This window comes from Heloderma suspectum, chromosome 3, assembly GCF_057233095.1.
Source record: "Heloderma suspectum isolate Gila_16-S chromosome 3, 16-S_ref, whole genome shotgun sequence".
NCBI classification, from domain to species: domain Eukaryota; kingdom Metazoa; phylum Chordata; class Lepidosauria; order Squamata; family Helodermatidae; genus Heloderma; species Heloderma suspectum.
Window position 1 is genome coordinate 260113079 of NC_139460.1, and position 144179 is coordinate 260257257.

General features: G+C 45.0%; 1 non-coding gene across 1 annotated transcript; it reads left to right on the top strand.

Annotated features, from left to right (window-relative positions):
• Positions 1 to 73452: 73452 nt before the first annotated feature.
• On the top strand, positions 73453 to 73524 carry TRNAT-UGU (transfer RNA threonine (anticodon UGU)). Its single transcript has one exon. It is a non-coding gene; the product is annotated as a tRNA-Thr (tRNA).
• Positions 73525 to 144179: the final 70655 nt, after the last annotated feature.

The following is a 144179-nucleotide window of genomic DNA, read 5'->3' on the forward strand; positions in this document are numbered from 1 at the left end:
GAATCCAGATCACATAAAACCTGGGATCCAGCAGAAGAAACTCCAGCTACTGTGGCTTTTGTTCCTCACTTGTAACCCCACATCTCCTCCCTTGAAGCATGCAGGAGATGGACACCAGTAAGCCGCGTCATTGCCCAAAATGTCAGCAAGTCCCTGTCCTTCCAGTTAGAGGTGAATTGTTACTCTGAAAATATTTCATCCTTAATGCCTGCTGCATGAGCTGGAGCATGCATCTCCAAGGGGTTATGCTCTTTCTAATTTATCTGCTGTCCCTGTGTCCAGGTCAGATGTCTCCATTGCTCTCCACCCCCTACCCTCCTCTCAGTTTTCAGAGACACTCCGTCTCCATTTACACCCTCTCTCTTTCTTTTCTCTCCCATCAGCAGCACATTACTCAGCCGACTGATAGATGAGGTCACGAATGGCCTGACAGCCATGTTGAATTTGGAAGCAATCAGGTGGGGGTGGGGGACTTGAAAATTAGAGGACATGCTTCTCAAATGTCCCTCAGCATAATGGGATGATATTCATTTGAGTTCCAGCATTCCCTGCTTCCCTCAGCTATTTTAATAATGTTGTAGCTTATAGTGTTGAAAAATAATGAACCCAAACTCACAAAAGTGAAGGTGCTCACACAACCGTTTTGTGCACCAATGATTTTTAAATGTGTGGGTTCAATATTATTTGAGGTAGTGAGATTCAGCACTTATACATTTTGGTATTGATATGTGCACAAACTACACATTAATCCACATTGGACAAAATGTGGCCCTAATCAGGCACTCACAGTGGAGTGCTTCTAATTAGTCAGTAGTAATCTGGAAAGGGATAAGGAATCATGGTGGAAATGGGGGGGGGAGAAACCAAAAGTGTGGTGCAGCATTAAAAAAAATGTAATCAGAAAGTTAGAATTCAAACATTGTGCATATTATATAATCATAAGGCCATTAAACAGAGACATGACATATCCATTTCTCTAAATACTCTGTGTGGGTCTTGCCACACTATCTTAAGAAGGATATAATGAAACTAGAAAAAGTGCTGAGAAGGGGAATAAAAACTGAGTAGTGATGACAGAGAGAAGTTTGCAGAGATTCAAAAGGCTTACAACCAGTGGTGTAATTACATGTTGTTGTAATTCACACTATAATGTAATGTTGCCCAGGGAAACGCTACAGGAAGAATTTTGTCATTAAATACTGTTTACATATTCTCTGGCAGGCACTGATGCAAGCCAGTGTGGTGCACTGGTTAGAGCGTTGGACTGGCACTGGGGAGAACTGGGTTCAAGTCCCCACTCAGCCATGAAACTGGGTGACTTTGGGCCTGTCCATGACTGTCAACTTGACCTGCCTCACTGGGTTTTTGTGAGGATAAAATGGAGAAGAAGAAGATCATGTACACCACCTTGGGCTCCTTGGAGGAAAAGTCGAGAGACAAGTGTAACAAATAAAAAATGAGCAGAGCAGAAAGAAAGGGAGCAAAAGAAAAAATGAGCGGAGCGGAAAGAAAGGGAGCGAAAGAAAAAATGAGCGGAGCGGAAAGAAAGGGAGCGAAAGAAAAAATGAGCGGAGCGGAAAGAAAGGGAGCGAAAGAAAAAATGAGCGGAGCGGAAAGAAAGGGAGCGAAAGAAAAAATGAGCGGAGCGGAAAGAAAGGGAGCGAAAGAAAAAATGAGCGGAGCGGAAAGAAAGGGAGCGAAAGAAAAAATGAGCGGAGCAGAAAGAAAGGGAGCGAAAGAAAAAATGAGCGGAGCGGAAAGAAAGGGAGCGAAAGAAAAAATGAGCGGAGCGGAAAGAAAGGGAGCGAAAGAAAAAATGAGCGGAGCGGAAAGAAAGGGAGCGAAAGAAAAAATGAGCAGAGGGGAAAGAAAGGGAGCGAAAGAAAAAATGAGCGGAGGGGAAAGAAAGGGAGCGAAAGAAAAAATGAGCGGAGCGGAAAGAAAGGGAGCGAAAGAAAAAATGAGCGGAGCGGAAAGAAAGGGAGCGAAAGAAAAAATGAGCGGAGCGGAAAGAAAGGGAGCGAAAGAAAAAATGAGCGGAGCGGAAAGAAAGGGAGCGAAAGAAAAAATGAGCGGAGCGGAAAGAAAGGGAGCGAAAGAAAAAATGAGCGGAGCGGAAAGAAAGGGAGCGAAAGAAAAAATGAGCGGAGCGGAAAGAAAGGGAGCGAAAGAAAAAATGAGCGGAGCGGAAAGAAAGGGAGCGAAAGAAAAAATGAGCGGAGCGGAAAGAAAGGGAGCGAAAGAAAAAATGAGCGGAGCGGAAAGAAAGGGAGCGAAAGAAAAAATGAGCGGAGCGGAAAGAAAGGGAGCGAAAGAAAAAATGAGCGGAGCGGAAAGAAAGGGAGCGAAAGAAAAAATGAGCGGAGCGGAAAGAAAGGGAGCGAAAGAAAAAATGAGCGGAGCGGAAAGAAAGGGAGCGAAAGAAAAAATTAGCAGAGGGGAAAGGCGTTCCTTGACTGAAGACAGGAAGGAACAAATTTCATATAGTTCTGGCTATGTGGCGGTATAGAAATGATGATGATGATGATGATGATGATGATGAATTCTGAAGTGCGGCAACTCATCATGACAACGCATATACATAAACACACACACACACACCAAGAAGCAGCAGTACATAGCACAACACTCAGTTTTTTAGGATCAGCATGACTGCAATCCTGTGCATAGTTGTCTCAGAGGAGGCTCCATTGAACTCCGTGGTGCTTACTTCTCATTGCGCGTGTTCAACCTGTAAAACACATTGAGCTTTAACCAAAGGTCTTCAGCCAGCTGAAATGCAACATTTAGCTTTTAATTAGAAATGCAAACGATCTTGCAAAGAAGTGCTACCATTTAAAGGGCTAGAGTGAAGGAGAAACCCCATGGAAAAATGAAAAGAAATATCCAGACTCTGCTTGAGTATTTCCTTGTGACTTCCTATGTGCTAATCTCTCACAAACAATAGTAAAGCTCCAAAGCCTTGTTATCTCAGTCACTTGCCAGAGCAACCTTACCTGGGTGCTCTGCCAGAGGATGTCAGCACTCCTGGGCTGAAAGGTGACTGGGAGCAGCGCTCCACCCTCTCTCCCCCACTCCTCCATTACACCAGTGTTGACTCCAAAGTGTACAAGTCAGTTAAGCCAGACTTCAAACTGATTCAGTCCCACTGACTTCAGTTAGATTAATCTGATTGAAAACCATTTACATCTACTTGATTACTGTGGATTGATCTTTAGGGTCCTTAGGTTTATTTTAAAAGAAAGTTTGCATGCATGTTTGCGCACACACGCCTTCCCCCAGTGTTGGCTCCAGGTGTTTGAGGGCCCTTGGGCAAGATGCCCGCAATGGGCCCCCTCCTTCACTGAGTCTACGTTCTCACCGCCATTGTCGCCAGCTGCTATTGCGCCTTGTTCTCTTTTTCATCACTGATACCACTTGCTTTCAGGGAGCCAGGGAGCAAGTAAGCGGTGGCGTCCACTGGTCCTCCTTTGCACCACCACCATTGCCTGGGCCAGAGTTAAGAGGAGGGTAGACAAGCAGCTTGCAATGGTGAAGCGGAGGAGCAAGTCGCGGGGGCTCTTGTCAGTGGGCCCCTGCTTGGGTGTGGACCCTCAGCAGGTGCCCAACCATGCCTACCCTTGACGCCAGTCCTGCCTTCCCCCAGCATTGATGGGAACGAGGCAACCCCTGTCTACAAGGATCACTGTATGGGAGCAATATACGTGGAAGGAAGTCCCCAGTGGAAATGAACAGCAAACTAAGTATGATTAGGCTTACTACCTGAATCATGAAAAGGTAAGGCAGGAATAGACATGATTTTTTTTCATTATAACCCCTTGCTCTCAAGATGGGATTTGAATATCCAAGAGACTAAATCGTTATATTTACTATAAAATAAATACATTGTGCATTTATTTACTCAGGAATAAATATAAAACAAAAAGAGTGTAGCTTAGTATATAGCACAAGCATATGAAGGGCCAAGGCATATATAACAGGCCTTGTAGGATAATATATACACGGGAATAAGCAAACTCAAATGGCTCCAGCAACTCAGTTGTACCACACACTATAGACCCTAAAGTATAAGGGCAAGCAAGCAAGCACAGGTCCCACAGGCCAAATTGGCCAACCATAGGCTAAAACAGGTAAAACTAGATCAAAATTTACTGATGTGGTTAAACATAACTGGAACTCCATAACTGGTTTGTTTTTGTTTTATTGTTTCTAAGGATAAGACACATTTGTAGGTCACACATTCCGGAGACTGCATGCCAAAATAACTAGGGAATGCATTCCTGTCCTCAAAGTGCCCATGAAAAGAAAATCAGAACTTCTCTTGATGTCTGACCGTATTATGACATTGCAATATAGATATTACAGTATTTGATTAAGTTGCTTAAGTTGCAATTTAGGTCTACAGACTATGACACTTTCGTCCAACGTTGATACAGCCTCAGTAAGTAGCAACAAAATTGAACTATAATTTGCTATGTTTAAAAACCAGCATTGTCTCCAGAAGATTGTCTTGTTGAAATTACTTACTTTCCATTGTAAAGAGCTGTCACCCTACTAAGGCTTAATCTGATGCCAACCAACATTTGTCTTGGAAAGGAGATTTCCCCCCATGTTCTGTATGAAGTAGGGTGACCATGTGACCTCTTTTACAGAGAACAGGCCTCTGTTTCAAGGGCTGCCAGAGGACTGTTCTCTATTTTGAAGGGGTGTCCAGTCCAAGTCTGGTTTAAAGATAAAGAACCATCAGAAGGAAGAGCAGAGGCCTGGAACTCACCCATCAACAGCACCTGGGCAGCAGACTGAGCAAGGCACACACAGGTCACCGGGTCACAGTCTTCCACACTATGGTGAGATGTACTGTATTTTTATTTAAATTATAATAATAATGTCTAAATTTGCATCTATCTATAGAAAATTAGGAGATGCAAATTCTATGCAAATAGGTGTCCCTTTTTGTCATCTTATTTGTTGATGCATGCCCTCTTTTTTGGTGAATCATAAGTGGCCACCGCAATATGAAGGCCATTTATGGTTCTGTGCCACAGAAGAACTTGAAGATCTTCTACATTATCTTTTCACGTTCCCCAGTCACATATTAGCTAGAATCAAATTTCTTCCCCACCCTCCGGACAGATAAGGACAATCGTTCAGGCCTTCAGAGGACTGACTTTCTTTTATCAAATAAATGTCAAGGTGTGTTGCGCAAGGCAGCAACAGTATGCCCTGCCATTATCTAAATCTTACCTGAAGTTTGTTGAGTCCCATGTTCCATGATCCCTGTAATGACAATTAATTTTGACTGACCTACCTCTTCCCTATTACAATAATCTGTAAGATATGAGTCCTGACGTTCAAGATTTTACATAGTGTGCCTTGCAATTTCTGTTATGGCCAATATGAGAATAAAACTGAGTAGCTGGGGAACTGAACTGAACTGAACTGAACAGATAATCAGAACTAGTGCGTGAATGGCAGGGGATGAACCTTTCCAGAATTGCCCTGTTTCTTGAATATTTGCTCTGAAATGTCTGATGCTAGTAATAGTTGGAGGCAAGATACTGGGATTTATGGCCCATAGGCACGGCCTAGAATGACAGTTTTGCTATCAGCTCTTGGTCTTATACTATATGTGGATGATTTGGAGAATGTTAATGTTTCCCTGCATGTTGACAAAAGGGATTCTGCCTCTGCTAACAGGGACAGCTCCAGGTTTGAGGCCTTCAGCAAAGTGCCTTCGGGGGGGGGGGGGAGCTTCTTGCATCAGTACCGCCCCCTCCAGTAGGCTTATCTAGTGGCAGCGGCAACAGCAGGCTGCAGTGGTGCTCCAATCAGTGATGAGTGGCTGGGACCTGCCATTTTAATTTCCGACAATGTCCCAGGGTGACAGTACGCCAGGGGCAATTTAAATGGCAGCTCCTAGATCCAACTGCCAGACACTGCCTGGAGCACAGTGCTGGAGGACGGGGGCAGGGGGGATGTTTAAAATATTTAAATGGGGAGCCAAGTTTCAGTGGTAGCACCTGTGGGGCCCTGGCAGCTGCTTGAGGATACTGTGTGTTGATACCGGCCCTGTCTGGCAATAGGCAATTTGGAAGGCTTCAAAGGAAAGGGTAGGAAAAACTATGTGCCACTTATGGGTTACATCATCCCAGGCCTGTAGCCAGGGGAGGTCGGGGGGGGCTGTGCCCCCTAAATTTTTTCTGCCCCGTAATTTTTTTTTTACAAACAAATAATTAAAAAACAGTTTACAGTGTTGTCTTACTAGGCCTGCAAACCAGATAAGCTGCCTCCCTTAATTTTTGGTGCCCCCCCCAACTTTTAGGCTGGCTATGGGCCTGCATCCTCCTCCAATATTCCAACAGCTCCAAGAATATTATATCGGGCAAGATCCAGCGGTAATAAGATACAAATATCAGAATGGGGGTGGGGACTAGTTAGGTGGTTAGGAGGGGCGACAAGCAGCCCTGTAATGACAGTACACATCAAGGTTTCTCTAAGTACATGTGGGGAAACAGTCCTGGGGAACACCAGCAGAGAACTCAAAGCCAGACAGGGTAACAGCAACTTTGGCATCAGTTGTAGTAAAAGTTGCAGTGTTAAGTAAAGTTTGCTTGCTCCATACTTTAGGCTTCAAAGCAGGGGTGCACACCACAAAAATTGTGTGCGTGTGCATGCACGCACCCTGTGAATATGGAGCTTGTATAGTGTGTGTGTGTGTGCGCGCACGCGCGCGCACGTGCAACAGGCAAGAAGAGACTCCAGAAGGCTTAGAGTCCAATTTTGTGTCCCTGAAAGGGAATATCGGAAGCTGCCTCATGCTGCACCAGACCACTGGTCCATCTACCCCAGGACTGTCGACACTGAGTGGCAGCAGGGGGTTTTCCAGTCCCGCCTAGAGAAGCTGGGGATCGAACCTGGGACCTTCTGCATGCGAAGCAGGTGCTCTACCTCCTCCCTAGAGCTACATTTTGTGAAAACACATCCAGATGTCTCCAGCAAGTTCACAGTGCTGCTGGCTGGCATGGAAAGTAAAAACAGTCTAGGCATGCCTGTCTGTTTGACCTAAAGCAAGGAACCTTCTCATTCCCAGCTATAATGGCACACAACCACTTGTGTTACGCACTGATTGCATTACTGGGAGAAAGAGCCAGCCAGCATCTTGCCTCCAGGCCCAGTCAAGGCATACAGGAAACCTTGGATAGGAGAAAACCAGTGATGGATTTGAATCTCCCCTACCAATTTTCTGCATCTCCCTAAGAAAGCTTTCCTGATGGTTTTGAGAGACACCAACCCAGATAGATACTGGGTGAACTCTGTTCAAGCATGGCATCCCCATCTCCTGTAAACAGGCCTTGCCTCTCTTTGAGGTTGGAAATGAAGCAAAGCTCCCAGCTGTTGAACCACCTAACAAGGGGCATATCTACTAGGACTGGCCCAAGACATTTTGCTGCCTGAGACAAAGAACAAAATGGCGCCCACTCCCATTGCATGTACAAAAGCCAACTGGACACAGACAGTTGAATCTTTCTTCAAGACATCCTCCACCACACCTGAAGGCAGCGAGCCAGCTGATGACCTGCAGGACGCTTGGCACACAACTCTTTCCTCCAATAATTTGTTGCCCTGAGGATGGCCACTTATGAATTGCCAAAAAAGAGGATGTGCATCAGCAAAAAAGAGGACAAAGGAGGACACTGATTTGCATAAAATTTGCATGTGCTAATTTATATGTATAGATGCAAATTTAGAAATGATTATTACAATTTAAATAGAAACACAGCACGTTTTACTATAGGGTGGATGTCTGTGATCAGGTAACCTGTGTGCCTTGCTCAGTCTGCTGTCCAAGTGTTGTTGATGGGCAACTTCAAGGCCCAGCTCTTCCTTCAGATGGTTTTTTATCTTTATACCAGAATTGGACTGGACAGCCCTTCAAATAGAGGATGCCTTCAAAACCTCTGTCCTCTGGCCATCCTTCAAACAAGCCCTGTAAAAAAGGACACATAGCCACCCTAGGCCCTTGCCAGCGTCTGCTGCCCGAGGTGACCGCCTCACCCTGCCTAAAGGTAGGACTGGCCTACATGTGTGTCTACATTATGTGTGTCTACCTAATGGTGTCTACATTATCAGACATAAACCAGTTTAATGATCATTCTTCCTCTCCCGCAAAACGTGGAAATTGTAGTTCCATGTGGGGGTTAGGGAACTGTAAGAGAATTCTCAGCAGGCATACCAATCTACAGCTCCCACCCAGGATTCCTGGGGGGAAACCATGGCAGTTATTTTAAAATGGATGTGAATTTGTTGTGTACTGACCAATGTGAGAGAACTGCAGTCAGCTGCTCAGTCAAACTTTCACATGGCACTGCCCAGCATGATATCCATTTCTATATAACTGAACATACACACACTCCCCATGGAACTGAACACCCTCTCACACAGGACAAATCCAATTGAAATCTGGTTATGGAATCCCAGTTCTTCCCAAGCCCAGCGACGCACATGATCCAAAGAAGGTACTGTAAATCCATATTATCCCCAGAGCCTGCTCTGTCCCTTTGATGTGCAGTGGAAAATAGTAACGTTTTAAGTTTTCATGGCATGGGAATGGTGGAAATTTATATTCTCCCTTGCACAGCTATTTTTGGAGATAGTGAACCTCTTCATATCAGGAGAAATCAGGGGAAAATGCAAGGGACAGAATGCCAGAAGTGTCAACCAAATGAAGCATTTGGTCAGATAACTGTTCTGCTTTCAACCCATTAATTGATTAATTAACTGATTCAGGGAAATACTACAACATTTAAATAAAGGCAATATTGTCTCAAGATCTTTTAACAAAAATTGTTTCACAGACCAACCAGCCAGGCAAATCATTGCCTGAATAAGTATATTAACCTTCCCCAACCTGGAGCCTTCCAGACGTGTTGGACTGCAGTTCCCATTATTGCTGCCTGAGAATGATTGGAGTTGCAGTCTGAAACATCTGGAGGGCACCAATTTGCAGAAGGCTGCAATATATGTACCTCAGTTGTTTACAACAATGCCATCAGCCTTGAGCACTCGCTCACATAGAAGAAGTCCAATTGAGGCCTGATTTAAACATTCAATTTTTTTTAATGCATGTGGATATTTCCTAGGATATCACAAGGGCTGCCTCCTTTGATATGAAGCTGCCTGTAATTCAGGATCCATTGGAGGCCCTGCTTATATGTCCCACCACCAAGGAGAACTAGGTTGGTGGGGACTCAAGACGGGGCCTTTTTAATAGCAGCACCCCAATTCTGGAACTCCCTCCTGAGGGAGTTGAGGTTGGCTCCTTCTTTATTTTGCTTTAGACCGGCAGTAAAGATTCCTCTGTTCTCTCTTGCTTTTAATGTTCTATAATGTTTTCTTGCCCATCCATTTTAATGCCACACTCAATTTTTATTGTATGTGTTTTTGCTCCTGTGTTTCTTGGTTTTATGTGTTTCGTGTAGATTGTCTGAAGCACCTGGTAAGTGGAGGGCACAATTTATATATTAAACAAACAAACAATTGTACTGATTAATCAATGAAGCCTCTGCCCCAAGGATAGACATCCAGGTGCCCTCCAGACGTTTTGGAGAACAATTCCCATAATCCCTGACCATTGGCCTTGCTGGCTGGGGCTTATGGGAGTTGTAGTCCAAAATATCTGGAGGGCATCCAGTTGCCTATCCCTGCTCTAGCCAAAATCCAGGAGGGAAAGAGATGTGGGAAGATAAAAGGAAATATCACAGGCTGAGGCTAAGATCAGCTATTCGGATCAGTGTATAAAAATATCCCCATTGAAACCCTTGGAGGGTAATATGTCAAAGTATTTTCTGGACAAAGGAGATGCTGACAAGTAAGTATTTTAGCTGATGGCTGGCAGCCATTCCTCTAAACAGATCTCTTAAGCTGAGCAGTAATGTTCTGAGGTCAGTATTAGGGTGGGAATACCCTCAGGGCTGCAGGAAATGGGACTGGGGAATTAGCAAGTGCCACTTGTCAAGATGCCCGCTTCTTTCCTAGCACCCAGGACAGTCTCCTACTACACTTCCCATTAAAGAGCAATGAACTTGCTATTTTTAATTTTTACTACTTTTATTAATGTATGCATTTATTTGAAATATTTCTATCCTGCCTATTAATTATTCTGATTCACAATGCAGGTAGTAACACTATAAAAGAACAAGAATATAATAAAAGAGAGCAGTCAGAACAAAAACAATTAGAATAGACAGCAATCAACAGCAGAATAAAAACCAACATCAGCATTAAATTTCCTTAAAGGCTGAGGGGAGCATTTTTGACTTCTTTCTAAAGGTCATCAGGGATGGAGCCTGGCAAATGGCAGGGGAAAGAGTTTGTCAGAGGTGAGGCTCTGCTCCTTGTGGCCACCCACCTTACTTCAGAAGGTGGGAGCCACTCTACGCAAGGTCTCTGAACAAGGCCAGCGTAAAGGGAAGGCATGGTTGGGCACCTGCCAAGGGCCCACACCCCAGCAGTGGCCAGCCACCAAGAGGCTCCTGGACCTGCTCTTCCCCATTGCAACCTGCTTGTTCTGTTGCCCCTTGCTTTGGCCCAGACAATAGTGGTGGTGAGGAGGAGCAGTAGATGCTACTGCCTACTTTCTCACTGGCTGCCAAGCAAGCAAGTGGTAGAAATACTAAGAAAGAGGGGGAGAAGCAATAGCAACTGGTGACAGTGGTGGTTAGAAGGTGGACTCATTGAGGGAGAGGCCCATTGAGGTTATCTGGCCCAAGGGCCCTCCGAAACCTGGAGCTGGCACTGCCTCTGAAGATGTTAGCAGTTGGGCAGGTTTGTGTAGGGCCAAGAGGTCCTTGTAGGGGGCTTGCAGATTCCCCCTGTGAAAACCCTTGTCGTTGTTTCCCATAGGCAATGCTGGGGTCAGGGCAGGCTAGAAGACCCCTTTGGGAATTAAGCTGGTTGACTTGCGAGGTAGCTTGGGATAGCTTGCTCAGGCAGAGGCCACCAGCAGAGGACAGCCCGGATTTCCTCTGGGGAAAGGCAAAGCCCAGTTGCTATGGAACGCACCAGTTTGCTGAGGCAGTAGGTTTCTTAGGGGACAAACAGGTGGCAGTAGGAGGTACCTCCTCTAATATCCGCACTTCTGCTCCATCTTGTTGTCTTGACTTGGCTTCCCTCGTCCCTTCCTCCCGCCCCCCCCACCCGCAGCTTCTCCAGTAGCCCTTCGAAGCCCTGCCCTCTGCCACTTGATCCCACAGTAACCAATCAGGACAGAGACAGCTCTCCCATAACCTCACTGAGCCTTCACCTGTGTGGCTCTGGAATCCATGGGGAATCTTCAGCTGTAAGGACCACTCAGCCACAGTTGGGCCTGGCTGGCTGCCCCATCGTCAAGATCTAAGAAGGGGGGGGGGGCTTGGATGCTCACACTGTCCAGAAAATCCAATCCAGTGTAAAGCATCAATAATGAAAGCTATCCAGAGTTACACCAGAGTTACACCAGAAGAGCTTTTGGCCCCTGATATGATTCCACAAATCCAGTATTGAGCCTTAATATATCCACAGGAATTTTTATCCCATTTGGTTCATTCTATTTTATTTTTTTTTATACTGTTAACTTTATCCTATTGATTCAAACGTGTTTTCATTCCCCCAGATGGTCCCCTTTTGCATTTGTTTTTTGCAGGCTTGTGCTGGAAGCAATATATAACAAGACTTTGCTCTGAAATCCACCAGGACTCTGTCCCCCAAGTTTTCTTGCTTCTGGATTCCCTTTTTCCTTTTAAGACCACGTTTTGAATGCAGAATGGAACAAATAAATGAGAACATAAGTCCTGAATGCAGAAAGAAACCCCAAAGGTCAGTGGGTTATAGGTATGCAGATGACAAGCTATAAGATTCTGTTGATGCAATTGCTGTTCTTGGCTCATTCCACACCTGCTGTTTGCTTTCAAACATTAATAAAAGCTGTTAAAATGCCACCATATTGACATTCTAGTGCTTGTTTCCTGGGCTGTAGTTCTTTGGCAGGCTTGCTAAAGTTTCTGCAATAAACTTTCTACATCTGCCCCCCTTTTTTTGCTCTATAAGCCAGCCTTCCCTAACCTGGTTCCCTCCAGATATTTTGGACTTCAACTCCCATTGGCCCAAGCCAGCATGGCCAATGGTCAGGAATGCTGGAAGTTGTAGTCCAAAACACCAGGGGGGTACCAGGCTGGCAAAGGCAGCTATAACCCAGAAGATTCCATGACTTTGGTTTGCATCCCAACACATCTCTTGACATTTCATCTGCTGCGAATAAGAATAGACAATAGTGGCCAAGACAAATTCGTGTGTGTGTGTGTGTGTGTGTGTGTGTGTAAAGTCTCTGTCCTGCCACCTCTGCCCCCCCATGCCTGGAATTATAAGAGATCACCACCATTAATTTGGGGTCAGAGAATGCTGTCTCTTTGCATAACCAGCCTTCTGTTTTTGCAGTCTTGTTTGGAGACTCCTTGCTACCTGGCAAGAGCTTGCATCAGCTTCTTGGGGCCGGTGCATACAAAGGTGGGCTGCCTGGGGGTGGGGCTGCCACCAAAGTGCTGAATCTTATCCCTAAAGTGGGCTCAGCACCTTGGATAATTCCTTTAGAGTTCTGACCAGCTCTGACTGAAACCCAGAGCAGAATCACCACCCCACTGTCATCGGAGCCACCAGCCTCCACAGACTACATCCATTGTTCCTGGCTTGTTTGTTTTTAAATAGTTGCTTAGCTGGGAAGAATGCAGTAGAGGCAACATCTCCCATCTCTGTCCAAGGTTTGTGCTGCCATGTAGTTATTAAAGATACAAGTGCCCACCTTTCAAGGCCAAATGGAGGCCTTGATCTCAGTAAACACTTCAAACTGGAAGGATAATGCACGCCTCAGTTTAGGAATGTTCCATAAAGCTCAGTCCAAAGCGAGGAGGACTATAACTTTGGGACACGTCCTGGGAGATATAAATTAGAAGCTTCACCCTCCACCACGTTGAATCAGTGGGGTCATCACCAGCTTTATTTTTAAACTGATTGGAGACAAGCAGGAAGTGTTTCCAGTTTGATGAATTAGGTGCATAAAATCCATGAAGAGATCATGAGTGAAGATAGGTTTTCCTTTTTTCATGGGGATAATATTTCATGATTTGGGGAGGAAGGACTGGGGGTGGGGTGGGGGAAATAATTAGCCATTTGTGATTAACTCTTTTCACGGGTATTTTGTTTCGTTGTTCTGTGATGCTGCCTGGAGCCAATTTTTAAAAAATGATCCAACAACAACAGAAATAATTTCTCTCAATAACTAATGGCTGCGTCAAAACCTGGAAAGCAAACCAAAGTTGTCAAAAGTGAGATACAGATTTTGAAGATTCCTTCAGTGGTATCAAAGGAATACTCACAAAGAATGGGACAAAGATTTGCTATGATATAAAGCAAGTTTTATTAACCTCACTGCCTTTGCTATAAAACTGCCTGATATGCAGTTTGATGTGGCAAAATGAACTGTATGATATGAATCTCACTTCCTCCTGATGCGATAAAAATGGTTGTATTCAGTCATGGTCATTTGGGCATGGAACCAAAAATGTTGACCCTGGTCCTTCCTTCAGTGGAGATTATAAGTTCAGTGAGAAACCCTCAGATCTTTGTCAGGATTAAATATGATTCACCCACAATTGAATCAATCAAATCCTGTGGTGTGCTGGAGCTAGGGCTTTGGCTGTGTACCCTCCTGGCCTCACCAATCTCATTCTCAAATCCACACTCCAGGGTTAAGAAAGGGCAGGCCTCCAAGTGCCCTCTGTTTTGATGGCCAGTTTTGATGTGACCTTTGTCAGTTTCATTCCCACAGCCAGTGGAAACATGAGCACAGTGTGATGTCAACTCTTTCTATGCATGTGCATTTTCAGATACACTTTATTAGGGTTCTTAATCAAGTGGTTGTGTTAATCCCACCCACATCTATACCCCTGTGATTATATCAGCAGATCTGGATGTTGAATCACTGGAGCTTACATAGAATCATAGAATCATAGATAGTAGGGTTGGAAGGGGCCTACAAAGCCATCGAGTCCAACCCCCTGCTCAATGCAGGAATCCAAGTCAGAGCATCCCTGACAGATGGCTGTCCAGCCTCCTCTTGAACACCTCCAGTGTGGGAGAGCCCACCACCTCCCTAGGTAATTGGTTCCATTGTCGTATTGCTCTAACAGTCAGGAAGTTTTTCCTGATGTTTAGCTGGAATCTGCCTAACTGCCTTCCTGTAACTTGAGCCCATTATTCCGTGTCCTGCACTCTGGGATGATGGAGAAGAGATCCTGGCCTTCCTCTCTGTGACAGCCTTTCAAGTACTTGAAGAGCGCTATCATATCTCCCCTCAGTCTTCTCTTCTCAAGGCTAAACATGCCCAGTTCTTTCAGTCTCTCTTCATAGGGCTTTGTTTCCAGTCCCCTGATCATCTTTGTTGCCCTCCTCTGAATCCTCTCCAGCTTGTCTGCATTCTTCTTAAAGTGTGGTGCCCAGAACTGGACACAGTACTCCAGATGAGGCCTAACCAGTGCTGAGCAGAGGGGAACTAGTACTTCCCAGGATTTGGAAGCTATGCTTCTATTAATGCAGCCCAAAAGAGCATTTGCCTTTTTTGCAGCCACATCACATTGTTGGCTCATATTCAGCTTGTGATAGACAACAATTCCAAGATCCTTCTCGCTTTTAGTGTTGTTGAGCCACGTATCCCCCATCTTGTAACTGTGCATTTGGTTTCTTTTTCCTAGGTGCAGAACTTGGCATTTATCCCTATTAAATGTCATTCTGTTGTTTTCTGCCCAGCACTCCAGTCTATCAAGATCACTTTGAATTTTGTTTCTGTCTTCCAGAGTATTAGCTATCCTGCCCAATTTTGTGTCATCTGCAAATTTAATCAGCATTCCCTGCACCTCCTCCTCCAAGTCATTAATAAAAATGTTGAAGAGCACTGGGCCCAGGACTGAGCCCTGCGGCACACCACTCATTACCTCTCCCCAGTTTGAGAAGGTCCCATTGATAAGCACTCTTTGAGTCCAGTTCTGTAGCCAACTGTGGATCCACATGATCGTTGTTTCATCTAGCCCACTTTGAGCTAGTTTGCTCATCAGGATATCATGGGGCACTTTGTCGAAAGCTTTACTGAAGTCGAGGTATATGATGTCTACAGCATTCCCGCGGTCTACAAGGGAGGTTACTTGATTAAAAAATGAGATCAGATTCATCTGGCAGGACTTTGTTTTGACAAATCCATGTTGGCTTCAAGTAATCACTGCATTGTTTTCAAGGTGCTTCCAGATGGATTGCTTTATCATCTGCTCCAGAATTTTCCCAGGGATTGATGTCAGACTGACTGGTCTGTAGTTCCCAGGTTCCTCCTTTTTACCCTTTTTGAAGAGAGGGACAACATTAGCCCTCCTCCAGTCATCTGGCACTTCACCCGTCCTCCATGATTTCTCAAAGAGAATAGACAGGGGTTCTGAGAGTTCTTCTGCCAGTTCCTTTATCACTCTAGGATGCAGTTCATCTGGCCCTGGAGATTTGAACTCATTCAAAGTAATTAGGTGTTCCTTGACCATACGTCTATCGATTTCAAGCTGCAATCCTGCCCCTTCAGCCTGTACTTTGCCAGGGGGGTCACAGACCCTCTTTTGGGAGAAGACTGAGCCAAAGTAGGAATTGAGCACCTCTGCCTTTTCTTTGTCATCTGTTATCGTTTTGCCATCCTTATTTAATAGCTGAACCACCATTTCTTTCCTCTGCCTTTTACTGTGCACGTAGCTGAAGAAAGCCTTTTTGTTGCTTTTAGCATCCCTTGCTAACCTCAGCTCGTTCTCAGCTTTAGCCTTCCTGACGCCATCCCTGCAATTCTGTGCTACCTGCCTGTACTCTTCCTTTGTTACTTGGCCTTCTTCCCACTTCCTATATGTGTCCTTTTTAGTTTTCAGGTCATCTCTAAGCTTTTTGTGAAGCCACATTGGCTTCTTCTGTTGTCTTCCACCTTTTCTTCTTGTTGGAATTGTTTGTAATTGTGCCTTGAGAATTTCCTTTTTTAAAAGCTCCCACCCGTCTTGGACTCCTTTTCTCATTAGCGTCACTTGCCATGGGACCTTACTGATCATTGTTCTGAGTTTATTAAAATATGCTTTCCTAAAATCCAGGGTACATGTTTGACTACACTCGGCTTTTGCTTCCCTTAGAACCAAGAACTCAAGTACAACATGGTCGCTTTCTCCCAGAGTTCCTGTAACTGCTACTTTATCCACTAAGTCATCTCTGTTGGTTAGGATCAAGTCAAGGATAGCCAATCCTTTAGTTCCTTCCTCTACTTTCTGTAGGAGGAAGTTATACGCCACACAAGTCAGGAATGTCCTGGAGGGGCCATGTTTTGCAGAATTTGTCTCCCAACAAATATCGGGGAAATTGAAGTCCCCCATTACTACTACATCATGCTTCCTTAAAACATTGGCTATTTGCTTTTCAAAAGTTTCATCCTTGTCTTCTCCTTGATTGGGTGGCCGGTAGTAGACTCTGACCACCGTGTTCCTTTTGTTCTTTGCTCCATTTATTTTGATCCAGATGCTCTCGATAGGGCTACCAAGCTCCCCCTCCTGTATTTCTGTGCAGAGATATGTATTTTTCACATACAGTGCAACCCCACCTTCCTTTCTGTTCCTCCTGTTCTTTTGGAACAAGTTATATCCTTCAATTGCTGTATTCCAGTCATGAGAGTCATCCCACCAAGTCTCAGTTATACCTATCAAGTCATAATTTCCCTCTTGTATTAAGAGTTCAAGTTTGTTCTGTTTGTTTCCCATACTCTGGGCATTAGTATATTGACATCGAAGACCATGTGCTTCATAGTCTGGCTGTCTTCCTACATGTGTCTGAAGACTATTATTGGGCACTATTAGAGCTGTTCTCTCCATTGCAGTGCATGCGCCTATGTCCATTGTTACCCCCAACATTACATCTCCCTTCCCCGTAGGATTCAGTTTAAAGCCCTCCTGATGAAGTTCTTCATGTTGTTGTCAAACACATTCTTCCCATCCTTTGTGCGGTGCAACCCATCTCTTGCTAACAGCCCATCTTCCAGGAAGTATAGCCCATGGTCCCAGAATCCAAATATCTCTCGTCGGCACCACCTTCGTAGCCAGTCATTCACCCGGAGTATTTTTCATTCCCTTTCTATCCCTCTTCTAACTACTAGAAGGATAGATGAGAAAACTATCTGCTCCCCAAAGTTCTTGAGTTTCCTTCCCAAAGCTTTAAAGTCTGACGTGATCTCTTCATAGCTCCACTTGGCGGTATCATTTGTTCCCACATGGATGAGAAGAAAAGGATACCTGTCAGTGGGCTTTATGAGTGCAGGCAACCTTTCAGCCACGTCTCTAATCCGTCCTCCCAGGAGACAACATACCTGGTGAGTCCACGGGTCTTCGCGACATAGTTGGGTCTCGATCCCACGCAGCAAGGAGTCTCCCACTACTACCACTCTTCTCTTCTTCTTGTTGTAGGCCTGGGTTTCATCGCCTCTGTTTGACTGACCTTCAGCCTCTTGCTCACTCTCATGTAGGTTCCCCTGTGATTCTTCCTCTGCAGGCTGTCCTCCAGTCTCATCCGCAAGTACCTGGAATCGGTTCCACAGCTCCACTGCTTCCACTGGTGCGGAGTGGCGTCTAGTTCTTCTTCTCCTGTCAGCCTTTTCCAAGGAGTATCCTTTACTCCATTTTTCTTCACCTCAGCATTTCCCACTGCCTCATCTTGCTGTTGCTCTTCAAGCTTCTGGTCTTCCCTTTGCTGCTGTAGTTCCCCCATTCTGTCCAAGAACTCTTCATGTTCTCTTATTCCCCGGAGGGTCGACAGTTGCCGCTCCAGTCCACTTACTTTTTCTTCCAGCAGCAGCATGATCAACTTGCACTTGTTGCAGGTGTAGGCCATGTTGTTCTCAGGCAAGAAAACAAACATTGCACACACCTTGCAGGTCACCACCACTGGAGAGTCTTGTCCTTCCATAGCCCCTTTTCCCTTTTCGTGTCTAGCTTTCTAGACTAGCCTGTGCCTGCTCCTCTGCTCAGTAGAGGTTAAAAGCAGAGTCCCACTGGTGTGGAAGTGTGTGTTACAAGACAAATAAATGGAAAAAAGTTAGTTAAAAAAATAAAAAATAAAATAAAATAAATGTTAGGGGCCTCCCCCTTGACCTCCCCTGCCAAACTCCCCTGGCCAACTCCTGTTTGCTCCCCCTGCTTGCTCGCTCTGGTCGCTCGCTCTCTGGGAGCTTGCTTGCTTCTGTAGTCCCTGGACCAGCTGGAGCAGCTTGCTTGGCTCTGCTCTGCTCAGCTGGGAGGCGGGAAACAGACTGAAGCTTCCCGCCCAGTCAGCTCCTGGGAGTACTCAGGCCACACCCCTCCAATTCAGTTGGAGCTCTCAGAAGCACCTGGTGAGCTCACAGCCACTGAGAAGGATAAAGGGCAGCCCCCTGGGCTTCCTGCACCCCAGTTACCTCTTAGCCTCTGTCTCCTTTGTCTCTTCAACCACTGCAACTCCCCTGGCCAACTCCTGTTTGCTCCCCCTGTTCGCTCGCTCTCTGGGAGCTTGCCTGCTTCTGTAGTCCCTGGACCAGCTGGAGCAGCTTGCTCTGCTCTGCTCTGCTCAGCTGGGAGGCGGGAAACAGACTGAAGCTTCCCGCCCAGTCAGCTCCTGGGAGTACTCAGGCCACACCCCTCCAATTCAGTTGGAGCTCTCAGAAGCACCTGGTGAGCTCACAGCCACTGAGAAGGATAAAGGGCAGCCCCCTGGGCTTCCTGCACCCCAGTTACCTCTTAGCCTCTGTCTCCTTTGTCTCTTCAACCACTGCAACTCTCCTGGCCAACTCCTGTTTGCTCCCCCTGTTCGCTCGCTCTGGTCACTCGTTCTCTGGGAGCTTGCCTGCTTCTGTAGTCCCTGGACCAGCTGGAGCAGCTTGCTCGGCTCTGCTCTGCTCAGCTGGGAGGTGGGAAACAGTACTCCAGAGTGCCACCCCAAAAAGCATGGGGCTGCCATTCTTGGCTCAAATGAGTAGCCTATGCTCTACTTCTACCCATCACTGTATTTAAGTACAATGAGAGATGCCTATGGAGTCATTCTGAAGCAGAAAGGATCATATTGTTTATAGTCTGGAATGGATAAGTTCATCAGATGCATCCTCTGATTAAACTAAGTAGTGCCTGGCACTTCCAAAGATCCATTGGTGTATTATTATATATAACATGTCTGTACATTTGGAGATGCAAGTCATCATTTTATGAAAGAAAAAAATGGCAAGTACATGATGGCAGAGGTTGACCTGAACACATAGAGTGCTCACTGGCCATGTGTCCTACTTTATAGAGGGTTGTCCTCTATTTGATTGTCCTCTATCCTCTGTCAGAGGACAGTCCTCTATTTGAAAGCATCCTCTGTTTGATGGGCTGCCTGGTCCAAGTCCCGTTTAAAGCCAAAAAAACCTAAGGAGGGAGAGCGGGAACCTTGAAGTCGCCCATAAAAAGTTAGCACTTGGACAGTAGCCAGCAGGCACACAACTCACCTAGTTAGTCTTCCTTCCTATGGGGAGATGTATTATATTTCTATTTAAATTATGGTAATTATTCCTAAATTTGCAAGTCTACATTATAAATTAGCATATGCAAATGTTATGTAAATTGGTGCCCTCTTTTGTCCTCTCTTTTGGGGATACACTTGCTCTTTTTTGGCAGTGCATAAATGGGCACTGTATGAACATAAGGGCAAGATTTTGACCCACTTCTTTCTAGCCCTTTGGCTGGCTTTATCCTCTGTTTACGCCAGATCCAGCTTCTTAATGCCAGAACAGCCACTTCCTCCTTTTATGCTCAATCCTGTGTGGAGTAAAACACATCTGAGAGACCAGAGGCTTTGTCAGCCTCAGTGCTCATGACTCCTTCTGGGGATAGGTGGTCCATATTTCAGGCTGCATGAGCTGGGATGTGCTTGCTTACTAGTCCCAGTGGCCTTTTTATTTGCATGTTGAGAATGGGGTTGGGACCCTGCCTCCCTATCGTGCTTCTTACCCTCCTGTACCTCTGCAGTGTACACTGGGACCTGTAGCCCCTTTGAAGAACCACAACAAGATAGGAAACAGTTTTGATGGAGTCACTACAACAAAAGAAATCCACGAGCACCCTTCATTTAGCCAGTGTAGAAAATAGGGTTGCCACCTCCTGCATGCCCCCATGCCACACTTGTCTGCAATAAGGGAGAGAAAGAGCCCCTTTTCACAATTTCTGGTTTCCGGTTATTTGTTTTTCTACAAGCAGGGAAAGTCATTTCCAGCAGTCACGGCGGAGGACTCATGCCTAGCACAATGGAGCACTTGCCACAAAATGTTCTGCTCCCCATTCCAGCTTGGTTTCCCACTGGTCATTGTTTAAAATACAGAGATTATGAGGTCAAAACATTCACAGCCAATATTTCCCCTAATGAAAAATGTAGTCAGGCATAAGTCAATGATCAAATCCATATGCTGAGTGTTCCATGCTACAGTGATTTCCACCAGACAGGACTTCAATAAATCTAATTTTGAAAGAAATTATATGCATCTGATGCTGTTGTCTTACCAGCTGCTACCTTTGTGTTACTCTTTTCCCCCAGATTTCAATCTTTGCACCAAATGAACTGATAACATGCTGATGGGCATGATAAGAAAGTTAAGACAACCAAAGCAGGATATGAAATAAAATCTGCCAGGAACTTCATCTGACACCTTACGTGGGTTACTGAGCCTGCACGACACCATAAATGATCCTACATAAGATCACAAATAGTGTGAACCAAATTAGCTTGGACTTATTATTTACTTGCTTTCAAAATGCAAGAATCAGGAGCTATCTGATGCATTTAACAGCAACAATATACCAAGAAATCAACATAGGTCATTGGTGATTATCCTGTGGACACAATGGGCTGGTTCACATGATCATGCTAATTTAAGCCGTGGAGCTTATTTAAGACATGGTGGGCTGCAGCGCATGTGGGTGGCCATTTTGAATATTCAAGCTGCAACTGTGCCTTGTTGTGTCATCTGAACCCGGCGAGGATGACTTGTTGGCATGGTTAACAAACCACCCACAACCCTAAAGAGATCTTGCGGTTGTGGTGGACAGCTCAATTAAGATGTCAAGCCAGTGTGCGGCTGCTGTAAAAAAGGCAAACTCCATGTTAGGCATAATTCGAAAAGAAATTGAGAATAAAACTCCCAATATCATACTGCCCCTATACAAATCTATGGTGTGACCACACTTGGAATACTGTGTACAGTTCTGGTCACCACACCTAAAAAAAATATTGTAGAGCTGGAAAAAGTGCAGAAAAGGTCAACTAAAATTATCAAGGGGCTGGAGCATCTCCCCCTGTGAGAGAAGGTTACAACAGCTGGGATTGTTTAGCTTGGGAAAAAAGGAGGATAAGAGGAGACATGATAGAGGTGTACAAAATTATGCGAGATGTGGAGAATATGGATAGGGAGACATTTTTCTCCCTCTCTCAGAATTCTAGAACCCGGGGTCATCCTATGAAGCTGATCGGTGGGAGATTCAGGACAGATCAAAGGAAGTACTTCTTCACACAGCGCATAGTTAAACTATGGAATTTGCTACCTCAAGATGTAGTGATGGCCACCAATTTGGATGGCTTTGAAAGGGGGTTGGACAAATTCCTGGAGGAGAAGACTATCCATGACTACTGGTCTTGATGGCTGTGTCCTACCTCCGGTGCCAGGGGTAGTGAGCTTATATACACTAGTTGCTGGGGAACATGGGTGGGAGGGTGCTGTTGCACTTGTGCCCTGCTTGTGGGTCCCTGGTCAACAGTTGGTTGGCCACTGTGTGAACAGAATTCTGGACTAGATGGACCCTTGGTCTGATCCATCATGGCTCTTCTTATGTTCTTATGTTCTAAAACAGCCCATGGGTCTGGGTAATTTGTTAACCACACTAACAAGCTTCTCTCATGGGGTTCAGATGACATAACAAGCCACAGATGTGGCTTAAATATTCAACAGTCGCCCAGCACATGCTGCAATCCACCATGGCTGAAATAAGCCATGGTGGGCTGCGGTGATCATGCGAAGCTGGTCATTGTGAAGGTCAGTAGGATAAGTAGAGTTAATAAATCAATTGTATAAAGATAAAGTTGTCAGTACTGTACACCAGAGTCAGCAGGCAATAGAAATCCAACATTTAGGTTTTGGAAAGGACTTTTAGAACATACAGTAGTTTACTTCTGGCTGCAGCCTTCTAATACCCAGTCTGGCTAATAAGAAGCTGAACTGGGCAAACCCAGTCAGGAACAGGTGGGAAAGCCTTTATAGTCTGGCTGGGGATAGGGAATGGAGCAGCCTTCCCTAACCTGGCACCCTCCAGATGTGTTAGACTACAACTCCCATCACCCCCAGCTGACATGGGGAACACATCTGGAGAGCACCAGGTTGGGGAAGGCTGGAATAGAGAAATAGGCTCAGTACTTCCCTGGGGAGAGAAAGTGTTTGAGAGTTGGCCCATGGGTAATCCCACTGCTCTCCATAAATGTTTAGTAAATTCTATAACAGGCCATCTATGGCAGTATTTCATGTCTTGTCTGTGTAATCAATAGAACACTTCCATCTGCCATTGAACATATCCTTCCTCCCTCTGCATGCCATACATCATCCTTTCAAATGCTGCTGCCAGGAGAGAGGACTCAGCCTAGAGTTGGCTGACTGCAGAACTGTTTTTTTTCCAGATATTGCAAAATAATTTGGTTTGTTAATGATGTCCTTGCTGACAGAATCTAGCATCAATACATAAACACTCGCACATTTCTAACACTTCCATCTGGGGTTCCTCATTACTATAAATTCCCTATGAATAAGTCACTGATAAATTGCACACTGAAATGTATCACCCAACCAAGCAGGGTCAGAGAGCCTTTGTATGCAGCAAATGGGGTATATGTGCCATGCAGTTGTACTGCAGGGGCCATGAACTGAATATCCTATTTCCAGATGCCTCCCCTCTTATTGCTTCTCCTGAATGCTGTTGAGCCACCCCTCCTGCTAAAGACTCAACTTGGACATTTGGTCAAATTCAGAAAAAAGAGAAAAAAGTAAAGTCTTCTTGGAATACTCAGGTAGAACTAAGTTCTGAGGTCCCATCCAGAGCCCACAGTTTAGGCCTAAGCTCATGTCATCATAGAATCTTCAGATTTGGATTGATTTTTTTTTAGTCTTCATGAGATCATAGAATCATGGAGCTGGAAGGGACCTTGGAGACCCCTATGCCCTGCTCAGTGCAGGCTCTGCAACATGAATATGAACAAAGTCTATGTGGGAATGATGAATTTGAATATATATATATATATATATATATAAAATATGTGTGTGTGTGTGTGTGTGTGTGCGTGTGTGTGTGTGGTGTGTGTGTGTTCTTGTAGCATCCTCCATCCTTGAGCTGAATTTATAGCCAAAGTGGCTTTGCAGCTGAAAAAGCAAGAGTATAAGACTGAAATCTTAAACACCCTTATTAGGGAATAAGCCAAATTGAACAATGTGGGACCTACTTCTGACCAAACATGCATAGGACTGCACTGCATGAGAATAAATATTCTATGATTTCAGATTACCGTTAGTTCCAGGAGAATAAAATGAGTCAGCTCCATGATATGATTTGGTCTGCCCTCAGTTCTGCTTCTCCCTTAGAAGAGCAGGGGCTGGATGGGCTCTGTTGCTTCTGCTGGCACCTTCATTACATTCCTTTTTGCATGATTCAAATCAGGAATTGTGTATTAGGTGGACAGAGCCCGGGAACAGTGAGGCAATGACCTTTATCGAGGTCTCTAGGAAATTATCAGGCCAAATGAATGCAGCAGCTTGATCCACTTCTGAGTAGTGGAGCTGGAATAGATGCACCCCAGTTTAAGAAACCTTTTAGGCAGGGTTGCCATGCCAAATGTATGAGGTTCACACTCCAGATGTCCCTGCCTTCAAACTAGCCCACTGAATCTTGTGCGTGGACTGCCACTTGACCACAGTTCATTGCGATTCTCCCGCCTTCCTCGTTGCACCAAGCTGTGCCTATTCATCCTCAACTTGCTTGGACCACTGCTGGGTATAGGGTCCATTGCACCAACTGCTGCTCCTGCTATTAGTCTTTCATTCCCTCACCCCACCCCCATCAGGCTGTTCTGCTACATTCACTGGCTAGATTTGGCCCAAGGATCTCCAGTCACCGATTCCTAACTTGGAGGCCTTGGGGAACTATACCGGCCATATTCCCCACTGTCCGTTGGCTAGACAGTCATTTTTGCCCCTCACACATTGTTCCCCCGCCTCATCCAGAAAGCTTCCAGTCTCCTGAGGACTTGTTGTCTGCTTCTGCCTCCCTTCCCACTGCCATTCTCTGCCCCTCCCCTCCATTCCACCAGCTGCAAAGCAATTTTGAAATCAATATTTTTCTCTTCCAGATTGTAATTGTGTTTTAGGTGAATTAGGCTATAGATCAGGGTGGGATTAGTTTATAGATCAGCTTCTGGGCTGGATGCAGCTGATGTACACACATACGCTCCCCCTTCCATCTGTTTGGCCCGTGTATGGGAGCCTATGCAGCCACATTGGGTGGGCAGGGAGGGAGGAGAGAGCAAGCACAATGAAGCTGGCAGACATCCCCCCAATGTGAGATCCGTTTGGTGCTCTGTATGTGTGTGTTGGGGGTGGGGGTGTTTTATGAGCCTCTCTGGAGCATGAGAGTTCTGCAATAAGGACATTCCCTCAAAATAAGTGACATCTAATAGTCCTGAGAGTAAAACTAAGAAGACTGGAGAGATGTAAAGCTGTGGGGAACTAGGCACGAGTGGCTACCGGCTTTATAGCACGCCGGGAGAGTCTTGTCTTCATCTCCCACCTCTGTTGCTGCTGCCACCATCATATTTTTCATCTGTCTTGGAGAAGCTAGAAATAATAATCGATCTCCAGTTTGGCATTTACCCCAGAGCCCCTTATGGCCACTATCAGGAACTGCAGGCAGAACCAGAAGCTCTGGATGTGTGCGGTGGGGGGGGGGGGCAAGAAGAGTGCAAAGAGAATGGAGGGGCATCTTGAAATATAACTGCCTGGGTGCACATCCAGCAGTTGGCTCTGCAGTGGTTCAGCATCGATGCACAGCCAGCGCATACTCTGTGCTGTGGGCTGGTGTTGCACTGCCTGTACACCAATGCCCAGCTGAGTTGTGGGATCCAGGCAGCAGAGCAAAGTGATTGCTGGTAGGCTGGTACAGGATTCAAAGCAGTGCTTACCTCAGGCCCATCCATGCAATTGTGTTCCCGATGTGAAAGGTCCATGCCTCTTTGTGAAGGGAGGAAGGGGGCTGCCCTAGCTCCCGGCAGTGTAGGCAGGGCAAATAATTACCAAGGTAGGCTGCCGCCGCCAGCCCTTACATCCGCCTGAGCCTGAGCCAGGGGACTCTCAGACCTTGCAGGACACTCTTGAGGCTTAGGAGTTCAGTCCACCACACCCTGTTCCCAAGCCTCAAGCTTGAAACGTTACATAGTAGCAATTAACCAAAACAGAAGGCTCTGGATTTTGTACAGGGCTTACACAACTCAGGTGTTAAGTTTATTTATAAGGGGAAAGGGAGAAAAAGAGTAAAGAGGTATACAAGAACCAGAACAACCTTTGGAAACAATACTTCAGGTAGAGAATAATCAAAATTGCCTATATACCGAAGGATGGGTCTTCACATAGAGCAGGCCCCCCCAAAGGGGATGCTCAGAGTCTGATGCCAATGAAAGACAAAAACAATGGGCAGCTGCAGCCCCCTATTTTATGCTCAGGCCCCTAACAACTCAAGGAAGATCTTTATTAACCAATCACAGGCTGACTGGAACAGCGTTCCCAAACCCCCAAGAAAAGGGGGGCAGTAAAAGTTCCCACAGAAACACAGCTGAGATCATTCTATCCAATTAACTGAGTCTTACCCTGGCTTTGAAGGCTAGAGACATCTTGAGATAACACACACAGGTGGTTGCATCACTACATGCCACTTCAGCCTGGCCAAATGGAGTCTTACAAACATAGCACAAAAAGAAAATGGAGTTCTTGACACTCTTTAAGCAGGGCATACAGCCACAGTGCTAGAAAAATTGTGCTGTCGTTCTGCAGGATGACCCTTCACTGTGGGCCGAAACAGACTTTCATTTTTAATCTAGAGTAGGCCCAGGGTCCCCAATTTGGATTGGGATCCTAGCTTGGAGGGGAGTAGAGAGGCTTTAACCCCCCCGCCCCATATGGGTCCAAACGGGAGGGCCACATCTGCAATTTCTATTGCAAAATATTGAGCCATTTAACAAATGGTGCTAGCTATGTTTTTAAAGCAATGTCTGTTTTGGCTCTGAGAAAGCAATTTGCAAGGGAAGCTGTGAATTTTAAAATGTAGACCTTAAGAGAAAGAGCCTTGGACCATTTCACACATTACCCAGAGGGAAGACCGCAGTTTGCCACCAGGTGTACACTCAACAACAAGCTGAAGCCAATCATGGGTCCCTGACAAGGCTATTTGAGCAATACAAATGGCTGCAAAAACATGTTTATCACATTCACACATTCAAATTCTTAGGAATATACTTAATACACCTAAGGTGTACACTTTTAAAAAATGTAACATGTGCAGTAGGACACTTGTTCCATCTCTGATGCTAGAAAATTTGTGCTCAGTATAGATGTGTGAAATGCATATATCCCTAGGTATGACAATACTTCCCAAAGAAGGTGCACTCCTTTCTGAACCCCAGCACTACCACAAGTATGCTGAGCAACAATTTAATCAGTTTCTAATTTCAGGTGGGTTTATTTCTAATCACATAAAGTCCTTCTCCCGCTCATGTAAAGTACTGCAAAAACTCATTTCTGACTTGTTATGTTTGTATCCTGCCCTCTGAGGAGCTCCAAGTGGCATTTTAGCTTCACAACAATGGGGAGGGGATTAGGTCAGGGGAAAAGATAAAATCTTGCCCGAGGCCACCCAGGAAGCTTCAGACCCAAACAAGGATTCGAATCTGAGCAGGGATTTGCCCCAACACTGTTCTCTTCTCCTCAGCTACCAAGGGCTGTTTCAGCAGGGCTGTTCTCAGTACACCCTAGATTGAACAGTCTTGGTCAGTTGGCTGCTCTTCATTCTTCCTCATTGCCTGTCAATGCCCTTCATTCTCTTCTTTGTCATATCCAGGCCTTAGGATGAACCAAATGTTGGCATCTCTGAGCCAACCCCTGTAGAGTCGCCCAACGTCCCTTATTTTAAGAAATGCCCTATGTTTCAGAAAACAAAGGCAGCTGTGTTGGCCATAAGCGAAAAAAAATCCAACATCCATATAGTGTGATACCTTTATTAGGCCAACTCAAAGATTAAAAATGTGCAAGATTTCAAAACTCCAGATCTCTTCATCAGGCAAAATGTTACAAAAAACTTCTTGTAACATCTTGCCTCATGAAGAGATCTGGCAATTGGAGATCTCAAAAGCTTGCACAGTGCTGGTGACCTCTGACTTGTCCAAATGGCATTGTACTATATGGATTTTGGAATCCCATATTTCAGAATGTCAAAGTTTAATCAAACTTAACGGGTACCTTTATTTTCCAAAGTGTAACTCCATAGAATTCCCTGAAACAACCATCAAGACTCCACTGTGTCTATTAAACGTTGAAGTGGTACCCATAGGCCCATGGCATGCTGGGATTTAGGCTTCCTCAAGCTTTTCTCTGTAGCCCTGTCCTATGCCTATCCCACCCTGCTACTGCACCCCCTGCTATCTCTTCCCTCTTTTGGCACCAGGGCAACACAGGCTGATTTACTCTAATTAATGATGCCACCTGGGCGGGATTTCATTAGCTTCAATTTACATAACTGACTGGCTCTTCTCAGCCCAAGGCCTCAGGCCCTCCGTGGCTCCGCCATCCTGCCGGTGGTTAAGGATGATTCTCCCTAGGTCTGACTTCTATCCCGACATGGCCCATCCTCAACTTTCCCATTAGGCCTCATGCAGCTTAAATGAGGTTCTGCCGCTGCAGAATGCCAGTCCGGACCGCTAGCTGAGAAAAACAGTTTCCCTCCTTTAGCTTCAGTGCACCTTCTGCTTTCTATAATTAGTAGTGTTCAGGTCTCCCACTTCAGGGGTTTCCCTTTAAATAATCCTCTCTCCCTCCCTTCATTTTGAAGGGGCACGCTGAGAAAACAAATCGCAGCTAAAATAAGCTACTCTGTTTAAATCTGAGTAGCCATGCATGACATATCAGAAGTCAAGAGGCATGTGTGCCACAGAGGCAGCAAGCACTCTGGCTCATTTTGCTTTGATGGCATCTATTTTTTTCCCTGTGTATTTTTCCCCGCACAAGCATCCCGCTATGCCAAGGAAGGGAGAGGTTCCCTCTAACAAGTGTTTTGGGAAGTGGACAGTTATGGGGGAGAGGGCAATGCATCAGAGATGCCCAATGCCAGTTAGTTGCACCAGTTAGTTGTGCCAACCCCCACCCTGGCCATTTCTTTATCAAAGAACACATTTGACATGGAGCCATGGTTATCTGACGAGATGAAATATAGATGTTGCTCAGCAAAATGCTGCCCCGCTGGTAAATGGATAGTGAGGCAAATGGCACGACTTGTTCCTGGCACTCTGCTCAGACTTTCCTAAAGCAAGCCCATCTCCATCTCCCATTCTCCATATGCAGCTAGAAAAGATACCGGGCCAGGATTTCAGGGATCAGTTACACCCGTAAATCAGTCAGGATAGATAGCAAGCTCGGTTTCAGCCCTCATAAATCCAGAGTGATTCCAAAGGAGTCAGTGGAGTTATTTTGGATTTACACCTGGTGTAATGAGGACTGGAATCTGAGAATCCAGGGCCACAGGTTTGAATAGGGAGGTCACGCTCAGTCTACAGATGGTGTATTGGAGAACAGAATCCGAACATCGGGTCCTTTTGATATCTAAGGGGTCCACACACCAGCAGAAGTTTGTAATAGATCAAAGTCTGTGCATCACATTCACTGACCTTAGTCTGAATAATACTCCAATTAAGGTAAGAGACAGAAAAGAAAGAACCCCAACAATGTCAGCAGATTTTCTCCTTGTTTACATCCAGTTTGACTGAGTTTAGAATCTGGTAATCATAAGGACACTTGATTCCAGTGGACGTAGTTCACAGGAACATGAGAAAAGTGCCTTACATTGAGTCAGGCCATGGGTCCATCTAGCTTAGCATTGTTTACACTGACTAGCAGCAACTCTCCAGAGGTTTGGACTAGAGCGTTTCTCAGCCCTACCTACAGATGCCAGGGATTAAACCTTTTGCCTGCAAAGAATGTGCTCCACCACTGAGCTATGGCATTTCATAATTACAGTGGGCACAAATCCTTGCATTTTGATACAGCTGACTGGAACATGATAGAATGATCCAGGGTGATCCAATGGATAAAGTGCTGGGCATAAATTCATAGGCTGACCATAGGCAGCTTGCTGCCTCTACACCTAATTTACCATCTGCAAAATGTGGACGATAGTCCCTTTTTTACAGGGTTGTTGTGAAGATGAATGACAAGAAAACTCTGTACCTTATGCCTTAGGATTACAGTGGGCAGAAAATCCAAATACATAATTAGGTTTATGGATTGCAGTAATCAGTTTCTAAAGATTCGTCCCCACCAGGTACAAAATACAATGATCAGGGACACAATTTTCTATGGGATTACTCCACTTTTACATCTGGTGCTTGTAGCTGCTCAGAAGGATGTGTGTATATGAATATATGCATGTGAGTATGCACATGCCTATGCTATTATGAAAATTATCAGAGCAAGCCGCCTGTTATTATTTAGTGTAATTTACTCTTCTCCCTTTGGATTCTGCCATCCGTACACAATGAAACCATGTGGAACTAAATCAAATAGAGGACTACAGAACTTCAGCAGGCAACGGAAAGCAAGATGGTGGTTGAGTGAGGCCAAGCCCTGCAACGAGCAGAAACTAGAGGCACAGGGGGCGGGGGGAGCGGAGTGACAAACTGAGCAATGTGCTTGTATTTACAATGCTGATGATGGATGAGTGTCATCCTGCAGTGGAAGGAGAGAGAGAGAAAAGGAGAGCAAGGAGGAGAGAGAATACAGAAAATCCAGAGAGAGAGAGAGAGAGAGAGAGAGAGAGGCCATGCCAGTGAGGCATTCAACATCCGCACTGATCCTCATCCGTTTGTTTATCATTCATTAAGGTAGAGTTTAGCCAGACAGTGTGCAGGAGTGCTGCAATTTTTGCAAGGGGGTGAAATTTGTTCTATTTTCTGGGCAAACAATCCAATTATGATTTTAAAAAAAATTATCCCATTGCCCCCCTCTACTTCTCTCTGCATTAAAAGCAGCCAATGTGCCCTCTCCTCATCCACAAATCCCTCACAGTCCATGAGGCTGCCTTTGCATTTCAGTATAGACTGTGCAGTGCCGTTCTTAACAGGATGCTAAGGTGGTGGCTGCGTTATTCCACCAGTAGAGTAGACAGCAGTACCAGCTCCAGGTTGTGGAGGGCCCTTGGGCAAGACGTCTCATTGGGCCCCCTCCCTCAGTGAGTTTACCTTCTCATCACCATTGTCACCAGCTGCTGTTGCTCCTCACCCTCTCTCTCATGGTTCCTACCACTTGCTTGCCTGACAGAAAGCCAGTGAGCAAGCAGGCAGGGGCATCTACTGCTCCTCCTTCTCACCACTACCATTGTCTGGGCCAGAGTGAGAGGCAGGCGAACAATCAGGCTGCAGTGGTGAAGAGGAGGAGCACGTCCAAGAGACTCTTGTCAGTGGGCCCCAGCTTTGGTGAGGGCCCTCAGCAGGTGCCCAACCATTCCCACCCTTGATGCCAGCTCTGGGACACAGAGTGCATTTCTCAATGTGCCAGGTAAGCTATTCATTCTAGCCGGTAGCCTGCTTGCTCTTGACAGCATGGGAATAACCTTGTTCCCAAAGAGACACCATCTCAACAATCCACTGCAGCTAAAGAGTACTACTTTTCTGTGCCACTGTGGGCTGAGCAAACTGGATTGCATACACAGAGCAGCAGTTCCTGAAAGGAGTGCCTCAAGAGGGATAAGATGTGCCTCGAAAAAGAGGGCAGGTAGCAAAACTACTGTTCAGCCCACACTATGAGCAATTTGGACCTGTGGCACAGGGGTGCAGGCAATTGCCTGTTACAGGTTCATAACAAGAGAGGCCATCCCGTAGATAGCCAGGCCCTAAGCTCTTTAGGACTTTAAAAGTTAAAATCAACACCTTGAAATGAGCCCAGAAAACAATTGGCAACTAGTTCAGGTTTTTCATACTGGTGTAATCTGATCTCAACACCATGCATCAATGCCACATTTTGCACCAACTGAATCTTCTGGACACTCTTCAAAGTAGGCCTGCATAGAGCATGTTGCAGTAGTCTGTGATGCAACAAAGGCATGGATAACTGTTGTCAAATCAGTTGTAGTTGCAAGAAGGTTGCTTACTAGTTGTCCTGGATGTTGACATAGAGAATTATATGTATTTTTCTTTTTGAGTGTAAGAGTGAAGGTCAATTTTATTCCAGAAAAAAAAACGCTATACCCTGAGAATCAATAGTTTGAGGAACACTAGCATAGGGAATATTTTCCACATTTAAGAACTTGTTGGATCAGATCAAAGGCCTATAAATTCCAACATCCTGTTCCCAAAGTGGCTAACCAGATGCATATGGGAGGTCCACATGCAAAACATGAGTGCAATAGCACCCTCGCCCTCATGTTCCTTAGCAACTGGTATTTCAAGGCACGCTATCTCTGATACTGGAGAATCAGTATCATTTGCTTAGTATTGTTTCTCTCTCGCTTTACCAAATGGTAAAAAGTTCAGAGTTCCCTTTGCAAGATGGAAGGAGGAGAGAGCCCCTGGGGAGTTGTGGTAAAATATGTATCAATTATAGGAGTACAACCATAGAATTGCCGGGAAGTGCTTGTCCCAGAAGATTACTCAGCTCAAGTCCCACAGCACACAAGCCTGTGCCTGCTAGCCTCTCACAGTCAGAACCAAGTGCCTGTATAAAGCTGCTCCATGTTGCCCTGTCTGTTCTGGCATAGGGAAATGACAGCGCCAGAAGGTTGCAAAAAGGTTTAGCTAAAGGGCCATTTAATCAACTCATGCCCATCAGCCATGAGCTCCAAAACTCCAAGAGAAAGCCTCAAGGCTATTGCCTGGTCATTATGGGATCAATAGCCTTATAGGGTTCTTCCGTACTTCCCTCTTGCAACATTCAGATAAAATTTGTCACTCACGAGTGGGAAAATTAGAAAATCTAATTTCTGTTAAGGCATTTTCAGTAGTTTATTATTAGTGCACTATGAAAAAGTCATTCTGGATTCTTTAATATAACTAGTTTCAAAAACAATGAGGCAAGTTTATTAAAGATGACTAAAAGCTGCAGCTTTCTGATTTGTCTAAACTACTGGCAGTGGAAATCAAGTTGAATATTATTTATGTAACATGTTTTTAAAATGCTTTACAGTCCTTTTCCTTCATTCACTCTTAAGACAGATCATTTTCCTGGTTTACAAGTGAAGAACTGAAGGAACCTAGATTGTGTCTAGCAACCAGTTCATGTCTGAGCTTAGATTTAAATTGAGGCCCCACAGGCTGAAGCCCATTTATCTGCTGTATGATTCTTCTTTCACTTTTTCCTTTGAAAGTACTTGGGAATTCTTCATCCTCCTCTTACTGCTTCTCGGCTGCAATCCTATGCACACTTACCTGGGAGAAAGCATCACTGAACATAGTTTGTCTTATTTGTGGGTAAACGTGCATAGGAGTGTGCTGTTCATACTTATTTTATTTGCATCTTATTTATTATTACATTTATATTCTGCCCTTTTTCCCCTTGCAGGGAACCCAAAGCGGCTTACATAGTCCACCTCCTCTCCACTTTATCCTCACAACAACAACCCTGTGAGGTAGGTTAGGCTGAGAGTGACTGGCCCAAAGTCACCCAGTGAGCTTCATGCCTGAGTGGGGACTAGAACCCGGATCTCTGAGTCCCAGTCCAAGACTCTAGCCGCTACACCACACTGGCTCTCCAATGTGCAGGTTCTACACCATGGACCGTGTTCTAACCACTACACCACAATGCATGTTCTCTCTGGTACATGCCCTGCCACCAAAGGTGATACTACAGTCCATTCTCTGCACCAGCAACCCTCCAGTTCATACCTTTGAAGTGACATGGCACCTAACTGAAACATCAGGCAGACTCTCTGAGATAATCCAGTCTGATCCCTGGGCAGGGTTAATATAACATTTACTAATTATCTTCCCCCCGGTTATTATAAAATCAAACCACTAGAGTAGATTTGGCTAACACATATGAGTTAGAGACTTTCTCACGGGTGTCAATTTGCAGGATGTGTAAGTGTTTAAGAGCTCCTGCCTGGGCAGACCAACTCCGTGGCTGAGCCCCTGACCTTACTGTAGAAATCATAGATGCATGCCATTCTTTCTCATTTGAATTGGTCAAGCTTTAATTCCTACACATGGTTTCTTTTTCACCCTCTGCTCAGTTAAGGAACACTTAGAACCCAAATGAAGATCTATCAAGAAGTCATTCAATCATCTTATCTGCCTTTTAATGTCAAACAGATCAATGTCCTTTAAGGTGCAGTCTTATGCATGTTTAGCCAGAAAAAAAGTCCCACAACTCCCTGCATGCCCCAGCCCGCAATGCTGGCTGGGGCATGCGAGGAGTTGTGGGACTTTTTTTCTGGCTAAACATGTATGGGATTGTGCCTTTAGCGTCTCCCCATCATGCCTATCCTCCAACCTCTAATAACTGAAGTCTAATTCAGGTAGCTCTGCACTGCATCCTCTCCAGTTTTCAAGATCTTTGTTCAAAGGTGGCCAACCAGATCATGACAGGCTGCAATCCTAAACACACATACCAGGGAGAAAGCTCTTCTGAACACCGGAGGACTTTCTTCTGAGTAAACATACACAGGATGGCACCGTTAATGTTCAGCAGCGGCTTTGCTGAGGCAATGTTCAGTAGGACATGAAAACTAACTTTCCTGCTCCCTGCTTAATACAGCCGAAGGGTTCTTTTCCCTAGCTGCACCCAATGCAAGGCTGATGTTGGTCTTAAAGCTACACAGGATCTACTGAGGACACCATTTTGCTTTGCACTTCAGACTGCAGTAATGAAATGTAGGACATCCATTCTGCACATCTAATATTGTCTGTATGTCATGAACTCAGCAGACCTGGATGTATTTATCCGACCTGGTCAATACTGGCACTGGAAGGCATCCTGTGCAAAGGCATTATGGGCAATGGTGTTGACAAGTCGGCAGGTGACAGCCTTCCAAGTCCTTACTTAGTCCCACAGTCCCAGCAACTCATTGCTTTCCCCACTTCTGATGGCAGCTGTTTTACAGATCACAAAAACCCTGTGGAGCAGTTGGAAGAGGCAGAGGGAAGAAGACTGTTTCCAATTTAAACTGCAGGGGGTATTCAAGGAGGCAGAAGGTAATTTCCCAAGCTGGAAGATGTCCAGGATGCCAGGACTTCCACACATGAGATGTCTGATAGCTCAAGAGACAAACTCTCTAGCTGCACAGTCCTCCTGCTGTGCTGCCACTCGCTCAGTAATAATCAGCAAGACGGGCTTGTTTGGGACACAGCCTGCAAGGTAGCCCACCCTTCTTGGGGGAATGCAGGGGGAGATGGAACGCACTTCAGCTCTAACACCCAAGGTGTTGTCTTCCCCAAGGTGGCGCCCACCATATGTGCTGGAGTACAGCTTCCATCATCTCAGCCCAGCATTGCCAATGGGTCTTATGGCTGGCGATGACAGGACTTGTAGTTCAACCCATCTGGAGGGCACCTGGTTGGGGAAAGCTGTCATAGGGGCTGGGTTTCATTTCGGGAAGGAAGAGGAAAAGGCCTTTTGTCCATCTTGTTTGAAGAGTCACTCCATCTCACATATGGATAGTTCTTGCTCTGTATTCCAGTCCCTTGGAGACATCAGTTGTTGGAGGTGAGCTGTAGAGGAGCAGAACATGGAACCAAAGAATTACTCATGTTTTCTTGGTAATACCTATGTGAAAGTTCCACAGTGCCTGGTTCTGTGTTTCTGAAGTCCCAAAGCACAGACGTAGTAAATGTTGTCTTCAAAATACTACTCATTGTCCATTCTAGGGGAATATTTTCCTAATAATGTCTAGATTGCTCCAATTTTCTAGTTCCTTTTCTTTTGATACATCAAAAAAAACAAGAGGGACATTTAAAAAAAATCTAAAACATTTTCTTTTTCCTGGCCCTTCTAGGAAGGGGGCATGGTTATAGCTAATCATGATGCCAAATTTCATAATTAGTCACATCATTATTTGAAACATGCCCATTTGTTATGCTCGCCTTTGTAGCGAGTCTGGATCAATTTATTATGAGTTTACTATTAAGTATGGAACTGATTGCAAGCTTCGGAGCATGTGCAACACAGATTCCCCACACCCTGCCTAAATTTTCAGTCATCCTACTGCTTAGACCCCGCCCCCAAAAAAAGCTTACTTGAAGCAGCCTCATTAGCTGCTTCCCTTGTTGTTGTCACTGTAGCTCTGGCTCTGAGGAGGAAGAGGAAGTCCATCTTCATACCGGTGACTGGCAATGGTGAGTAAACATCACATGACATCATCACACAAACAGGCCATGTGAAAATAACCAATCGAAAAGGGGCCGCATAATGTGGTAACACATGCTGTAATGCCACACTATGCAATTCCAAACTACAGCTCCCAAGATGCACCTTGATATTGTGCATGTGCAAAAACTCATATACACCGAATGAGATTTTGTATTAAAGGGGAACTCTTGTTGGAGCTCACATGGACAAATTCTTTACTCTCCAAATAAATAATGAATTTACTCAGAGTAAGTTTGCCCATCACTAGTTATATCTAGTTTATCAGAACTGGACACCAGGTGAATTTTTTTAGAGCAGGAAAAATTGAGTATTATTTCTGAAAGTGAAAGAAAATTCTGTTTCCACTTGTGTATTTGCACTATTCTGCTATACCACAGTGCCGTAGTACTCGAATCTCAGTTCTGTGACGGAACTGAAAGTAGATGCAGTGGATTAATAACTGCATGTAGAAAAGCCCATAGATTTACCCATCTGGAAATCACTAAGGTGCCATGTCTCAGATTAGTCTTAGTCCACCCATTGGAATGATGTGCCATTGGTCCTGTGTGTTAGGTCTTCACAGGGCTCTGAGCCACCAGTATCGCTGTTGCAATGGTTCTTCTCAGCTTACCATTTCTCCTACTTTGGAGCTGTGGTTTTGTAGCTGCTGGGCAAGTACAGGACATGACATACTCGCCAGTCAGTTTTGGGAACTAGCCAGTAAATGTCTTGCAGTTGCCTCACAACTCTTGCCTTGCTCCTCAAGACCAAAGATAATGAAGAAGAGGAGATAAAAGCAAGGAAGACACACCGAGTTATAGAGGAAAAGTTGCTGGCACAGGGCTTCTTACTTTAGTAAGTAAAGCACCGGGGCTTGGCGTTTGTACATTGTTTTTAGCCATTTAAAATTGTGTTCATTCTTCGTATGCTTTCACCCTTGCTGTAAGATGCCTTGGCTCTTTTTTAGAGAAAGGTGTCTAATAAATTAATTAAATAAATCGAATTAAGCAAGAGCAGAGTCAAACGCTTGTTCAAAGGGAAATGTCTTCGTTTGCTAGTGAAGCACAGCTAAAGAGGAAGATGACTACCGTCGCGGGGCATGGAGTTCCAGCCATGGGGCACTGCCAGTGAGAAAGCCCTCTCGCACATCGCTGCCAACTTTGCCTCTGAAGGCAATGGCACACGCCAGCGAGGTGCAGCAGCTGGTCTTCAAGGATAGGCAGGTAGATTAATTCTTTTGTCTAGATTTCCAAGCAGACCTTTCAGACCAGGGTTGCAGCAGTTGTTGCTCCTGTTGTTGCCTCTCTCCCTGGTATCTGTTCCATGGCTGGTAGCAATTCACTGTATCATCTCCTTGTCGAGTGCCAAGGCAGGGCAGGGGATAACGAGCAGCCAGAGTCATCTCGGTGGCCATCCGTCATCGCTTGAGCTCTTTGTTCTGACAGCTGCATTTTGTCTCCTAATTTTAGAGCAACACTCCATCAGAAAACCAGGAGGAGAAAGGACCCTCAGCTTTTGATTGAAGAGAGAGGGCAAGAAGACGTATTCTCCAAACCACCTCAGGATACAAGACCACTGGGGGAGTCAGCATCCCCCTAATTCCTGTCAAGAGCTCTTGAGATGTCTCAGCAGAGTCATGCTCTAGGACATCACCGGTTGCCTTCCCCCTCTGCTTAAAGACTATTTTCCCAACTTATTAGCAGCCATGAATAAAGGCAGCCATGCTTTAAAACTTGATCATTGATTCCCCCCCACCCTCCCTCAGATGTATTTTTTAGTTTTGGTTGCATTTTTGATAATCAAACATAAGGCTCTCCATTGAGTTGTCTTGAAATGAGGGACATCAGCTAATCTTAATGAAAGCAGACTGAACATCTGTTGTGAATGGTTAGGACTATGGAATCCTGCCAATCCAAAGGAACCAAATGACAGACCTTTCAGTTACCTTTCCCCAAAGATAAAAAGTAGGAAAAAGCAGAGTTGCACATGCTTACTATTGATTTGTTGCTGCTGCTGTTGTTATATACCAGTCCTAAGGAGTTACGCTGGCTGATCAGCCTGTGACTTCTCCTGCAACGCCAGTATAATACCATGTTTTAGGACACTGTTCTGATCTATCTATCTATCTATCTATCTATCTATCTATCTATCTATCTATCTATCTATTACATCTATATCCTGCCTTTTTTCCTTCTTAAGGAACCCAAGGTAGCATACATAATCCTCCTCCTTTCTATTTTATCCTCACAACAACAACCCTGTGAGGTAAGTTGGGCTGAGAGTCTATGGCTGGGCCAAAGTCACCCAGTGAGCTTCCATGGCCGAGTGGGCCATGGAACCCAGATAGTGGCCGAGTGGGCCACTAGAACCCAGATCCCTCGACTCCCAGCCCAGCACTCTCACCACTACATCACACTGGCCCTTGAGCTCTTAAGCTTTTATGTGTTGATGCAGTAGGCCTTATATAGAAGGAACTGCAAGATTCATGATGAAAGCTTTCAAGTTTCTCCTACACATTTGAGAACTGCTCTCATGTATCTCCTCTTCATTTTTTTCAGAACTAACAGCATGTCCAGTTTCTGATTCCCCCGCCCCCTTAACATCTAATCTCTTTATTGTGACTTTCTTCTGAACCCTCTCCAATTTTATTTTATTTTATTTTAGGCCCAAACGGATGACTTTAACTCTACTCCCACCCATGTCTAACGTGCAAGGTATTCATAAAAGGATCAAAAGCTGTACATTTCACCAAGCAAAGGGGTACAGCCACAAACAAATTAGCTGTCTTGGAAGGAATCAAATGACCAAACTGCAGGCATTCATGTCAGATCCGATAACAAGCGTAAGGCGTGAGAGAGGTTGCAAGCATGAGCCAATTCCCACAGAAACAAAGGGGAAGTGGGATTTTGTCACTTTCCCTGTGAAAAGTCACGTTTGCCAAGGGAAGTCATGAAACCTAAGCCTCAGATCAGGTTCTCAAACACTCTGCAGAAATATTCAGGGGATGGGGTTTTATGTCCTGTCATGGACAGTCTAGAAAATGGGCCTTTTTGCTGTTTCTCCATTCACTGCCAGAGGAAAATTTAAAGGATCAGGATGAAGAGTTTACAGAGATAACGTCAAAGATGTCTTCCTTCCTTCACCTCTTCCACATCCTCAAGTCCATCAGCAGGGCTTTTTGCATCCAAGGCCATGCAAAGACTTCGGTGTTCACTCAATCCTGCAAACGTGAGTATTTGCAGCTGCATGGCAGAGGTTCTTAGCATGGAGAGAAAAGCAGGTGGCTCAGGAGAAGCTGTGGGGATGAAGTATTCACTGTAAAAGGTGATATATGCAAAATCTCCTTTCTTCTTCGACTGTAGTCTGATTCTTGCCTACACGGAGCAGCAGTCATGGGCGAGGTGGCCTTTGAGTCTGATTCCTAAATGGGGGCAGCATCCTGGCTTATGCACACTGCATGTACCTCCAGCATACTGATGGGAAAGGGGGTGGGGCTTAGGTTATATAAGCCAGCCCCATCTCCAGCCCTCACACTTGCTATTTTGTTGGCATAAGTGGAGGCTGGTGGCTCCAATGTCAGTGGGGCAGTAAATCTGCTCTGGGTTTCGGTCAGAACTCTAAAGGAGGTATCCAAGGTGCAAAGTTGGTTCAGACTGAAACCTGGAGCAGATTCACTGCCCCACTGACATCGGAGCTACCAGCCTCCACTGGTTGGCACCCAGCTGCCCACTCTAGAGCATGACTTAGTGCAAGCTTTGCTGGTCCCCTTAGGGCAGGGGTGCAGAACTTCAGATATGGTGGCCAAATCTGGCCCTCCAGGGCTCCCAAACCAGCCTTCTGGGGGTCCCCAGATGGCCACATCCCCTTGCCTTGGCTCCACCTTCTTTCCCCCAACCACCAATTGTTTAGTGGCTTCATGGCTTTTGTGCAGTTTTATCCCCATTCTGAACAGTTGAAATGCTTCTCCTAAGGCTTAGTTACAGATAGTAAGAGTTTTATGCTAAACTATGCTGGTATTTGTGGTGGGGGAAGGGTTTTTTTGCCCCCTTCTCTTTTGCCTTTATCTCTGCCCACCACTGGAATGTGGCCCTCAAGAGCTTCTCCAAAATGGAATTTGGCCTCATGGCTGAAAGAGGTTCTCCACCCCTGTTCTAAGGGGGCCACATAGGATTTTTTTTTTTGCCAAGAAGCCTGATTAGCGAGGGCATTTTGGGTTTTTTGCCTGCTCCATACTTTCTGCCAGGGTGGCAACTGGCTAACAGAGTTGGCTGTATGTTTAATAGGTTGATTGCTCACCGTGAGCAGACAGTGCAGGTGGGAAATTCAGAGGGTGCACCTGGGGCATCTTTAAGGTGAGAAGGGAGCACCCGCTACCTACCACAAAGGGTCTTAGGACTTGGGGCAGTGAATGACCTCCTTCTGGGACTCGAGTGGGTCACACATCTAGAGTCTTGGGACTCTGGGGAGGGAGGAGGTCAGGAGGGCACCACTCAACACTTTAGGGTGTGCCGAAGGGCAAGAACAGCGGCCAGGCTGCCTTTGCCTTACGGCTTGGTATGCTCACTCTTAAGACTTCAGCAGTTAATTCTGTACTGCTTTTTACCATTGCAGATCCTGTTTATGTTAATATAATAAAGTTGTGTCCCCAGTTCACTCAGCCTTTGTGTGTTGCCTCTTTATTTGGGGGTATGGTCCCAAGCAGAGAACTATGTCTTTGGTAAACTGCCACTTGTACCTGTGTGATCCAGGTGAAGTCCTTGGCCCTTTAACCACAGCTGTGCCACTGTGACAGGTGAGCCTGGGGGCAACCGGTGGAAGGTTAGGACTGTCCCGACTAGCTGTTACAATGCCCTGCACCCAGGCTTGGAAGGTGTTGCGAAGCCCTGCCTTGGTAAAGTTTCACAGCACGGGATGAAAACACATCATGCAGCAAACTCTGGCTACTGGGCAATATATGTAATAAAGAAAATGTAATAAATAAATAAATAAATAAATAAATAAATGTAATAAATAAAATGTAATAAATACATGTAATAAATAAAATAAATCTTGCTGAAGCTAAGCAGGTCTGGCTCTGATCAATGGCTGCATGGGAGACTGCCTGAGAACCCTAGGTACATATGGTGGGGTTTTCATGGAAGAAAGGTGGAATGTACATGAAATACATAAATAAAGCCAACCCTGAAACGACACATCCAGGAAATAGTATTTATGCAGATGTGCCCCATGCTATGGTGTAACAGCAATCATGTAGGCAGTAGGGATGCACTGCTACTATCCAGGCTAAACTGTGGTCATGGGAAAGAGTGTAGGATTTGCGGCAGGGAGGGAGAACCTCATTCTGTGGCTGAGTGGTTTGAAAGAATGGTTCTTCTTCTCTGTCCAGCACATCTGCCTAATAGCTACTAATAGCTAATGGAAGAAGTGCAGAAGTGGGATTGCCTAGCACCGGCTCCCAACTTTGTGTTCCCAGATGTTGTTGAAGTACAACTCCCACAATCCCAACCATTGGCCATGCTGGTTGGGGATAATGGGAGTTTTATTTCACAAACATCTGGGGACCCAAGATTGGGAACCATAGAGGGGAGTTCTGGGGGGGGGCATAACTCAGTGGTAGAGCACATGTTTTGTATGCAGAAAGTCCCAGGTTTGATCCCCAGTATCTCCAGGTAGGGCAGGAAAACCTCCTGTCTGACACCCTGGAGAGCCATTGCCAGTCAGCATCAATAGTATTCAGCTAGATGGACCAATGGTCTGATTTGGCATAAGGGAGCTTTGTATGTTCTTATGTAACCACTGCCCTAATGCATTCCTGATGGGACTAGTCAAAGCAGTGATCTAGGTAATGCCCACGAAGATCACGGCATCTGGCCCCGTCACTTCCTGGCACATAGAAGGGGAAGAAATGGAAGCAGTGACAGATTTTACTTTCTTGGGCTCCAAGATCACCGCAGACGGTGACTGTAGCCATGAAATTAAAAGACGCTTGCTCCTTGGGAGGAAAGCTATGGCCAACCTAGACAGCATAGTAAGAAGCAGAGACATCACCTTGCCGACAAAGGTCCGTCTAATCAAAGCTATGGTTTTCCCAGTAGTAATGTATGGCTGTGAGAGCTGGACTATAAGGAAGGCTGAGCGCCAAAGAATTGATGCTTTCGAACTGTGGTGCTGGAGAAGACTCTTACGAGTCCCCTGGACTGCAAGGAGGTCAAATCAGTCCATCCTGAAGGAAATCAACCCTGAGTGCTCATTGGAAGGACAGACACTGAAGCTGAAGCTCCAATATTTTGGCCACCTAATGCGAAGAGAAAACTCTCTGGAAAAGACCCTGATGCTGGGAAAGACTGAAGGCAAAAGGAGAAGGGGACGGCAGAGGATGAGATGGCTAGATAGCATCACGGATGCAATGAATATGAACTTGAGCACACTCCGGGAGAGAGCGCAGGACAGGAAGGCCTGGCGTGCTATGGTCCATGGGGTCACGAAGAGTCGGACACAACTGAACGACCGAACAACAACAAGGTAATGCCCAGTGCAAAAATGCCAGGGGGCAGGTTTTGAATTTCAAGTGCCAATGCTCTGGTTTAACACACATTTTGGGTTTCAAATATCATGCCACATAAGGAGTACCATAAATTTTGACACCATGGGATGATTCAACCCTCCCCACACCTCACACTAACTACCACCAAGACTGGCTTTGGACACTGCACAATTTCACAATTTCTACGCTGAGAGAGTGGGAGGGAAAATAAAAGAGATGTTTACTCTTTGAAGTTAATGGAGTGACTCAGTGTGTTAATGGGCTATTTACCAACACTGCCTCCTCTGTATCTTGTTTTACAAGTGAAAATACTTCATGGCTCTGCTTTGCCATCAGGTTGGCCGAAGAGGGTTGACTGTGGCTCTCCTCCACTCTTCATTCAAGCACAAATGAACTTAAAAAAAGAATGAATGATGAAAAGCAGGAACCTACTGAATGTGTGCTTTAATGACACTTAAAAATACATTTTTGTTTCAAAACTGGCTAAAATTATTTATTATGATCATTACTATAATTTATCATCATTTTTGTCATCACCATCACCATCACCATTATTATTTACATTTATTAGATGCCTTTCTCAGAAAAAGACTGAAGGCTTCTTACAACAGGGATTAAAACATACAAAAAATGTAAAACAATTTAAAACAGCTAAAACAATTAACAATAAAATAGCAACAAAGTTAACCGCACTTCTTCGGAAATTCAGAATACAATGAAAAGTGTGATTATCAAGAAACGTTCAGAAATACATTTATGTAGAAAAGGAACATTTTGTGAAGACAGACAAAGAGAGTACCAGGATATATTTCACTGGTTCAGGCCTGTTGAACCTCAGGCCTGAGAGCCAAATCCAGCCTTACGGGTTTTCTCAGTTAACCCCCTTCCCCTGGCCCCACCAGCTTTCCTCTGACTACCAGTCCTTTGGTGATCTCCTGAGTTTTCCACCTTTAAGACTGCACCCTAAAAGGCTGAAAAACCTATCCTAAAGTGTTGTTACTAGCGATAAAAGATGGGATCTAAAATATGCTACTGTTTTTGGTATTTTTGACCAGTTGGTTACTCATGAACACAGCTCGCAGAGAAAAATCAAATCTAACGAAAGGTTTAACTGAACTAACTCATTCATTGAAACATTCAGAGTGTTACATCTTTTGTCTTTACAACACTTCCTTAAATATAACGTTCTTGGTGTAAACTCCAGGGCGGCCACTGTAACATCCTTGCTCTGGTCCATCATCAACTTGAATCTTGAGGTTTGCCAATGAGTGCACATGACTCATGGCAACTTAGATCCCTTCATGATTTGTTTATATGCCATATGTTACTGGCATATCATTGCACTTTGGCCTGCACCTCTGTTTATAAAGGTGTACAGATACTTGTTTGTGTTCATATTTCATAATTTGTAATTATATTTGTTTAATTATACCTGACATTTTTTAATATTAAAAATAAAACATTATAGTACATTGGTATAGAAGATACCCTAATTCTTTTATTTAAAGAAGCTTTATGGACATAAATAAACTCCCAACTCTGAATTATAGTGAGAACTGTTATTATTTGTGGAATCTGTGTGTCAAGAGCTTTCCAATGAAGTGTGTTCCATGAGAATCAGTCAATGGGAAGGCAGTCAAAAGGGGATGACCAAGTAACTCCTGACTTTGAATGATATATATAAGATATTTTGGCCCTCCCATTTTGCCTTTGGCCCCACCCACCACTGGAATGCATCTCCCAAAAGCCTCTCCAAAACTGAATCTGACCCTCAGGCTGAAAGAGATTCAACACCTCTGATCCAGATTCTGTTGCTGAGTATGTGCAAGCTTTCCAGCTTTACAGAATAGATGCTAAATCAGCTTATCTGTGTTGTCTATAAATCCAGTTTTGGGTTTCATTGCAAGACATTTTTTCTCCATCACTCCTGAGGAGACATACATCCTAATCTCATGAGTGGTTCAATGCAAGTTCAGATTGTGGGCCCATCTGAGTGTCATCTAATCAAGTCCCCCGAACACTGGAAAGCCTGTGAACAAAACACTTTTGGAATCAATTATGAGACCAGTGCATATAGGTATGTACACGCACATATTGGCTAATGGAGACTAAAAGTCACCTAGCAATGGGGCAAAATATGAAATTCTCAACCTTATTGATAAATTGAAAGCAAATAAATCACTGGGCCCAGATGATATCTATCCTAGAGTTCTCAAAGAACTCAAATATGAAATTGCTGATCTTCTCACCAAAATATGCAACATGTCCCTAAGATCAGCCTCTATACCAGAGGACTGGAAGATGGCCAATGTAACACCAATTTTCAAAAAGGGATCCGGGGGGGATCTAGGAAATCACAGGCCAGTTAGCTTAATGTCTCTTGCGGGTAAATTGGTTGAAGGAATTATTAAAGATAAAATTAGTAAGCATATAGAAGGACAAGCCCTGCTGAAAAAGAATCAAAACGGCTTCCACAAAGGTAAGTCCTGTCTCACTAACCTTTTAGAGTTCTTTGAGTGTCAATAAACATGTAGACAGGGGTGATCTGGTAGACATTTTTTACTTGGACTTCCAAAAGGCTTTTGACAAAGTAATAGGAGAGGTCCTCTTATGATCAGTAACTAATTAAAGAACAGAAAGCAGAGAGTAGGAATAAATGGTAAATTATCCCAATGGAGGGAAGTAAATAGTGGGGTCCCACAGGGATCTGTATTAGGACCAGTGCTTTTCGACCTGTTCATAAATTATCTGAAATTAGGAGTGAGCACTGAAGTGGCCAAATTTGCCGATGACACCAAATTATTTAGGGTGGTTAATACAAAAAGGGATTGTGAAGAGCTCCAAAAGGATCTCTCCAAACTGGGAGAATGGACATCTAAATGGCAAATGAGGTTCAGTGTAAGCAAGTGTAAAGTGATGCACGTTGGGACAAAAAATCCCAGCTTCAAGTATAGCCTGATGGGATCTGAGCTAGCAGTGACCGACCAAGAAAGAGTTCTTGGGGTTGTGGTGGACAGTTCAATGAAGATGCCAAGCCAGTGTGTGGCTTCTGTAAAAAAAGCAAACTCCCTGTTAGGCATAATTAGAAAAGGAATTGAGAATAAAACTGCCAATATCATACTGCCCCTATACAAATGAGCAACTAAAATGATCGAGGGGCTGGAGAGTCTCCCCTATAATGAAAGTTTACAACAGCTGGGATTGTTTAGCTTGGAATAAAGGTGGCTGAGAGACATGATAGAGGTCTACAAAATTATGCCTGGTGTGTAGTAGATAGGGAGACATTTTTCTCCCTCTCACAAAATACTAGAACCCAGGATCATCCTATGAAGCTGATTGGTGGGAGATTCAGGACAGATCAAAGGAGGTACTTCTTCACACAGCGCATAGTTAAACTATGGAAATCGCTACCACAGGAATTAGTGACGCCACCAATTTGGATGGCTTTAAAAGGGGGTTGGACAGATTCCTGGAGGAAAAGACTATCAATGGCTACTAGACCTGATGGCTATGTGCCACCTCCAGTACCAGAGGCAGTGAGCCTATGCACACCAGTTGCTGGGGAACATTGGTGGGGATGGGTGCTGTTGCATTCATACCCTGCTTGTGGGTTCCTAGTCGACAGCTGGTTGGCCACTGTGTGAATAGAATTCTGGACTAGACGTACCTTTGGTCTGATGCAGCATGGGTCTTCTTATGTTCTTAGGCAGCAGTGGAAAAAAAGTGTATCCACTTTATGATACATAGCATTAACATTAACCCTTCAGATGACAATCTGGGAGATTTTTCTAACATACAAAGTACTTCAGTCATAATTCACTATCTAGATGACATCCACTAAATCATGCTTCCGAGAAAACAAATGTCAGGACTGATCAGGACTAGCCACACAAAGTGGAATTTGCATTGCAGTCCCAGTAAATTCAAAACCTACATTCACTATTCTGCCAGCCACCCTGAAGCATCCTATACAATCACCCTGGACAAAGAGCAATGGGCAATTTGCAGTATTATCCTTGATACCAATGCCAAATAAGCCGCATAAGTAAATGGCTTTGGGAAGCTTGAAGACCACCACGTCACAATGCCATGTGACGCAGAGAAATCTGCATGCAGTGGGACAATTTCAACTGTTTTAAAGCTACAAAATCCATGCTGTTTGACTGTAAGTGAAAACATGTGTGACAATTTCGAGAGCCAAGGTTACATTGGACATGAACTTTGGAAGCACACTTGTAACCAAGCAAATTGCAATACAGCCAAAGAACTTTGCCACATAACAGCGAAAGAACATTGCCATTTGTGGAAAAATGGAACAGTGGTGACTTTTTTTTTAACGTGACTACTCAGAAGCAGTACCAGAAGCATCTCCTACTGAGACGCTGAAAGCTTCTTTACAGGAGAGTTTATAGCTCAGCAGGAGAGCACATGCTTTGCATTCAGAAGGTGCCAGGTTCAACCCCTGGCATCTCCAGTTAAAAGGATCAGGTAGCAGGGGATGTAAAATATCTCCCTTCCTGAGACCCCAGAGGGCCACTACCAGTCAAAGCAGGACAATACTCCTGGGATAAATGGACAAATAGTCTGACCTGGTATAAGGCAGCTTCTTGTGAGGAAGGGGATTTGCCTACACCTTCATAACAGGCAGGCACATTCACCTAGGGATGTACGGATTTTGTAAAATCTGTTCCGTCTGTGTTTCGAGGATTGTCAGATGGCTTTCATTCCATCATCTCCTCATTAGCAGAATGGGATTTTCCCCAATATCCCAAATTTGTGCAAATTCATATTTGTGCAAATTTGCACTTGCGAAAATGCGCAAATCCTCCCCTCCAAAATGCGCAAATCCCCCTCCCCCAAATGTGTTTTTTCATGCTTTTGCCTATGGGGGAAATGTGCATTTTGGCCAGTGTTTTTTGTATTTGACGTAGTTGTCTATGACTAAATTTGTGTAAAATTCTAGAAAGTAAAACAAATGGTCTGCAAGCCCACAGAATCCATGTGACTTGGGGAAAGCCGGTCTGCTGTAGAATGCGCAGGTCAGATTCATAGAAATCTGAACTGATTCCATTGTGGATTTCTCTGACATCCTTACATTCATCCCACCATTTTCTGTCCCTCTCCACTTCCCTGTGATGCCATTATCTTGTTCATGCTCTTCTGCTAATACTGAACATGAATATCTCACAGCCACTCCCAGGTGAACAGGCTGCTCCATGGATTGATGGGCATGCACTGGAAAGTGTGTCCTTCCTTCCTGGAGGCAGATGCTACATATGAATTCTCGTTGCAGGCTTTTGGATTACAGTGAAATGGATTACTGTGAAAATCCATAGGGCTGCACAGCCTGTTATTGCAAAGCTGTCCACCTGTGTCTCACCACAGATGGGAGATTGTAAAACACCATGTGAGAGATTTAAGCATGTTTCCCTTCATGATGGCACCACCTGCTATGGGAAACAAGAACAAGGGAGTTTAGAATGTAACACACTAAAAGAATTTAACCCATGTCATAAATTACTCAGCTGATGAGGAGAAATGAAAACGGGGGAATGCCCCTGGAACCCACTTGCTGGCTAGTCACTAGAAAATGTAGAAAGGTGAGGAAGAGTCTAAGGAGAGCATGGAATCCAGTGTGGGTGTGCCAACATGGTGCGGTGTTGGTTTTGGTTACTCACTGGTGAAGGAAAGGCAGAAGACAGACTCTCCTTCTTACTTCTTCCACTGGCTCCAGGGATGAGCCTTAGTACTGAGAACTGACCACTGGCTTAAGCAGTTCTAGCAAGTCCTTGGATTGAGTCCAAATCCCCACTGAGCCATACAGCTCCCTGGGTGGTCTTGGACGTGCAGATCTCTGTTTTGTCAGTCATATACTCACTTCAGCATTTCTGGGATTTAATGCAGGAGACTCAGAGCCTTGTCAAATGCAGCACAATATTCCATTTTTTTCCCCTCACTATATATTGATTCTCCCCTTCCCCATGTATCAGACAAGGGCACGTTTGCCCCACTCATCCCCTTGCTGGGAAGGAACACACACAAAAAGAGTAGGAAGGCTAGCCAGCGAGAGCCAACCCTCTCAGGGCCCTTAAAGGCCAGCTCTGCCTCTGGCTGCCTGAGCTGTTACTTTGAGCAGCGTCCCATTCCACCCCACCACCACCACCCCGTATGGCAACTTGGGATTAGCCAGTTGATGATTCTTGGGGCTAACTGGGAATTTTGTGGGGTGCCTTCATGACTGGCCAGTTGGGAGCACCTTTCTTTGCTAGGGTGGCCACTTGTGAATCACCAAAAAATAGGATGTGCATATGCTAATTTATATGTATCGATGCAAATTTGGAAATTATTGTTACAATAATTTTAATAGAAACGCAGCACATCTCACCATAGTGTAAAAGACTGTGACCCAGTGACCTGTGTGCCTTGCTCACTCTGCTGTCCAGGTGCTGTTGATGGAGGACTTTAGGGCCTCTGCTTTTCCTTCTGATGGTTCTTTAACTTTATGCTGGACTTGGACTGGACAGTCCTTTGAACAGTGGACACCTCCAAAATAAAGGATAGTCCTCTGGCAGCCCTTCAAACAGAGGACTGTCCTCTGTAAAAGAGGACACAAGGCAACCCTATTTTCTCCTCCTTCAAGTTGTCAGGTTGGGAGAGGTCATTAGGACTATTTTGGCTGATTGGTTGCACCTGGATGGCAGATCTGGTGGGTGCTGAGGATACCTTGGTGAGCACCCTGAGAGTGAAGGGCTGCTTGCTCAGACATCCACTTACAGCCAGCCAGCAAGAGAGGGTGTGGAAGAGGAGCTGCCCATGGGCTCTGGAAACCTCATAACATCTAGGGGCTTTATGGTTGTGGTGTTCTGAGACTGACAGGGCCCACTCAGCCCACCACTGGGCAAGCAGGCAAGGACAAGCATAGATTAGGTAGCCCACAAATCTGTTACCTAGAGCCAGGGTAGAATTACTCGTATCAGGTTGACAGCAGGAGAGGGCTTCTCCCAGCTCTCACTGAGAGTGCAGATCCCTGCACAGACTAGGTCAGCCTTCCCCAACCTGGTGCCCTCCAGATTTTTTGGACTGCAACTCCCATCATTCTCAACCAGTATGTCCATTGGGAATGATGGGAGTTGCAGTCCAACGTGTCTGGAGTGCATCAGAGTGGGGAAGGCTGAACTAAATTGTTAGCTTGCAGCTGAACTGTTTGTTTACTACAGGTTCTGTTATATCAGTAAAGCTGATGTGCCTTTAAACCCATGCTGCAGGTCTTCTTTCCTGGTTGTGGGATGAGGAGGGAGCAACAATACAGAAAATCAGGGGGGAAAACCTTTGTCTTTATGTATCTGCAGGAGTAATGACTTTTTGTGGGGTATTTCTGAGTGTCCATAATACCCGAAAGCTTGATCCTAAACGTGTTCATCAGAAGAACATCTCTCTGAGTTCACATGGGACTTTCTGAGAAGTTAAAATTGTCTGCCTGAAATCTTCAGTTTGTGAACTTGAACTGGCAGCTACTGAGAGAGATGACATAGCTTGCTCAGGCCCAAAACATGCTTATCTTTTTAATATACAAAGAAAGAAAAATGTGCAAGTTAATCAATATTGTGGAAGATGTTCCTGTTTTTGAAAAGGGCCAGTCTGTAAAGATCACATTTTCAAACTGAAAATGCAGAGCCCAGTTCAACTTTCTTGAAAGCTCCTTTCACAGTGTTTCACAATTGCTCTTTCTTCCTGAGAGCTCTCCAGGAACAAGCCTTCATTACAGATAAGCAGCAACTAATGAGATTTGGCATTGATAATGCAGGTGACCTTTTAAAATGGCTTGCTTGGCCTTTGCTTGCACAAAGCACACTCTTAATATTAGCTAGAGTTTATTTACAAATATGCCGGATGCAAAGCTGCAGTTAAAGCAAGCCACATTCCTTGCTCTGAGATGGGCAGAGAAGCCAGGTGAAGGATGGGCTCACATGAGGTTTTCCTCTCTAATGGAGAAGTCCCAACCATCTGTGGGCATGCATTCAACCTGGGCAATATTTCATAACAGCATAATACACATGGCAGTGAACACGTTATGTTGGGCTGCGGGAAACTCCAGTTCAGATCCACACCCAGCCATGAACCTCACAAGGAGGCCCTGGGTAATTCACTATTTCCCAGCCTAACATCCCTCACAGGTGTCAGATGAGTAAATGGGTTAGTCTGCAGCAGCAAAAACAACAAAGCATCTTGTGGCACCTTAAAGACTAACACATTTATTATAACTGTGCACTTATCTTCATGTGAACACAGCCCGAGAGGTTCTTCCCATCCCTCTCTCTGTATTTCTCACATGTGTACCAGATGACACATATACACTCTGGACCAAATGCAGGGCTGGCGTGCCCCAGGTTTAGGAGGCCCCTCTGCAAAGTGCCTTCTGGTGGGCCCCAGTGGAAGCTGGTGCCTCCGATGTCAGTGGGACAGTGAATCTGCTCTAGGTTTCAGTCAGAACCAGTCAGAATTCAACTTCGAACCTTGGATATCTCCTTTAGAGTTCTGACTGGTTCTGACTGAAACCCACAGCAGATTTACCACCCCACTAACATCCAAGTCACCAGCCTCCACTAGTGGACCCCCAACAATAGGTAGCCGTTTAAATTTTCCATAACGCCCAGAAGTGCCTGATGTAGCATAATTTCCAGGGCACTGTAGGAAATTAAAATGGCTGTCCCCACTGGGGCCAGCAGGTAAGCTGACAATTGGGGACCCAAGAAAGTTGTCAGTGCCAGTCAGTCCTACCAAAGAGGACAGTCCTCTATAAAATAAGACACATGGCCACCCTAACACACACACACACACGGAGAATGACTGCTTGTTACATCTGATAGACCTACACCTGGGCTGTCTATGACCGAGCAATATCACCCATATTACTGACACTCATGTCACATACCTTAAAATACATCTACGGTCTCTTTCTCCCTCTCCCTCTCTCTCTCAGACACACACGCACATTTGTATTTATATGTGCAGACACAGAGACACACTGGCTTTGGGTGACAGTTCAGGCCATAGACAGCAGCACTCAGCTTGGGTTTGTTGGCTGGCTGTCAGTCAATGGATTGAATGTCATGGGCATCAGGACTGAGAGATGAGGGAGAGCTGTGGCTGTCACAGAGCAGATGTTGATGCTCATCTGATGAAGCTGTTAATTTAACTGGAGTTTACTGAATGGCAATTAGGCGGGGCCTCATTACCAGCAACGAGCACTGCAAAGACACATTATAAGAACCCAGGGAAGGAGAAGGCAGAACATCAGGGAAATGGTGCCGAAGTGTCATTTAGGATCTGGAGTTATGCATGCGAATGCCTTCCGATAGGCTGGCCTCCCCAGTGCTCTCAGCTGGAGTCAGGCATCCCAGGCTGACAGGCCTGCAGGTCTAGAGATGAGAGACTGAAGGAGGCCTCTCAGTGGAGGGTGGGGAAAAGGAGAGCCTGCACCAAAGTAACACCACACAGCCTCATGTGGAAATAAGCACCACACGAACTGAAAGGGGAAGTCACATCTTCTCTCCTGCACAGCCATGCTGAATGGTCAAGCCTACCAAGAATGGGGGATGTATTTTGATTCAGCCATCTTTTATGCACAAGACTTAAGGTCCATCAATAGTGGCATGGGGTCCCTATGCTGAACCACACCATGGGGTCCAATGTGCCTTCGATGCCCTTACCCTTGTGTTCATATTCATATATAACAGCTGGCAAGCAAGTGTACGCGCACACAGCAGGTTGGATCCAAGATCTGCCTTCCACTGATGGAAAGGCTCCATACATGGAAGGTGCCTCCACCTCAGGGATCCTCCATGCTCCACACCTGCTATTGGTCACCCCCTTCGGCAGGGTGACCGATCCTCCATGCAGCATTTTCAGGGGATCGGAGAGGGCATGGAAGCCTGCTTCTGCCAGCCCAGTTGCATACATCTAAATCTGGGTCCAGCTCAGCCTTCATCCTACCCTGCCCCTCAAATTTGCCCTTAAAAGGTGTGCACCACTCCTCTGCGAGCCAAGACATCAATATTCTGAATATTGATGTATGAGAGCAGAGTAGCAACTGCTACTGCAGTGCTCACTTATCTCGCAAAAAGGAATTAGCCACCATAACCTACTTGACGGAGGGGTTTTTTTTAGACATCAGTATATCATGTTATAGGTTGCTATCAGTGTAGGTCTGCACATAAACCAACATCCAAATAAAGAACACATATGATTTTAACAGTAGTATCTACTTTTGCAAACGCGCTCTTGTCCTGTCCTAGCTCAGTGTAGGTCTCCTGGGGGAGACTGGGTTGCAGCTGTGGCACTGCCTGGAAAGGTGGGATCACATCTGATACACAAAGATCATGTCCAATGGGGCAAGGTCACGTCCAGTAAGGCAAAGTCTCATCTGGGAAGGCAAGGTCAGGTTAGGCAATTCAGGTTCCCAGCAGGCCAAGGCAAGCTTGCCAGGACCTTGGACAGATCACCGGCTGGTGCTAGCTGAAACTCACCCTCAAAGTGTAGTTGGACTGGTGCACATGATCACCACAGCCCACTATGTCTTATTTAAGCCACAGTGGGTTGCGGCACAGCGGGCATCAATTCTGAATATTCCACTGACAGCGGGGGATTGCCGTGGTTAGCTGTGTCATCCAAACCCAGACAGCATGGGTTGTTTGAGGGTTAAACAACCCTCAAATAACCCTACAACAGACCATGGATTATTTGTGGGTTGTTTAACATTCAAACAACCCATGCCACCCAGGCTTGGATGACATGACTAACCATGGCAACCCTCCGCCAGGGGTTGAATATTCAAACCGGACGCTTGCACACAACACAACCCACCGTGGCTTAAATAACCAATGGTGGGTTGCATCACATATGGGCATCCATTTTGAATAAGCCACAGCGGGCTGCAGTGATCGTGCAAACCAGGTCGTTGTCTCAGCAACATACAGAGGCCTTATGAAGGATGGCTGGTCTGGATTTGCTGTTATGGTGAGGACTGCATCGGAGGGGTACCCTCTGAGTCTGAGGAGTCTGGTAAAGCTATGTCCTCTGGCCTTGAAGGTCCTAGAGAAGCAGACAAAGCCTTCTCCTCCAAGTCCTCCTCTGAGCCAAAGGGGAGACTGAGGCCAGAGAACGTGACAGCTGTCTAGCTTTGCTGGCTGCACTAGCAAAAGTATTTTTTTCATGCATTTACCAGCTAGCAAATATTATGAGACATAGAAAGAAAAGCAATCCTGTCCAAGAATGGCAACAACAGATCATTTCTTAACTTGGCACAGAACCTACAATATCATAAATAATGTGGAAGATCCTCAATTTGATTTGACCCCTCAAAGACAGAGATAGGATTCATAGCTGATTCTTATGTATCTCCCTTCTAAATAGATTGTGGGCATAGTTTGAAACCAGAAAGCAGTAAACAACTTCCTACAGTGAAGATCAGGGGACAGTTTTCAAAGCTATGGGTAGATTTTATGTGGTTTATCATCATAGTGAAAACTTAGTGACATTAATAACTGCTAGAGTTAACAAAGATTTTGCTTTGAGGTTGCCCATTCTGAACAACTCGGTCACGGAGAAAACAGAGGACTAGAAATAATCACAAATAAATTACAGCAATGAACTCTTGGAGCCATTTATAATTTTTGGAGCTGTTCCTCTAGGCACAAACATGGCAAATGGCAGCACTGCACAGTCTGGATTACATAGCCAGGTGTCAATGAAGGGCCAACCGTAAATCAGAGGTAGGGAACCTCAGGCCTGGGGGCCGGATCTGGCCCTCCTGTGCTCTCAGTCCAGTCCCCTGGGGTTCCCCAGATGGCCACACTCCCTTCCCATTGTCCCACCCCAGTGGAAGCTGGTGGCTCTGATGTCAGTGGGGCAGTGAACCCGCTCAGGGTTTCAGTCAGAACCAGTCTGAACTTTAAAGGAGTTCAGCACCTTAGATCGCTCCTTTGGAGTTTGGACTGGTTCTGACTGATACCCAGAGTGGATTCACCGCCCCACTGACATTGGAGCCACCAGCTTCCACTGCCCCACCCCTGTTCCCCCAACCATCACTGATGGTTTCCCAGCATTTATTTTCTTAAAAGGTTGAAATGCTCTCCTAAGGCTTAGGGTTTGTTTTTTTTTAGCTTAAAGCACTAAGAGCTTTATGGTAAAATATGCTGGTATTATTGCTATTTGGGGGGCCCACCCCCTTTGCCTTGGGCCCCACCCAACACTGCAATGCAGCCCCGAAGAGCTTCTCTGAAACTGGATCCAGCCCTTGGGCTGAAAGAGGTTCAACACCTCTGGCTTAAATATGTATTTTGAAATATCTCCAAATTCTTCAAGTCCCATTGACTCCAAATAGTAGAGTCCATACTCTACACCAATTTCAGTTCTGAAGATCTAGAGCAGCTACCCAATGACAGCTGCACTTTCCTCTTAAAAAAACTGTGTGCCTTTCTTTATTTCAGAAAGAAACCTCTTGGACACCAAGACTCCACAATCTTTGTATCCCATGCTCTAGAGCCCCCACTCTGGAGTGAGGAAGCTCCACAGAGGACAGAACCTGTTCTGGATTGGTTTTTGATTAACTTAAATAGGAAGCAAAATAAATGGACAGTTTTCACAATGGAGGGAGGGAAGCAACAGGGTCCCATAAAGATCTGTATTGGGACTGGTGCTATTTAATGTTCATAAATTATCTGGAGTCAATGGTGAACAATGAGATAGTACAGTCTGTAGATGATACAAAATTATTCAGGATGGTGAAATCCAAAGGAGACTGTGAAGAACTCAAGATAGTTGTCTTCAGACAAGAAATTACATGCCTTTATACATATCTGGTATTGCATTGTTGTTGTTGTTGTTGCTGCTGCTGCTGCTCAAGGCAGCTATAGCTTTGTTCCATCTCAAAAAGAATATAACAGCACTGTAAAAGGCACACCAAGGGGAAACAAAAATTATCAAGCAATTTAGGAGCATCTTCTGTATGCGAAAGGGTTAATGCATCAGTTTGAGACCCAAGTGCTGTGTGACGGAGTGAGCTCCCGTCTTCAGTCCCAGCTTCTGCCAACCTAGCAGTTCAAAAGCAAGAAATTGCAAGTAGATAAATAGGTACCGCTTCGGCGGGAAAGGTAACAGCATTCCGTGCACCTCGATGTTCAGTCATGCCGGCCACATGACCACGGAAGCGTCTTCGGACAGCGCTGGCTCTTCAGCTTAGAAATGGAGATGAGCACCACACCCTAGAGTCGGACACAACTCGTTGGGGACACCTTTACCTTTTTTTAAATCTAATTTTACCCCAAAAAAACACCCTTTTTAAAATTTTACCTCTCGCCAGCAGCAGACACACACACACAAGAAACCCAGTGAGTGTCCCATTACAGACAGAAGGCTTCTTTTAGTGGATTGGTGGAGAAGGGTGATTCCCCCTCCCTCATTCTCCCCAAAAATCTGCTTCAGAGGTTTGGGGGACAGATTTGGGGGGCACAAAGTGTGCAGGGGGGAGCAGATGAAGGGAAAGCTCCACTGCACTTATGCAAGCAGAAGTCAAATATTCAATGAAACTCAACTAGTGGGGCAAATGTTTATAAAACTATGAACAGGAGACAGAGATTTTTCTCCCTCTCTCACAGTACTAGAACATGGGGTTACCCAAAGACATGGATTGGAAGGAGGTTCAGAACAGCCCAAAGGAAGTCTTATTGCACACAACACACAGTTAGGTGAATTCATTACTACAAGATTAGATGTAGCGATGGCTACTAATTTAATTGATTTTTTAAAGAAAGGTTAGACGATTTTGTGGAAAATGCATCTATCAATAGCAATTGGCCATGATCATGAAATCTGAACCTACAGTACATGTTCAGAGGCGGTATACCTCTGAAACCCAGATGCTGGGGCCATGCAGTGGACGAAGGCTGCTGCTTCCAGGAGGTTAGAAATAGGATGCTGAACCAGATGAGCCCTTAGTCCAACCTTCCCAACCTGGTTCCTTCCCAGTGTATTGAACTACAGCTCCCACAATCCCCCAGCCAGCTACGTTGTTGCTCAGGCTGTTTTTTCCAAGAGATTGGAAACAGGATGCTGAACTAGAACAGCCTCAGTCCAGCCTTCCCCAATCTGGCGTCTTCTGGATGTGTTGGAATACAGCTCCCACAACCCCCACCCCCAGCCAGCACAGTTAATTAATCCCACTGCATAGCTGTCTGGGGGACTGTGGGAGTTGTAGTCCAACACACCGGGAGGGCACCAGGCTGGGGAAGCCTGCCTTAGTCCGATCCAGCAAGGGACTTGCATGTTCTTACAATGCTGCCGGTGGCAAGACGTGTGTTGTGGAAGAGGCCATCATCTCCCTGTGGCCCCACTTGTGGTTTTTGGCAGCTGCTGTTGTGTGACATACATTTGGCTTGCATGCGCCTGCCCTTTGCTGGGTGGAAAGTGTGGGATTAATTAACTGATTAATTAGCTACCCCTTTCCCACCTCACCATTCTGTTAGAAAAAGCACAACACGGGGAGCAGCTAAGAGCGGGCATTCACATTTCAGTGAAGTACACAGTCGCCAAGGAGGCTCCTTCCCTTTTGCATCAGCCGAGAAAATGTGAACGGGGAACAGTTGCTTCACATAATGCTAGCACAGGAAGGCACCTGGTAAAATTAACATACTAACAAGTTTAAAAATGAACAAACAACTCTTTACACAGTCCACCATTGTTCTCTGGAGCTCACTTTCACAGGATGACGTGATGGCCAGCTGTATTACTGGGTTAAATAAAAGATTAGACAGATTTATGAAGGCAGGAATATCAACGGCTGTTAATTAATGCCTCAGTTCAGTACAGTTCTCCACACATGTCTAGGGTGGCCGCTTATGCATTGCTGAAAAAGAAGAAATGCATCACCAAACGAGAGGACAAAAGAGGGTACAGATTTGCATAACATTTGCATATGCTAATTTATATGTGTAGATGCAAAGTTAGAAAGAATTACTGTAATTTAAATAAAAATACAGTACATCTGACCCTACTGTGGAAGGCTGTGACCAGTTGACCTGGGTGCTGTCAGTCTGCTGTCCAGGTGCTGTAAATGGGAACTTTAAGGCCCCTGCCCTCCATTCATACCGTGTATGTATGTATTACATTTATATCCCACCTTTCTTCCATCATGGAACTCAAGGTGGCTACATGTGGTTCCCAGCTGGTCTCTCCTTCAAGCACTGACCAGCCCCAGACCTGCTTAGCTTCAAGCAAGGTGACTGCCTCACCTGCCTTCAGACCATGCCCTGGAACCAGTTCTTTATCTTTAAACAGGAATTGGACAGGACAGCCCGTCAAATAGAGGACAGTTCTCTGAAAAGCAGGATACATAGCCACGCTACCCTTGTCCCATTGATTCCAGCCTAATGCTGCAGTCCTATGAACAGTTACTTGAGAGCACGTGCCTCTGAAACCATGGGACGTACTTCCAAATCAATACGTGTAGGACTAGGCTTATTGGGCAGCACATACGTTTCCTTGCTGAGGCATTTATCTAAGGTCACCATCCAGTTCATCGTACCACTGCTCACTCTCCTAAGTTGAAGCATCTCTCAAACTTAAAAGCCTCTTTTAGAGCTTGGAATTTATTTTGACAAGAGCCAAGTTAATTTCCAACCCTCCAAATATCATTGGCTTGAAATGTGAATGAATATTTTCCTCTTCAGCTTTTTGGCTCAGATGTTTTATAGCTCCTTAGAAGGGGGTGAAGGGCTTCATACTTTGGAGTAAGAGCCTACACAGAAGTTTTTTCTCCTGACAGAACAAAATGGTAACTTCCAAACATTTGGCCAATCTCTGAGCTTCCAGACATGTTTTCTTCATAGGCTTATATATCACTACTGTAGCTAACGACCAACATTTCAATAGCGTCTAAATGAGTATTTTGCAAATGGTGGGCTGAGCTTAGGAATGGAGAAATCCAGTCCAGAAATTACAGGATATGTGTGGGCCAGAGCTGCCCCTGCCAGCTGGCCCCACAGCCTAAGCCTGTGTTGTTAAGGGCACCAGGCCTTGAACTAGTGAGGCCATTGTCACTGTCACCACTGCTACTGTGGAGTGGGTGCAGGGCTAGCCCTAACATTAGGCAGAGTGAGGTAACTTCCCTAGGTGACAGATGCTGGGAGGACAGCAGCCTCCCAGCTGTTCCTCATGAACTCTCTGGCTGTTCCCTTCTGTTGGAGGACAGACCTGTGTATGCCAGACAAGCTATCCTAGCCCCCCTAAACTAGCCTGCTGCCTCAGGTGTGGTGGGGGAACAGGGTGGAAGTAGGATTCAACTGCCAGTCCAATCAGCTTCTGTATGTGGACAGGGGAGGGGTGCCATCTTGTTCTTCACCTGAGGCAGCCAAGTACCTTGGGCGTGCCCTGGGTGAGTGGGTGGGTGTGTGGGTCTCGGACCCAGCTACTGCCAAGTCAGGGGGACAACTTCCTGGAAGAATGGTAAGACTGGTGTTGGAGTGTGAAACAGACGGGAGGCAGCAATTACGTGCTGGGCCTTGTCAGGCTTGGGTCCAAGCCTGGCATAGCAATGTGGGTCAAGGGCATCCCCCGTCCACATTGGCACAGGCAGCATAAGCCTTGCCAGGGACTACCGAGGCCTGGCTATTGCCAAGAAAGAGGCAAAGACAAACCCACATTACCTCTGTAATGATGGCAATGGCTGGGCCTCGCTAGGCTGGGAGCCATGCTTGGCATGAAGAAATGGGTTTATGTGGCCAGCAGCAGCTCCCTAAGCCTTAGCACAGAGGTGCAGAATCTCTTTCAGCCTGACAGCCGAATTCCATTTTAGAAAAGCTCTCAGGTGCCATGTTCCAGTGACGGGCAGAACTAAACGCAAAAGGGAAAGGCCCCAAAGCCAAAAATACCGGCATATTTTAGCTTAAAGCTCTGACTGCCAGTGACTAAGCCTTAGGAGAGGCATTTCAGCCTTTTAGGGCTGAGGCTGGGGGACTCCATAAAAGCCAGGAAACCACTGAACAATAGTTGGTTGAGGGAAAGTGGTTGGGGTTGGGGAAACAAAGTGTGGCCTTCTGGGGACCCTCAGAAGGCCACATTTGACCCCAGGCCTGAGGTTCTCCCCGCCACACACAGACCTTACTACATACATTGTTAGGCCCTCTGCAAGGGGGTGTTCTTTGAACCTTTTCCATATCAATAATGCCCCTTCAAGAGTCCTCATGCGAATCCCTAGGGGTGGAATCCAGAATATGCTTCTGGATTCTGGCAATTTTGGCATTCCCTTGCAACCCTAGTTGTGATTAACAAGTGGGTGTTGGGAATCTTTTGGCTGTATAATCAAGGTGCCGGCAGTATGTTTCTTAGCTTGGCACATTCAGACCTGGGCACACCAGGTAGCATTTTCTGGCATCTGATTTGACTTGAGCATATTGGTAACTAGATTAATTCTTGGCACTGACATCGGCCGGAATGGATCTTCACATTCATTCCAGCTTTAAAGTGCTAGAAAACCACCCAGCTTGAGTAGGTCCCTGCGTAATGAACAACAGAACCAATGTATCCTGACCTTAATTTTATCTCTTTCTTTATGCTTTCTGCTGCACGTTTGTGTGATCCGGCAGCACAAAGGATTTGTGCCAGGGCACAGGAAAGGCAGCAGATATCAAGTTCGGAAAGTTGTCTTCAAACAATGGCACAATGGTTTTGATAATCAGAGGAAGAAGAGCGGTGCCATTCTCTAACAAGTGCATAAACCCACACACCATTGGCTAGTAGCCAGTCTAGTGCATTCCAAAATAGCTCAATCCCCTTTCATTTTAATGGTACTTGTGCAAGAGAACTTCCCAGTGGGTTGTGCCCTTTTTCTCTTCACCCGGGAGACAATTCAAAGGCTTTGTCAAGGAAAGTGAAAGCCTGTGTGGCTGAATCGATGCAGCTCCTGATAGCTGGAGAATCCCCAGAAGGACATGGCCAGCTATTGTCCCAGCTCCCCCTCGCACCAATTAGCTTAATTCATTTTGCCTCTTCCGAGCTGGGGAAGGGGGAGGGAGGGTTTAAATAAAAGGAGGAGAGTAGTCCCTACTTGACCTCTCTTCTCCCTGAGGACCTGGCAGGGGAGAGGAGAGGAAGCCGTGAATAAAAAGGAACTCGTGTTTACAGGAGTGATTCTCCCATTAATGGCAGCATATGTTTGCATTTATTTAAACCTGCAGGGAAGAGTGAGTGTGCGCGTGTGCGTGCGTGCTGGGTAAAGGGGGTGGGGAAGAATAGCAGCAGCAGCAGCAATATTGCACACAGCCTATGCCAGGTGCTTGCTGTCAGCCTAAACAAAAAGGAAATGTCAGCATTCTGTGTGCTGGGAGGCAGGGTGAGGAGAGCTGGCAGATTCTTGTCATCATTGCCTTCTGCCTTAATGCTCAAAATCTTGTCTTCCTGCACAGAGACTAGGCCAGGCCAGGCCAGACCAGATCACTTGGGGGGGGGGGTAGCCCACTATCCTGTCTCCAAGGGAGGCTGCAGCATTATTTATTTATATTTATTTGTTGCATCCTGATACAAATTATCCAGGCGATGTACAATTAAGTTAATATAAAACAAGATGACAAAACGTAACAATAATACAATCAGGCTCCGTGCAAAAATCCAAAACCAGCACAGGAGGATAAAAACAATGCCGAGCTCAGCAGAGGACTTGACACAAGAAGAGTGACACACCATTTCATAAAGTTCTACTACTACTACACACACAACCCACCAGCAACCTCAATAATATTAATATCAATCTATAAATATATTAAAATGCACAATTGGTATTAAAATAATGTTGAAAATATTAAAAGAATGTCAAAAGGCCTGGAAGAATGGAAAAAAACAAGCATTTGCCTAGAGCCAAAAAGATATTAATGTTTTAGGCAAGCCTCTTTAGGGAGAGCATTCCACAACCAGGGGGCCACTGCTGAAAAGGCCTTTTCTTGTAGCCACTACCCCGATACTTCAGTTTGTGGGGGCACTCAGAGAAGGGCCTCCACTGAAGCTGTTACAGCGTGGATAGGTACCTATGGGAAGAGGCGTTCTTTCAGGTACTGGAGACCCAAGCTGTGTTGGGCTTTATAGGTCAAAACCTGCATTTTGAATTGGGCCCAGAAACAAATCAGAAGCCGGTGAAGGTGAGAAAGGACTTGGCCTAAATCTACACTACAGCTTTATAGTGGTATTGAAGTGCACCGATAACTGTTGGGACACATTACACATTCAATATACCACTTTTGTAGTCTTATTTCCTGCTTTTTTATTCCACATTATCCAAAATACCATAACAAATGTCACTGTCAGTCCTGTCTATGAGGTATAAATGCACAAGAGGGATATAGCGTTACCATGAAAGGATTGTAATGATATGACACAAGGTGTAGATCTGGCTCTAGCATAACATGGGCAGTATCCCATGCTGCCTGTGCACCAGCAGGACCCACAGTAAGTACAACAGAAAACTAGTGCTTCCTAAAGCAACTGGAAATGAGCCCTTCTATGAGCTTCTTCTATAGAAGGGAGCTCCACTAACCTCCCCCATTCCAGAAATGACTGTTTCGGCTCATTTCCAGGGTTGCTCTAGAAAGCACTAGTTTCCTGTTGCACCAGCAATGGGTTCTGTAGGTGCAACACAGTCATCGGAGGCACAGGGGCAACACTGGATACTGCCCCCTGTTCATAACACCTAGTCCCAGTTAGAACTCTTGCTGCCATGTTCTGCAGCAGCTGAAGATTCCAGACTGTTTTCAAAGGCAGCCCCATGTACAATGCATTCCAAGAGAGACATTACCAGAGCATAGACTGCTGAAATCAGGCTATTTCCCTTCCACATATGCCCCCATCAACCATCTGGCCACAGCATTCTGGACCAGCTGCAGTTTCTGAAAATTTTTTGAAGGCAGCCCAACATAGAGCAAGTTACAGTAGTCCAGATGGGATGTAGTTAAGGCATGTGTGACTGTGGGCAGATCAGACATCTCTAGGAATGGGTGAAGTTGGCACACTAGCCCCACCTGTGCAAACGCACTCCTGGCCACTGCCAAAACCTGGGCATCCAGGTTCAAGGCCAAGTCCAGGAGTAACCCAAACTGCAAGCCTGAGCCTTCAGGGGGAGTGGAAGCCCATCCAGCACAGGCTGAATCCCTATTCCCTGACCTGCCTTTTGACTAACCAGGAACACCTCCATCTTGTCTGGATTAGCTTCAATTTGTTTGCCCTCATCCAGTCCATCACTGACATCAGACACCAATTTAGAACTAGAATAGCTTCCTTGGATTTAGATGGAAAGGAGAAATAGATTTGGGTGTCATCAGCACACTGGTGGTACTGAACCCGCAAACCCCAGACAATCTCTCCCAGCAGTTTCATATACAGTCAGGGCCAGAAATATTGGAACAAGGATAACTGTTTTGGCAGTTGGCCTCTGTACACCACCACATTGAAGTTGAAAGGAAACACACCCAGATGAGAGTGAAGTCAGGACTTCCAGCTGTAATTCAAGGGGTTTGACAAAAGTGGGGCACTAACCATTCAGGAAGGACAGCCAGTGGCATACACACACACCCATCGTTGGTGGCTCATAAGTTATGGAACAAACCAACATCATTTCAAACTTAAGGATCGCCTTTAATACCTGGATGAAAATCCTTTGCAGTCAATGACTGCCTGAAGTCTGGAACCCATGGACATGACCAAATGCTGAGTTTCCTCCCTCGAGATGCTTTGCCAGGCCTTTACTGCAGCTGCCTGCAGCTGCTGCTTGGTTGTGGGTCTTTCTGCCTTCAGTCTTGTCTTCAGTAAGTGGAAAGCATGCTCTATAGGGTTGAGATCAGGTGACTGACTTGGCCATTAAAGAACATCCCACTTCTTTGCCTTGAGAAACTCTTGGGTAGCTTCTGCTGTATGTTTTGGGTCGTTATCCATCTGCAATATGAAGCGACATCCTATCAGTTTGGCAGCATTCGGCTGAATCTGAGCAGAAAGTATAGCCCTATACACTTCAGAATTCATCCTGCTGCTTTTCTCAGCAGTCAGGTCATCAATAAACACCAGTGACCCAGTTCCATTGGCAGCCATACATGCTCATGCCATAACACTGCCTCCACCATGTTTGACAGATGATGTGGCAGGCTTTGGATCATGAGCTGTTGCTTTCCTTCTCCATACTTTTCTCTTCCCATCATTCTGGTACAAGTTAATCTTGGTTTCATCAGTCCAAAGAATCTTATTTCAGAACTGGGCAGGCTTTTTTAGGTGTTTGCTGGCAAAGGCTAATCTGGCCTTTCGGTTCTTGAGCGTTACCAGTGGTTTGCACCTTGTTGTGAAGCCTCTGTATTTACATTCATAAAGCCATCTCTTGACTGTAGATGTTGACAATGACATGCCTGCCTCCACAAGAGCTTTCTTGACCTGGCTGGACATTGTGAAAGGATTCCTCTTCACCATGAGCAGAATTCTGCGGTCATCCACTTTAGTTGTCTTCCGTGGTCTTCCAGGCCTTTGGCTGTTGCTGAGCTTGCCAGTTAATTCCTTCTTTTTCAGGATATTCCAAACTGTTGTATTGGCCATTCCCACTGTTTTTGCTATCTCTCTGATGGGTTTATTTTGTTTCCTCAGCCTAATGATGGCCTCCTTCACTCACATGGACACCTCTTTGGACCTCATGTTGGGAGTTCCAGTGAACAGCTACCAAATGCTAATGTAACACTCAGAACCACCTCCAGGCCTTTTATCTGCTTGATTGGTCATGGGGTACCCAGGAAACAGGCCACACCTGGCCATGCAGCTGCTTGTCAGCCATTCATTCCATTACTTATGAGCCACCAACGATGGGGGGGGTATGCCACTGGCTGTCCTTCCTGAATGGTTAGTGCCCCACTTTTGTCAAACCCCTTGAATTACAGCTGAAAGTCCTGATTTCGCTCCCATCTGGGTGTGTTTCCTTTCAACTTCAATGTGGTGGTGTACAGAGGCCAACTGCCAAAACAGTTATCCTTGTTCCAATATTTCTGGCCCTGAATGTATGTTAAATAGCATGGGGGATAAAATGGAACCCTGAGGGACACCACAGGACAATGGCCACAATGTTAAACAGGAACCCCCGAGCGCCACCTTCTGAAATCAACCCTCCAAGAAGGGCTGGAGCCACCATATAACAGTGCCTTCCAGTCATATCTCATGTCTGAGACTTTTAAAAAATTGTTCTAGAAAATAAAAAGGGCAGCTTTCACTGTGAGCAGGTACCAGAATCCAAAGCAAAGGGGTTCTATTCCTCTGTTCTTTTATTATTGAAAAAAATAATTTAAATGTGTGATTCAGCCTGACCTAAGAGAGTATCATGTGACTTAGCAGATAATCAGCTGAATGACAGGAGACCCATATGACTCATCCAGCTGACCTACAAAAGCATCATGTGGGTAGCTTTGCATGTGATGGGAGGGAGGCTGGATTAGGAGTATGAAATCAGACTAACTTGGCTTTAAATTGGGCTAGGAAGGAGATAACAGTGCAATAAATGGACTCCCATTTGTAATACTGTTGCCTAGAAAGGAAGGCATGCAAATCCTTCACAAAATCAGAAAATAATATTATTAGAAGATTATTCTAGCTATGGAACTGGGATACTCCATATCCCAATACATGTAGGAGATTAGTTAATATAGTGGAAGAATCCAATCTAGGAAGAATTTTAATCTATGATCAATCTGGATTATTGCAGGGCACGAGAAGAGAACTGGAGAGGGAGAGATCCGCAACTGCAAAGATGCTGGTAGCCTGGGGAAGCAATCAAAACATGCCACAAGTAGCCAACTGTGCTAGATTTTACAGGGAATGCCAAAGAACTTCCATCTGGTGTGCAGGAACTTTATTTCCTGATCCTGAGTTTTATCAGAATAACCCAGATTGTCCAGAACAAGACTCCAGTACAGGTCTGAGTGGTCTGTAGAGCAAATCAAGAGGCTTTTGCACACCGAAACAGGGGCCTTCCTGACATTTTCTATTAGACATCACTTTTGTACCCCAGTGGTACTATAAGTGCTCATGGCAACTTCACATAACAGTGTAGGTTGTTTCCTCTATATGTAGGGAAGCTGTAATGGGTGACACAAGCCGCAGACAGAAGAAATCTCTCTGAGCATCACAGGCCTATGGTACCTCTCTAGGTTTCTCTGATTCTGCCCTGAAGAGGTCAGCAATGCATCTTTACACTTGCTCCCTTATTACAATACACACAGCATCAAGTAGAAACTGATGGTGAACTGTCGCCTTGGAAGGCTCCATGAAGATGATCTGTGAGGGCTCCTTCCTACATTGCCATTTTCCTATAAAGAGATAATCAGCAGCAGCTGTCCAATCCATATTCTTACAGTGAAGCAAATACTCCCACCACAAGTCACACTTGATGATGCACATGATTTCTCCTACACAAAGATTATCTCTATATAGGGGGGAAAGATGTAACTAATGAAGCAGCCTTCAGCCTTGAGTGTCCCATGTGGTGAATTTATAGCACCCTTTGATAATTTGGGTAAATGCTTCAACCACTGACTTACTGCTGACCATATCGTGCCAATGGAAGCTAATAAATTTGTTTTTCAAAAACAACCCAAGAAAATCCTCTTCTTTTTTCACAACTGCTCGTTCACCACATGTCCTCTCATTGCATTGTGCTGGTTGCTCCCACGTCAAGAGAAATCCGATTTATGTAATGGCAACCTGTCAGCACTCAGCTAAAACAGAGAATGCTCCCTGCTAGCACATCAGAACAAACATAAACACAGAATTGTTTGGCAGCCAAGCTTTGCTAATATTTATCTATGATTAGGGAAATCAGTCACTGTTAATTGATAGCCGATTGCTTTCACGTGCCACTTTGTATGCACTCCTTTTATCTTTGCCACAGTCAAAAGGCCTGGAAGAATTAAAAAAAGAAGTATTTGCCTGGAGCCGAAAATATATTAATGTGGACACTAGGCAAGCCTATTTAGGGAGAGCATTCCACACCAGTGGGCCACTGCTGAAAAGGCCTTTTCTTGTAGCCACCCTCCATGCTTTAGTTTGAGGGGGCACTCAAGAAGGACCTCCACTGAAGATCTTACAGCGTGGCTAGGTACCTATGGGAAGAGGTGTTACTTCAGGTACTGGGGACCCAAGCTGTGTTGGGCTTTATAGGTCAAAACCTGCATTTTGATTTTGGCTCGATTTTGTGTGTGACAAGATATGGCAGAGCAGGAGGCTAAAGTTGGTCATCCTTGACCTGGATATAATTGAAAAAAGGTTAATCACTTATTTCTTTCTTTAGTCACACCCATTTTTCCCCAATACATGCAGTTGTAATGTTGAGCACAAACATTTAATGTATGTGTAGATAATGGGGCCAAAATTATCAATGAAAGAAATATTCCAACAGCAAGTATTTCCCTTTCTTTTCTTTTGCTTCTCTTCTCTTCAAAAACTATATTTTAAAAAGTCTAATAAAGCATTTTCTTTTAAATAGAGAAATGAATAGCAAGAGCTGTCCATTAGCTGTCAAACACATGATCCATCTTGGTATGTTTCCATAACAAGGTTAGTTTGTGATTTGCTCTATTAGTTAGATAAAAGTAGACGCTCTAGAGAATACTGTTGTCTATTCCCAAGATATTGCTGCACATGTACATTGTATTTATTTATTATTTATTTCATTTAAAATATTTCTTGGCCACCTTTCAGTGAAAAAGCCCCCCCAAGCTGGCTTACAACAATAAAATACATAAAAACAATTAAAATATTAAAAGTGATAAAAATGTAAAAACAATAAATACAACAATAAAAGCCAACAATAAAACCAAGAACAATGTTAACAGCAGCAACAGCAACAACAGCAGCCATATCAATAGAAGGACAAGGTAAAATAATATGTTTTCAAGGCCTTCTTAAAAGTCTGCAGTGACGGAGCATGGTGGACCTCCAATGGCAGCTTGTTCCAAAGGTATGGGGCCACTGCAGAGAAGGCCCTCTCACATGTGGTCACCCACCTGACTGCTCTCACGGGTGGGCAAATTAGAAGGGCCTCTCTTTCTGATCTTAAAGTGCAGACAGGCTGATATGGGTGTAGGCGGTCCTTCAAGTAACTTGATCTCAAACCGTTTAAGGCTTTAAAGATCAAAACCAGCACTTTGAATTTGGTTCGGAAACACACCAGTAACCAGTGCAGCTGGTGCAGTACAGGTGCTATATGACTGAATCGCCTTGCCCCCAACGATACTCGGGTGGCTGCATTCTGCACAAGCTGGAATTTCTGAACCATCTTCAAAGGCAGCCCCATGTATAGCGCATTACAGTAGTCCAGCCTGGGTGTAACTGAGGCAAAGTCCGTCCTCTCCAGATAGGGCTGCAGTTGGCATACCAGCCTAAGCTGGTAAAAAGCACTCCTGGACACCGCAGTCACCTGGGCTTCCCCAGTTAGCTCAGAGTCCAGGAGGACTCCCAATCTGTGCACTTGGTCTTTCAGGGGAAGTGCAACCCCATCTAAGACCAGTTGTAAAGCTCCATCTGAACTAGTTGGTTTCCCAGCCCACAGTACCTCTGTCTTGTCTGGATTAAGTTTCAGCTTGTTCATCCTCATCCATCCCAAAACAGCCTCCAGACACTGGTTCAGGAGTTCCACAGCCTCCCTGGGATGTGCAGATGGAAACGAGAGGCAGAGCTGAGTATCATTCGTATACTGATGACATTTCAGCCCAAACCTCCAGATGACTTCCCCCAGCAGTTTCATGGAGATATTTAAAAGCATCGGGGACAAGATAGAACCTTGCAGCACCCCACAGGCTAATGGCCATGGGGTTGAACCGAAGTCCCCCAGCATCACCTTCTGAAACTGCTCCTCTAGGAAGGACTGGAACCACTTTAAAACTGTGCCTCCCAAGCCCAATCCAGATAAATGATCCAGAAGGATACCATGGTTGATGGTATTGAAAGCTGCTGAGAGGTCCAGAAGAACCAACAGGGTTGCACTCCCCCCGTCCATTCCCCGGCATAAGTCATCAACCAGGGCGACCAAGGCTGTTTCCGTCCCATAACCAGGCCTGAAACCTGATTGGAATGGATCTAAATAATCAGTTTCATCCAAAACTGCTTGGAGTTGTGAGGCCACCACATGCTCCAGCACCTTGCCCAAGAATGGCAAATTTGACACAGGGTGGTAATTATCTGGAACCATGGGATCTAAATTTGGTTTCTTCAGCAAGGGCCTCACCACAGCTTATTTCAAAGCTGTGGGGACCTTGCCATCCTTCAAGGAGGCATTTACCACCTCCGAGGTCCAAATATCCAGCCCAGCTCTGGCAAATTTCACAACCCAGGATGGGCAAGGATCTAAAGGGCAAGTAGTAGGCCTCAGTCCTCCAAGCAGTTTGTCCACATTCTCAGGTTGCATGAGCCGAAAGATATCCATAACATGACTAGCTAGTACACTAGCCCCGTCCATATCAGAGTCTGTCAAAACAATGTCATCCAAGTCAGTGCAAATACGAATGATTTTATCTGCAAAGTGTCTGGCAAATTGTTCACAGCGGGCCTTTGAGAGTTCAAGTTCTTGTGTTCCAAGGCCTATACCATCTATACCCCATCTTTTTATAATTCCTTACTGGCATAGCAGTTTGCTAGAAACTTTGTCAAGCACTGTCTGTCATGCCCCCACTGGAGGAATCCTCCTCCTCAAAAGGGCTATAGCTCCCAAAGATGGATAACATCAAGGAGTAGCCCATGTCAGGAGACCTAGGGGAGCAGGAGCCTTTGGAAAGAAGGATGCAGGTCCACCCCTGCAAGAAAAGGGGAACTTTACCTTTGAGATAGAGGTTGAGTGACCACCTAGTCCCTGAGAGTATTGTCATCTTATGAGGCAGGCCAGTAGGACTCCTATGAGGAGGAGTGCTCAGTTGCAAAGCAGGGCTCCTCATGAGTAAAGGGCTCCTTATGAGTAGGGCCCCCCTCATGAGTAGGGCCCTCCTCACAAGGAGGACTTCTTCCAGAAGACTATGACATGCTGCCTATGGATCCTGGGTGGGGCTCTGAAAGATCCAGCATATAAGCCTTCAGTGGGAGCTTGCTAGCTGCTAGAATGTCTTATTACCAATGCCTTGTACGCTTGTTTCTCTGACCTTGCTTCATGACTGAATCTTGGTGCTGCTGACCTTTGGACTCCTGCTTGACACTGCTTCTTGGACTGCATTTGTATGTGATTGTTTACCTGTATTTGGACCTTGGTCACAGCTCGGGCCTTTCCCTTAGAACTTTACTTCTTGCCTTGTAAATTGTAATACTGAGCCTTTGACCAATTGCTCCAGCCTTGAACTGCCCTGTTGCTGGACTGATACCATTGTGTTTGACCTTTTTGCCTGTTTACTGGCTTGCCATTGGATTTGCTCCTTAATTTGCCCTAACACCAAGTCTGATGCAGCCATAGCAGGGCACTATCAACTGAATTAGCATTAATTCATCCTGCAGGCTGACACCCAAAGGCAATGAAGCGTTATCCATACCAACAGTTGATGCACTTCTGACTAGTTTGACTACATGGCATGAGATGGTACCTGCTCATTTTAAAGTTATAGTTAACAACTTTGTCAGCCCCTGACTGGACAATATTTCTCCTGTGTTGCTGACATTTTTGAAAAGGTCATTGAAGCAAAGACATAGCCACCCACACATCATGACACCCAAGTAAATCCATGCAGTCCGGATGACAGCCTAAGGCATGCTGAGAGAAAGTGTCAAGGAGGGGCACTTAGGGGAAGGACTCTCTCTCATACACAGAGCACATGATTTGCTTGCCAAAGGTCCCAGGCATCAATCCTTGGCATCTCCATTTAAAAGGATCAAGTAGCAGGTGATGGGAAAGAACTCTACTGGAGAACTTGATGAGCCACCATATCATGTCCCCTGGTTCCAAGGCCCAGCATCACCTTGAGAAGGACCCAGATTCAGATGGGGCACAGGTCACCTCACTTCAGGGGGGCTCCCTCAGCATCCCTTCCTGTACCTTCCCAGCCTGAGGACATAGGCCTCCCATCACCCCTGACTCCCCTGAAACATCTTCTATCCTTAAGCCGTGAGAATGCAGAAACGGACACCAGCCCTTTATGGACTACTGTCAGCATTCAGCAGGGATGGAGCCACTGGAAGACCAGACCCTGCCAGTCTTTCTAAGGCCTCAGTTGACTGCAGACTTTTGCTGCAACAATAGCTCTTCTTGTGGGAAAATATTCCATTCAGCACCCGTGAAGTGTGCAATCCAAGGTCATGACAGCCTCTGCTTTGCCTGATGTGACTCTGCCTTACCTTGCTTTGCCTAGCATGACTCTGCAGCAGTTCAGGGCCTGCTTGGTCTTAAATGGGCAATTAAGACCCATTAGCTTTACAGAAGACCTGCTCCTGGTGGAGATGAAAGCTGCTAGAACTAGTTTGTTGATATGGATCAATGCAAGATCCTGCATTTTTGGACTCTCCTTGGTGGTGTGGCTATAGGGACTGTCATGATGAATGCCTGCACCACAAAATTTACCACTACACCACTGGCTGCTAGTCAGAGCAGAGGAACAGAGCACAATACTGGGCTAGATCGACAAATAGTCTGACGGGATATAAGGCAGCTTCACTGTCCCCACATTGCCTGAAGAACAGAGTGCTTCAGGTGACCTAAGTGAATGCGCCAAGCCACATACTATCAGGGGAGATCAAAAGTAAACTCAGTCCTTCATAAAAGAGGGCATGCAAGTGGACTTCATATTTGAATCAGTTCTAATACAAATTAGAACATATGATGCACCTCTGACTTTACACATGGTGCTAATTGAGCTCCCTTTCCCTTCAAGAGGAAAAATTAGCCCCATATCTGAGTAATCGTCCTACAATGAAATGCTGTGATAATGAGTTTAAAGCAGGTTGAAATCAAAATACTCAGTTGCCTTCAAAGCCTTTAATTTGTTAGAAGTCCAATCCAATTTGGCCACTTGCACTGAAGCTTCTTCTGGTAGAACAGGAAGATTCCTATGTGTATGTTGAGCCAGATGGAAAGTTAGGGCCAGAGTGTGCATCATGGCCTCCATGTAGAGACCACTCTAAATTGTTGTGTGTGGTTGCTGCTATCACACAATAAAGCATTCATATGTTGCAGCAGATCATCCTTCGGTCAGGACGATTTTCTCCAGGAGACCACGAACGTCCAAAATGAAATGTTTGAGTTTGCATCGAGAAAATCTCTTCAACTGCCACTGCACAAAAACAGCACACAAACAGCTTATATCCCATGATAACAGATGCCACGTGAGGTGATTTAAAGCCATCTTCACACTGCGGCCTTAAACCACATTAACTCTGACCTCATCCAGCTATAAAACCTTTGAATGTATCAAGCACTTGTCAAGGCTAATCCATAGCTTGCATTGGCTTTGCTACTGGCTTTTGTTTCATTACAAGGTAGCCTGCGCACACACCCTCTCTGTTCTATTTGCTATATTTAAGCAGATATTTGTTAAAAACATCCTTTAACCTCCCAAACCTGTTTGTTTATTTATTTTCCTCCCCTATGTCCGACATATGCCTGGATTTCTCCTTTTTCTTCCTGCAGTGCTCAGAGAAAAGCATTTGGGTAGCGTTGCTTGCCCTTGTCATATAAATCCCACCATAATTCTCTCTTTCCTGTTAAGCGAAAGAAAATAAACGTGTACGGCTGTTACTGGAAGCCAAGCTGTGGGACTGCTTTAAATTCTCTTCTTATTGAGTCTGGGCTGAAAATCATTCAATTCTGCTGAGGACACAGATATGCGTTTGCGCACACACACACACACACACATATACTGGGGTGGGGGGGTGAAAGAGAGCGAGAGAGCAAGAGGCAGGCGTGTATAAATATCTCCAGCTCTCCAGATATCCGTCAGATTTATTCCTCTGCCAAGCCTGCAGAAAATTGACTTGTTTCATGGAGGCAGGCTATTGACACATTACCGCGAGGAGGGTTAGGAGAGAAAGCAGTGAGACCGGCGCCCCCTCTATTAGACGATAATGTAATCAGCAGTGTGGGAAATGAGTGTGGGTAAAATGGCATCGCTGACATTTATATTAGAGGATATTGATGGTGGGAGCTGTGACCGCATCTATCCTACCTCCCGTTTGCTGGGATTGACACAGACGGCTCTTGTTTGGCTGGATTCTCTCTCTCCCTTTCTTCTTAGCTGGGTGGCTGGCTGCTGTCACAGCAGATAGATAATTGAAAAATGGATCTCACCTTTCCAGCAAACAGGAGTGGTTCAGGCAATTACTGTAGAGGTTACCTACTCAGTCTGAAGGCTTCGTCTCTGAGAGAGATTCAGAGGAAATTGGATTTTACATGGATGTTTTATTCTGGCAGCAGTTTTAGTATAAATAAAGGCAAGGAGACAGAGAATAGGTGTAAGGATGAGTGAGAACCGCACAAAAGGAACTTGACAGAGAGACAGCGTGTGTGTGTGTGTGGGTGGGTGGGTGCATGCGCGTGCGCCTCAGTGAGATTAATATACCCGTTTCCAGCCCTCTGGGGAATTTCTGGTTTGTTGTGCATTGTGTGCGTGCACTCCTTTCCTTTCCTTTTTTTAAAATCAGAGGCTAAAAGAGGTTAACTTCCTCAAGGCCGCACAGCTAAACCTGCCCTTAGAAGCCAAAGATGTGTGGGGAGGAAACATTCCCAGAGGAAATAAAAGAAAGTGGGAGGGTGGAGAGAAAATAAAGATGGAAATGAAGAGCCCTCATCAAAGGCGAATGAATACTGAACATTTTTCTCTGTCTTTCCCCCTGCTATACCCTCCATCCATCCAGAAGATTGGGCTACAGAGATCCTAAGTTTTAATAAGTGTTGCTCAAATATACCAATGAGCCTCCTAGCCCTCTGTTCCTCTTCCTACAGTGGCAAGATCTACATGTTTGAAAGGCAGTAAATAACAGAGCAAGCTGTTAATAGAAAACTCCAGTGCTTGGGGATTGCTTTCACTTTCCAGAACTCTGACCTTCAAGTTCATCCTCAGTACAACAGGATATATGCTTTGATTATCTTAGCCATTAGCTTTTGATATTCTTGGGGAGAGGAGCTGTGGCTCAGTGGCAGAGCACCTGCTTTGTATGCAGAAGGTCCCAGGTTCAATCCCTGGCATCTCCAGGTATGGCTGGAAAAATTCCTTCCTGAAACCCTGGAGAGCCGCTGCCAGTCGGTGTTGACAGTATTGGGCTAGACAGACCCAGGCATCTTCCTGTGTTCCTATGCTATGTTCCTATGAGTTTCAGTCCCTGGCAACTCCCAGTAGGGCTGTGAAATGGCCTGGTCTGAAACCCTGGAGAGATGCTGCAATTCAATGTAGACAGTCATGGGCTAGATGAACCAATGGTCTAACTTGGTGTAAGGCAGCTTCCTGTGTTTTTCCTTGATTCTTTTGGGGGGTCATAATGCTACTTGTAAGCTCCACACCCCGAAGCAGAGGTTGCAATCATAGAATCATGAGCTTTGTGGTGAGCTACACTTTTTGTTTTTAAATCTGCTCAGTATTAAACAGGAAGACTCCAGTTCTGTGTGTTCCGACAGACTAAACCGCTTCCAATATTTAAATATTTCAATGGGAATATGTGTTAAACAAAAAGCTAGATATGTCACCTTTTTGTTGTGAACACACCTGGGCCCTAATCTGGACATGGTCATGATGCACACACAGCACTAGACAGTAGAGATGCATGAAGACTGAAAAGCACACCATCCATATCATATTGAGTAAATGTGTGTGTGTGTGTGTGTGTGTGGCAGGGGAGGTAATGTTCATTATCATCATCATCATCATCACCACCATCATCACGTTTGTTATTACATTTATATCCCACCTTTTTTCCTCTTAAAAGGAACCCAAGATCACTTTCATGGCCTTCTTCTCGATTTTACCCTCACAACAACCCTGTGAGGTAGGTAAGGCTGAGGGTCAGTGATTGGCCCAGAGTCATCCAGTGAGTTTCATAGCCAAGTAGGGACTAGAACCCAAATTTCCCAAGTCATGGTCTAATACTCCAACCACTACACCACACTGGCTCTCAAACACCACACTGGCTCTCACACTAGCACCACATTGGCTATTTTGCATCTGAATCTACATCACAAGGCAGATGGAGAGGAGGATGCCCATCCAACCCCAGCCTGTCTGTGTAGTTCCTGATCCAACAAGGGAAGCCAGGCTCAGAAGTGGTATGTATGTATGTATGTATGTATTTATTTATTTATTTATTAAATTTATTAATCGCCCATCTGACTGGTCACCCAGCCACTCTGGGCGATGTACAACCCACCATAAAACAATTTAAAACAATAAAATTTTACCATAATTTTTTTTTTTTTAAATACCCTAACCCACCCCAAATGCCTGCCTGAACAACCACGTTTTTAATGCACGACGGAAGCTCATTAAAGAGGGGGCATGACGGAGTTCCCTAGGGAGGGAGTTCCACAGAGTGGGGGCCACCACAGAGAAGGCTCTCTCCCTCGTCCCCACCAGTCTAGCTGTCCTGGCTGATGGGACAGAGAGAAGGCCATCTGAGGCTGATCTTGTTAAGTGGCCTGTCTGGTGTTGCTGGAGGCGCTCCTTAAGATAGGCTGGGCCGGAACCATATAGGGTTTTAAAGGTCAAAACCAACACCTTGAATTTGGCCCGGAAAACAACTGGTAACCAGTGCAACTCCTTCAGCACTGGAGTGATGTGATCTCGCCGGCGGCTGCCTTTAATCAGGCGAGCCGCCGCGTTCTGTACCAGCTGCAGCTTCCGAACCGTCTTCAAGGGTAACCCCACGTAGAGCGCATTACAGTAGTCTAAACGAGAGGAGACCAGGGCATGTACTACTGATGGGAGCAGATGGTCGGGAAGGAAGGGGCGCAGCCGCCGTATCAGATGGAGTTGATACAGCGCTGTCCGGCTCACAGCTGACACCTGAGCCTCCATGGACAGCTGTGAGTCCAAAATGACCCCCAGGCTGCGGACCTGGTCTTTCAAGGGTAGCCGTACCCCATTCAACACCAGGTCAACATCCCCCAGCCTCCTCTTGTCTCCCACCAAAAGTACCTCGGTCTTGTCAGGGTTCAGCTTCAGCTTATTCCTCCCCATCCAGCCACTCACCGTCTCCAGACATTTGGACAGGGATTCTACGGCCAACCTTGGTGAAGATTTGAATGAGAGGTAGAGCTGCGTGTCATCCGCATATTGATGACACTGCACCCCAAACCTCCTGATGATAGCCCCCAGTAGCATCGGGGAGAGGATGGAACCCTGTGGCACCCCACAAGTAAGTGGCCACGGGTCCGAAACCTCCTCTCCCAGTGCTACCCTCTGGTACCTGCCGGAGAGGAAGGACCGGAACCACCGCAATACAGTGTCTCCAATGCCCAACCCCTCCAGGTGGTCCAGGAGGATACCGTGGTCAACGGTATCAAAAGCCGCTGAGAGGTCGAGGAGAACAAGGAAGGAGCATTCACCCCTATCCAGAGCCCTCCTCATATCATCCACCAAGGCGACCAAGGCCATTTCTGTCCCATGCCCAGGCCTGAAGCCCGACTGAAATGGGTCTAGATAATCAGTTTCTTCCAAGTGTGCCTTCAACTGCACCGCCACCACCCACTCAATCACCTTGCCCAAAAATGGCAGATTTGAGACTGGGCGAAAGTTGTTCAGAACTTGAGGATCCAAGGAGGGCTTCTTTAAGAGCGGTCTTCACGTGCTGATTTCATTTGCTCTATTAGGAAAACAGTGTCTGCTTTTGCTGAGTAGAGTGCTTTTTCACAGTATTCATATCTATAAATATTTACTTACACCATAAAACTTTTCCAAAGAAAACATGTGATTGTCTATAATTCTACCATATTTTCCCTTGCCTGATTTTGCTTAGCTGAAGAATTATAATCTGAGATAACCTATTCCCATAGCCTTTCCATATGACCAATATTTTTTTAGTGCCAATCTGTATGTGTGTGTGTGTGCGTGTGTGCGTGCGTGCGTGCGTGCGTGTGTGTATTGTTGGTATGCCTTTTTTCTTTTCTTTAGGAAAGCAAGACCAGAACTGATGCATAATATATTGGGATATTTTGATGTGATCTATTTATTTCTCTCTCTCTTTTTCTTATAGTTTCTGGCATTCCATTTTGCCTCTGAAGGTGCAATTCTGGGAGTTGTAGGCTTCTTCTTTTTTTTCTAAACATGCATAGGATTGTGCCCTTAATGGCTGTGGGACATTGAGAAGACCTTTTCTGTTATTCTAGCAGAGCAATCTTATGCATGTTTACTTGGAAGTAAGTCCCACTGAGTTCAATGGTGCTTACTCCTGGGTACGTGAGCACCTAAAGATTGTAGCCTTAGGTGCCTTTCTTGAGTGGGGACAACATGCATATAATCCAGCAGTATATGTCCATAATGTTGGTAATATATTTGTGTACAGATTACTGCATGTAAGGGGAGGAAAGTTTCAAAAGATTTCCAGGACTCAGTTTTAAACAAAATATATGTATGCTTCTGAGTACAATCAAAATGGATTCATGGGGCCGGGCCTGGAATGGATTGAGCCTCTCTACACACACCCAGTGCAAATCTCTTGGTCTGTGTCCCCAGCCCAGTTCTCATCCCTGTGCCAGAGTCAACAGTCTTCACCAACCTCGTGTCCTCCAGATGCTCAGGTGATCGCTCCCATTCTCCCTAGCCATTGTGCCTGCTAGCTGGGGATGATGGGAGTTGAAGTCCAACACATCTGCAGGATGCCATGTCGAGGAAGGCTGCTCAATACTTTTATCTCTCATCACTCACTTTTTCACTCTCCTCTACCTGTCCCCTAACGTCAGTGCTGGAGGTTTCCGTATCTCTCTTGCTGATTAAATCATCTCTGACATGCACGGTGGCAGGCTCAGCCTCATGGGGAGAGACTGTGTCTAGGTGACTCTCCCCACTCTTCTGCTAGTTCATGGTGAAAAGCCAAGATCGGTATAAATGAAATAAGAGCAGGGCATACACCAACCACAATGCTAGAAGAGGAGCTGCGTTGAGGCTGTTTGTAGCAAAAACAACGAAGTCTTGAGGCACCTTAAAGACGAACAAATTTATTGTGGCCTGCGCTTTCAGAGCCAGCTCCAACAGATGCATGAAATGGACAGGGAAGATACTGTATATACTACAGAGCGTTACTGGATTTTCACCCTTGAATATTTTCAAAGTGAGAAATGTGCTGAAAGCATACACACACACCCAAAAAACACCCCACTGGCTAGCTTTTTGCACTGTTTTTCATCCCTTTGCACAGCCATTAAGCCTCCCAATCAGCTCCTGTTTCAGCATCATTTTACAACTGTAAAAACAGGCCTTCTTTTGCCTTTGCTGCAAGATCTCAGCCAGTAAGGGATCACATTGTGAATATAATGACATCACAAAGCTACGTAACCAATCGGATTTGGCTACATGGTGATATATGTGCCAGCAAACAAAGCTGCATTGCCCTCACTCTGAAGCCCTAGTCCAGTTCTTAGTTGTGCCAAAATGCACATTCGGATGTGCATCAGAATGTGCATTCAAGCAAGCATTCCATTAAGAGCGACGTAGCGCAGGTAGACCATATGCACACTCAGATGTGCATTCTGATGTGTATCCAGGCTGATGCTCCCTAAACTGTCTTGCTGCATTGTGCTGTGATGTTTTCATTGCTGCAGTGCAGCAGCAAGGCAAAATCGGGGACTGTTGTTAACCCAACTGGCCAGTGCAAGAGATATGTGTGCCTTCTCCATCCTATGTACTCTCTTGCATCGTTTCAACCAAACCTAAAAAAAAAAAAAAATCACCAGAACTGAGAGGTGCTTTTCAACGGGCGTGAAAATGTGCCCATAATTCCCCCGCCCCAGGTTTGACCCATATTTCATTCACACACACTCCATTTATCAAACCTGTAAGATACGATGGAGCTTACTATGGAATTATGTTTAGATTGAGGCGCATTTTCAGTGGTTTTAAGGCCCATACTCAACATTAGTTAGGAATTAGCCCAAGAGATGCTTTGAAGTAGAGATGAGCAGAACTTCTGGATTGAACTCTGGAAATGGTGAGATGGAACTGGATTTTTTAAATCCATATTCTATTGAATCTTCTGGGTTGAATTCTGGAACCTGGGCACTCTCAAGTAAACTCTGGAATGGATCCCAGAACAGCCACTAGGCCTTGTTACACATGCACAGAGACTTCCAGTGAATTGCAGGGCGAATGCAAACTGTGTCAATTACAGTGAATTGATGGTATGCCTTGGCAGAGTCATCTGTGCACGTGTGGGGAGGCATTGCATGGCCTAGGGACATCCCCACGCAGTGAGAGTTCTTACAGAAGCTGCCTTCACAGCACATGGCCACATGGTACAATAAAATCATGCCATACGATGTGCCAGACGCTTCTATGCATGCACAGTAAGGCTTAGCATGGTCCCTGAATTTACTAGAACATGCTAGACCTGCACAAGCATTCTAGTATGGTCTTGGTTCAAATCTAAATGTGTCTGGATTACAACTACAACATCTAGCTCAAATTTTGGTTGGGGCAAAATTTGGCAGCAATTTTATTTTATTATACTACAACCAGGAGACTTAGCTAGTGGGAAGTTAATGGATGTTTCCTATTCTTTCAATGCATGTTTATGCTTAAAACTGGGGTTCCAATCTCTGTTACTGGTTGTAAGAACACTACTTTAGGGGAAGTAATCATTCCAGGGAAATCTGTGTAGAATATGAGGATGAGCCCCTGTTGACATGGTGGTCCATATTGTAAGATATTTCCTTCATGCATGCTTACAGGCCTCATTATCCCCAGGCATGTGGTTGCTTAACTGGGTTATCACAGATACGGGGCTTCAACTAGATTTAGGCACGTGCAGCTGAGCTGATGGCATGGGTGTAAGGATTTTGTGAATGCCTTTCTGTCTGTGTTTCACAGATTGTCAGGCGTCTTTTGTTCCCTCATCCATTCATTGACAGAATCAGATTTTTTTGTATGAGAATTTCATTCGTTTGCAAATGCGCATTTTTGCACTAATGTGCAGTACCGCAAATGCACATGTGCAAACAAACAAAATGGTGCAAATCCCCTCCAAGAATAAAAAAACTGGTCCGCAAGTCCACAGGATCTGCATGACCTGAAAAACGTCAGTCCACTGTGGAATCCGCAGGTCGGCTTCACAGAAATCTGAACTCATTTGAATCCATTCTGGATTTCTCCAACACCCCTAGCTGCTGGAAACAGACTTCACCACTCCCTCTTCTCTACGGCAACCCCTCCTGTCCCCTGCAAATGCTATACAGAGGGCTGAGAGACCATGCTAAATGATGTGTACTTTCATATGTGTGTGGGGGGGGGGGGATCTGCAAAAAAGCAGGCAAAGGAAGCTTCCGTGAGCAGCACCCTTCTGTCCATGGAAGGCAAATCCTGGATCCAACCCATTGATAGCAATTGATGTCTCCTGTTTGCCCCTCCTACAGAACTGACAGCTTTCATAGCCCCAGGAAAGTGTACCTCACTGACTAATGTGAACTGGCTACACACAACAGTGCCTATTAAGATAAGGGAGCAACCACAGCTCACAAGGAGGGGGCTGTGGCTCAGTGGTAGAGTACATGCATTGCATGGAGAAGGTCCTGGGTCCAGTCCCTGGCATCTCCAGTTAAAAGTGCCAGGTGACAGATAATGTGGAAGACCTCTGCTTGAAAAAAAACCCTGGCGATCTGCTGCCAGTCAAAGTAAACGATGCTGGGCTAGATGGAGAAATAATCTGACCTGGTATTAGGCAGCTTCCTATGTTCTCAAAGCAGAAGTCACATGATCTGTTTGCCCGTTTTTTGCACTAGGCAGGTCCTATATCCCTTGCACGCACGTTTATACATATACACTTTGGTTCACATTGCAGGTTACGTGCATGGTGGGGTAGGCAAGTTCACCAAGGGCTGCTCCTCCATATGTATGACCTACACACCTGGATGGGACATGTGTAAACTGGTCCTTAGATACAGCTAAAATGTGTTGGACAGTGGAGGCTGGTGGCTCCAATGCCAGTGGGGTGGTGAATTCACTCTGGGTTTCAGAACCAGTCAGAACTCTAAAGGTGCTTCACAGTTCTGGCTGGTTCCGACTGAAACCCAGAGTGGATCCACCGCCCCACTGACATCAGAGCCACCAGCCTCCATGGGTGTTGCATGGTGCCTTTTACATTTAACAAGAAATATCTAGTGCTTCACTGGTTTAGGCACTGTACTGGGTCTTTGGAAGTCACTGATGCTGGGGCTGGGACTTCATTTGGGTCACTCTCTGCCTTTATGTCACTTTCTTGCCTTTTTCCTTATTCACCTGAACTGTAACAGCTGGCTTTCCTAGTGTACTTCTGTCCAGCCATGAACGCGACGGGGGCTTGCTCGGTGTGACTGTAAGACACAAGATACCATTCAACACAAAAGCCGTTGAGGTATTCTGAGTAAGTTCACCACCTTGCCACAAGGTGGCGCTATAACGGCATAGGTATCATGATGTGGGGGCACAACGCAGATTCATTGGGAGGTCTTAGTATGCTACTGCTGCCACCTACTGGAAGGAATCAGATCTGCACTGTATAAAAAACAACCTCGGTTAAGAGGCGAGAATAGCGTGAAATACCAGCGTTTTGTGGCCAAAACTAATAGACGGAAATCCCCTTATTAATATGTTTCTGACCTCAAAGTAGTTTCTCCTGCAGTAAATAGGCAGGGATATGATTACTGATCTTAAGCATGGAGTTATTGTTTCTTGTACTGGCCACTGAATGCAAGAATTTACAGCATGTTCGTGGATGTTTACTTGGAAGTAAGTCCCATTCTGTTCAATGGAGCTTATCCCCAGATAAATGCATGGGACTGCAGCCTTAATTTTGCATTTCCTTGCTTCATATTGTTTCAAAGGGTTTTATCTTCCACCTACACGTAATACAGGTTCTTTGTCATTGGATTTTTCTCAGTTCTTGAGATTTTTACAAATGCTACATCGCGTCTCCCATTTTCTCTTTTCTCATTGTCATTCCTTTCCCATGCTCACAAGGAAAGTCCTTAGAATTGCTCCTGACAATCTACTTTCTCTCCTGTATCTGTGTTCACTAGAGCATGGCCATGCTGATGGGGGATTATGGGAGCTGCAGTCCAACACATCTGAAGAACACTAGGTTGGGGAAGGCTGCATTAAGATACATTGGGTGGAGCGGGGGGAGGCACTTGTTTATACTTAAACGGGTGGGCAATGTCCAGGAGTCCAGGGGCAATCCCCCCCCCAGAACCCACCAGGCCCATACCACTGCCCCCACCGCTGCACCACCAAATTTGTTCTGAAACAAAAATCACCTTGTTTTGAAGCAAAATTGCCCCCACATGCACACACTTCTGGGAGTATGACCCTGCTTTAGAACAAGGCACACACTCCCTACGCACCTTGTTCTAAAGAAAATTTGAATTTCAGTGGCAAACCACTCCTTTTTTGCTGCCAGCGCAACAAATGCAGCGGTGGTGGTAGGTGGGGGGGGAGCCACGTTGCCCACCCTTGACCCTTGAAATCTATCCAGGATATGCATTCATGGCATATACTGCCTCTACTGGTGGCCAAATACTGATGCTACTAGCCAAGCAAGGCCAAGCTAATGGCCAATCAGGGGCTGAACCCTGAAAGTTTTCGGTCTGCCTGCCTGCCTATGTTACCTCAGGCTCCACCCCTGTCACACCTAGGCTGGGAAGGTGGCTACTAAATGTCTTAAATACAATACAATACAATACAATACAATACAATACAATACCTAGGCAGGAACATGGCAAGCACAGAGAATCAACTCATCCAAAGTAGAAAGGCTCTCCATTTTACGTCAAGAAGGAAATTAGCATTACCTAGGTTCTTTGGAGGCCACTGTGGGCCTCAGACTTGGAGGGGGCCACACTGACATGGACATAGAGTACATGCTAACTGAGAAGACAATGACAGAGGGCTTTGAATGAGCAGTCAGCTCCCAGGCCTCTGAGAGTATTTTTTAAAAGGCCTGAACTGACTAAAATGGAGCTAGCTATTTGAGGAGGCCTTCCAAGGAAGTGTAGCTGCTGACTTCCATTGCATCTCCAGCCGTTTGCATCTCCCATTCAATCCTTTAGCAATCTATAATTGTTGTTGTTGTTATATTGGATTTCTTAGTCGCCTCTCTCTTTAAGAAATACTTGATGGCGAATTACAACAAGATTAAAACATACAACATTTAAAATTTAATCTATGCCTGGTAAACGTTCGCATGTGCATTCATTCCTTTCCTCCAGTCTCTCTACTGAAGGCATAAAACAGGTCAGGAAAAACAACTGGCAATATACATGTCAGGCAGCTGTGGGATCAATTGACCCTGCAGGTCAAAGGCCAGGAATCCTAGAAGGGCTGGAACTGGAGGAACATGCAGCCGTGCTCCCTGAATGATCCCTGGTGCCCTTAGATGGAATGCACAGAACAAGGGCAGAGTTTGGCATGGCATGGCAGCATTTTCTTAGGAAATTAAGCATAAGTGGAAGGAAAGAGCAAAAAAATAAAAATGAAATCTCCTAGCACCAAAAGTCTTGCATTTCCATTAGGCTTACCAGATGGGTTCTGACAGTATCAGTGTTCCTTGCATATCCTTGGTTTGAGAAACGCCATACTTTCTTAGGGCTGGTTCACGCTGCCACATGCCTCCATATCATTTATTATTATTTTTGTTTTATGTTTCTCATCCTCCCAATAACTAATGTTCGCTGGGTGGATTACAAATAGTTAAAAGACTAAAATGCCAGAAAACAATTAAAAATACAAAATACAATACCAATGTTTAAAAGAATAAAATATAGTACAATACAATACAGTATCATGGAGAAAGGTGTGTGAGCTGGGATGTACAGGCTGGGTTTGCTGGTATCCACATCTGAGGTCATGGCTGGACTTTTTCCACGTTGGCTGCTAGGTCAGCATGTGTTGACACCACATTTTGGTGCACCACCCAGTTCAAGGTCACCTTTTGCCACAAGGTGGTGTACCCACAAACACTTGATCATGGGGTTCTCCATATTCAGTAATGTGAACATGCTGGCACTCTTCTTTTTCTGAGGTTCTTTGAGGATATGGCTGTTCAAAGAAACCTTGGCACACCTGCCAACCTCAGATCTATTTAAGGCCTCAAAAGGTCTTTTCAGAAAGCCTCACCTAAGTCAAATGAGTTCAGTATGGAGTAGTGCTGAGAAAGCGGGATAATGGTCGTGATTTCAAGTTGCCTATTGTTTCACTGTTTGTTTCCCACTGCTTATTAAGATGTCCCCTCTATGACCATCCTAGGCATATATTTCTTGCTATTATTCTCCAGTGCCTGTCAAACAGACCCCTCTTAGATCAGATATGCGCTCTTCTTTCTGGCACTGATGTTGTCACCACTGTGAAATTGGTGGCAAAGAAAATACATCCAAAACAAAGGTGGCAAAATTTGTTCTGGGAGCAAAGAAAATACATGTCAAATCCCAAATGGCTTAGGGGGATGACTCTGTTAGATATGTGTATGTATGTATATACGAATATGTGACCGTATTGTATTGTTTTGCTTTTTATGTATATTGTGGTGACCTATGACTCCAAGCAATAATGTTATTTGTTGATCGTGAACTGGAGGTGGGGAACCTAAATGGCAGGGGTGGAGCAACCCCACGACTCAGGCCACTTCAGAAGCAGCCTGTTAACAACTCCAGAACTACAAAAATGTGTCCACATGATGGGCTGTGAACTGGACTTAGGGCTCCTCTACAGCACATGTGGCTTCACTTCTTTCTTGTTGCTGTCATTGCTTGCTCATAGCATATTCATCCATTTGGTTTCAGGGACAGAGTGTTGGACTTCAGGTTCACATCCAGTGGCAATCATTCATTCTCTGGATGACATTGAAGAAGATAGTGCCTCAGTGCCTCAATTCCTCATTTATCAAATGGAAATAATAAAGTCCTACCACATAAAGTTGCGTTGTTGTTAGGATTAATGAGTTAAGGACTGCAAAGTATTTTGCATGCTAACCCAAGAATGTTTCCATGGAAGTAAATAAGCAGGCTTAAGAATATTACTTTGATGTGCTATCTACACAATCAGTTATAAATATATTGTGCCTACCCTCTTATGCAATTGACATTTTTGTTTTTTCACAGTGACTGTATGCAATTTGGGGCATGGTAATTGGAATGTGCTAGAGATGCATGGGCCGATCATGTTAGCCTGTCATTTTCCTCTTTTAAAAAAAAGACATACTAGGAAGAAATCTGCAATTGTGCATTCCCTCTGTTCTGAAACACTGCAATAAATACATGATGCCAATTTGTGCAACTCTATAAGGAACGACAACAAGAGTAAGATGGAAAGCAGGCTTGGGGTTACATACATTCGGTTGGATCCAGATCTAAGTTAGTTATGCTTACCTTAAGTCCTATTCATTTCCACATGTGACTAATGGCAGAAATCCTATGCATGTTTAGATAGAAAAAAGTCCTACAACTCCCAGCATTCTGCAGCCAGCTATGCTGGCTGAGGAATGCTGGGAGTTGTAGGACTTTTCTCTGTCTAAACATGCATAGGATTGTGCCCTAACTTTGTTTGGATCCAACCCATTATCTACTGCGTCATGAGAAATGGACAGTAGTAACTGAGTAAGGAGTGGAATAAGCCAGGCCGTCTTTGTTCAAACCTGGCAACCATAATAGCGGTCTTTAAATACCTGAAGGTCTGCTACACAGAAGAGGGCACAGGCTTGTTCTCTGTTGCCCCAGAGAGTAGGATTAAATCTAATAAGTTTAAGTTATAGAATGTTAGATTTTGGTTGAACATTAGGAGAAACTTCTTAATGGTAAGAACAGTTTGACAATGGAACCAATTAGCTAAGGGGTGATGGGCTCCCCCTTGCTAGAAGACCAACCATCCATTGAACATGACCTAGCTCGGGACTTCCTGTATCAAGCAGGAAGTTGGACTAGATGGCCTACAAAGCCCTCTGCAACTCTATGGTTCTATGATGTTTGAGCCAACTGTTAACATGCTTTCCACACAGAACTGCTGCATTAAGGCAGCTTTCCCTAACCTGGTGTCCTCGAGATGTGTTGGCTACAACTTCCATCATCCCCAGCCAGCTTGGCCCATAGGTGTGTTGGCTGATGATGGAAGTTGTAGTCCAACTCATCTGGAGGACACTAAGTTGGGAAAGGTTGCTTTAAGAAGTAGCAGGGTAATGTGGTATCCTGCAAAGAGGTCAACTGTAACCTACTACACAGAATGTGGACCCACTATACAGTTTCTCATACAATTCTTCAGTGTAGGCACTGCTGCTGGTCAGATGTTCATTAAAAACAACTTTGTCTCAGCAGTGCCCCATAGCAAACTAGATAGCAAGCTCTGTGTTGCAGCATTAGAGGCTCTGAGGAATAGCGCAGGAAGAGAAAACTCTCTGGAAAAGACCCTGATGCTGAGAAAGACTGAAGGCAAAAGGAGAAGGGGATGGCAGAGGATGAGATGGCTAGATAGCATCACTGATGCAATGAATATGAACTTGAGCACGCTCCGGGAGAAAGCGCAGGACAGGAAGGCCTGGTGTGCTATGGTCCATGGGGTCACGAAGAGTCGGACACGACTGAACGACTGAACAACAACAACATAGCAAGCAGGAATCTAGTTTTGTAAGGAGCCAGCAGACGGCCAGTGTACACTGCTGGGACTGTAGGAGCCAGATGAACTCATCATCATTATTATTATTATTATTATTATTATTATTATTATTATTATTATTTTCTCAAACCTTTTAGAATCTGTGATCCTAAGTCTTGAATTTTAACCCATTTCTTATCTGTCATGTATTTTGAGTCATGTTGTAGAACTGGTTTTAGTCCTCTCCCTACTGAATTTGTTTTTATGTTGCAAACTGATGTTTTATGATGCTGTGTTTTAATAGTGTATTTTACTGTTTTATGTTTGAGAGCCACCCAGAGAACAATGTTGATTTGGGCAGCCTCTCTAAAGGCCATCAGTAGATAAATAAATGCAGTGCTCTGCTTTGTGACATTCCAAAACAGCGTTTCCGTCATGGAGTTGACTCTTGTTCGGATGGTGTGACCTACCCCAGCCTTCTGTTGGAGATCCACTGGGGTGGACTTTTAGTTGCAGTGTTGTTTCAACAAAACAACACAGCCTTGCCAGTCATCCCACATCTTGTATTTACATCTTTAGACTTTTCTTCTTGCCTAATTATAGTGCCTGTATTGGTGGTAGGTGTGCCCAGACAGTCCTGGTTCTACGTTTTGGAGGGCCCTTGGGCAAGACACCCACAATGGGCCCCCGCCCTCGGAGAGCCTACCGTCTCACTGCCATTGTCACCAGCTGCTCTTGCACCTCATCCTGTTTCCCATCCTTGCTACCACTTGCTTGCTTGGCAGGCAGGCAGGCAGAGAACCAGAGAGCAGGTAGCTCCTCCTCCTTACCACCACCACCCTTGTCTGGGCCAGAGAGAGAGGCAGGTGAACAAGCAGGTTGTAATGCTGAAGAGGAGGAGCAACTACAGGGGCTCTTGTCAGTGGGCCCCTGCTGGGCTGTGGGCCCTCGGCAGCTGCCCAACCATGCCTACCCTTGATGCCTGCCCTGTGCCCAGATAGGACCACTTTGAGGATCCAGATCAGATCCAGTATCTGTGACTGTTGTGCTGTCCCCCTCCCAAGGTCAAGCTGTTTTGTGTCATATTGCAAACTTCCACCCAGCTCCAGTTCTATGGGAATCATGTACAGACATGTGACTGGCGGCTGCCGCGCAGTGGGAGGGGGATGCCAGCTGCCCAAGCCACCAAGAATGATGCCTGTCACTCTGTCCACCCAGTCCAGCTTCTATTTCTGAGCACGCCTGGTTGGCGGTCCGGGTCCTTCCGTATAGGGCAGTGAGGCTGTTCTTAGGCATCGGCACGCAGCTGGGCTCTGGGAAAGCGATGCCGGTATTACACTGATAGCTGCAGGGTGCAGTTGTTTTCTACAGACACCATTAAAGGCTTGGTGTGATGGCATTTCCTGCTGGACTTGACTTCCTATAGGTAAATGCATGCAGCTGCTGTCTTCACAGTTAGGGCATCAGCGGAGGGGCCCAGAGCAGGGAGTGGTTCCAGAGAACATGATCAAATGAACGTACAAACTACAGTACAACATACGACTGGAGAAAGAAAGAGCAGGTAGGAGAGTTTACTTTGCTGTACATTTATTTTTTTTACAAATCACCCACACTGACAAAAATCTGAGAGGGACACCTGCCAGGGTGCAATATGTCCAGAGAAAATCAAGTTGATCCTTGCCAAAGTAAGGGAAGAAACCTGTGGAAGGTAGCTCATGCAGAGATCAAAACATCCTGCTGGAGTACAGCAGAGAGGCCTTGGAGAATCCCAGGTGCAAGAGTCTATGTGCAGGGGTGCTCAGGTCAGGGTCCGTCACTCATCCCCAGGGCCGATGTCTGTGGGAGGCATGCAGTCCATGATGTCCAAGTAGCCAGAGCTATCAAAACCTTGGTCTTGGCCCAAGTGGCCCCAGGGTTGAGAAGCATGACCAAAGGGATTAAGCCGTCTGTAAGATGACTCTTGGCTTGATCTGCTAACAGGAAGGAGGGGGAGTTGGACATCAAGCTGGCTTTTTCATCCTTTTCCTTGGCTTTTATGGGCGACTTTTGAGCCTTACCAGTAAATATTTCATACAGATCGACTGTCCTGTGGATACCAGTGGAGACTGGTGGCTCCAAGGTCAATGGGGCAGTGAATCTGCTCTGGGTTTCAGCAGACTGGTTTTAACTGAAACCTGGCATGGATTCACTGCCCCACTGACATCAGAGCCACCAGCCTTCACTGGTGGATAAAAAAAAGTAAAGGTGTCCCCAACCAGTCGTGTCCGACTCTAGGGTGCAGTGCTCATCCCCGTTTCTAAGCCGAAGAGCCAGCGCTGTCCGAAGACGCTTCCGTGGTCATGTGGCCGGCATGACTGAACACCGAGGTGCATGGAATGCTGTTACCTTTCCCGCCGAGGCGGTACCTATTTATCTACTTGCAATTTCTTGCTTTCGAACTGCTAGGTTGGCAGAAGCTGGGACTGAAGATGGGAGCTCACTCCGTCACGCGGCACTCGGATCTCGAACTGCTGACCTGCCGACCTTCCAGTCTGCAGTTCAGCATCTTAACCACTAAGCCACCGCGGCCCTCACTGGTGGATACCCATTCCTAAATGAGACACGCCCACTGCTTCCATATCCCACCACTTGCTCTTTCACAGCCTGCTCCCAATGGTGCTGCAGTTTCCACCCTCTCCTGCATTCGTTGCTTTCCAGGGCTACATCGACACCCCTGCTTTACAGCAATACTGAAGTGCACTGATAAGTGTTGGAGCACATTACACATTCTCTATACCGCTATCATAGTGATATTTCCTGCTTTTTATTCTACATTATCCAAAATACCACAACAAATGTCATTGTGTGTCCTACAAGGTATAAATGTGCAAGAGGGATATAGTGTTACCATGATGGGATTGTAACAATATGACACAGGGTGTAGATCTGGCCCAGGTGTCTCTCCAAGAACTGTCCTGGTCCATTCAGCTTTGAACTGTGGGCAGGCAAAAATTAAGTTACATCCGACCCAGCTGGCACAGTCTCCTTAGCCCTCCCAGCAAATTCTTCCTCCTGACCCACCAGTCAGGATTCAGTAGTATCAAGACGTAGTGGTCATGGTAATATTCTTGCCTGCCCCCCTTCACCACCACCAAGTGGTGCAGCTAGGTAATTCTAGACCACATTTTAATTATCTTTTGCCTCCCCCACCTTTAAATATCCATCTGTATTATTTCAGTTGTGACGCATACAACTGACATTTCTCTTCTCCTTCCTGATATGCTAGATCAACAACAAAACTGTTTCCTGGTTTTGTTAAAACAACAGCAAAACTGCCAGCATGTGCAGTTTTACATTTTAAATTCACTTAAATCGTAGTACCATCATGACTGCAGGAATAAAATGCAGTTTCTCCTGCTGCCCAGATGCCCTCATCACCTGCCCCTCTCTGGGTGCTCATTTGGGGACCCCCTGGCTTGTGCCCCAAGGCCCAGGCCTAGTTGCACCACTGCCTCTGCCCTGCATTCTCTCCTGTCTCTTTATAAAACTTGCATCTTGCATCTGCAGGGCCCAGTCAGAATATTTTGTTAACTGAGAGAAGGGGAATTTCAAAAAGACTCAGGCCGCAACTAGCTGTTATGACGTATATGCAGCTGCCACTAAGGTTGTATGGATTTTGTAAAATCCGTTCCGTTTGCATTTCGCGGATTGCCAGGTGCTTTTCGTTCTGTCGTTCCCTCATTGATGGAATTGGACTTTTTCCAGCTTCTCAAATTTGCACAAATTAGCATTTGTGTAAATTCAGCTTGCGAAAATGTGCAAATCCCCCCCAAATGCACATTTTCATGCTATGGGGGAAGTGTGCATTTTTGGCCACTGTTTCTTTTATTTTAGATATTTTTCTATGACTAGATTTGTGTAACATTCCAGATAGTAAAAAAAATGGTCCACAAGTCCATGGAATCCATGTGAGTCAGGAAAAGCTTGTCCGCTGCAGAATCCATGGGTCAGATTCATAGAAATCTGAACTCATTGGGGATTTCTCTGACATCCTTAGCTGCCAGCAAAACAACACCCATTTCTAATCCCCCTTTACCTTGAATAACTTCTAGATAACACACTGTTGTGTGTTGCTTTGCCCCCGCATCACTGGAAGCCAGTTATCTTGCATGGGTGTGTGGGGAAATGCACAGTGACATGATGTCAGGACATGGATATGTTCTTCTTGTTGTTACGGGGGGGGGGAGAACTAGAGCAGCCTTCCACCGGCTGGATGCCCTCCAGATGTATTGGACTACAACTCCCATCACCCACACACAAGGGGAACATGCTGTCTGGGGATGATGGGTCTTATGGTCCAACATGTCTGAAGTGCACTCATTTGGGGACAGCTAAACTAGAGATACAGCTGCTGTGTTTGGCATTAGCCATGATGTCTCTACCATAACATCACGTTCTGTCCTCATTTCAAAGTATCTGTAAAAAATGGGTGCCATCAGTTCAGAGGAATGTATCAGTCACCTATGCCAGACAGGATCCCCAGTGGAGACATTAGCACATCAACAGCATTCTTCTCCCACCATCAGATATTCATATACCAAAGACATGGTCTGGAAACATGTGCATTTTTTCCCCCTCTCAGACTTGTTGAGTTTGCCCTTCCAAGTTAATTCATTTCGTTATGCCCATCTATTACATGGGGATAGGATATTGTATTATTGTTAGACTGGGGCTTGCACAAGCATCTCTCTAGGAATGATATATTTTCTGTCTTTTTCTTTTTAATAATGAGGAAAGGCTTTTAGCAGGACGCCCCCCACCCCTTAGGCGAGTGTTAACATGCTCCTTGCCTCAAAAACCGGTGAGCCACAATGCTCCTACAGGAGAAAGCTATGCGTTGGTGCCCAAGGAACTATTACCAAGGACGGATCTTCTGCTGCAATCCATCATAGGAGAGCAGGAGTGGCGCAACCCTTTCCTTCTGCCACACCTCTCCCTCCCCATGCAGAGCAGCACTCTCCCTCTGCACTGCAAGGATGCATTGGCAGGTAATTCCAAACAGCCCCAGCGGGAAGGAAGTAATCAGCAATTTTCTGGTTCTTGTAGCCACTGCTAGCTCCAGCAGGCTTATCAAGGTAACACACTGCTATGTTGGTAAGTGCTCTAATAGCCGTTTCCTCCCTGGGGCTCAACAATGATCACATCCAGTGGCATTCCCCTTATTTATGGGTGCTGTGTACATACCTAGAGATCTGCCTGTGCAGGGCTGCATCCATCTAACCTTCAGCCGGTTTTCTAGGCTTTCTGTAATGCAAACTGCAGGCAGAGGCAATAGGGATAAGTATGCCCATAAAAGAGTAAAGAAGAGCTCTGTGGGGGTCCAATTAATAGCATGGGAGCTTCCTAGACTAAACACCTGGATTCTGTTCCTAGCTCTGCCACCTGTCTGCTGTGGTACCTTGTTCACCTCTGATTGCCTCCCCAAACTTTACCTGTTCTGCTTTTTAAAACTCCATAGTCATATTCTTTTAATTAGATTATTTCATTTATTTGAAATCCTATTCTGTGGTCAAATAACATTTTGTCCATACATGCAACCACTGCCACCAACTCTCACACATGCACATTTTTAATGATGCACACAACAGAAAATAAAAGAGACCATTAAAATAACAGAGCTCCAACCTCTACAGCAAACGTCTCCAACCTAATGCCCTCCAGATGTGTTGGATTACAGCTCCCATCATCCTCAGCCAGCAGGGCTGTTGGATGTGATGGCTGAGGATTATGGGAAAGGCTGCTCTACAATATAGTGTAAGCTATTCTAAAAGGAAAGCTTTACATGTTTCCGAAAGTCAAAACAATCAGGGATCCAGCAGATTAAAAAGACAGGGATTCACTTCCATAAAGAATTTCCTGCGTCTAGCTCTTTAAAGATACAGTTTTAGCATTATCTGTAAGCCTTACTGCATAAGGGAATTCCAACTAATTTTTCTTTTAATCCCCACAATAGGAATTTAGGGACAAAAGTGTAGCTGAGATTTAATCAATTGGAACTGCTGTATCCAGCACCCCACTGATCCTGAAAAGGTCTTAGATCATGAAAGAGTCTTAGGACTAAACAAGAGCCCCCAGGGAGAGACTACAGCAGAAAGGGTTAATATAATACTAAGGATTCATGGAAAACTGGCACCAGTAAGATTTGCAACTGGCACTAGTAAGGTTCTGCTGAATATTGTTACACTAACAATATTGTTTTTAAAAACAGTAACAGATGGCCATTTGCAGAGGGTGTAAGGAAGAGATTTGGGAATTCTATGAAAGCTGAAGACCAGTTAAGTAAGCCAGTTAAGTTTCTCAAAAAGCAGGGTCAAACGTGTCTTGACAAAGGTTTAGAACAGGGAGGGGAACCTGTGGCCTGCACGCGTAATCCAGCCTGCAGAGTTTCCCCATCCAGACTGCAGAGGCTCGAGCTCCTTCTGCGGGGCCCTCCCCCACCCCCGCTCCTGGCAAGTGCTGTCTGAGTCCATTCCCTTCATACTCCTCATGCTGTCGCAATCGGGACAGCATGTGGCAAGGAGGCACCTGACTCAGCATGCCACCTCCCCAATTGGGATAGCAAACAGCACACAGAGGAGGTGCCCAACCTGGCCTCCCTTAGAGGAACAGCTCTAAGTTCCTTTCTCTATACAGACAGAAGTAGAGAGCTACAGAAAAATGGGGTGGGGGCAACTTTGGGGGAGGGGACTTCTGGACTGGTCTGGGGGTGGGGGCGATCCAGATTCTGGGTCATAAAAGGTTCCCCACCCCTGGTTTAGAAGATGTGGGTGGTGGGCAGCATTTGGTACTAGAGGACTCACATAGAATGAAACAAGATCTGGAAGTTAAAGAAGATAAATGTTGATGTGGAACAGTGTGGGTCTGATAATATTCCTATGAAGTCTCATGAAACTCCCAAGCATTACAAAATCACTTACCAAGGGAATTTTGCCAAATAAAGGCCATCATCCACCTTTCTTCCTGCCTCTCATTTTCTGGCACAGCACAACAAGGGAACAGATTTTCCATCACTTGCACCACGCAAACTCAAGTTAAAAGAGGTGATTTAGTTTAATGGGCTTGACCTAGAATGCGTGTGTCCTCTAAGAGCCTGTTGCAATATCTCTGGGCATAAGCTGCCCTATTCATCTTCGTAACAGGGTTAATACAGATGCTCAGAGACGGTGATGCCAAAGCTGACATTGTTAACAATTTTAATCCTCATGCAAGAGTGGGGGCAAAAGAACAACACATCTTTACAGCACATCGTAAGCAATGTGCTACACTGGCAATTCAGATGCAAAGAGCTTTTTAGCTATATCATTTCTGTTCATCTCTTCCTCCCTTCTGACAGCCAGCTCCTGAAGACCAAATTCTGCAACCCAGAAATCTAAACTGACTGTTCAAAATCATATTATGCAGATTAAGTATATTTGCATGAATTTATTTCATTTTGTGTGATTTAAGCTTCTCCTTTGATTAGGCTTTCCATACAACATGAATTTCTCCTTTTCTTTTTGCATGGAAACAAATGATAGAGAGGGATGTGAGAAAAGGGCATCTCCCACTTTTTTCTCTACAAACATGAAAACTAAAGAAATGAAGTAAAGGAGGAAGGGAGTGAGGATGCATGATTGATTCTCAGGGCACCTTGCCATCACATCCCATGGCAAAATGGGAATACGTATTTCCTACCATCAGAAGATGGAACCTTATTCATTGAAGGTACATTTCCTCCAACCACTAGGCAAAGCTACCCAATTCAGCTGCTATTGATATTTTTTACTTAGTACACGACCTAACGTTAATTTCCAGCTTTGCTAATATAAATGCTGCTGTGTTTCTACTTCTGTTCTCCACCTACCAAGGAATGTGTGTGTTTCATTTAAGGCTTTGAGACTGATCCAAGTAACTACTGGATTTTATATTCTCAAAAATGGGAAATCAGCCATTGTGTCTTCTTCTTTGTCCCAGCATTTCTTAGGTGTAACCTGAAACCTACATAGCAGATTTTAACTCTGTAGTTTGATTCTCCCCCCGCCCCTTTTATTTACTGGGGAGTTTTCTTGGATGTAGAATGGTATATAAATCTTGTAAATAAATACATAAAATATCCCTCCTTTTCCACCAAGGAACCCAAAGCAGCATATATGATTCTCTTCCTCTCCATTTTATCCTCATAACAACCCTGTCAGATAGGTTAGGCTAAGAATGAACCAAAGTCACCCAGGCAGCTTCATTGGCGAGTGGGGACTAGAACCCAATCCCAGCCCAAGAATCGTACCACTACATCATACTGACATGGTTCACACATAATGGTGACAAATTGTAGGCTAATTAATTAATTAACCCACAACTTGCTGTGGCATGTGCCAGGAATGTTCCATGGACATTTTGAATATTCAAACCCCGATTGGGATGATCAGGGGTTGCTACGTGACGTCCAGACCTGGACACTATCAGTTAATCATTGGTTAAACAACCCAACAGTTAACCTGCAGTTAATAATTAGGTTAACGGTGGGTTGTTTAACTCGCGATTAACCTATGGTGTCCTGGTTATGACATCACATAGCAATCCATGATCAGCCCAGTTGAGGGTTGAATATTCAAAAAGGCTGCAGAACATGCCCTGCATGCAGCATGGGAAATCATGGGTTAATGAACCCATGATTTGCCACCATCATAGGCGAACAGCCCCATTGGCTCTCAATCCAAGTGTCTCTTATTTGTAACCCTCCTGTGTTTTCCCATCACTTCTTCCATCTCTTTTCTTTCCACAAAAAATCCGTTAAGAAGAAAAAGACAGAATAGCTGCACAATGTCTTTTAATTGGTAGTGCTAGGAACCCTCTGTCTAGAAGCACCCTTTTTGGCAAGGGTGCTGAACCTCTTTCAGACTAAGGGCTGGATTCCATTTCAGAGAAGCTCTCAGAGGCCACATTCCAGTGGTGAGCAGGGCAAAGTGGGGAGGAATACCTGTGCATATTTTTGATCACAAGGTTTTCAAGTTTTGCTATTGTGACAGATTAGAATACAGGAAGTCAGAGAATGAAGAAAGTAATCAAGCTATGGCTGGATACTTCCTTCCTTTTCTTTGTTGGAGTGCCTATGTCACACTAGCTGTTTAAATGGTAACACTGCTTTTCAAGATCGTTTGCATTTCTAATTAAAAACTAAAGTTGTATTCCAGCTGGCTGAAAAAAGCCTCTGTTAAAGCTCAATATGTGTTTTCCAAGTTGAACCTATGCAGTCAGAAGTAAGCACCACTGAATTCAATGGAGCTTACTCCAGGTAACTCTGCAAAGGTTTGCAGACCTGTGATCCTAATGAATTGAGTATGATGCTGTGTGCTGCTGCTTGGGGGGGCAGGGGTACACCAGCCTTTCCCAGCCTGGTGCCCTCCAGATGTTTTGGGCTACAACTTCCAGCATTCCTGACCATTGGCCATGCTGGCCCAGGCTAAAGGAGGCTGAAGTCCAGAAAACCTGGAGGGCACCATGCTGGGGAAAGCTGGTACACGCAGTGACAGTGGAAACAACAGCAAGTGGTCAATGCAACTTTCTGAATCAGTTTCAATGATTCACAGAATGATTCAGAAAATGTAATAGCTCCATTGCTAGCCTGTTCAGTGCAGTGTTATCCATTTGCTTGCAAATAAATGCATTGCTTTCAGGGGCTGGTGTGGCAGTTTCTCTGTAAAGTATAAGGTCTTTGTCAGTTTCCATGAAAGAACATAATAAGGAAACAGAAAGTAGAGGAAGGAACTAGAGGATCAGCTATCCTTGACTTGATCCTAACCAACAGAGATGACTTAGTGTATAAAGTAGCAGTTATAGGAACTCTGGGGGAAAGCGACCATGTTGTACTTGAGTTCTTGGTTCTAAGGGAAGCAAAAGCCGAATGTAGTCAAACGCGTACCTTGGATTTTAGGAAAGCTGATTTTAATAAACTCAGAACAATGATCAGTAAGGTCCCATGGCAAGCAATGCTAACGAGAAAAGGAGTCCAAGATGGGTGGGAGCTTTTAAAAAAGGAAATTCTCAAGGCACAATTACAAACAATTCCAAAAAGAAGAAAACATGGAAGACAACAGAAGAAGCCAATGTGGCTTCACAAAAAGCTTAGAGATGACCTGAAAACAAAAAAAAGGACACATATAGGAAGTGGAAAGAAGGCCAAGTAACAAAGGAAGAATACAGGCAGGTAGCACAGAATTGCAGGGATGACGTCAGGAAGGCTAAAGCTGAGAACGAGCTGAGGCTAGCGAGGGATGCTAAAAGCAACAAAAAGGCTTTCTTCAGATACATGCATAATAAGAGGAAATAAATGGTTGTTCAGCTATTAAATAAGGATGGCAAAACAATAACAGACAAAGAAAAGGCAGAGGTGCTCAATTCCTACTTTGGCTCAGTCTCCTCCCAAAAGAGGGTCTATGACCCCCCTGGCAAAGGCGAAGTACAGGCTGAAGGAGCAGGATTGCAGCTTGAGATCGATAGGCATATGGTCAAGGAACACCTAATTACTTTGAATGAGTTCAAATCTCCAGGGCCAGAAGAACTGCATCCTGGAGGAATAAAGGAACTGGCAGAAGAACTCTCAGAACAGCTGTCTATTTTCTTTGAGAAATCATGGAGGATGGGTGAAGTGCCAGATGACTGGAGGAGGGCTAATGTCGTCTCTCTCTTCAAAAAGGGTAAAAAGGAGGAACCTGGGAACTACAGACCAGTCAGTTTGACATGAATCCCTGGGAAAATTCTGGAGCAGATGATAAAGCGATCCATCTGGAAGCACCTTGAAAACAATGCAGTGATTACTTGAAGCCAACATGGATTTGTCAAGAACAAGTCCTGCCAGACGAATCTGATCTCATTTTTTGATCAAGTAACCTCCTTTGTGGACCGTGGGAATGCTGTAGACATAATATACCTCATCTTCAGCAAAGGTTTCGACAAAGTACTCCATGATCTCCTGATGAGCAAACTAGCTCAAAGTGGGCTAGATGAAACAACGATCCAGTGGATCCACAGTTGGATACAGAATCTGGCTCAAAGAGTGCTTATCAATGGGACCTTCTCAAACTGGGGAGAGGTAACGAGTGGGGTACCACAGGGCTCGGTCCTGGGCCCAGTGCTCTTCAACATTTTTATTCATGACTTGGAGGAGGAGGTGCAGGGAATGCTGATCAAATTTGCAGATGACACAAGATTGGGCAGGATAGCTAATACTTTGGAAGACAGAAACAAAATTCAAAGTGATCTGGATAGACTGGAGCGCTGGGCAGAAAACAACAGAATGACATTTAATAGGGATAAATGCCAAGTTCTGCACCTAGGAAAAAGAAACCAAATGCACAGTTACAAGATGGGGGATACGTGGCTCAACGACACTACAAGTGAGAAGGATCTTGGAATTGTTGTCGATCACAGGCTGAATATGAGCCAACAGTGTGATGTGGCTTCAAAAAAGGCAAATGCTCTTTTGGGCGGCATTAATAAAAGCACAGCTTCCAAATCCCAGGAAGTACTAGTTCCCCTCTACTTAGCACTGGTTAGGCCTCATCTGGAGTACTGTGTCCAGTTCTGGGCACCACATTTTAAGAAGGATGCAGACAAACTGGAGAGGGTTCAGAGGAGGGCAACAAAGATGATCAGGGGACTGGAAACAAAGCCCTGTGAAGAGAGACTGAAAGAACTGGGCATGTTTAGCCTTGGGAAGAGAAGACTGAGGGGAGAGATGATAGCGCTCTTCAAGTATTTGAAAGGTTGTCACAGAGAGGAAGGCCAGGATCTCTTCTCCATCATCTCAGAGTGCAGGACATGGAATAATGGGCTCAAGTGACAGGAAGCCAGATTCCGGCTGAACATCAGGAAAAACTTCCTGACTGTTAGAGCAATACAACAATGGAACCAGTTACCTAGGGAGGCAATGGGCTCTCCCACACTGGAGGCATTCAAGACAAGGCTGGACTGCCATCTGTCAGGGATGCTCTGACTTGGATTCCTGCATTGAGCAGGGGGTTGGACTCGATGGCCTTGTAGGCCCCTTCCAACCCTACTATTCTATGATTCTATGATTCTATGAAACCAGCCCAGTCTTACCAAGTTGGGTTACAGGACGTCCTTCCCCCCTTCAGTTCTATATTTTCACTCCACTCACTCCTGTGTATTTAATACAATGGTGCAAGACTCCAGGCTTTAATTAATCCTGGGTGGCCACTGCTGCAAATTCAGCACTCAGTAAGAAAAAGTGTTTTTAAAACCAAGCCACAATATCAGGGGGGATATACAGTACCAGGAAAGTAAGGGAAATAAAGGACATAAGTGAACATGAAATTAAATGCTAGGATGAACTCATGTTCAGAATGCTTCATCGTAAGCTCGGGTTCTCATTTTGGGTACAAATTAAATCAAGAGCCTAGTTATAGAATTAACTACATTTTGCACTCAAATAATGCATAACCGAGCACCAATGCCATTTTTTAAAAATGATTTGGAGCTTTGGAAAGGGGGAATTCAGAGAAGGTAGGGTGCATGTGCACGTGTACATCTAACCCTAGCCAGCATGTGCATGGATTTGCACCTTGAGTCTCCCCAGTCTTAGTCTGAGGGCTCCTTCACACTGAGCTTTTATCCTGTGATTGAGATCGCTCCTTCATGGAAGTTTGCGGGCTCTTTACATGACGCCATGATCATTCAAGGCACCTTCTGCACTAAACGGCCTTTGTTCTGTTTTTAAATAGATCGCAGATAACAAGCTATCAAATTATCCCGTTGTGTTCCGATTGAGTTCCCTCCATGAAAAGAGGAAAAGTAGCAAGAAGAGGAGCGAGATCAATGAAAGATAATGGAAGACTCAGATACAGGGAGAAGGAGGGGGAAGGGGGTGGGGGGGAAGGAAGCACATGAAAAAGGGAGTTGTTGTGATCCTGCATTTAAAATGGAAGCAGACAGCCCCCTTTTAAATGTAGGATTTTAGGCTGGTGTAGACATGCCCTGACACTCTAACCACTACACCACACTGGCCCACAGCAGTGCCATAGGAGCCATTCATTCTTGCTTCTGTTATGAGCTAAACCAGGCTTCCTCAACCTGGTGCCCTCCAGAAGTGTTTGTCTGCAATTCCCGGCATCCCTAGCCAGTATGTGCATCTAACCCTTTCCCTGCCTGTCACTTCTCCTCACCAAATTCCCCTCTCAAATCTTCTAATCTTTCCTTTTAAAAAGAGGGTGTTGAGGCTAAGTAACAAGCATTTGCTCATAATGTATAGTTAGCCCCTAAGTCATTCAGCTCAGCAGCACTTTCTGCTGACCTAAGGTTGCAATGAAGTGCTCCAGTGACCACAGGTAAAATTGTGAACAGCGTCAACCCATGTGCTGGCATGCTAATCATGCCAGCATTGTGCAAATCAGCCCCCAGTTGCTTAATGCTCTATCAAATTTCTGTCCAGAAAAGCACTAGGGTGATCCCAACTTTTACTCGATCATAATGCTTAAGACTTCTAACCTGGGCTGAAAAATTTCCAGTTGTATATCATAAAATCCAAAGTTGTATATCACATCCAAAGGAAGTGAGGCGGGTGGCTACTAGGATGAGGGCTTTTTCTGCTGTGGCACCCCGGCTCTGGAATGAGCTCCCTAGTGAGGTTCGCCTGGCACCTACATTGTATTCCTTTCGGCGCCAGGTGAAGACCTTTTTATTTTCCCAGGCATTTTAGCATTTTAGCTTTCTAAATTTTTAGCTTTGCTGTTTTAAATCTGTATTTTAAACTCCTGCACTGCTGCTAGGTTTTATTGTGGTTGTATTGTTATATTGTGGTTTTAATGTTCTATATGTTTTAAATTGTTTTATTGTGTGTTGTTTGGTTTTAATTTTTGTGAACCACCCAGAGAGCTTCGGCTATTGGGCGGTATAGAAATTAAATAGATAAATAAATAAAATAAAATAAAATAAAATGAGATTCCATTTGTCACAGTTCTTCAAGGACATAGGGATGATTCCATTTCATCCACACAACAATCCTGTGAGGTGGGCTCAATGGAGAGATACGTGACTTGCTCAAGGCTACCCAGCACGTTCTATTTGAATTCAAGTCCTCAACCAAAAGTACAAAACTCTGCCCACTACATCATACTGGCTCTTTGCAGTAAGCAAACATTTGAACTGGAGATCTACGCCAGATATGAATCTATCTGGGTAGAGCTGAACCTGACCAGCAAGTAAAAGTTTACTGTACTGTAGAGAGGGATCACTTAATGAAGTCAGGAGAGGTTCACCAACTTATGCCACCTCTGCATTTAGCCCTAGGGACCCAGAACATTGTCTCTTCCTTTTACAACTATGTCTTGGCCCTCTCTCATTAATGCCTTTTCTTCAAGAAACAGATTACTGATACTAGGGGAATGGACGGAGTGCAGAGAGCCTTGCTGATGGGAGTCCCTCGATCAAAGTTGGAGTTTGATGCATCTGTGGTTATTTCCCAGTGCCTTGTCGTTTCCCCCTCTTCAATGTACCAGCTAATAGCGTTGTTATCACTGTTAGTTTAAGGGCCGTTCGAATTCTATTAGAATATTAAATTATCCAGCTTTGTGCTGCCAGCAATAACTGCTACACAAGGTCGTATGTTAGCTTGACAGATAAGCTGTCATTCTCCGTCTAAGTTAGCTACATTTAAAAGCCAACATCTTTGTTTTATCTGAGAAAAGAGAGGGACGTGGGATCAGAGAGGACCAGAGGGAGCCAGAGCTGTCTTCCTTCCGCTTCCAATCACTGGCACAAATCACAGCTGTTCTGACAGTCTCATCCAACCTTTCTTCCGCTGCAGGTTGGTAAATGTGTCTTCCCTGTGTTTGATCATCAAATGGCTCTCTTTATTGCGTTTGTCACAGCCAAGATTAAAACCTCCCACAGTTTGCCAGCCTTGCAAATCAGGATGGTGCTGGGTCTTCGAAGGGCTGCTGGCTCTTGTTGGGAAAGGTAGGGTTCCTGCTTTGTACAGGGAACTACTGGAGATATGCAAACATAGACCATACAGAACAGCCATCTCTAACCTGGCCTCCATATGTGTCAAACTATAAGTCCCATCATCCCCAGCCAGGGTACCCATTGGTTGGGAATAATGGGAGTTGTAGGCCTGCACATCTGGTTGGGGGAGACTGATATAGAAGCTACACAATTGTAGTAGTATGTTCCAGTAAAGAAAGGAAACATGGGTCTCATTTTACTTTCTGGGGACTTGTCACAGAAGGCATTTAACTTTTACATTGGAAGAGCCTATCCCATACATTAAAGACTTTGCTAGTCATCGGGGTGTCTTGGCCCATGCATGTTTGAAATTTCAGTTTCCTTGGTTGTATGGAATACTTATTTTGTTACACATATAAGCAGTCAGTTAACATCCCATTCTGCAAGGGTCACATATGTCTTCTTAGCTGCTATGAGAAACAGATTTTGCGGTATGCTGAGTTCCTATGTTTGCTGAGTTCTTTATTTAATATATGACATTTCTGTCCCACTTTTAGTCCAAGCTGCTCAAGGGAACATACAAGAACCCTGTGAGGTAGATTAGGCTGAGAGAGAGTGGACCAAAATCATTTAAGGCACAATCCTAAGCATGTTTAGACAGAAAAAGTCCTACGATTCCCAGCATTCCCCAGCCAGCATGGCTGGCTGGAGAACTCTGGCAGTTGAAAGACTTTTTTCTGTCTAAACATGCATAAGATTGTGCCCTTAATGAGCTTTATGAGTGAGTGGGGATTTGAACCTTGAGAGCTTTTCTACATGAGGCTGTTAATTCACTGTGTCTATTTTCAGTTTTGTCACAGAATTTAGATCTGAGCACTACATGAAGAGCATTTCCTTTCCTACTTTTCTGCTACATAACCTCTAGGTGGCACTGTGGTATCACGGAATAGCACACATACACAAGTGAAAAAGCATTTTCTTTCACTTTTACAACTGAATACTGCATTTTCCCTGCTGTTAAAAAAAACTTGCCCCAAGTGCTCTTTAGACACTAAAGCAAAACTGGAGGGTCACGACATCATCTAAAGAACCAGTAAACAACTATAAGTAGGAAATGATGAGCACATGATAAATGCCTTGTGTAGAAAAGCCCTGAGTCTCCCCAATCTAACCACTACACCACACTGGCTCTCAGCAATGCCATAAGACCCATTAATTCTTGCTTCTGTTAGGAGCTAAACCAGCCTTCCTCAACCTGGTATGCACCAGAAATGTTGAACTGCAATGCCCAGCATCCCCCAACCAGGGATGGTTGGGGATACTGGGAGTTGCAGTCCAACACCTCTGGATAGCAGCAGGTTGGGAAAGGCTGAGCTTAACCTATGTATGAGATAAACCTTTGAAGTAAATTATTATTGCATTTCACTTTCTAGCTAATATGAATATCTTCGCCATTTGGGGGGCACACTTCACATTCCATGGTTTGAGGTAGGGGGAAGAGATGTACAAATATAACATGTTCAGATTCTCTTCCCCCTGCCCCCTTCAGGAACTGGGATTTCTTGATGACAGGTTTTGGTTCAAGGAGAAATATTGGTATCTTCTGAGCAAATCAGTCAGTCCAAAGTGTCTATAATGTTCTAAGTCTGTCCCAGATTTAATTAAGAGGAAGGCTGCAGGGCCAGACAGACCTTACGGTAACTAAAGGCAGCAAAGTAGAGAAGTTGCCTATACATACTGTCAAGCAACGAAAGTAGGTCACGCAGTCTGTAAGTGCCAGCATTATACTGACTGGGATATAGACAGATGTGAAGCAGGTTGACGGCGTGGCTCCTGATGCAGTGCAGATATGTGCAAGAACTGAACTGAGAGGGGACAAAGAAGATGGACCTCTTAAGGAGGTCCATCTCAAATCTGGAGAACACTGACTGTACTCCATGTTTATAGCCCTACACAGGATCTGTGTAGAGAAAGGAGAGGGGCTGCACTGAGTAGCCACAACCCTGACATCATGTGCACCAATTAGCCCCTCCCACTGGCATCCACATGTACAGCATGAACATCAGCAGGGAGGGGACTTCTGTGTATACAGTCATACGTAGGAAGTTCCCGTCCCTGCAGACATGCTATATGTGCATATTCCAGGAAGAAGGGCTAATTGGCACAAGCAAAGTGTGTGTATGGGGGGGGGGGCTATTCATGTGGCCCAACTCCTTGTTCTAACACCTGAGTAGGGCTTATATGTAGTCCACATCCTATGTTGTGTTGTGGCATGGAAGCAGATGGCTACAGATGGCAAAAGCAGATGAGGCACAAGCCAAGTCAAATACATAAAATGCAGTATATGTGCACGATGTTGTTAAGAAATTATTTATTTATTTATAAGCTGCCATTAGAGCTTGATAGATCAAAAGGCAGGATATAGATACTTTTAAAAAAATACATATGTTTATAAAATTTAGAGAACATTGGTCCAATTTTTCAGCAGAGGCCTATGGGGGCTCATCAATGTGATTACTAGCCCCAAATCAGTCCATAACCCCATGGCAAAGATTCTTAAGCAGAAACAACAGTTAATAAAGCAGAGTGCCTCTGAGCATATGTGAAGTACTTTCCCCTAACCTCTGAGCAACTACAGTTTTTTTCCTTCCCTCCACCCTTAACATTAAGAAACAGGGTTTACAGAGTTATGGTGTGTCTCCCACACAGATTAAAACCTCTTTAAAATCTCTTTAGAAATTAAGCACTGATCCTATCTCTGTTGCCAGCAAACTAGAATCACATTCAGTTACAGAAATAGGAAGCTGAGATTAAGTGCCATTGCAAAGCTTGGCTGAAACTTCTAATATCCTCCTGCCCTCTGTGCCCCAGTCCTGTACACGGACTAGCTGTGGAACTTCCACACCCTTTCAGTTGAAGGGCCAAATTCCATTTCAGAGAAGCTCTCGGGGGCTGCATCCCAGTGGTGGCCAGGGCAAAAGGAGAAGGGCCAAAAATACAAAAAAGACAAAAACAACCAAGCACTTTTTAGCTTAAAGCTCTTCTGTCAGTAACTAAGTCTTAGGAGAGGTATTCAAACGTTTTAGAATTGGGGGGTTGTGCGGAATCTTCAAAAGCCCAGGAAACCACCCCAACGATCAGTAGCCAGGGGAACAGGGTGAGGTCATCTTCACTATTCAGTAGCGATACTAATGGTTGAAATCTCTCATGCACCCCGGATTTACTACTGAGAAGCAAGTCCTCAGTTGTGACCTGCTTAGGCCTGACATCTCCTGTGGAAAGCTTACTTCATTACAGTAAGCTTACTTCATTAAAGAGTAATGAAGACCTGAGTAACAATTGCCCCTCAACCCTTGGCCTGAACTTTAAATCTAAAACTGTTATTATAATGATTCGAAGAAACAAGTACGAATAAGTCCCCAAATACCTTCTGCTGTGCTAAAAAAAAAAAATAATAACCGCTGTCATCACTGACCACATCTCCATAAAGGCAGCTGCAATTTGAGGCCATAATAATATTAAAAGATATGATGATCTGTTGGTCTGTGTCATCAGCTTGCAAACCCCAGATTTCAAAGCACAATGAAGAATCATATAACTGAAGCTCTTAGAAGGTCACCATAATTTGATGCATCCAAAAGCAATGTGACCTGAGCACCTTTGCCTGCATCTTGTGTGGCCACTTAAAGCAGAGGACAAACACTTTTCAGTTAGTGAAGGGGCAGTGATTTTGAATGTGCTTTTAGCTGTTACACAGACAACACCCAATTCCACAATTAAATCACTGGATGCCTGACTAAGGTAGCTTCTACACAAGCCCTTCTTTAACATCTTATGAAATACCTAGACTACATTATTACTAAACTGTTGTACTCCAGTGTTTTCTGTGTAATCCTCCTGTGTTTTTTCAGGTTTGATTTTTCTTGGGGGGAGGCATGGGCAAGTTTGCAATAACATGCAACTGAAGCACCATCCTGTCTAGCTTGGATGTAGGCAGAACACTATTGAGGTTTTGAGGGCTACTGTGCATTTAATTAATAGCTTTATCTTTGCAAGTTCTACCTGTTTTATTTATTCCTGTCAGGTAGAGTGATGAATTGCCCCTTAATAAGTCAGCTTCTGTTCCATGCCAGAAGAGGTGTCATTAATTACTAGTTTCCTCTCACTCTTTTCTTCTCTATAGGAAAAAAGAAGCAGAAGTAATAACAAGCAGAACCTGCGAATAGAAGGCTTTTAATTAATATTGCAGGGGATCTTTGCTGTATGGGACTTACCTATTAGTAAACATTACAGAAGTATCTTGGCTATTGGGAAGGGCATTACTGTATAATATAGCACTATATTAAGTGGAACCTCCATTTTAATTCCACTTAAAGCCTCGTGTCATTGTGGAAAAGCAATGCCTCTGCAGCACAAAAAGGATCTAGTGTGGAAGAAACCATATATGGTGAAATGCCTCTCCCATCTAATAGCAAAACAGATGCATGAACATCAAGGTGGTGGGGGGAGGGAAATGCAGAAGCAGCAAGTGGGGAGGAAACTGCAGTGGCACCGGCTGAGGGGGGGGAGGAAATCACAGTGGCATTCGGGAGGAAATCATGGTGGTAGTGGCGGGGGGGGGGATGTGGCAACAGCGGGGAAGAAATCGCGAGCAAGGGTGGAGGGTGGGAAGAGTAGGAGGCGGTCTGGCTGGCAACCTGTGGGCCTTGGCAGGTGCCCGTGCGCTCACAGGTGTCAGGTTGCCAATCCCTGACCAAAGTACAAAGCAGATGTGGGGCCTGAGCTCCCACAGACAGGCAAGAGACACAGTCACACCATACAGCCACACACACACAAACCTAGTCACATGCAAAATGTCTGGGTAAAACATATAGATAGACTGCACGCACACATAAATCAGGCAAAACACACACACCACAGCAATCTTCCCCCCAGTCAATTGCTTATTTGTTTATTTTATTTATTTATTCATTCATTCATTTCATTTCATTTCATTTCTATACCGCCCAATAGCCGAAGCTCTCTGGGAGGTTCACAAAAACTAAAACCAAACAACACACAATAAAACAATTTAAAATATATAGAACATTAAAACCACAATATAACAATACAACCACAATAAAACCTAGCAGCAGTACAGAAGTTTAAAATACAGATTTAAAACAGCAAAGATAAAAATTTAGAAAGCTAAAATGCCTGGGAAAATAAAAAGGTCTTCACCTGGCGCCGAAAGGAGTACAATGTAGGCACCAGGCGAACCTCACTAGGGAGCTCATTCCAGAGCCGGGGTGCCACAACAGAAAAAGCCCTCCTCCTAGTAGCCACCCGCCTCACTTCCTTTGGCAGGGGCTCACGGAGAAGGGCCGCTGATGATGATCTTAAGGTCCGGGCAGGCACATATGGGAGGAGGCGATCCTTCAGGTAACCTGGCCCCAAGCCGTTAAGGGCTTTGAATGTTAACACCAGCACTTTGAATCGGGCCCGGAAATGGACTGGCAGCCAGTGCAGCTGGAAAAGTACTGGCGTAATATGAGCTCGCAGGCCAGTCCCTGTTAACAGTCTTGCTGCCCTATTTTGTACCAGCTGAAGTTTCCGGACCGTTTTCAAAGGCAGCCCCACGTATAACGCATTGCAGTAATCCAGACGAGAAGTTATCAGAGCATGGATAACTGTTGCTAGGCTATCTCTGTCCAGATAAGGGCGTAGTTGGTATACCAGCCTAAGCTGATAAAAAGTGCTCCATGCCACTGAGTTCACCTGTGCCTCAAGTGACAGTTCTGGATCCAAGAGCACCCCCAAACTACGAACCTGATCCTTTAGGGGGAGTGCAACCCCCTCCAGAACAGGTTGAATATCACCTAGCCGGGTAGACAAACCACCCACTAACAGTACCTCCGTCTTGTCTGGATTGAGTTTCAGTTTATTAGCCCTCATCCAGTCCATTACCGTGCCCAGGCACTGGTTCAGAACAGCCACTGCCTCACCTGGTTTTGATGAGAAAGAGAGGTAGAGCTGGGTGTCATCCGCATATTGATGGCACCTCAGCCCACACCTCCGGATTACCTCCCTCAGCGGTTTCATGTAGATGTTAAACAGCATGGGGGATAAAATAGAGCCCTGTGGAACCCCATGGCACAATTGCCATGGCACAGAGCAATAATCCCCCAGCACCACCTTCTGGAATCGGCCATCCAAGTAGGAGCGGAACCATTGTAGTGCAGTGCCTCCAACTCCCAACCCAGACAACCTATCCAGAAGGATACCATGGTCGATGGTATCGAAAGCCGCTGAGAGGTCCAGGAGAATCAACAGGGTCGCACTCCCCCTGTCCCTCTCCCGGCAGAGGTCAACCCACAGGGCGACCAAGGCAGTTTCCGTTCCAAAACCAGGCCTGAAGCCCGATTGAAATGGATCTAGATAATCCATTTCATTCAAGAGTGCCTGGAGCTGTCCTACAACCACCCGCTCAAGCACCTTGCCCAGGAAGGGGATGTTGGCCACTGGCCTATAATTGTTAACATCCTCTGGGTCCAGGTTAGGCTTTGTTTTGTTCGTTAGATTTGTACGCTGCCCAATTGGCAAATGTCCTCAGGTGGTTTGCACCCATAAAAACCAAACAACAACCACAACAACAAAAGAACCAAATAAAAGTATCAAAATAATAGAATGTTAAACATTAAAAATGTTAAAAACATTAAGGAGTCAGCAGAAAAATCAATAGTCAGATGAAGCAACAGATTAAGGACACAATCCTATGCATGTTTAGACAGAATGAAGTCCTACTGCTCCCGCAAATGCTGGGAGTTGTAGGATCTTTTCTTTCTAAACATGCAGAGGATTGTATCTTAAATGTCTTAATCTGGCATCTGATTGTATACAACGAAGATACCAGGCGGGTCTCCCTGGGAAGGGCAAATCCAGGCAAAACACACCACACACGCGCGCACACACTATAAACCCAGGCAAACACACACATACGCCAAAACAAACTATCACAAACCACACATCAAAAATGCAAAACACTTCCCGTTACTCATTCCAACCTGCCTAGACCCCAGGACATTCCCTACCACCCCTAGCTTACCTTTTTCTCTTTTGGGGGGCACACTCCAAAACACAGCACTGGGCTGCAGCCATTCACTGTGTTTATTTTCTAAGAATGCCCCTAGGATTCAGAGGCATCCTTGGAAATAAAGGCAGCACTGAAGCCCAGTGCTGGCTCCAGATATTGGGGGGGGGGCCTGGGCAAGACAGTTTCAATGCCCCCCCTCCCTCAGTGAGTCTACCTTTGCATTGCCATTGCCACCAGCTGCTATTGCTCCTCATCCTCTTTCTCGTAATTGCTGCCACTTGTTTGTTTGACAGCCAGAGAGCCAGTGAGCAAGCAGGCAGAGGCATCACCTGCTCCTCTTTCTCTCCACCACTGTTGCCTGGGCCTAAGGGAGAGGCAGGTGAACAAGCAGGTTGCAGCAGTGAAAAGGAGGAGCATGTCCAGGGGGGTCATCTCAGTGGGCCCCTGCTGGGGTGCAGGCCCTCAGCAAGTGCCCACTCATGGAAATAGAAAATAATGCCATTGTCCAGAGTCTAAAATCACCTAACCGCCCCACTGTTCCAAAGTAAGAGCATTTGAGGTTAACTGGGCTTACTCTCAGGCAACTGGTGACTCAAGGGTAACTATGTGTAGGATTGCACTGTGATAAAAACCATTGCACATTTAAAAACACTAGCCATTATGCCAAGTGGTGCAAAGTCCCTAGAAAGCAACTTTCTCCAGCGACGGGATCTCTCTCTACCCACAGAGAAGTTCCTCAGAATTTTACAACTGTCATGACTGGAGATGATGGAGCCTCTTAAAAGCAAAAAAACATGAGAAGACCAGCAACCAAGCCAGACCCAGATGTCAATCTTATCACTTGAGCCAATGGGGCAGTGACTGCCAATCCTCCTCTCCCTTTTGCCTATAAGCTCACCGTTAACAAGGGCCTGTGTGAAGATACCAACTTTAAGAACTGCATTTTGGTAACACTGGATGATTACAGTACTAGAGGTTTTTGCTGTCTTCTCCATACTCTTCTTAATGCCTCTATGTAAATTCTGAAATACAGTCCTTCTTTACTATTCAGTTGTGAGGTGGGCTTCCTTCCTGCCTCTATCTGTCTTGCTCATACACATTCATAACATTCAAATTTATAATGTAATCTTACTTGCCGTTCCATATTTATGAGAGGTTTTGATGGGTGTTTCTTTATGTGATAATATCAGGCGGAATGCTAACCCATTGCCTCAAACCACTGTAAAGTCGTTTTCTTACATAATTGACATCGGCATATTCTTTCATTATACAAGATTTAGCACGCATCTGCTCCACCATTGCGCGGCAATAGATGACTTTTTCCAGAGCTTCCTATTATCAATTCAAATTACCCCCATTTCCCGAAGCTACTGTATGGATTTTACAGTTGACAGTAAGGGAAAAACACAGGAGCATAATAACTCTCTTAAATTATTCAGGCCTAGTTAAACCCAGTTTGGTCTCGACTGGAAAGTGGATACAGGGAGGGGAAAAAGAGAGAGAGAGAGAGAATGAGAGGAGAAAGAACTCAGCCTATCATTGGTTATAAAATTCAGCCATCTCTGCAATGAATTATGAGATGTGCCACCTGCAAAAGAGGCTGGAGGTCTTTAATCAAAGTGAAAACTCTGTCATATTACAACACGTTCCTTTCAGTTAAGGTAATTGGGTTCAGCAAGAGGCTAAGAGGAAAAGTTGGTGATGACACTGGCGTCTATCATCTTCTACCTTTCTGATGTCCCTGCGCTTTGCAGCAGCAGCAGCGGTACCATCCTCCCACACCTACACTTCCTGTCATCACACCTGTCTTTTTGCCCAAAGTAGTACAAGCCGGGGAGGTCATCAATCACTCAGCTTCCATCCCATCTCCACATTGTCTGTCTTCAGATACTATTGGCATGGAAATCTAGAAATAAATGCTGGTGCAATTGCATCATGAAACATCAAATCAATCTTCCACTGCAGAATATGGGTGCACTTTAGAAATCAAAAAATGTCTTGATTTCATTCTTTTGAAAATTTAACTGGAGGGAGGAAACAACCTGGAAATGTGAAGGCAGGATCTGCTAAATGCTAAGATGCTTTGGAGTGGGGAGAAGAACTGATGGGCTCTTGGTCAAACTTCCAGTGCCCCATAATTGGGGCTTCATCAACCCCCACCAAAATTCTACTCCCTTACTATGGATTCAAGCTATGTCTTTTCTCAAAGGCACTCTTGTTCCGAGCATACAGTTCCTATTTCCTTTCTGCTATTCATGTCTCTAAAAATACTCCCCAGTTCCCAAGGGGAGGAAGGACAGCCCCTTCCAAAAAGCTTAAGATAAATTGAATTATTTCTTCCAGCCACAGAGTACAGATTCTCCCCCACTCCCTCTCATGTACCTAATTCTATCACCAGTCTTTGGCCCATACTTTTCAGCAGTGGTGTACTGGTAAATCTGGAAGTGCAGGCACTCATCACAGTCCCCACAGCCACGCCCCAAGGAGAGGCCAAAAATACAGGCAGTTGTGTTGATCTATATCAACAAACCAGTTCTAGCAGTTTTATCTCCACCAGGAACAGACCTTTTTTGTACCGATAATGGGTCTTAATTGATCATTCAAGATCAAGCCACTCTAAAATACTTTGCATGACACCAGGCAACAATGCATTGTTGCTGGGAAAATTCCTTTCCCCCCAGCTGCTGTGAGGATTGCAGCTAAGCTCAGCGGGAACAGGGAGGTTTGAGTGGGATGTGGCAGATGACAACAGCATCCCTGCTAATAAAAATGTGTAGTTGTTGCATCTCTGCAAGCCCTGGCTCCACTACACCACTGCTTTTCAGGGAGAAAGTTCTCAAATCAAAGTCTGCACAAAAATGACATAAATGAGCAGATCATAGATTTTCAGACTAAGCAAAGTAACATACTATCTGCATGTTAAATAGCTTGTAGGATTCACTGCCATAGGATGACTTCAAGGACTATCATTTGTAGGAGTCTAGGAGGGACTGATCACATCTCTAGATGATAGGCATTAAAGCCTGAATGTAGCATTGCTATTGACACAAAGTAAAGGGAAGAAGGGGGTGTTTTATTAGTTACTTTTGTCCATGGCCAGCAAAGCTGATTTGAAAACACTTTGCTGGAACAGACTTGACTCTTCAGCTCATCCAAAACTTACAGCTGCATTGACAGCATGGGTGTGCACTAACCAGAAGATTCAACTCAGACCCCAATTCTGCACTTTGGGAAATGGCTCGATTCCGCTCAGAACAATTTGGAGGCCATCTGTTTCAACTTGAGTATCAAACCCACATCAAGATTCAGAAATCGAAGGTTTTATGCCTCCCATTGACTATCATGGAAAATCAGAAAATGGCTATGTGTTCTCCCTTTATCAGATGTGGGTGCAATCTGCAAGCATGGTAACCCCTTAGGAGGAGATTATGCCTGCCAAATATCTGGAAAACAGGTGCTATGGATTTTGTGGTACACACTTTTATATTTTGATTTTTTTAAGAAGCTGCTGATAACTTTTTATTTCTTGGCAGAACTGGATGGAAATTGCAGGGATCCCTGCAAATTTGCAGGAAATTTTCAGGGATCCTCTTCTGAGAGGATCAAGCCCACCAAGTTTCAGAAGAATAGGTTCAAGGATTTATGTGCAAGTGCAGCATTCACATTTTGAGGGTATCCAAAAAAGGACACACTTATCCCCCTATGTTCCTTCTGGGCTATTCTTCTGAAAATGTCAGAGAGCCTAGAGATTACCCTAACTACAAAAACCTCAATGTTTCAGTAGAATAGGTGCAGTGGTTTATGTGGAAGGGGAGTTCTCAGATTTGGGGGGGTGTTGAGTGATTTGTTTCCCCTTCCCTTCCCACATGAGGTTTTTTTTTGGGGGGGGGGATTTATATGAAAATGTCTCCAGGCAAGAAACCTGCAAAGTTTCAGAAGGATAGGTGCAGGGGCTAGGGAGTTATGATTTAAATCAAGTTTAAGGCTTTTTTCATAGTGAAGATTGGTGATGTTGGAAGAATGTCCATCTCATAGTCCCAACTTTGCTCTCCCCCAAAGCACAGTAACTGGAGATCCCCTGGCAAAATGTGCTCTGTGATTTGAAAGTGGACCTGTCAGTCACTCGACGCATCTCCCTCCCTTTCTCCCCTCCCCCCCGCTCCAATTTAGAAAAATGAAAGCAAAAGACTATTTTTGGAGACACACTGTTCCTCTTTCCAAAACTGAATTGTGAAGAAAGCTTCATGCAAGGTCAAGCTTCAGTTCTGGTCACTTTGGAGGGAAACCACTTCACTTCAGGAAGCACTAGAAATGACCTGAAGGAACCCAATTCAATTCAGGCATCAGCTAAATCTCATGCACATCCTTATTTAATACTAATACCCTGATTTATCATTGGAAACATCTTTAGAACTTAGCCTAGGTAAACACTTTCTTTATTGGGCATTTTCCTAATGTAGTATTGAATATTCATAATAATCACCATGTTTTGAATAACCCTAATCAGAATATTTTATCACAAGCAGCACAGAAGACCTTTGTGTCATGTGGGGGGGGGGAGGGCTAGATAAAACGTTCTAGTATTCATTCAGTGTGATTCATTGATTAACCCACTCATTACAAATGTAAAATATCAGGGGGTTTCTCCACAACAATGGAAGGAGAAGCCAATCATGGCTTACTCGGAGTTATCAAGGAGTCGGCTTTGCTCTACGCAGGGCTCCACAAGCGAGTGTTTTGCACCAATAGAAGTCACTTCACAGAACATACTGGGGGGGTGTGGAGTGAATGTCATCTGACTGGCAGGAACTGCTCAACCAATAAGAAAGCCTCCCCCCAGGCTCCCCCCTTTCTCCTTTGAGAATAAGAGAGGCTCCTCTGCATTCAGGGGACAAGCCTAACTGACCACAATGGGAGTTATTTCTGAGTAGACACTAATTGGTTTGTGCTGGGAAACACAGGGACAGGAAACACCCCTTGACTGGGGTCACAGTGAAAGGCACACCCCGGGGGCAGGGCTAGCATACCGGAGGTAAATGCGGGGGTTGGGGCACACAACAGCTATACTGCTGAGAACCTGACTTAAGGAAAAGAATCAGACTTTAAGCAGTCTCAGGAAATCTTGTTTTTCTCTGATAAGCTGCTGCTGGATGGCCACAATGTCATATATCCCTAAAGACCTCCAAATACAGCCAGCTCAGAGTAAATCACTCATGGAGACATCCCCCCACCCCTGTTTTATGCAGATTCTAACTGGAATGGCCCCATGCAAATAGGTTTCAAGGCAGGCCCAACAGATGTAAACAATCTAGGTTCATATCTTGAGTCAGACAATGCATTTCAAGTTGATTGCTGAAATAACTAATTTCTGTGTCACACAGTAGAGAGGGAAACTATTGGATTGGATCCAGATTTAGTCATACAACGAGTAGACCCATTAAAATCAGGGTTTAATTGAAGTATGAATAAGTCTGGATCCAACCCAATGTATTTTTTTTTAAGCCTCAAAATGTAAAATTGGTTTAAGTGCTGTAATATTTTAGTTAGCTCATTAAGCAGTTTAAAACAAGATGGTTGATGCAGTAACACTATACCCACTTACCTTGGTGTAAGCCCAAAGGAACTTGATGAGACTGACTTTAGAGCAGATACCTATAGTCTTGTGCTATAAGGCTGCAATCCTATACACATTTCCCTGGGAGTTAAGTCCCGTTGAAGTCAGCGGGACTCAATAAGTATGTATAGGTTTGTGCTGTTAGTAATTGAAATGCTTTAAATACAGTTCTCTTGGCATTGGCCTAATGGATCAAATCCAGAAAAGTAAATTGAAGTACATTAATGTGTAGCAATAAATATACCAAGAATGAGGGGGGCCCTTAGAGACTAACAGGTTTATTCTGGGATAAACATTAATTGGCAACAGCTTACTAAACCAGAGTTGTGAAAAAGCAGACTGAGGTTGTGAGTATCTGTACACATAAAGGTTCAGTTACAAAGGAGGAAAAACCAAGTCTCCAAGGTGAGGCATCCTTTATTTGCATATATTAATACACTTACAGAGCAATCCTACATGTGTCTAATCAAAAGTAAGCTTCATTGTGTTCAATGGGATTTACTCTCAGGTGGGTATAGGATTGCAGCCTAAAAATATAGGTACATTTAAAAGTATATACTACCTAATACTGAGCTTTAAAGAAAAACAATCAGGTAGCAGCCTCTTCCCCCTCCAAATAGGCATCCTATCTGGGCAAGTGTAAACTTACCCTGAAAGCAAGCCTAGACAGAAAGAATTCAAAGGGAAGATTAGACATGTTTGCTCATTTGTCTCAGATTCCCCAGTACTTTCCATTGGCTTGTGACCATCAAGAACTTGCAATGGAATGGCCAAAGCAGCAGAAATGCCAGCCAGAGACCAGGGAAACTGACTGTACAATCTTATACATGTTTACTCAGAAGTAAGTGCCTCAACTGTGCATAAATAGCCTGAAATGCCCTACTTTACTGCAAGCACTTTCTATGTTTTTGAGCAGGTCTGTCTTGACTGTGATTTCCTGTCTGTTCAATGTAGAGAACAGCTAGCTTAGCCGGCCTCAGGCCCAGGGTCCCAATCCACCCCACCCGGGGTCCCTCTGGGGTTACCCGGAGGGCCATGCTCCATTCCCCTGGCCCTGCCCCCTTTCCCCTGAGGCCCTTTCCAGCCTTTGTGCCATTTTGTCTCCATTCTAAAAGGTTGAAGTGCCTCTCCTAAGGCTTAGGTTTAAGCCAAAATATGCTGGTACTTTGCCCCTTTTGCCTTCAGGCCCACCCACCACTGGAATGCGACTCCCAAGAGTTTCTCCAGAATAGAATTTGCCCTTCAGGCTAAAAAGTTTCCTCACCCCTAGTGTAAAAGGTCCCAGGTTCTGGGCAACACCAGCAGGGGCCCACCGACAAGAGCCTCCTAGAGTTGCAGCTGTTCACCCTTACACCCTGTTTGTTCATCTGACTCTCATTCCGGCAAAGGTGATAGTGAGAAAGACAAGCAGTTGATGCCACTGCCTTCTTGCTTGTTGGCTCTCTGCAGGTCGTAGCAAATGTTGGAGGGACTCAGGCCATGAGTCATTTAACCTGAACTTGAACGGTTAATATGTACCTGAGTCAGGTGGGAGGGGATCTCTGGGAGATCATATTGCCTTTTCCTTGTCTCTTCCCCCTACTCTCCTATTCTTCTTCCTACTTCCTCCTGCAAGGGATACTGACCATGAGGCTGACCTTAGCCAACTCACCTCAAGATGTAAGCTTGTTATATCTCAAGTAAAGTCTTTTCTTAACCCACCACTCGAGTGTGTTTTGTTTACATCCATGGCAACGGGGGCGGGCGGGGGGGGGGGGCGATTCGGACTTCAGCAATGATAAGGAAGAAGGGGAAGACCAACAGGAGCATTGAGAAGGCGGGGGGGGGGCACTGAAGATGTCTTGCCCAAGGGCCCTCAAAAACTTGGGAGCCAGCACTGATCACACTTGCAGGTTCTGGAGTTCCCATGATTTTAATTCAAGCAAGGGTTGCTCCTAGCAATTTAATTAGCTTAGGGATCAGCAAGATTAAACAGCAGCTTGCTTTCCCAGACTGATCCTAAACCACTACTTAATCAGCCTTCCTAAACAAAATGGTGAGTCTACAGTCAAGGGGTATGAGGCATGTTTCCAAAATGACAGTGTGCCAAACCCCTGTATGTAGACATTTGCCATATGCAAAGGTTACAGTTTTCTGGATCCCCATAAATGTTTTTAATATTAGCCATAAAATATGTCATGTTTGAAATGAGGCACAGGAAGCCTTGCTAGGACGGAGTATGAGAACCTCTGCTCTAAAACTTTAAAGACGCATGGATGTACATTACATCCTTTCTTTGCCCTCTCCCTAAGCCTCCCTCTAACTAAATCTAGAATATTGGGTCGGATTCCATGCTGCACTTCACCGGAAAAATACCCACACATTAGAGTTGGGCCCATTCGTTATGAGTGGCATCATCATCTATTGGTTTTCCTTTTTTTTTGACAGCTCTAATCACCTTCCTTCATTACCTTTTTAAAGCCCCACTTTCTTATAGATAGCTTTCAGCCCACTCAGCTTCTCAGCATTTCAAGGGTTGGTACAAATTTGCCAAATGTTTGGCATCCTTCACAATGAGGGATGCTGGAGGGAAGAGATCATATAGTGACTGAGGGGGCTGGAGAGGATAATTTACAAAGACAGATTGTAACAGTGCTGTTTATGGGAACAATGAGTCAGTGAGGGATGTGACAGCAGGCCACAAATATCTTGTAACATATTAGCAGCCAGGAGCAGGAAGGATTATGTAGTGAGATACATGGGGGTGTAAATAGGATGGATTTCAGGAAATCATACCTGTGCCAAAGTGATGCACTCTATCAATGGAAGCAGTGTGATAGTGTAGATGTGAGGAACTGGCATCAACTTGCAAAAAAGATTGGGCATCCTGGGTGACTTTGTTTCATCCCTCAGTACCGTGGCTGATCCAGCCCAAGAACAGGATGCATAGCAACAACCCATTGGAATAAATACAGAAGGAGGAGATAATAAATAGGGAAAAGAGAACATACAGTGGGAAATGAAAAATGTTTGAACCAGAAAGGGATATAACAGGGATGAAGAACCTGTGGCCCTCCTGTTGCCCATGCTGGTTGGGGCTGATGAGACTTGCAGTCCAACAATATCTGGAGGGCCACAAGTTCCCCACTGTTGCTATGTGTCCCCATTCACATACTGTGATGGATTGGGAGGGAAGCTAACTTTTCCTCCTGGTGAACCCCTTCTTTATAAGGGCTCCCCAGGAAAACTGTTAGTGGTAGGCTGTCTTCAGTCAGGATGAAGCTCCTGACATACCCTAGTGACAGTCTGTCCAGTTGCTTGGGGAGTTTTGGAGCCTTATTGCCAAGGACCCCTCCCTTCAACCTAGCCCTAGGAAAAAAAAAGAGAGAGATGCTTTGGGTGGAACAAAGGGGTTGCGAAGAGAGGTAGCAACCAGCAGAAGCAGCAGGATAGGATTTGAAAGGAGAGCTGTCTTGCCTCCTTCCAGAACAAAACTGATTTTTTTGTGTCTAACAAGGTGTTGGGGTAATGCCAATGAAATGCACAGCACAAGATAGATGTTGTCTAGAGAGTCAGTACATCTGAGCTCCTCTGTAACACCACCCCGGAGTATAAACAGCAGGTTTAAGAAAAATGGTAGTGTGAATAGCAGGTGACATTACTACCTCCATGCAGAGTATGCATACTTCTGCCAACCCATACACTACATTCATTATCTAAGGCTGTCTTCCAGGTGCCTCCTGCAAGGGAGGCTTGGAAGGTGGCAACAAGGAAAGGAGCCTTTTCATTGGTGGCCCCCCCAATTATGGAATGATCTCCCCAGCGCAGCCTGCTTGGTGCCAATATTGTTATTTTTTGGGTGCCAGTTTAAGACCTTCTCTCGGGCATTTAGAATGGAACATTCATTCTTATGATAAACCTCAGGATATGATGAGGTTTTAATCAGGTCCTGGACTTTTCTTATTGTTGATTGTTTAAAATTGTGTGTGTCTGTTTCTTTACATGTTTTTATGTAAATGGTTTTTATAATGTATTTTTAAGTTTTTAATCTTTGTAAACCACCTGAGAGCTTCAGCTATTGGGTAGTGTAGAAATGTAATGAATGAATCTGCTGGTTTTTCCACAGAGCTGGCCTTACAAAGAGAACTAGTGTATAATCACTGTTGGCCCAAGACATTTTGCTGCTTGAGGAAAAGTACAAGATGGTATCCATCCCTCCCCCAGTTCCACATACAGAAGCCACCTGGACTGCCAGCTGAATCTTATTTCAACACTGGCAATGGGGCACCATCCTCCATCACATCTGAGGACAGCAGACTAGCTTAGGGACAACCAGGCAGAGTGCACATAGTGCACACAGCTCTGTCTTCTAGCACCTCACTGCCGCTTTCCAGCATCTGCTGCCTGAGGCAGCCACCTCAATCTGTCTTACGGTAGGGCCAGCACTGAATGTAGTATAGTGGGTGGCACAGATCTGGAGCTGTGAACCAGAAGGTCCTGGTTCAAAGCTTACCTTCTGACTATCACAACTTTATCTTTGTTGAGTACCTGTGGAGTCTGATACACTGTAAGGCACGCAGGGAGAGTGAGCTGCTTCAACCACCACACAAATGTGACTGATACTAGTGAGGCCACCAAATTTCATAATTAGTCCATCCACTGGTCGAACCTCACCCATTTGTAGTGTCCATCTTTTTAACTGGCTATTAAGTTTGGAATTGATTACAAGCTTCTGAGCACGTACAGTCTGTATCTACACAATGCATTTCTGGGCATGTGCTGCATCGGTTGGATTAACCCTTTCATTACCTAATCCAGTGCTGTTTCCTTCCTCGCTGCCACTCTGACTCCACAAGGCAGAGGAGGACTCAGCAGCACCCCTGCCCCACTAAATTTTTAGTCATCCTACAGTCTCCTTAGCACCTTCCCTCATTGCCATCACTGCCGCCACCACAGCTCTGCCTCCAAGGAGGTACTCCGTACAGCTCCCAAGATGCACTGTGATATCGTGCATGCACAAAGCTCATTTACACAGAACAAGAGTTCACTTCAAGGGATTACTCTTGTCCAAGCCTACATGGATGAATTTGTTATTTTCCAAGTAAATAACAAACTCACTCAGGGTAAGTTCACCCACCACTGACTGAAACAGGTCTACACAGTAAACATAGCTTCAGCCCAAGGTATTGCTGGCATTCCAATTTCACACACATGTAGTCCAACTTCAAACTGCTGATGTTCCACAACCCTGACTGCAATCGTGCTTGCTATATACATTCTGGGCTCCGTCCATGTTCCTCACACCACTAGGAAGATGCCAGCCATAACAAACTGTTTTTACTGGAGAACGGAGGGGAAGAATTGTGATATGAGTGGCACCAATATCTCATTGTAGCAAATGTAGCTGTCAAGTTACCTTCTCACACAGTGTCCTTCACAGGTACTCCATGGAATAAAATGGATGATGTAAGGATCACGTGTCATGGAGGAACATCATGTCTGCATATTAACTATGGCTAATGCAGTCCTTACCCACAGAACTCTCCTGCTTAGATTGGATGTAATACTTCCTTGTAGGTGGGATATACAACTGGAGGCATTACACAGAAGCATCATTGAGTTGGTATGTATTTAAATCCAGGAATGCAACAAGATTGGCTTTGGTACAGAGATAACTTATTTGGAACTCATATGACAAAGACATCTAACTAGATCAACAATTTGTCACTGAAACCTCTAAATGTGGCTTCCGGAAGCTACACATTGTGTGACTGAAATAATGTGTATCAATGTTGTTCATTCCCAAGCTTTGTCCCAGTGGTTTAATTGAGTGTTCCCCCCGCCCTCCCCATAGAACCTTAACTTTTCCATTCCTCCAAGGATTGATACTCTAGAATCAGGGAAGACAGGTTGTGACTTAAAGAACATTGGTTTTCCATCCTTGTTACAGCTTTACCCCTTTCTTTCATTACCCTTTCAAAGTCTTAAATGCTCATAGATAGTCCTCAACACATCCACCACCTCAGTTTTGGGAGAGTAGGTACGAATTTGCCAGATACTCATCAGGAGGAACTCCCCAACCACTATATCCCCATGAAGCCCAATGTCAGTTTCGTCTACCCATGTTTTCAGAGCTTCCTGGGCAAATATGACAGAAAGACATTCTGAACCCATAAGATTTTGCAGCACAATCCCAGCAATGCACATTCCAAGACTGAACTTAAAGCTATGATCATTTCCAGCCACATATATGGCAATGGGAAGAAAGCAGAGATCTACCGTCTTGAGAACATTTTGCTGCAGCAAAGACAATGAAGAGGCTTGTGGCACCTTAAAGACTAACAGATTTATTATAACATCTGCTTTAAAGGTGTTAGTCTTTAAAGTGCCACAAGACTCACTGTTCTCCTTCCAGCAAAGCCATATCAATTGCATTCTGCATCAGATATAAATATTTTTAATCCTTTAAAAAAATCCTTTACTTGATCAGATTAACATTAGCTGGAACATGCGATAGCTTTTTTTCTCTCTGTGTCTTTGCTTTGAACACCTGAAGAAGAGTTCTGTGCAACTCAAAAGCTTGCTTCCATCATTTGGAACATTCATTCTTATGATAAACGTATAGTTTCAATTGCTGTATTTTCAAATAGATCACATGAGTGGAAACCCTGAGCAAGCAGAGCACAGCAAAGGTGGGGGACCCATCTCAAGACAGAGAAGACAGCCGGCTGACAAGCAAGGTGGATGAATTAGTATCTCAGCACTCCAGAGGAAAGAAGAACCCCTCCTCCCACTGATTGGGCTTATGCAAAGTAATAGGCACCTGCCTTGGGCTGGGGGAGGTTGGTTTGTAGCAACAGCTGGTAAGAGGCCTAAATATGATTAATTAATGCTGCAGGGGAAAAAATCACAGATGCAATTAAGATTTATGGTAGGGTGGGAAGATACAGGACATAGGAGAAGAAAAGAGGAGGCAGATTTGAGAGCTGAATAACTTTTCATACTAAAAGGTGTAAGCAGGAGGGCACCGGAAGCTAGTGGAAAGTGAAGGACTTTGCAGGTTGTGTTTATAAGGATTATGCTGAGAGGATGAAACCCGTAGAAAAATCCATCTCACCACAGTAATTTATGGCTAGATGATAGATTGGCAGCTGTGTATGAGGGATCTACACTTACATCTTTTAGGCACAGCCTGGACCATTGGTGATGTTAGCTGGAGGTGTGCACTCTGAAATCAACATTTGAAATATACACCCAATGATGAAGTGGAAAATTAATATTTTTGAAATTAAATGGAACCTAAATATATGCCCCCTCCAAAAATGGGGAGAGGATGGGGGCTGTCTGACTGAGCCTCTGGAGGAGATCCCAGTACAGCATCTGCCAGCTTTCATGCCCCTCTCCAAAGCGGGGTTCGAACAGAGTACAGGAGTGGAGAATTGCTTCAGATTGAACCCCTGTCCTTCAAAATCTATTACTGAATTCAGATACAGGATTCAAACTGACCTTGCTCATAACCTTTGCTAATGAAGTAAGAAGGAGACTTCAAGAGAGGAGCAGATATTGGTTCAGGGAATTCGAAAGCCATATGGCTTACAGACATATGGACATTAAACTATGTATCTTTTCTGCAATTTATTGTTCTCTCTCAGGGACTGCTGGTGATGGCCATATTGGCTATCAGGTTCTCTCACACATGACAATTGCCTTGTTACCGTTGTCTCTCCCATTCCTCCCATCTTTCTGTAATTCTAGTACCCTCCTCTCTCTGTTTTCCCTCCCCATATTCTGTTGTCTCCCCACCCCATGAAAGAAATTTTAACTGTAACCTCCTCTGGGCAGGGATCTGAGTGTTTTGTGTGTGTGTGGGGGGGGATGTTAATTATAATACACCATTATATCAATGGTGCTACAGTCATAAAAAAGAAATTAATATTTTCTTTTTCCTTCAGTTAGGTCAGTCACAAGGAGCAATATGATGTTTTCTTTCCAGAAAAAGCATCTTCTTTCCAGCTCAGTAGTATCAGACAATCACTGGTATGGTGTGCAGTGGCTAAGAGTGCTCGTATAGCATAGTGGCTAAGCAGCAGAGGTATGGACCAGGAAATCTCCAGTTCTAATTTTGCCTCTGCCATGAACTCACTAGGTAGCCTTAGACAAGCCACTCTCTCAGCCTCAGCATCACTGCCCGCCCCCGCCCCCATCTGCAATATGCTTACACAAACACGCCCCAAAACATCCTCAAAGGCCCTTTCCCAGGTCCCCCTGCTTTCGCAAGTGGGGTAGGTGACAACTGGAGATAGGGCCTTCTCAATTGTGCTGCCCCAAATTCCAGAATGCCTCTCCAGGGGGGCCTGCCTAGCCCTGAGTATGATGTCCTTTTGGTGTCATGCAAAGACTTTTTGCATTTGTTCAGGTACGTAAGATTCCCCCCCTATCCTTCTGGGTTTGTTTTTTAGTGTTTAAAAAGTAAAACAGCTTTTGTTTTTCTATGTTTTCTATTGCTTTATTGTTTTAACTTGTTTGTGAGCTTCTCTGAGAGCCCTTCAGGCTGGAATAGTGGGACAAACATATCTAGAAGAGCAGCAGCAACCTACCTTATAGGGTTGTTGTAATGACTACAACAAGGTAATGTATGTAAGACACTTTGAATGTTTTAAAGCACTATATAAATTCTAAGTACAATTATTAGTTTACCAGAGCCCTGTGGGCAGGAGCCCCTTTGGGTTTTTTAAAGAAATCTCAGCCTATCTACCCATCCCATGCTGGCCGGGGCATGCTGGGAGTTATAGTCCAACAGCTCTGGAGGGTACCAGGTTGGGGAAATACACACAGCTGATCCTCTCATTTTCATACACAAGTTAAGCATGTGGGCGCTTGATCCAGATCAGGCACATGGCACACAGCCAGGGGAGAAGTATACTTCTCACCCCGGCTTCTTGTTTTGTGAAACACCCCCCCCCCCTTGCTAAAAGACAGACAAGAGAGAGACAGAGACAGAGACAGAGAGAGATCCTCCACTAGTGCTAATGGGACTTATTTCCTGATGAGCAAGCCTGGAATTACCAACTTCAACTCTCCCGCACAGCACAGGTGCCCAAGTGAGCTCCCCTTTCTGCTCTTTGCAGGACATTGCACTGGGATACCTCACATTGTCCTGTGCCAAAACACACAGCCTTCATATCTCTTGATATGCTGAGTCGACTAACATCTTTCTTTTTAACATCTTTCCTTATCCCTGGTTTCCTCCCTCCCTGTCCAAATCCCCCAGTGATCATGTAAATCAGCAAGGAGAGCAGGAGGAAATCTTACTCCAGCTGTACTGCTTGCTCCACAACCATAAGGGCCCCCTCAGTGGCATTTCTCCACTAAGCTTCCATTCTCACATTTAATCACAAGCGCACATCTGTGGGCTCCAGCAGAGTCAGCGAAGCAGGTTAGCAGCAGGTGTAAGAAGCTGCTGAGTCTGGTTACACCATGGAAACTGGGGGGGGGGGTGAAGTTAGAAGGAAAGCAGGGAGGGGAGAACCTATTGAGTAAAGCTGAAGGCATTTGGTAGATGACTGCAAAGGACAGGGCAAAGGCTGAGGTGAGGGTTCAAGCCCACATGGATGCTCTGGAGTTGCATCTCTGCATAGGAATCCCTCCTTCAATGTTCAGCACCAAACTGGGAGTTCGGGTGAGGTTGTCTGAAAAATCAGTACAAAAATAAAGTACACTGAAGGAATCCCGTGCTAATGACTCACTTTAGGTTGTGTGAACAGAATGCTGGTAGCAGCTTCCTTCTAAAACAGGGGTGCAGAACTTCTTTCAGGTCGAGGCCCAAATTCCATTTTGAAGACGTTTCCTGGGGCTGCATTCCAGTGGGGAGTGGGGCCAAAGGCAAAAGGGGGTCAGGCCAAAAGCAAAGGGGAGGAGACAAAAATACCAGCCTATTTTAGTTTAAAGCTCTGACTGCCAGTAACTCAGTTTCAGGGGAGGCATTTCAACCTTTTAGAATGGGGAAAAAACTGCACAAAACTGGGGAAACCACCAAAGGATTGGGGGAAAGGGAAGAGGGCATAGCCATTTGGGAATCCCAGAGGGCTGGATTAGGACCCCAGGGGGGACAGATAGGACCCCAGGGGGGACAGATTTGCCCCCGGGCCTGAAGGTTTGCACCACTGCTCTAAAAGATGTAGAAGGTCAAAAACAACTAGGTACAAAAAGAATTCGCGGCACGCAGATTCCCAGTGCATTCCAAACATACACACTCACCTCGGGGAAAAACATTCAATGATTAAACAGATATGAAACTACACATTTTGCCCAGGTTTGTTTATTTGCTTACTTGTAATGAATTCCCCCTATAACAGGACAGTGCAACATAGGTCCCATGGGCTGGTTCGATGCCCCTCTCTGACTATTTGCAGCTCCCTAGAAGAACGCCAACAAGTTCCCCTTGTTTTTGCAGCCCTTTCTGAGTACCTCTAAGGCCCACCTAGACCCATCACAAATGATGGTGGGGATGGAAGAATTCCTATGTCACCTTAGGGGTATACTTACAAACATTCTTCATGCATTGATGGGGGGAATAGGGTTGTGCCTGGCAGACACAGTCCCCCACCACACACACCAGCCATGTATTCAGCCTGTGTGTGAAACAGGCCTACATGAGTACTAGTCTATGCATGCAGACCACCTCCATGTGAGGGGGAATCCTGGAGCAATCAAGATCCCCTTCACATGGGTGTTCCTTGTGTGTGTAGACCAGTATGCCTGTAGGGCCTCTTCACATGCTGGCTGAACACGCAGCGAGTAGAAAGCATGGCTGATACATGCAGTGGGGATGTGGTTGCCAATGTTCTTCCCATCAACATGGGAGAGTTAGTCATATGAGCACCAGTATGTCTACATTGTTTCCCCTCTCCTTGGATTCAGAGGCATGCAATAGAGCTGGCACCAGTTAGCCAACCACACTGCATGGCCCGCTCATCTTTGAGACTCCCCCACTTTATGAATTGCTGGGTGAGTGAAAGCCTTGTGTGCTGCTGCTGAATTCAGCAAGGAGGAGTAGAGGTAAGGGGAGAGGGGAGAGGACACAAACAAATGTGGTGTATTGTTGCCTCAGAGTACCACCTACTTTGAAATAATTATAGTTGTGACATCTTTGTGGTATTCAGGCTCAGTAACATAGGATGTTCAAGACTGCTACAATGAACTAATATAGCCACCTTCTGGAATGGATCAAAACTAGCCATTTTGGAGGGCTGGAATCCCTCCCCCGCAACAGACTAGTCAAACATTTACCATTTTTGCAATTTCATTCAGCACCACTGTTTCCACAGTTTCTGATTCTTCATTCTTGACTATTTCTTCTTCCTCCTTCTGCTGTGAATGAGATAGAATTAGAACACCACCAAAGCCAATCAGAATTGGCCATGTGATAACATTACTGAGGGCAAGGGAAGGCAACTGAGAACAATGGCAATTTAAATTAATATTTGCACAAGGAGTGCCAAAAAATGGTTGGAAAATGGAAGCATTTTTCAGCACTGCTGAAAATGTTCTAAAAAACTGTAGTTTTGACTTGCCCTACTTTTATTAGGGTTGCAAATTCAATTGTATATGCTAGCTGTATATGCTTCTTTAAACATATGAACATTTAAAATTGCCCATGGTCTAGCAGTCAGACAGTAGTGGGTTTTTTAAGCCTAATTATGAAGGGGAAGGGGACCAGTCAAGCTAGCCTAAAACCAGCCAGGTGGCAACCATATACTCCAAGGGACAAAAGGAGTGAAGACTGATGAGATAATGGTCGTAAAGTGTTTTGTGGGTTTTAAAACTGCATGTAAATTGTTTCAGTGTTTGCTTTAATATTATAGATGGCTGCTCAGAAAGGTAAGCTGGGAAAAGGAAGAGCCACCAAGGTATGGTGTATCGTTGCCTCAGCATAGCACCTATTCTGAATTAATTATAGTTGTGGCATCTTTGTGGTGTTTGGGCTTAGTAACCTAGGATGTTCAAGACTGCTTAGCACATCACAAAATGCCTATGCAGATGGTATATCCATGCAGGAATGACACATGTGTAAACTGTAATGTGTGCAAGCACAAGTGTAATTTCTGCATTGTCTCATGAGACATGCACCCCTGTTGTCCCATATTGAAAAGTTATATAGTAGCTGGAAATCACTATCATAAGGAAGTAGGATGGCCACTTATGGATAGCCAAAGAAAAAGAGGAAATGCATCACCGAAAGAGAGAACACAAGAGGGCACGGATGTGCATAATATTTGCATATGCTAATTGTACTCTTGCAGGTTTCTAAAGAATTACCATAATTTAAATAGAAATACAGTACATCTCACCACACTACGTACACTACGCTCAACATCTAAGGTCCTTCTCTAGGTGCCTTCTCCAAGAGAGGCTTGGAAGAGAGCAACAAGGGAGAGAGCCTTCTTGGTGGTGGCCCCAATTATGGGAGAATGATCTCCCCAATGAGGCCTGCCAGGCGCCAACATTGTTATCCTTTCAGCGCCAGGTCAAAATGTTTCTTTTCCCAGGTATTTGGAAGCATGTGGTGAGTTTTAATTGATCCTGGATTTGTTTTATGGTTTGGCTGATTGCTCAAAGTTGTTTTTAGATATATGTTGTCTTTTTGTATGCTGTCTGCTTGTGTGTCTTTTATATTTTTAAATTTTGCATATTGTATTTTTAATGTTTTAACCTTTGTAAACTGCCCAGGGAGCTTTGGCTATGGAGGGGTATAGAAATGTTAATAGTAATAGTAATAGTAATAATAATAATAATGGGGAAGACTGGGATCAGGTGATCTATGTGCCTGCTGTGCAAGTGCTCAATGTTGATGAGTAACTTCAAGGCCCCTCCTCTCTCTTCTTATGGTTATCTTTTGACCAGACTTGGGGTTGACACCCCTTCAAACAAAGGACAGCCATCTGTAAAGTAGGACACACGGGCCTGGTTCGCATTTAATGCTAACCCATGGTTTATTTAAACCATGGTTAGTTGCCGTACCCAGGGTTTGTCTGGCAGACCATCGAACAAACCATGGTTTGTTTTCTCAGTTCCTGGGTTGTTTGTTTCCCTCCTCCTTTACCTGTTCCTTCCTTGCCTCTGTGGCACTGCAGTATCGGCATATAAAGAAGGTGGGGGGGGTTATCACTCTTGCCCACCGGCTCTGTAGCCTGGCAAAACAACCCATGAACAACCGATGATTCTGGGTTTGCATGTAATGATAACCCATGGTTTAAGCAACCCAAAATTCACAACCCAACAACAAACCATGGGTTCTCTTCATGGGTTGTTTATGGTTAACAACCCATAGTCAACCCAGAGCTCCCAGTTTACACATAATGACAACCCACGATTCAACAAACCATGGTCTGTCATTACATGCAAAGCAGGTCATGGCCACCCCATGCAGATATTATACTATAACATCTATTCTTTGTATTTTTAAAAGCACTGGAATGAAATAGCTTTTCCTGTGAAATTGGGGGGGCGCAATTGGGGGGTCAAAAACCTCCCTGAAATTTGGGGGAAAGTGAACAATTGGGTGGGGGTGGCATTTTTGTGTGGGAGGATACTTGTAGTTTTACAAGGTGGCAAAGGTGTTTTTCTTTTCTTTTCTTTTCTTTCCTTTCCTTTTCTCATTTCTTGAACTTCAAAAAAAAGCCAAGCTGCCACTCCAAGCAGCAGATTGGGTGAGACTGGCAGTCCAGCAGCCATGTGAATATGGAGCTGAGGGGAAGTGGGAAGGGAATTACTACACTCCCTGATTAACTGGGCCTATTTTTTGCCTAGTGTCGTTCCCTCCCCACTTCCTCTCAGCTCCATTTTCAAGCAGCAACCAGGCTACTGATATAAACCTACCTGCCTTCCACTTCCCTAGCATCAGCATCTTCTCCAGGGTGTCCTGTCTTCTCATTATGTGGCCAAAGTACATCAGTTTTGCCTTTAATATCATTCCCTCAAGTGAGCAGTCTGGCTTTATTTCCTGGAGTATGGACTGGTTTGATCTTCTTGCAGTCCAAGGCACTCTCAGAATTTTCCTCCAACACCACAGTTCAAAAGCATCTATCTTCCTTCGCTCAGCCTTCCTTATGGTCCAGCTCTCGCAGCCATAGGTTACTACGGGGAATACCATTGCTTTAACTATGCAGACCTTTGTTGTCAGTGTGATGTCTCTGCTCTTCACTATTTTATTGAGATTTGTCATTGCTCTCCTCCCAAGAAGTAAACGTCTTCTGATTTCCTGGCTGCAGTCAGCGTCTGCAGTCATCTTTGCGCCTAGAAAGACAAAGTCTGTCACTGCCTCCACATTTTCTCCCTCTATTTGCCAGTTATCAATCAAGCTGGTTGCCATAATCTTGGGGTTTTTTTAGGTTTGACTGCAACCCAGCTTTTGCACTTTCTTCTTTCACCTTTGTCATAAGGTTCCTCAGCTCCTCCTCACTTTCAGCCATCACAGTGGTATCATCTGCATATCTGAGACTGTTAATGTTCCTTCCAGCGATTTTAACTCCAGCCTTGGATTCATCAAGCCCAGCACGTTGCATGAGGTGTTCTGCATACAGGTTGAATAGGTAGGGTGAGAGTATACAACCCTGCTGTACTCCTTTCCCAATCTTAAACCAGTCCATTGTTCCGTGGTCTGTTCTTACTGTTGCTACTTGGTCATTATACAGATTCCTCAGGAGGCAGACAAGATGACTTGGTATTCCCATACCAACAAGAACTTGCCACAATTTGTTATGATCCACACAGTCAAAGGCTTTAGAATAGTCAATAAAACAGAAATAGATGTTTTTCTGAACCTCGCTGGCTTTCTCCATTATCCAGCGGATATTGTCAATTTGGTCTCTAGTTCCTCTGCCTTTTCTAAACCCAGCTTGTACATCTGGCAATTCTTGTTCCATGAATTGCTGGAGTCTACCTTGCAGGATTTTGAGCATTACCTTACTGGCATGTGAAATGAATGCCACTGTTTGATAGTTTGAACATTCTTTAGTGTTTCCTTTTTTTGGTATGGGGAAATAAGTTGATTTTTTCCAATCTGGTGGCCATTCTTGTGTTTTCCGAATTCGCTGGCATATGGCATGCATCACCTTGACAGCATGATCTTGCAAGATTTTAAACAGTTCAGCTGGGATACCGTCGTCTCCTGCTGCCTTTTTATTAGCAATGCTTTTTAAGTGTCAGGGTGGACACTGAGCCCATAGAATCCCAGAGTAGTTCTGATTCTGAGGAAGAGGAGTCGCTCCTGGGAGAGGAGCGTGCTCCTCTTTCCAGGGCCAACAGCTGACGGAGATTCCTCCCACCAGCATTCCTAGCTTAGATAGCAGTCCTGGGAGTGACAGAGCACGGGAAGCAGACTTGATGGACGCGCGACGCTGACGCAGAGAGCGGCGCCAAATGGAGGGCGCAGAAAAGAGCCGTAGTGCCCGGTTGGCGCACAAACAATGGCTGCGCCCAGAGGATCCAAGGGAAAAGGGGAGGGACTCTCCCTAGTCCTTAAGTTCAGGGGTCTGCCAGTAATTCCCTTTCAAATGGGGACCAACTGTTCCAACTTAGGGCATAGGTACTCTGCTGCTCATATCTAGTTGCTAACAGTAGAGTTGTTAAGTTGTAAAACAACCTCCAATATGCAGACGATACCACCCTAATGGCAGAAAGCAAAGAGGATCTAAAGAGCCTCTTGTTGAGGGTGAAAGAGGAGAGTGCAAAAGCTGGTTTGAAACTCAACATTAAAAAAAACTAAGATCATGGCATCTGGCCCCATCACTTCCTGGCATATAGAAGGGGAAGAAATGGAAGCTGTGACAGATTTTATTTTCTTGGGCTCCAAGATCACCGCAGATGGTGACTGTAGCCATGAAAATAAAAGATGCTTGCTCCTTGGGAGGAAAGCTATGGCAAACCTAGACAGCATAGTAAGAAGCAGAGACATCACCTTGCCGACAAAGGTCCATCTAATCAAAGCTATGGTTTTCCCAGTAGTAATGTATGGCTGTGAGAGCTGGACTATAAGGAAGGCTGAGCACCGAAGAATTGATGCTTTCGAACTGTGGTGCTGGAGAAGACTCTTACAAGTCCCCTGGACTGCAAGGAGGTCAAATCAGTCAATCCTGAAGGAAATCAACCCCGAGTGCTCATTGGAAGGACAGATACTGAAGCTGAAGCTCAAATATGTTGGCCACCTAATGCGAAGAGAAAACTCTCTGGAAAAGACCCTGATGCTGGGAAAGACTGAAGGCAAAAGGAGAAGGGGACGGCAGAGGATGAGATGGCTAGATAGCATCACTGACAAGGAGCCCTTGACAGCAAGGCCCATTCAACCTCACTCTTCAGGATGTCTGGCTCTAACTCACTGACCACACCGTCAAATCTCTCTCCGATATTATTATCCTTCCTACATAGATCTTCCGTATATTCTTGCCATCTTTTCTTGATCTCTTCTGCTTCTGTTAGGTCCTTGCCATCTTTGTTTTTGATCATACCCATTTTTGCCTGGAATTTACCCCTGATGTTTCTGATTTTCTGGAAGAGGTCTCTTGTCCTTCCTATTCTATTATCTTCTTCCACTTTCACGCATTGCTTGTTTAAAAATAATTCCTTATCCCTTCTGGCTAACCTCTGGAATTTTGCATTTAATTGGGCATGTCTCCCCCTATCACTGTTGCCTTTTGCTTTCCTTCTTTCTTGGGCTGCTTCCAGTGTCTCAGCAGACAGCCATCTTGCCTTCTTGGTTTTCTTTTTTTTGGGGACACTTTTTGTTGCCACCTCCTGAACAATGTTGCGAACTTCTGTCCATAGTTCTTCCGGGACCCTATCTACTAAATCTTGTCCCTTCACCTACACTGCATATTCATTAGGAATATTCGTGAGCTCATATCTGACTGATCAGATATGATAGGGTCTTCCCTATTCTCTTTAGTCTGATTCTAAATTGTGCAATAAGAAGTTCGTGATCTGAACTACAGTCATCTCCAGGTTTTGTTTTTACCGACTGTATAGATGTTCGCCACCTTTGGCTACAAAGGATGTAGTCAATCTGATTTCAGTGTCGACCATCTGGTGAAGTCCATGTATAAAGTCACCTTTTAGGTTGATGGAAGAGTGTGTTTGTTATGCACAGTGAGTTGTCTTGGCAAAATTCTATCAGCCTATGTCCCACTTCATTTTGTTCTCCCAGACCATGCTTGTCTGTAATTCCAGGTGTCATTTGACTACCCACCTTAGCATTCCAGTCTCCTGTAATGAAAATAACATCTCTTTTTGGCATATTATCCAGTAGGTGCTGCAGATCCTCATAGAACTGATCTACTTCTGCCTCTTCAGCATCTGTGGTTGGGGCGTATATTTGGATCACTGTGATGTTAAATGGCTTACCCTGAATTCGAATTGAGATCATTCTATTTTTTTTTTAATTGTATCTAAGCACTGCTTTAGCCACTTTATTATTAATTATGAAGGCTACTCCATTTCTTCTGTGGTCCTCTTGTCCACAGTAGTAGATGGTGGTCATCTGATGTGAAGTGGCCCATTCCAGGCCATTTCAGTTCACTGACACCCAAAATGCCTATATTTAATCTTGACATCTCCCCAATAACCACATCCAATTTGCCCTGGCTCATAGATCTTACATTCCAGGTTCCTATGGTGTGTTGATCTTTAGAACATCGGATTCGTCATTCCCACCAGCACAGTCGGCTGCTAGCCGTCCTTTCGGCTTTGAACTAGCTGCGTCATCACATCTGGGGCTAGTTGAACTTATCCTCTGTTCCTCCCCAGTAGCATTTTGACCATCTTCCGACCTGGGAGTCCCATCTTCCAATGGCATGCCGACGTATCTCTGGTTGTACTGATCCATTTAGTTTTCACAGCAAGAATACTGGGGTGGGTTGCCGTTACCTTCCACAGGGATCGTATTTAGTCTGACCTCTCTGCCATGACCTTCCCGTCTTAGGTGTCCCTTCACAGTTTAGCTCATGGCATCATTGAGGTGCTCAAGCTCCAGCACCATGACAAGGTAACGGTCTCCTTTGCTGGAGTTCCTCAGGGTACGTCCCATATATTTTTGGTTCTTGGGCAGCAAAACTCTGGCTCATTGGCATGAGAAAACTGGTGCCATTCCTTGGGCATCTTCATGTTTCAAGTCATACTCTATGGTGAAACAATCCAGTACAATCCCTTCTGGCTTTCTTCTGCCTGCCGGTCTCCCTCTGGCCTCTTTCTGCTTCTTACATTCCCATTTCTCTGTCACCTGTCTTATTTTTCTTTTCTTTCCATGGTCCTCCTAGAGTTTGACTATTCAGTAATGAGTGGCTCTACTATATCCCTGCCAAAGGACAGGCACTGGATGACTCTGCTTCATGCACACAGCTACAGCTACACTGTTCAACATTGTGGCCAAAATATCCAGCCAAAATTGTCTCTTTTTGCTTTCTTCCTTCCATGCTAGAGGACAGAGTGAGGTTTGAACCTGGATTGGTTAACTTTGGTTGTAAGACAAGCCATGTAATAAGGCCATTGGATGGACTGCTCAGGAGCAAGCTGGTAAAAGTCCATGGTTGATGGTTAAAAGACTCTGTGATGAGGAGATAGGATAAGAGGCTGTGACAGATTTTTGTACTGTATGTAATTATTTAGGTAATTATGTAAATTATTTATGTAATTTATGTCCCAAGAAATTAATACAAGCTAACAAATTCCAGCATAGATAGGGTTAATCATTATTCACATTTATCCCCATCTGTACACAGCAAGGGCTGCCACCATGAAGAGGATGAGAGAAAGTATTTAGCCATGCCTAATTTGCATATATTTCCATGTGTTCAGTCATGCAGATTTCGTATCCTTGTGGTGCATAGTACACACTGCCCTCCTGGCTTGCTGTGTTACAGATTTACAAGGCTGATGCAAAGGTGAACCCCAGCAGCATTGGGACTGAGCCAGTGACAAACGTACCATTAGTCAAATGGGACAATTGTCCGAGGTGGAAAGTCTGTAGGAGTAGCTTAAGGGCAGAGACAGTCCAAAAGTTAAAGTTAAATAATCAGTGCCCTAATTTTTATAAAATAAAGTGTGTGTGTGTGTGTGCGCGCGCGCGTGCACACACACACACATGTGAATGGTGAAAATCTTTACTATGGGAGGGAATTGTTTGGCTTTTGAATGTTCTGCTAACACAAGCACCTTTTGGAACAAAGAGAAGATCCCATGTCAAGGGTGCGGAACATGTGGACTTCCAGATGTTGTTGGACTGCAACCCAGCATAGCCAATGGTATGAGATGATAGGAGTTGTGGTCCAACAACATCTGTGGGGTCACATGTTCCCCATCCCTACCATAATGTGGAGAAATGAGCCAAGGTAAAGAAGGCAGAGGCAGGGATGCGCTGCCTGAGAGTGGAGAACAATTGAGAAAGCAGACATTCAGAGAACAGAGATGACTGAGATGCTCTCCCCTTCACCTTGCTTTAGGAAATGAATGTCTTGTGCAGCGCATCCCAGCATGCTTTCTCCAGCCCGAATCCTAGAGGTCAGTAAGAGAGCCGAGATAGCACTTCCTTCTTGCTCAACAAATTAAAAGTCAGCCACGTGGTTGGCAATGGGCAGTCTAGGACAGAGATTTTCACTGATGGAACTCTGCAGAACATGGGATAAGGAGCTCACACATACCCACCCCCCAAAAGGAAAATAGATCTGTTTAGATGTGGAATGGTATGTAAATGTTGTAAATGAAAATAAACAAACAAACAAATAAATGTCTCTTCCTACTCAGGGACACAAGGCGAGCCAAAACACCCTTCTACACAGGGTCGATCAGTGCTCCATTAGAGCAGGAAATGAAGGTCGAAGAGGAGCATGTTTTATTTAGTGTCTCTTGGTCAAGTGCACCACCAGTGAACAGCAGAGGGGTGGTGGAAGGATTGTCCTTAGGAAAAAGTCCAAAGCCATAATGTAACTAATGACATTACAGCTCAAACCTATCCACAAGTTATGCCCACTGGGTGAGAACAGAATAACTGCTAAATCCTCTTATGCCAGCAGAACCCAAGATATACTGATGTCATGGCTACTATCAATGGCTATGAGTCCTGATGGCTATGTGCTACCTCCAGTACCAGGGGCGGTATGCCTATGTGCACCAGTTGCTGGGGAACATGGGTGGGAGGGTGCTGATGCACTCGTGTCCTGCTTGTGGGTTCCCCATGGTCAGCTGGTTGGCCACTGTGTGAACAGAATGCTGGACCAGATGGACCCTAGGTCTGATCCAGCAGGGCTGTTCTCATGTTCTTCTTTATACTGGTGTTTCATGACTGTGGTGCTTGAGTGACACTACCAGCAAGAGGGGCAAAAACGGGCAGAATTGGGGGCATTGCAGGGGAAGGAGCAGGACTCCTTTGCTTGCTCAAAGGTTGGTCCCACCCCCAACACTGGTGTAATGTTATCCCTGCAGAAGAAATGGTCTAACATAAAACTTTCCCACTGGAGTCCTTTACAAGTCCCAGATAAGTGCCCCCAGCCCCTTCAGCCCCCAACCCCACAGCAAGGGGCAGCTGTATATAAACTCCAGCCAGGGAACACACATCTCATATAGCAGGTGCATGGCATGTGGCTACATTGTCTTGCCCTCATATTCATAGAGCTTAGAGCTGGAGTGGAGAACCTGTGGCCCTCCAGATGTTGTTAGATGTGCTTGACTATGGGCCATACGAGCTGGGGCTGATGGGAGTTAGAATCCAACATCAGGAGGATGACAGGCAAACCCATGGCTTTACAGCATACACTTGGGTACTGGGATGATCATGAAAAGGTACTTTGCACAAAAAGGGAGCACCTTGCACAAACAACATGGTGCTAGCGTTTGCCTTCTAATAATCCATGTAGGTACTTGACCTCAGGATTCCACAGTCATCCACCCACCAGAAATACCAACTCCAGTGCTGCAACTGTTTTACGGAGAATTTTACTCCACTTTTATATACAAAATTAAGCATGGTGTGGAGAAAGTGGACAGGGAGACATTTTTCTCCCCGTCTCATAATACTAGAACCTGGGCTCATCCCATGAAGCTGACTGGTGGGAGATTCAGGACATGAAAGGAAGTACTATAGACAAACGATGGTATTCACTACCACAAGAAGTAGTGATGGCCACCACTTTGGATGGGTTTAAAAGGCGGTTAGTCAAATTCCTGGAGGAGAAGGCTATCCATGGCTACTAGTTCTGATGGCTTTATGCTACCTCTAGTATCAGGGGTAGTATGCATATGGACAGCAGTTACTGGGGAACGTGGGTGGGAGGGTGTTGTTGCACTCATGTCCTGCTTGTGGGTTTCCTGTGGGAAGCTGGTTGGCCACTGTGTGAACAGAATGCTGGACAAGTGGACCCTTTGTCTGATCCAGCATTGCTCTTATTTAAGTATTTAAAACATTTCTATCCAGCCCTATATCATTAAGATCTCAGGGTGGAATACAGATAAAATCAATGTAAACAGTATAAAATCATAAATAATTTAAACACCTAAAAACATTATCTTCTTGTGTCTTTATATCCACTTCACTGGCTGCCAGTTAGTTTCCAGGCACAATTCAAAGTGCTGGTATACCTTTAAGGTTCTAGGTTCTTCAGGATCGCCACCCATATGGACTTGCCTGCCCCCTGCAGTCAGCTGGAGAGGCCCTTCTGTATGTCCCACCACAGGGCAAGGCATGGTTAGTGGGACAGAGCCTTTTCTGTGGCAGCACCCAGAATGCAGAACTCCTGCCCTGAGAGATCTGCCTTGCTCCATTGTTGATCGTTTCTGTAGACATTTAAAGGCCTTTTTTTGCATTTATGAAAGCATTTAGCTTGCCTTATGTTTGTTTTTTAAAAATTCTCCTCGCATGGCTCTGCTGTTGCTTTATTCTTCTTTTCTTGTTATGCTTTTATTGTGAACTGCCCCGAGGGGATCTGCCAGTTGGGCATATACATTTAATAAATTTAAATGTTATATTTAAATTTATTTAAATTTAAATGTTATATTTAAATTTATTTAAATATTAAAAATTCAAATATTATAAATATTATAAATTTATTATAAACATTTAAATATTATAAATTTAATAAATGGAGGGAGCAAGGGAGGGGCCATGTCTCAACATATGATTCCCAGAAACCTACATCACCCCCCACCACCAAGAAAAGGGAACAAAGGGTAGAGCACTCAAACTGCTTTGGCCACATTTCTTCTTTGTGTGGACCTGGCATAAGGGTCGGGATGTATGGATTTTGTTACATCCGTTCCATCCGTGTTTCATGGATTGTCAGGCGCCTTTCGTTCCGTCATCTGCTCATTGACAGAATCGGATTTCTTGTATGAGAATTTTGTTCATTTGCACTAATGCACACTTGTGCAAGTGTGCACTTGCAAATGACTGAAATAGCACAACTCCCTGCCAAAAGTACAAAAACAATTCCACAAGTCTGTAAAGTCCACATGACTTTGAAAAAGCCAGATTGCTGCAGAATCCAGCTATCAGATTCATAGAAATCTGAACTCATTTGAATCTGTTGCAAATTTCCCTGACATCCCTACGTAAGAGCCGTTATTTGCAGGCTTTCTGCATTTGTCCTACCAAGGGACGAGAAACCCCTCACTGGGGAGCACTGACACTTGTGGATACACAGATGTCAGTTGCTGCCTTCCCAACCATTGAGCTATGGCCTTAGCTGTCTTAGACAAGGCTCTGTGGACTCTTTCTGACACGTTTCTGCCTTGTGTGTAGGAGAGGGCTAAGTGGGTTACGTGAACTGGCTTAAGTGACATCATCACAGTGTTCACTGTGGATGCATTTTTTAAAGTCAGGAACTGGTAGTGATGGCATGTTTAGTGGCCGCCAAAAGCGATTCATTGTATCACCTGAGTGCACCTACTTGAAAGCAAAAACTATATTGCGTGGTATGTCAACATTGCTGGTACCAGATCTGGCCTTAGCAAGAACAACAGGGGCTTACAGATGGAGGGTTCCTAGTGCTAACATTCAAAAAGCATTGTACAGCTATTCCATCCTTTCTTCCTGGACATATTTTTCCCCCTGGTAAGAAAAAAGGTGGAAGAAGTGGCAGGAAAACACAGGAGGGCTACAAAACTGAAGATGACATCATCTGAGGTGGGGGGGGGAACCCAGCAAAATTCTGTGAATGAGGCAGTACAATTGCACAATAAATGTCTTGTCTGGAAGCACCTCACATTCAAAATCTTATCACTCATACACCGTGTAGTGCAAGTCGTTCTTTTTACCTCTGCATTGGCTATTATTATGGCCACACCCTGGCTACCTAGGGCCACAGTGCCCTCTTCTGGGCAGAAGGCAGAGCTGCTTCTCTGAGCTGCTCATGGAATACCTTTACTCCACCTTGAGATGCCAGCGTTCATAAAGCCCACTGACAGGTATCCCTTTCTTCTCATCCATGTGGGAACAAATGATACTGTCAAGCAGAGCTACGAAGACATCACGTCAGACTTTGAAGCTTTGGGAAGGAAACTCAAGAACTTTGGGGCCCAGATAGTTTTCTCATCCATCCTTCCAGTAGTTAGAAGAGGGACAGAAAGGGAAAGAAAAATACTTTGGGTGAATGACTGGCTATGAAGGTGGTGCTGGCATGATAGATTTGGATTCTGGGACCACAGGCTATACTTCCTGGAAGATGGGCTGTTGGCAAGGGACGGGTTGCACCTCTCAAAGGCTGGGAAGAATGTGTCTGGCCACAGCATGAAGAACTTCATCAGGAAGGCTTTAAACTGAATCCTACAGAGGAGGGAGACATAAAGTTGGGAGTAACAATGGATGAAGGTTCATGCACCACAACGGAGAGAACAGCTCTAATAGCGCCCAATAATAGTCTTCAGAAACATGTAGGAAGAAAGCTAGACTATGAAGCACATGGTTTTCAATGTCTATACACAAATGCCCAGAGTATGGGAAACAAACAGAACGAACTTGAACTCTTAATACAAGAGGGGAATTATGACTTGATAGGTGTAACTGAAACTTGGTGGGATGACTGCCATGACTGGAATACAGCAGTTGAAGGATATAACTTGCTCAAAAAGAACAGGAGGAACAGAAAGGGAGGTGGAGTTGCACTATATGTGAAAAATACATATCTCTGCACAGAAATACAGGAGGATGAGCTTGGTAGCCCCATCGAGAGCATCTGGGTTAAAATAAATGGAGCAAAGAATAAAAAGGACATGGTGGTCGGAGTCTACTACCGGCCACCCAATCAAGAAGAAGACAAGGATGAATCTTTTGAAAAGCAAATTGCCAAGGTTTCAAGGAAGCATGATGTAGTAGTAATGGGGGACTTCAATTTCCCCGATATTTGTTGGGAGACAAATTCTGCAAAACATGGCCCCTCCAAGAGATTCCTGACTTGTCTTGCTGATAATTTCCTCCTACAGAAAGTAGAGGAAGGAACTAGGGGATCAGCTATCCTTGACTTGATCCTAACCAACAGAGATGACTTAGTGGATAAAGTAGCAGTTATGGGAATTCTGGGGGAAAGTGACCATGTTATACTTGAGTTCTTAGTTCTAAAGGAAGCAAAAGTCAAGTGTAGCCAAACGAGTACCCTGGATTTTGGGAAAGCCAATTTTAATAAACTCAAAACAATGATAAGTAAGGTCCAATGGCAAGTGACTCTAACAAGAAAAGGAGTCCAAGATGGGTGGGAGTTTTTAAAAAAGGACATTCTCAAGGCAAAATTGCAAACAATTCCACCAAGAAAAAAAGGTGGAAGACAACAGAAGAAGCCAATGTGGCTTCACAAAAAGCTTAGAGATGACTGAAAACAAAAAAAAGTGCACATATAGGAAGTGGAAGGAAGGCCAAGCAACAAAGGAAGAGTACAGGCAGATAGCACAGAACTGCAGGGATGGCGTCAAGAAGGCTAAAGCTGAGAACGAGCTGAGGCTAGCGAGGGATGCTAAAAGCAACAAAAAAGCTTTCTTCATCTACGTGCATAGTAAAAGGCAGAGGAAAGAAATGGTGGTTCAGCTATTAAATAAGGATGGCAAAGTGATAACAGATGACAAACAAAAGGCAGAAGTGCTCAATTCCTACTTTGGCTCAGTCTTCTCCCAAAAGAGGGTCGATGACCCCCCCCCCCGGCAAAGGCGAAGTACAGGCTGAAGGGGCAGGATTGCAGCTTGAGATCGATAGGCATATGGTCAAGGGACACCTAATTACTTTGAATGAGTTCAGCTCTCCAGGGCCAGATGAACTGCACCCTAGAATAATAAAGGAACTGGCAGAAGAACTCTCAGAACCACTGCTTATTCTCTTTGAGAAATCATGGAGGACGGGTGAAGTGCCAGATGACTGGAGGAGGGCTAATGTTGTTCCTGTTTTCAAAAAGGGTAAAAAGGAGGAACCTGGGAACTACAGACCAGTCAGTCTGACATCAATCCCTGGGAAAATTCTGGAGCAGATGATAAAGCAATCCATCTGGAAGCACCTTGAAAACAATGCAGTGATTACTCGAAGCCAACATGGATTTGTCAAGAACAAATCCTACCAGACAAATCTGATCTCATTTTTTGATCAAGTAACCTCCCTTGTGGACTGTGGGGCTGCTGTGGACATAATATACCTTGACTTTAGCAAAGCTTTCGACAAAGTACTCCATGATCTCCTGATGAGCAAACTAGCTCAAAGTGGGCTAGATGAAACAACGATCCGGTGGATCCACAGTTGGCTACAGAATCGGACTCAAAGAGTGCTTATCAATGGGATCTTCTCAAACTGGGGAGAGGTAACGAGCGGGGTACCGCAGGGCTCAGTCCTGGGCCCAGTGCTCTTCAACATTTTTATTAATGACTTGGAGGAGGAGGTGCAGGGAATGCTGATCAAATTTGCAGATGACACAAAATTGGGTGGGATAGTTAATACTTTGGAAGACAGAAACAAAATTCAAAGTGATCTTGATAGACTGGAGCACCGGGCAAAAAACAACAGAATGACATTTAATAGGGATAAATGCCAAGTTCTGCACCTAGGAAAAAGAAACCAAATGCACAGTTACAAGATGGGGGATATGTGGCTCAACAACACTACAAGCAAGAAGGATCTTGGAATTGTTGTCGATCACAAGCTGAATATGAGCCAACAATGTGATGTGGCTGCAAAAAAAGCAAATGCTCTTTTCTATTATATGCATTAATAGAAGCATAGCTTCCAGATCACGTGAAGTACTAGTTCCCCTCTACTCGGCACTAGTTAGGCCTCATTTGGAGTCTGTGTCCAGTTCTGGGCACTGCACTTTAAGAAGGATGCAGACAAGCTGGGGAGGGTTCAGAGGAGGGCAACGAAGATGACCAGGGGACTGGAAACAAAGCCCTATGAGGAGAGACTGAAAGAACTGGGCATGTTTAGCCTTGAGAAGACTGAGGGGAGATATGATAGCGCTCTTCAAGTACTTGAAAGGCTGTCACAGAGAGGAAGGCCAGGATCAGTTCTCGATCATGCCAGAGTGCAAGGCATGGAATAATGGGCTCAAGTTACAGGAAGCCAGATTCCGGCTGAACATCAGGAAAAACTTCCTGACTGTTAGAGCAATATGTCAATGGAACCAATTACCTAGGGAGGTAGAGGGCTCTCCCACACTGGAGGCACTGAAGATGAGGCTGGACAGCCATCTGTCAGGGATGCTCTGATGGATTCCTGCATTGAGCAGTGGGTTGGACTCGATGGTCTTGTAGGACCCTTCCAACCCTACTATTCTATGATTCTATGAGATGGGGCCAATACATAATGTTATGTATTATTTATTTTTAAGATCTATACTGCACCTTTCAATTAAAGTACTCACAAGGTGGTTTGCAAGCAACAAGTTATAATAATATAATCCTCCCCAAAATTACACACACATAACCCAGCAGCCCTTGGTCCACTGGGCAATGGCAGAGACCAGACGGTGCTTCCCTTCAGCTCTTCAGCCCCAAGGCAACTAGCAACTGGAGCCAGGTGTTCGTCCTGTGAGGGAGGACAGAAACAAACTCTTCGCAGTTGCTCCTTCTCTGGCCAATGGATCAGCCAGGCTGGCTTTCCCCTTGCCATGATATTCTTTCTGGGAGTCAAGGGTCCTAAGCCTTCCAGTGGTCCTAAGTCTCCCCAATTTTAGATCCATGGAAGACCTTTAGGGGAGGGCAGAAAAGAATCTTTGAAGTGTCCAGTGTATACTGATTTGTAGCAATGCCCCTTCTGAGAGGTCAGTAATGGCCCTGCTGGCAGAGAGTAAATCGAAGATGGCCAACATGTTAAGGCCTCAAAGTTGCATTTGGCTGTATATTGCTTTCAAGGCTGGCCCTCCCATTAGGCAGAGTGAGGCAACCACCTTAGGCAGTAGATGTTGGAGGCATCAACAGCAGTACCCCCTGGCTGTGCTTCTGAGCTGCCAGCCGTTCCTCTGTGTTGGGGGGCAAGGCTGTGTATGCCCCTCAGCCTGCCCTGTCCTGAACACCCTAAACTAGCCTGCTATCTCAGGTGCAGTGGAAGACCCTATCCTGCCACCAGTGTTGAAGTAAGATTCAGCTGCCAGTCCAGCCGGTTTCTGTTCATGGAATGGGGAGGTGACACCATCTTGTCCTTTGCCTCAGACAGCAAGATGCCTTGGGCCACCCATGATTGCTTCCAAGCACATCTCCAGTGGCCCCTGCATTAGAGTTCTTTTTTGCTCTCTCTCCAGCATTTATCTCCCCTCAGCTCCCTGTAAGGCTGATGTATACTGCCGTTCTCCTCCAGCTCCTTGATAGGATTTTTTAAGCAAGAGCAAGGAATCTTAACTATACCTGAGCCGGGGCAGCTGGAGAAGGAATGAAATGGTGGGGAGAGGAAGGGGTTTGCTGCGCATTCTGGAAATCCCTCCGCCCAACACACGTGCACATATGCCTGGTTAGGCACTCACATGCGTCCTCTCTTTGCCAGTCTTGTCCCTGTTGAAGAATTATGTAGCATGAAGGAAGCAGCCGCCACCATCTTGAACTGAGAGTGAACTTTGCTTTCTACATATAAATACAGATAGCAATCACACCCCAATCAGCGTGCAGGCTTCAGGGCATCGTCTCAGCAACTCTAACTTTCCCATTACGATAATGTGATTTTCACTCAGTCTGTAATATCACCAGCCATGAATAAAACAACTGGCTCCCTCTCTCTCACTCACTTTCTCTGTCTTTCACTCCCCTCACATTCTTTGCATACTAATGACAGCTCAGCAGCTCTCAGGCACTGGAGAGTTGTTCCGGCTTTACCTGCCCCAGATGGAGTGAGGGGCGTCATCTGCTAGCTCTGCACATCTCACCTGGAGCCCTCGTGCAGCAGCAGGGCAGAGTGGAGAAGTCCAGCTGGGAAGCTTTTTTCCATAAGTGATTACTTCCTGTTCCCCCCCCCCCCCCGTTGAAGTTCTGGCTTCTGCTCTCTCTTGCTCTCTCCCACTCATTTGTATCCAACTTTTCCTCCATAGAGGTCAAAATGGCATATATGGGGGGTAAACCTGTTTTTCCCCTCTCTATGAGCTAGATTAGGAGAGAGGCAGTGCTGTCCCAAGGCATCCCTAGCATTTAGTGAGGTGAAACTGCCCACCTCAGGGTGGTTCAGTTTGGCTGTGCTATTAAGGGGCAGCAAACGGTCAATTATTTATATGATGATGATGATGATGATGATGATGATGATGAATTTTTACCACCAGGTGTGGCCCAAGACATTTTGTTCCCTAAGGCAGAGCAGCAAATTGTGCCACCCACCTACCCAAATTAAGGTGCATAGTACCCCAAACCAGCCAGGTTATTTTGGCACATGCGGCAGAAAACCCCACAAGCACCTCTCCCAGTTCCTAGTAGTAAAAATACAATAACAAAGTTAATAACTACTTGCTGCTCTGTCATGACACCCCAAATCTGCTGCCTGAGGTGGCTGTGTCACTTTACCTAATGGTAGGGCTGGCCCTGTTCACCAGCATGGAAGTGAAACTTCTGCTTCAGGCACCAAGGTGATATCTTTGGTCCAAGGCCTCCCCCCATACTTTGAAGCCCAGCCTATGTGTCCCAACACTTTGTTCATGATACTGCATTGTCTCTCAAGTAGGGGGTTCCTCTTCCAGGATTATTTTTCTTATTACAATATACAGTGATGTGGTCAGGGTTGCCACCAAGCCCCAAGCATCAATTTTTCAGCCCCACTACACATTTATAACATGGGTCCCCTCCCATACATATACCTTGATCCCATCGCTTACATAAATTTCATGTGGCATGAAATAAAAGATTATATTTTAATTCTGAAATTATATTTTCTACATTTCTTAAATTACATCCTGGCCCATATTGGGGGGTTTCTACCATGCCCCAAACATGGCAGTATGGTGTATGTGTGTGTACTAGACATTTACTCATACATGGGTCTGTAAATCCTCCCAGTAGCACTGGCTTCCATTGTCCCTGGGAATGAATGCGTCTACCCCTCTGGAAATTGTTACAATGGATGGCACCAGGTTTAGATGAATGGATTAGAAATCCATCAGTCTCATGATATCCCTGCCAACTGAAGGTTACACTTCATGCATCTGATGAAGAGGCCTCCCGTCCACGAAGCTTATGCCATAATAAATGTGCAGTCTTCAAGACACAAGACTCGTGTTTTTGCTGCAACAAACTAACACAACAGTTACCCATCTCAAACCTGGTTATTATGGTGCTTTGTCCCTCTCATGAGCTGTCCTTCCCTTCTGCCTATGTACAAGGAACTCCTGGGACTGGGAGTCCTTGAAAGCGCATGTCACATAGGCAAGTACAAATCTCTCTCTCTTTCAGGACAAGCCCAGTTCATAACCATACTCTCTCTGTTCTAGAGAAGGGCCAGCAGCTCACCATTCAGAACGTTGCTTGCTCTGCTCCAGCACTGCTTCCAATTGGCTTTAGCAAATCTCAAAAGCTCTGGACAATAGGTACATAGATACAAAGAAATAAGTTTCTATAAAGATCCTCAAGCATGTCCTTAACTTCAGTTTTTTCCCTCATGGTAATGGGGTTGCAGCCTGGGCTGCCGCCACACACCCCCTCCCTGATCTCTGGGCCCCAACAAAGTGTGCCACCCCGCCATGCTTGGGCCCTGGTTGCCAGCTCTGAACTCAGAGAGGTCCTCTACACTCTTAAAGCAGTATATACAGGGAAGATTTCTAATGGATAATGAATTGTACCAAATGTCAGCACCTGGTAGTGCACCAGTTGTTGTTGTTCAGTCGTTAAGTCATGTCCAACTCTTCGTGACCCCGTGGACCATAGCACGCCAGGCCTTCCTGTCCTCCGCTCTCTCCCGGAGCGTGCTCAAGTTCATATTCATTGCATCGGTGATGCTATCTAGCCATCTCGTGCTCTGCCGTCCCCTTCTCCTTTTGCCT